The following is a 144,179-nucleotide window of genomic DNA, read 5'->3' on the forward strand; positions in this document are numbered from 1 at the left end:
GAAACAGTCTCATTTAGGACAAAATTACTTTCTTTTACCTTCAACAAAAATGTATTCCCATTCCTTATAACTTTCTTACATCTCCTACTTTTCTACATACAGAGTTACTTTCCTTATTTTTATTAGTCTTAATTACATTTAGCAGAATTTTAACTCTTACAAATTTTAGTCTCCAGTGAAAACTATTTGGTAACCAAGTTTGAACTGTTACATCAGAGTTTTTTTTTTTTTAGATGGCAAACTTATGAATTAATTAAGTATAAAGCATGCTTTTTTAACAGGTTTAAATATCCTTAGGTTTGACTTATTTATTTATTTATTTAAGCCACCTGGGTTAGATTTTGAAACATTTTTTTTTAATTTTTTTAATGTTTATTTATTTTTGAGAAAGAGAGAGAGAGAGGGAGAGAGAGACAGAGTTCAAGAGGGGAAGGGCCAGAGAGAGAGGGAGAAACAGAATCCAAAGCAGGATCCAGGGTCCGAGATGTCAGCATAGAGCCCGATACAGGGCTCGAACTCGTAAACCACGAGATCATGACCTGAGCTGATGTCGGCCGCCCAACCGACTGAGCCACCCAGGTGCCCCTGGAACATTTCTATATATTAATCAGGGTTTTCTGAAAATTTGCCCAGGTCCTTTTTATTTGCTTAGAATCTTGCTAGGAAAATGGAACCTTTATGGGGCCAAATCCACCATGAGGCATTTCAGTCAATAGATACATTGAACATGCCTTGATTTTAGGGAGAGAATGTTTTACCCTGGCAATCTTGGATAAGGAGAGCATGAGGGTCTAACAGGTGGCTTTTCCCGAGGAGAGGCCTCAGGAAGTGAGTTTGCAAGTACTTGCCTTTCTTGGCTCCTTTAAGGAAAGTGAAAGGGCGGGCCTACCCCGGCCTACTCCATCTTGTTCTGTGTCCTTCACCTAGACCATTCCTCCTCCCCTTGAGTAACCTCCCGCTCACCCGTTCAAACTTCCTGATCAAAACACGCCCAGCGTAACAGGACTCCGACCCTTCCCCAGCCAATCGACTGAGGCCACAGCCATTACCTCACCAACTGCCCCTAGGCCCCAATAAAACCTTTGTGCTTTTGAAACTCACTCTCTCTCCCTGGTATCTCACCGCTGCGTCGGTGCAGGTAGGGGATTGAGCTCGAGCTAGCTCGAATAAAGGCTCTTTTGCTTTTGCATCGGACTCGGCTCCCTAGTGGTCTTTGGGGATCACGAATTCTGGGCATAACAAAAGAAGACCTGCACATAAGGAACTTCTGACCATTTACTCTCTCTTCTACAATATAGATCTAATGTTAAGATAGTACTGTACTGAATACTTCCCTCAGGAGGCCAGGACCCCCCATTCTTCAGGAGATATTTCAGGTGCCTCTTAGCATTGGCAGGTTCAGTATTAAGCTCTCATCCAGATCAGACTCCCAAGGAAGTCTGATGCCACCTTAAGCCATATGAGGTCACCACGGAACCATAGATAGGACTTAACACTCACTTTGGCCTATTGGTCAGGTTGGAACCTTTCCACTGTTCATCTCATTACACATAGTTACACACCGACTCCAACCCACCGCCCGGCACCCAGTGACTTAGAGTTGTGGTTTCATTCCTTATTCCTTATGGAAGTACTCGGGCAACTCTGGGAGGTGATCAGGCTCCCCATCTGCCTCTTAGGGGAAGGTCTACCAAAACAAAATCGGGTTCTTACCAGTCTGATGGGCAGCATTCCCTTAGCTGGTTCCTGGGTCTCACCAGGTTCCATTCTACATCTGGGGTCCTTGCCCCAGAGGGGCTATTCTCCTGTAGATTGAGTGGTCTGCTCGCACCAGGCTAGGTCACTTCTCCCAGTGCTCTGAGTTTCACACCACGGCAACAAAGGAGGTGGAAATGCACCATCTCCAAATCCCAGATGAGCTCCCAAGAAATCTAGCAGGATTCTCTCACATAGAGACGGGACACTGAGGCTCTTCTTTCCAGGAAGCAACTTTATTCATGCTGTCCTGGGCTCAGAGAACTAAGACCCCAAAAAGGCTGAGCCCCGAGCTCAATGAGGTGTAGCTTTTTATGCAATTTCTATTTCTTGTCTCCAATATATGGTGACACATGTAGTCTGTATTGGACACAATCCAAGTTACAGAGTCATGTCAGAGTTAGGCATACATGTATAGGAGTTGATTGGGCCACATTGTATACATTGCATACTTTGTGCACCTACCAAAGTCATAGAGATTGAAGCCAAATAAGCTTGATTTCAAATCCAGGCTATGCCATGAATTAGTTCTGATATCTTTTTTTAAAGTTTTTTAAAGTTTATTTCTTTACTTGAGAAAGAGAGAAAGAGCCCAGGGAGGCACAGAGAGATAGGGAAAGAGAGGGAGAATACCAAGCAGGCTCTAGGCCGTCAGCGCAGAGCCTGATGACATGGGCTTCAATCTCACAAACCCTGAGTTCATGACCTGAGCCAAAATCAAGAGTCAGACATTTAACGAATGGAGCCACCCAACTGTCTCAGTTCTGATACCTTTATCAATTTGCCCTGTTTTAGCTTCATTTTCTTCATCTACAAATTGAGACAATATCCACTTTCAGATATACTAAATGGATTGAATTAAACAATACTGAAATTGTTAACATAGTGCCAATACATAGTAAATATTCACTAAAGGTAGATATTAGTATTGAAACTATGTTTGTTTCATAATGAAAACCACAAATTAAATTACAATTTTTGCTGAAATCACGATTATCTCAAATCAGTTTCATTGTCTCAGTTCTTTTAAAAATAAACAAAAACAACATAAAGGGTTTTGTTGTTTGTTTGTTTGTTTTGTAACCAGAAATCTAATACCATCCATCAAATATTCTGTGGTCATTTAGTACAAACAAGAACTGTGGAAGGCACAAGAAAATTTAAAATAAGCAAGAGATAGTCCCTGATTTCAGAGATCTCAAAGGCTCGCAGGTGAAAAATGCAGTAAAAATTACTATAACATGAGTTAAATACAGCAGTGTAGTTATATGCACTCTATTGTGGCGGCATATGTATGGGTAGGAGAGCACGTATTTCTGCGTAAATTGAGCAATGTTAGAGAAAGCAATAGGGAATGGTTTTCTGGGTCATCCTGTAGAAAAGGGAGTGAAAGGGGGAAGAGGGACATTTTAGGTTGAGGAAACATCATCAGTGAAGAGAATATGGAGGAAAAACACTTGGGTGTGTTTCCTGGGCAGGGAGCAGTCCACTGCACCATGCAGAAGGTAGAACAGAGAGAGCAGAGGGGTGAGAGATGGGACACTCACCCAGAGGGGTGAGAGTCGGGTGAGAGGGACACTGCTCTGTCCATGTCTAAGAAAGGTTGAGGCAAGATTTATGTAGGGTTGTGAAGGTGATGCTGAGGAGTTAGGAGTTGTGCTCACTGGCAGTGCACTGCCAGAATTACCAGAGAGTTTTAAGCATGATCAAATTTATGTTTTAAAAATATTACCCTTTTGGCTTTTGAAGTATAAATCAGAATTAAGAGCTGTTAGATAAGTAAAATTAATTCAGAGACCGTAGGGGTCCCCCTCCCCACTCTTTTTTCTGATGGAAGTGAAATGGTACACACTTGGTAATTATTAAGCATATAGAGTTTTTGTTATGCATTTCCCCCCTCCTAGCCAGGCACGGGGTAAGTCAAGGTCAAAAAGCAAGTTAAAGACATAACCGAACACACGCAGTTCCTGATTCTCAGTACTTTATGCGGCTAAATAATGTGAAAATGTGCCTGGATGCTGCCTGATAGTGGGAAGGTTCCATTTATATATGTAAAAACTACCTTTATATGCACAAAATAAATTATAAGAGCTGTGCCACTTAATCAATCTGTATTGCTAGAACTAGGCTCTATAGCTATTAAAAGACTTCTACTTCCTGAGACTTCCTCATGCCATGCAGCTTAGTCATGCCTCCTTGAGCACATGGAGGCATGAATAAACTTTAAAAGAGAAAGAGGAATATGCCTTCACTGCTTTTGTAAACACAGCAGCTGATGTGTTTGCCCTGAAGGGAGAAATCTGCCACTTTGTAAGTTAAGCCTGAGTGAATTGCAGGGCTTCTAGACAGATACTCAGGAAATAGGAAGGAAAACTTTTAAAACAAAATCCTTACCTTCTTTCAAGAGCACAGGATATAGGGTAACTGGCTATTCGGGAAGAAGGCTTAAAAGGTTCAAGCAGAACGGCAATGTGCCTTTTCATGACCACCTGAATCTACGGAAGTAGTTTCATACAGAGACCTATTTTTAAAATGAGGAATCATAAGTAAAGTAATTGAGGTGCCTTGTCCAAGGTCAACAGTTACTAAGTTGAAGACCTGTAATGGCAGCTCCAGCCTCATGATGGCACACGCAGGAGACTTTTCTACCAGGCCACTCCACGTGCAGTGAAAGCAGGGGTGGTTGATTGGGCATGCTTTCATCCTGTTTCCTTATTGCGCATCCCAAGAAGCCTGTCTTTCCTGTGAATTTCTCTCCTACCTTCCTTCCATGGAGAAATGTATTCTGTGTAATCATAACAAAATTTCCTATTAATTCATCCATCCATCCATTCATCCAGCAAATATCTATTATGCATCTATTAAGCATAGTTATGGGCTATGACAAAATCCCCAAGAAGTTCATAATTGAGAGGCGAAATTGAAAAGAAAGATATCACACGTGTAATCACCAGAGGGTATGGAAAATATTCGAATTTTTTTTAAAGAACAGGAGAATCATAGATGAAAGGGATTAGTTAAAATGTATTCTTCCCTCTTTCCCCCCAAAATAAAACTCATTCTTTCCCTTTAAATCACTGAAAATATACTGTTTCCGTTTTTCTTAATCTCTTAAGAAATATCCAGTGTTGAATCTGACATATTCAGAACCACTTCCTAATTTTGACAGTGAAATGAGATGTAAACCACATGATGAGAAATGGAAGTTTTCCCAAAACACCAGCTAGCCTGCCAAAGTTTGAAATTCTCATAATCTGAATAATTTAGTTATTAGACAAGAGCAGCAACATTATTTTTTTTAAGTAGGGTCCACGCTCAACATGAGGCTTGAACTCAGGACCCTGAGATTACCAACTGAGCTAGCCAGGTGCTCCCAAAGCAGTAACATTATTTTTATAAAGTGAATCTCAGTTAAAATCATATTAATTCACTAACAGGATTCATTCATTTAGATTAGCTTGTTGATAGACCAGACCCTTAGCCATTGATAACGGAAAAGGTGACCTCAGTGAGTCTTTAGATTGCCAGTAGATTCATCTTTAATACTCTTTCCCCTGTGTCTTTAAAAGGAGTTCTTAAGAAGCATGACAAAGGATCTTAAAATGAATAGTTTCTAGAGATAATGCCTGCTCTGGAGATAGGAAAAAACCAATCATTTTCCTCAAACTATACAAAGACAAAAGGCCAATAAGAGAAACTACTTAAATTTAAAAATGCACTTGCCTCCTAAAAACAGAGTAATTAAATGTCATTTCAAATTTTATATAAAGAGTTGGCTCTGGCCTGCTATCACAAAACCTGGAAGTAATGAATAAGTCACTATTCACCTATGAAAGAGACTTTAGCACAGTCTTTCAACATGTTTTCAATACTTTCTATTTCTGAATGTTTCCTTTTAGAATAAAATCAACAAAGGAGATTTTATAAGCAAAAAACAAAAAAAAAAACAAAAAACAAAACAAAACAAAAAAAACAACCAGGTATTTTTGTTTAATGTAATATACCAAATAATATATTTAGGTTTAGGAGCTATATCTCAAATGAATTAAACAGGATCATTCTAAGGCTTTTTCTGAAAATCCTGAGCGTTTCTGTTAGCTTTGCATATGGCACCTTCTTCAAAGCCTGCAATTCTTTAAAATCTCTACCTTTAGAGTTGAATAATAAAGCAGGATGATTTATACTTCATTTAAAATTAATCTCTGGCCACTGATATTAAAAATAGTGTGGTCATGACCTCTTCTCCAGTTTGGGGGAGAGGTTTTCTCAAGGCTTCTGATGGGTGTGTCTCTGCTGAGGAGAGGCTGTGGCTCTCCTGAGTGATGAAACCCACTGGAGTCTCCAGGGTCTGCACCTGATGACTGGATATCAGACATAAACTAAGCGACACAAATCAACTGGCACTGTCTGAAATTAAAAAAAAAAAAAAAAAAAAAAAAAAAGGCCAAGGTCAAGGTTGTTACCTTTTCAATGTTTCTAACTCATTCTTATGAGCTCTCTTTGATGCTGCACTTCCATGGCCCTGTGCATGCCAGTCTTGTCTGATGGACCCATTAGTTTAATTATCGACTGTCTGGCTTAGAATGTGCAGACCTTACTATTATCAAATACATTTCACAAAGTTTGGCTCGCAATCCATCTGCGTCGGCATCACCCGAGATCCTTGTTAAAAATACAGATGACTACAGAACTACAGGCTGAAGATGGAGCTCAGAAATCTTTAATTTCATCCAATACTTCTAGTGATATTTTCCAAGCTGAAGTTGGAGAACCAGGGACTTATAACATGAGAAATACTTATTATTCTTGAACTTGGTATCATGTATTTATCACAAAACAGGGGCCAATACTTTAATTTTTTAATGCTCATTTATTTAGGGGCCAATACTTTAATGAACTCTTGGCTTATGGATGAGTTTCTCTATTTTCCTTTTTAAGATGCAGGAATGACATAACTATGAAAAGCTTGGTCTTTAAAACGAGGAAAACCTAAATTCAATCTGCCTCAGTCTCCTCACCTATAGTTCAGAAAACCTAGTGGTACCTAATGTGATTGGTTATTGTCTGTCTACTCTAGAATATAAACTCCATGAAAGAAGGGTCCTACGGCAAAGTCCTACGGCACTTTGTATTTTCAGCACTTTGGACTGCACATAGTATTGCACATATAATTGTTCAAAATATATCAATTCAGAATTTGTTACAGAAGCTAATTTGATGAAAATATATGAAAAATTGTAATGGGACCTGCAAAGTAAACTATGCCATTGTTGTTGTTGTTATTTTTATTACTATTATGACTTTAAAATATGAGAATATTCAAAATAAGAGAAAAGAGTAATAACAGACATGTGGACTATGGTTTTCTGAGGAAGAAAAATAAAGTAAGATTAAATTTTCATCAATAAAGTATACATCAATTCAGCAAGGTAGAAAGGTGATTCTGATTCAGAGAAAAAAGCCCGTCATGTTGAAGAAATCACGCAAACTTCACCTTTTCTTTTTTTTTTTTTTTTTCAACGTTTATTTATTTTTGGGACAGAGAGAGACAGAGCATGAACGGGGGAGGGGCAGAGAGAGAGGGAGACACAGAATCGGAAACAGGCTCCAGGCTCTGAGCCATCAGCCCAGAGCCTGACGCGGGGCTCGAACTCACGGACCGTGAGATCGTGACCTGGCTGAAGTCGGACGCTTAACCGACTGCGCCACGCAGGCGCCCCAAACTTCACCTTTTCTTAAAGTTATGAGTGCTTAGAGAAAATACTTGAAATTGAGAAATCCTTCTTTTTAAGAATTGCTGAAGTTTAGATTTAGAATTCCACTGAATGAACATCAGAATGGTACCAATTAGCATTTTGTTAATAATTTAGTATATCCTTAAAGAGGATAAGTGTATTTATAAATTTCCAGATAAGTGAACTTGAACTATAAAAATAGCCATGTACTTGTACTGCTAGGGATTCTCAAAAAGAGCCTAATGGTAGTCCTAAAAAAATGAATGGCTCACCCAAAGTTACCATGAGGCACACCTAAACTACTGCTACCTGTTACTGGTAATTCACTTATGAACCTCTGATACGTGTCTGTCCAAATAGCACCTAAATTACACAAGCTATTTCTGGCTTCCTTACCTGAAATAGTAACTTGTCTCTTACTCTTTTTTACAGCTTTCCTTTCTTTATTTTTTTCTTCATGGCACTGATCACCATTCAGCATACCATTTTTTCCTATTCATGTATTGTCTGTCTCTTCACCCAACATAATATAACCAGAAGACCCCATCAGTGGGCCACTTAAACTACAGACTGTTGGTCCAAGGTTAGGCAAGGTTGGAAAAAAGGCAAAATCTGGGCCAAGACAGTATTGGACATTGAACAGTCAGTACTGGTCTTGGGCAGTGATAGATTTGGTGATGCTGTATCTAACAGGATGCTAATAGATATAGAGAGCCACATGAAAAAAAATCTATTTGAATATCAGAGGCTAAGTTAGCATTTCCTAAAGCATATTCTATGATATAATTTGGAAAAAAAAAAAAAAAAAACCACAGATAAATTAGCAAAATAAAATCAGGAAGTATTTCTCCAAATCATACCCTTTCTTTGAGGTTTGCATTGGGTATTAAGATACCAAAAACTATGAGAAATATTGGAACAAAAACACTTCCTTACTTGAATATCCTGTTTCCCACACTTATTTCACCAAGGACTATTTCTTCTTCCCCACATCACATGCATTAAATATCTGAAATGAGTGATTAAGGAGAATTAAGAATACAATGTTAGCCATTTAAGAAAGGAATTAAACCTCCAGAAGAACTCCAGTGAAAACTCCTCTGATCCCCACAAACTCAAGTTAGGGAGATATGAACTCATCCTGAGATACTCATTTCTCTCATAGAATTCAATAGATACTTTATCTTGCTGGGTCTGACTCTGGGTTCTGGATAGGGATATATAATATCCAATAACACCCTTATATGTATGATTTCTTTATTCCCATGTGATTCAATGAAAGACTAAGGTCACAACATTCAAACTGAACCTAAACGTACAGTGGGGTCCCTGAAGTAATGATGTTTATTTCATTGATATGTAAAACAGATCATTTTGATTCATGTTTAATCTAAAACCTGAGTGAAACCTGGGAAATCAAATAACATTTTTTTTCCACTATCTGTCCAAAGGGCATTTTGGAAAATATCAAATTTAAATGACCTTTCTTTTGCTAGGTCCTGCAACTGAGAAAAGGGAATTTTAGTATGCTAGGAAAGACCTGAGCCTGGGCCAGTAAATCTCTGCTGTGTCCCTTCCCAGATCCTTACCATCAACCTTGATGGGTCTTTGAAGTCAGAGTAGAGATGGAAATGGTGCCGTGTTGGAAGCAGCAGCAACATGAGCTCCAGATGTGCTGACAGGTGGCCTCCAGGAAGGCTTCACTATAAGGGCAATTAAAATGGATGTGACCTTCATCCTGAAATGAGCCAAAGAGACTTTTTGATATTTTCCACGTGTTAGGTCTGAGACTATTTCACAGCAGTCAGGATCAGATAGAACAAACCTATTAAGGCTCCCCGGATTCAAATTTGCAGTGTGTTTAGAGGAAAGAACATTTATCACGGAGGGTCCAAACTATTTTAAGTTTTTTGCCCTCCATAAATGATAAAAATGTATATTAAGAGCCTCTATTCCCACCTTAATTCACACCACACACATACATGCACACACACACACCTCTACAAATCTACGAATACGCATGCATGTACACACAGATGTACATTTTATACTATCATAACAAATATAATACATAAATGGAATATAAATTCCATTTGGAATTATAGAGCACAATCTGCATCATTCTTTACCTTTTAGAGTTCACATAGAATATATTTATCCACTTCTAATGTGAAATATCCTACTCCTATTGCAAATTTTAACTTACTCCTCTAAAATTCTTCCCTTACTTCAGAATGAGTTAAGTGGTATTCTGTCTGGGTTTCCATAGCATCCTAAAACATCTATGTCTCTTGGAACCCTTGTTGTATTACATAGAAATATGAATAAGTATCTTATGAACTGAAGATTTCTCAAAGGGCAAAACCTGGTATTGTATTTCCAGAACCAAACAGTGTCTGACACACACTATATCACCAATACTGCTTGTAGAATTTATCCATATCTAAGCCTCTGTACACAGTTAAATAGTGACTTATCCAGAGAATTTGGTCTAATGACTAAGACAGGCATATGAAAATATAATGGGTCAATGCACTAACTATAATTCTGTGTGTATGAGAGACCTTTCTGAAACCCATATTTGACTGATATTTTTGGCAATCACCTGATTAAGTATGCTTAAAAACAATAAACATAGTTTATAATTGTGGTGCTAAATTCTTTTCAGAGTTTTATTTCATGGTAGACAGTCCATAATTTTTTTAATCTAATAATTTAATTTTAGTTTGAATTAGGTATTCTTTGGTCGAACATTGAGGACAATAGGAAAAAAAATGATTCCTCCCATTGTTTTGAACATAATATCTCAATCAAGGATGCTTGCTATCACTAAATAAATATGATATTTACAAATGGTTTATATTTGGCTTGCAACCATCTTTAGCATTATATGTTCCTCTTGAAACACCTACTCTCTCTGGCTCTTTCAATGGGAATAATCACAAGCAAAGAAGGGCATTCCTTTTGAGAAGTGAGATCATGAGATCATGGCAGCTGTCACATAGATTATGAATTTCTAACAAAGTACTTTTATTTCCCATTATTGTCACACTTTAAACACCTATTTGTCTCTAGCCCCCACAGGGATTGGTTGAACTGTCACAAGGTTAAAAATGTGTACATACAGAGCTGAGGCTTTTTTTAACGACATATGCTATTTTAGGCTTGTCTGATATTTTCTGAAAGCATACTGTCTAATACTCCCTCTGGAGTTTCTCACCATCATCGGAACTACTTATTCTCAGAGAAACTTATAATGGGTAAACTTTACCAACTTCATATCTACTTCATCTTCCAAATCATTAATAAATACAGCACAGAAACCATCTAATCGACTGTTGTTAAAGAGTCTGAGGCTGATTCTATTTTCCAAAGTTATTTCAATTGCCCTTCCTGCCAGTGTTCACTATTTCTCTAAGTGCAGTCTCATTTTAAGTCCCATTGTTCATCACTAGTTATAAGAAAATGACGCCTCCACTTGCCCAAGGATAGAGCACTCCATTGAGGGAACAATCTCACCCTTTCATGATCACCGTGAAAACCGCTTTCATCAACTACACAATGTCACTCATCACAAAACTAACTAAATGCTTCCATTCTCCTTTCTAGGCACCAAACAAGCTATTCAAAGCAGCAATTTATTTATGACAGCAGGAAATTGGTTCCCCCTACTATCTTTCCAATGTGTTGCTGAAGTGGGTATTCTTCAAAAATTAAGTTCATCCCTTATTATTCTCAATGTGAAATGATTTACACTCTATTGTTCTTTATAACTTTGCCTTTCAACCACAGTGAGAATTAACCACATTTTATGAGTTTCTCCTCTCCTTTTTGAGAGAAACACAGACACACACACACACACACACACACACACACTCACACACACACTAGCAAAGGGCAAGCTTCAACATAGGTATATCTTAGATAACCCGGAACAATGCCACTTTTCCTAAGATGGTAACTACAAGGTTAAAAATTAAACCACTGGATGATTTCTTTAAAGACACTTTGATCATTTCCTTTGTTTATTAGAACAATGTGTTTACAAAGAATAAGGCATAAAGTCAAAAGATCTATGGGGCCCCTGGGTGGCGCAGTCTTTTAAGCGTCCGACTTCAGCCAGGTCACGATCTCGCGGTGCGTGAGTTCGAGCCCCGCGTCCGGCTCTGGGCTGATGGCTCAGAGCCTGGAGCCTGTTTCCGATTCTGTGTCTCCCTCTCTCTCTGCCCCTCCCCCGTTCATGCTCTGTCTCTCTCTGTCCCAAAAATAAATAAACATTGGGAAAAAAATTAAAAAAAAAAAGGTCTAAGTTTGACTGCTCTTTTTCAAGAAGTATGTGACTTTTGGAAAGTCCAGCTAACGCTTAAATTTCATTTCTCCTTCTGTAATATGGATGATGGTGACTGACCTGTTTACCTTATCAGGCCATTATAAGACTCAAATCAGCTAATATATGAAGGAACTTTATAAATGCAGAGCAGAATACAAAAGTGATGCAATATTATCAGTCTTCCCCCAAAATTAGTAACATTGAAGAAAATTAAAAATTAAGGCAATATCATGATTTTTAAACAAGCATGTGAGAACATATTTTTAAAAAATTTCCCAAATGTTAAAAGATAATTTTAAAAACCAAGCCTAGCACACTTAAGCTGAAGTAGTGTTCAAGAGGTGTGATTATAGCAAAGCTGTACTTCTCTTTAATGGAAATAAACATCAAGTAATAAAAAATTAGCCAGGCACAGGCAAGTAATTTTCCCACAAAATAGAATCAAACTATTCTTCCTAACAAGACAATGTATAAGGGTGGTCCTCCACTAGAAGGGGTAAGAGAACCAAAGAATAAACTAGAAATTTGAATGGGAGTCCTTAAAAATGTAATCGAGAATTGATGTATCTTTATGTCTTTGGCTTCAAAGCAGCTAGAGAAATAGAGGACTCAGGTACAAGTAATATCAATAAACTTTGCTTAAAGAGAAACAGTCCAATGCCTTACCTGAGCGGTTTAGTAAATTGTTTCAAGGAGAATTGCTGGGAACTGGGTTACTAGGAGCTGACCATGGCTGAGAGGAAGAATTGACACATTTAAGAAAAACAAAGCAGGGGCACCTGGGTGGCTCAGTCAGTTAAGCATCTAATGTCAGCTCAGGTCATGATCTCACGGTTTGTGGGTTCTAGCCCCATGTCAGGCTCTGTGCTGACAGCCTACAGCCTGGAGCCTGCTTTGGATTCTGTGTCTCCGTCTCTTTCTGCCCTTCCCCCACTTGTTCTCTGTCTCCCCAAAATAAATAAATGTTTAAAAAATATTTTAAAAAAGGAAAAACAAAGCCTAGTGAAGGACATTTTGGATAGTCAGGCCATGGTGATTATTCTGTTAATCTCTTGTGCATTTCTTTCCCTTTCTCTAATTTGATAAGACTATACGTAATAAAAAGAACGTAGAACTAGTTAATTCTCCACTAGTAAACCAGGTTGGCAGCTTTACACAGAACCTTGAAGTGGGACTCTGTTACTTGATCTGTAAAATGGGAGAGTCAAAATGGGGATTGGGAGTCTTCCAAATTTTAACTATATTTTCTAAAAATCCTTTTTCCCTGAAGTGTTCTTCATGTATGTGCTGCTAAAGCTATTTTTTTATTGGTTTGCTTGTTTTCAGGATAGGAATTGAGACTTATATTGGTAACCAGTGACTAATATTGGTTACGCTCCACTCTGTGTCCTACATGGCTCCACATTGCTACTTCTCCCACCCCACTCCCATCTGCTTTCAAGCATCCATTTCTGTCTTTTTTAAAATTTTTTTTAACATTTATTTATTTTTGAAACAGAGAGAGACAGAGCATGAACGGGGGAGGGTCAGAGAGAGAGGGAGACACAGAATCCAAAACAGACTCCAGGCTCTGAGTGGTCAGCACAGAGCCCAATGCGGGGCTTGAACTCACAGACCGCGAGATCATGACCCTAGCTGAAGTCGGACGCTTAACCGACTGAGCCACCCAGGTGCCCCCCATTTCTGTCTTAAGAGGCTTCTTTGATGTTTTAAAGTTCTGAAAGTTTCACCAGTCTAGAAATCTTGGCAGACAGGAGTGACTTTAGATTTTGGAAAGCTAAGATAGCTCTGTCCAATAATTGTCTCCATGAAAATCAGTGTAGAGATAGTGGAATGCTCATGCACAACAGCCAGAACTGAGTGGAAGGAAGGAGGACATCTTCCAATGACCTCCTAAGCAGACAACATCTTGACTCCCAGACCAGGTATTTCAGAAATTCTTGGTTCAGAATGAAAACACATTGGCACCTATGTCCCAGAGAAATGAGTCTAACCATGATACTAGTCGTTAACTTTAGCTCTAAGAGAAGATATGATAGCTGTAAGGAACAGATTCTCAACCTTCCACCATGTTATCTGTCTATCAGTTAATTAAGTAGGTAAATTTATGAAAGTATTATGAAAGGTAAATTTATGAGAGTCCCTTTAGTGTATTCTAGGTCTACACTGTATGCAAATAAACTAACCAGTTCATATATTTATATTTATTATTCTTATATACAGTATATTGTTCATCATTGATACAGTTCAGCAAAGCCTATACTGTTGTTTTTGGTCTGTTTGTTGTTGACAGTGATTGTAGTTTGAGGTACTCAGTTTAATGATGAATTAGCATTCTTCAGTTGGGTTCCATGGTTTATTCCCAACCATGTTCAACACTCTCGACTTTAATAAAAAAAGAAAAAGAGGAAAACAAACAAACAAAAACTTGGCACTCAGCAAAGTGGTAAAAGCTTGAATGACAAATATGTTACACCTCTCACACAAAAGTCACTTTTGAGTTTAGAATCTGAAATGCTCTCCTGAGATAACCTCATCCTAAGAAGACAGGGAGAAGGAACAGGCAAACATACTGGCATGAAATATGGCCAAAATGAAAAGTAAAGAAGACACAGGTGCTCACCATTGTGTGCCTAATATGCATTGAGTGCTTCAAATACAATAGGTGTTTCCTTCATTCTTCAAACCCTGAAGGCAAAGAAAAGGGGCAAACGTGGCTTAATAACCTTTCCAAAGTCATGCAACTAAAAAGAAATAAAGTCAAAGATTTGATACAAGATTGATCTGAGCACAGGTTTCATGTCCAGGATTTTTTCAGGTACATGAAGGATAAAAGAAGCAGTGATAGCCCACATTACAGAGCATGTACCACTTTCTAGGCACTGATCTAAGAACTTTGCATATGTTACCTCATTTATTCTTCTACAACAAATTTTTTTTAAATAGATATATTAAAATCCCTTATTTAAATAAAGAATGAACATAGAGTTTAATTAACTTGCTCAGTGTTGCCCACCTTGTCAGGGGCAAAAACCCAGGTGTGAACACTGTAATTTTGACCTTAAAGCCAATGTTTAGTCACTATTCTTAGTATACAACAGCTGAACTCTAAAACATTGTCCAATCTTTTATGGACCAGAACTCCATACTCCTAGTACTCAGTGCATTCATTCAAAGGCTATTTATTAAGTGCTGACTCTATGATACACTCTATTAGAAACTGGGGATCCAAAGAAAAGTAAACCAATGACTCCTGCCTCTGCTACCTTGCAACAGTAATAGCAGCAAAAACCAAACCCGGTCACAGAAGGCCATCTATACTTATATGATCACCAATGATAAAAACCATAAATCCTAGCCTGGGTAGAAATAGGAAAGAAATAGAATATTAAAACCAAGATGAAAATGATGGGAGGATCTGTTTCAGATATGTGTTGGGTCATGTTATATGTCTAATTAATTAAAGTAAACCCTCAACAAACATCCTGTACCAGGCCTCTTTTAGATGCTCAGAGAGCTGCTAGTAAAGGAAAAAGAAAAAATTCCCTATCTTAATGGAGCTCACATTTGCTACAGCCCGTTTTCTTTACTGTATTACCTTTATCACATCACCTTTATCAGTAGAAGCACTCTTAGTCTAATTAAAATATAAATGGAAGACATTTGCTATTGATTTTGTATATTTCAAGATATATATGGAAAGATAGGAGAATATCTGATTTTATAAATAACTATTACTCAGATCCATTGATTAAAAAATATTTAACATTAAATAACGCTGATCATTATATCTCCTGGTTAGTTTGAATATCATTTTCCTCTAGTAGATAGTGAAATAATGCCTACTTCTACTTTTAAGCCCCTTTGTTGAGCTGTTGATTTCAATCCTGGCAGTGTTTATGCATATGGAGCTACATGTCAATCAAGCTCTCTTTCTCACTACCTGGGACTCCACCTCCCCCACCCCATGCCACAACTCTTATTCATCAGCTAATATGAAGTATAAAATGGGATACTGCACCTCTACCTTAAGTCCACACTATCTTATACTTTATCCTAAAATATTCCTTTTGTCTTGGCATCTTTGTTATATATATACACACACGTATATACGTGTGTATATATATATATATATATATACATATATATATATATATATATATATACGTGTATATATATATATATGTATATATATATTAACAAATGTATTGTGCCTTTGACTTTATGGCAAATAGACAAATTAAACATGAAGAAATAAAGGCACTGCCCAATCTGGCTTAAGTGCAGAAGTCCATTTAATTCTACTGCTCTTCCCAAGTAGTTCCCAGGGTCCACACTGAATGGATATAATTTTGCAGCTACTAATTTTCTTAGGGATTCTAAAGAAGCCATGAGAAAATATGTATGTGGCCAAAAAAGAGCTTTTTAATGCATTTTGCAATTTATGCAAATCTATACCTACTATAGCTTGCCATTTAGGAAATTACCTTAAACCATTTTCCATTCACCCGCCATTAACCTAGCTTGACGGATGTCCACTAACTTCCCTACAGTTAAGGCACTATAAAATCTCCATTTATCCCACCAGCGAGATTTTAGTTTGCTCAAAAGACTCCTGCCATCCCCAATGGTTGTTAGCCACCATGCAGAGCCTTCCCACTTTTGTTTTAGTGAAAACCTTTCAAACCAGTACTCAGAAGCATTTACCTCAAAACCCCCTTCACCATGTCTTGCTGAAAACAAAGCTCAAAGATATTTTCTTTTTACTTTAAAAAAAATTAATACAATTTTACCTAAAGGGCTGTTCAGTTTGGGAAAAGATTGATACAAATCATTTCTGATGTGCAGGCATCCCTGAGTAATGCATATGCTGTTACCTGTTGGCATTTTTCTCTACCTGCTTGAGTGTACCTGTCAACTTTGAAAGAGGCAATAGCTGATTTTCAATGCAAGCTCATCTGCAAGCAGAGGCTTAGAAAGAAACTCTCAAACAGATCTTTTACATAATGCCTTGTTCCTACGGAAACCATTTTTGTTTTGTTTGAGCAAGAACCGACCCGTTTCTATCATATGAAAGAGTGTATGTGCATGTGTGTTGTATTTTGCATTTTGATCCTCAGACTGTAATTATAAAGCCTGATCCACTCATGTTGAAAGGACATGATCTTGTATGTTTTCTCTGTTTATTCTTTATACAGGGAGAGGGTTTCAATTTGAACTGAAGAAATCAGACACACCTTTGATATTAGAAGCATTTTAATTGTTTATTAATACAAATCACCATGAATTTATTGAGGTCAGACAAATAAATACAATAATGTCACTGTGTTAATTTATTGATAAAGTTATCTTAATGAGAAGGTAGTTATTCTAGGCTTCCTAGAAAGAAGAAGCGTACTTTTTATAAATTGTTCACAAGATGTATTTCTCTGTGTTTAGGAAAAGATGTTGACATTCATACGGAAAAGATGTTGACATTCATACGACTTCAAGTCCATTTAGTCAAAGTTATTATTTATCTTCTATATATTGTGTAATGCAAGGGTCACTGTGCAAATCAGACTGTTTTGATCCTAAAACTTCATTTTTCTTTCTACCCTCGGGGGAAAAAAAAAACCCTGTTCAATTTTCAATGATTTTCAATAGCAATGCTAGTTATTCCAGATTGTTCATATCCCTGAATAAGGGAACCGGCCTCAAATGGGAAAGTTCTTTTTCTATCTGTAATAGAATATGTTTTTAAAAATTGGTGGCTCCAATGTCAACGTATCATGGGAAATAATACATATAATCAGTAATTTCTTTGTTTCTGAGATGTATTCCAAAATGCAGAGTATATCTCAGGGGCAAACCTGGATTTATTTTTCTCCTTGATTACAAAACCCATGGAATTAGGAATCAGAAAATCATAAAGTAACTGTGTATTATAGTCACGACATTCCTTCTTTACTGTCCCACTTCCTACAGATATGCATGAAATAATTACCTCCTTTTTCCTTATAAATAACACCTTACAGCTTGAGAAGCACGGTTCATACTATTCATGCTCAGGACTGTATCTCCTGCAGTTGATGCTGTGGGTACATGAGGAGAGGGAGGTTTGTTCATCATTCAACTTTGATGCCTTTATAGTATGGCCATCACTCACCAGAGCATTGCATAAATAATGAAAGCATTGTGTTCTCTGAAGGGACAAGAGAACACAACACAACATGAGTAAAGTTCCCACTATGGATTTGGTTTTTCCAAGACTCTTCTGTCTCTGTTGTTATTTTTTAATCATCACTCCCACCAGGCATTGTTTGCCTATTGCAACAGTAACTAAATGAGTTGAGAATTCTGTCAGGTTTATATCCACAGCGGTTACTGCAGACATTACTAACTCATTAAAAAAAAGAAATTCAGAAGAAACAAAGAACTTTTATTCTCCTTTTCAGATATCACTATTTAACAATAACTATTCCTGGTTCCAAAGGTATAGATGCAAACTACGGCTCCACAGTAGGCCAACTTGTTGTTTTTGTTTATTTTTTTTTTATTTTTTTTTTTTTTAATTTTTTTTTTTCAACGTTTATTTATTTTTGGGACAGAGAGAGACAGAGCATGAACGGGGGAGGGGCAGAGAGAGAGGGAGACACAGAATCGGAAACAGGCTCCAGGCTCCGAGCCATCAGCCCAGAGCCCGACGCGGGGCTCGAACTCACGGACCGCGAGATCGTGACCTGGCTGAAGTCGGACGCTTAACCGACTGCGCCACCCAGGCGCCCCTGTTTTTGTTTAAAATAACATTGATAAATGCTTAAGAAAATGTTGCCTTATATGGGGCACCTGGGAGGTTCAGTCAGTTAAGTGTCCTACTTCGGCTCAGGTTATAATCTTGTGGTTCATGGGTTCAAGCCCCGAATTGGGCTCTGTGCTGACAGCTCAGAGCCCAGAGCCTGCTTCAGATTCTGTGTCTCCCTCTCTTTCTGTCCCTTCCCCGCTCCCACTCTGTCTCTCTTTCTCTCTCTTTCTCTCAAAAATAAATAAACATTAAAAAAATTATAAATAAAAAAAAAATGTTGCCTGATAAAGTTCATTCTTTGCTTCATTACAGCTATGTGCATTATATGCCCTAAAGAGTTTGTTGTTGTTGTTTGCTTGCTTTTTCCTAAATAGTTTAAATGCCCAGACATTAGCACATCTTTTGATAGATAGTAAGACCTCGGTAAATATAAACTATTACATGTGAAACAATGACACTTTTGAAAACAAATCCTACCCTGAAAGGACATTACTGATGTGCCATCATCAAAGAAAATTAAAACTATGAACTGGAGGCTTAGAATTCTAAATAAGGAGATACAAAATTGGTTTTTAAAAAAAGACTTCATCTTTGAAATTTAAATGTATTGGATTCTTAAGGTGAAAATGGTCATAAATGATTAAATGTCCAACTTTGGACATGTTTGTGAAAGCTTAGCCCTTTTGCTCTCAGAGTATTTTTAAATCTTTGTTTCCAGAGCCCTGGGTTTCCGTAGTGTTGCCAGGGTGCCTGCTTCCAGGAACCAGGGAACAGGGGTTGGAAAGGTGATGCTTTATCTGTAGGGAGCTAAAGTACAGAAAGGAGAAAAGAAAATGTGGAGAAGAATCTTGAAGTGGAATATGGGGCAGGATTTTTCCAAAGCATGTTGTATTATTAGAAGATAATATATCATGATAACACAAAATGAAAGGCGGTTGGTAGGATAAGGTTGAAACAACACTGACTTCAAGACAAAGAGACTGGGTTTGATTACTGTGATTATCATTTAAAAATGTTGCAGTCCTAGGAAAGTTATTAAACCTGTGAGATTGCTTATTCATGAGCAAAATAGTGAATTCCAGTAAGAATCAATGTAATGAGTATACGAACTAACATGTGTGAAACTTTCCATACAATGTGTGGACCTTGTAAATCCTGCACTTTCTAAGACAGGCTTGTGATAGTTCGACATAGGATTTTTCTACTTTATGGTGGTGAGAAAGTGATACCCATTCAGTAGAAACCATACTTTGAATTTTGAATTTTGATCTTTTCCCAGGCCAGTGATATGAGGTATAACACTCCTGTGATCTGAACTGTGTCAGTGAGCTGTGGCCCCTGGTCAGCCACGTGATCACAAGGGTAAAGAAGTGACCATCTTCTGTAAACTTACGTAAACTTACAATCACTCTGTACCCAGACAACCATTCTGTTTGCCACTCTCAGTACAGTATTCAACAAATTACATGAGATAGTCAACACTTTATTATCAAATAGGCTTTGTGTTAGATGATTGTGGGCTTAATGGGAGGGTTCTAAACATGTTTAAGGTCACCTAGTCTAAGCTCTGATGTTAAATAGGTTAAGTAAGTATATTGATTGCATTTCAACTTACAATATTTTCAGCTTATGATGGGTTTATCAGGACATAGCCCCATTGTAAGTCATCAGACTAAAATGTTTAAATGAAAGTAATTTCCCTCTTTAATGTGTGAATATCAATGAAAATATATAAAAAAAGATATTTTGGTATTGTCATTTGGAAGACAGGGGTTAGCAGCATGCTTACTTGCTGCTGTCCTGGGGCATGTGAACGTTTTAACATCTCATGATTTGGGTCAGTAGAAGGTATGTGTAATCCCTCAGATACTGTGATGTTTCTGTAGCATTGAACATTATTAACAATTTCCATAAATTATCTTCTCACGTTTAAAAAAATGTTTATTTATTTATTTTGAGATAAAGAGAGAGAGAGAGAGAGCACAAGCAGGGGAGGAGGGATAGAGAGAGAGGAGAGAGAGAATCCTAAGCAGGCTCCTTGCTCAGCGTGGAGCTTGGCAGGGGGCTCCATCCCACAATTCTGAGATCATGACCTGAGCTGAAATCAAAAGTCCGACACTTAGCCAACTGAGCCACCCAGGCATCCCTATTTCTCACCTTTTAATTCTTCTCCAATGTTCCCTGCAAAAATTGAAACCCTTTATCATCCCAAATGCTTATTTTCTCTCCTTTCACTTAGTGTCAGGAACATTAATTGAGAAAAAACTAAAAGCCAATGAGCAGATTAATATCACTACAGGACTGTAGTTCCCAACTTCCTTTGGGACCTTGGTTATGACCATGAATTCTGTAACATGCCTGTTTTGCTTCCTTCTGCAATTCCAGAATTTCCCCAGTCTGATTAAGACATCTACATCTGACATTCACTTTTAGTAGATGCCCTTAACATTTACTTGAGAGTAAAAAGGAGACTTTTCTGTCACCTGGGATGACAAGAATCACATGAACTTTTTCTTTCGCCACCCACAAGTATATATCCACATCAAAAAAATCTTATTTTATTTTTCTTATTTTAGTAGGAAAGTGTTTTCTTTTGTGTTCTGTGCTCTGAATATACCTCTTCAGAGACCTGTCTCCCTATTTCCTTATATTCTTCCTGTCTCTTAATTCTTGAGGATATGAACACTTTTAAAAATAACAGCAATAAGAAACAAGTAACCATTACCAAATTTATTGTGATTTGAGATGAGAAAGTAATTGTTACCCATTTTATCACCGTTCCCATTTACTCTTCATTTCACTGTTATCTGGATGCTTTTCCTCACCCACCACTGAAACTGCTGTGGCTGGGGTTAAAAGTTCCTTAGGGAAATGATACAGATAGCTGGAAAACCCAGGCCTATGTAAAAGAACCTTTGTTTCAGAAATAATAAACAGAAAAGCCTAATTTTTTCCTGTTTCTTCATTTGATTAAAAGAAAATTGACGCTAATGCTTCCAGGAAGATGGAGTAGATATACTTTTCCCTAGTTTTCCCTATTAAAAAACGCAAACAAACAAAAAACTAAACTAATAACCTTGAACATAATGTATTAAATAAACACAAAAGGTCTATAAAGATAGAGTGCAGATAGGCTATGGAGCTTAGTACCCAAGGAATGATATGATGGTGATGTTTGGAGTTTATTTTTGCCTTAGAGATCTTGGACCAGGAGCTGACTAAGCTAGCAACTTGGAAAGACAAACAGCAGCAGAAAAGAAAAGCCCCAACAAAAACTATTCTCTGTAGCCAAAGAACTCATTAAGAGGAGACTTAGCAAGTCAGAGGTGCTTTAGACATAATCACTCTAGTCTAGCCAATTACATAGAAAAACCTGTGCTTCCATCCAAGCATTATTAGCAAAGGACAAGAGAAGAGCCTGGACTTCCACTACTGCGAATTTCTAGTAAGGTGACCCAATACCCCTACTAGGCTGGGGTCAGAGAAGGCCAAGTAGAGAGCCAGAATTTTCTTACCAACCAGTAGCAAACTCCTCCCCACCGAGGGGTAATGGACACTTAAGGTATCACTATATTCCAGGTGCCTGGATGACTCGGTCGATTAAACGTCTATCTTCGGCTCAGGTCTGTGATCTCCTGGTTGGTGGGTTTGAATCCTGTGTCCAGCTCTGTGCTGACAACTCAGAGCCTAGAACCTGCTTCAGATTCTGTGTCTCCCTCTCTCTCTGCCCCTCCCCTACTCACTCTCTCTCTCTCTTAAAAAATGAATAAACATTTAAAATTTTTCTAAAAGATATCACTGTATTCCAAGGAGAATGACTAAAGTAAAAAAAAAAAAAAAAAAACAACACATATATGTATCCACACACACACACACACACGCACACACACACATATGGCAACACCCAATGCTGGATGCTGGAGGATGCAGAGAAAATGAATCACTCATAAAATGCTAGTGAGAACATAAAACAGTGCTGCTATTCTGGAAAACAATTTGGCATAAAGAGCTAAACAAGTAACTACTGTATGACCCAAAAATTGCACTCCTAGGATTTATTCCAAAGAAATTATGACCTATGCTCAGACACAAAGCCATACACAAATATTTATGGCAGCTTTATTTGTAATAGCCCCAAAGGTTTCCCTCAAAGTGTGAAATTTTGGAGCAACCATTCCATGGAATACTACATAGCAATAAAAAGCAAAAAAAAAAAAAAAAAAAAAAAAAAAAAAAAAAAAATTAAAAAAAAAAAAATACTGATCCAGGCAACCACCTGGGCGGATCTCCAAAGAAGTGCACTCTGTGAGAACTGGTTGAGGTAAAGAAAGCCAATCCCAAAAGATAAATTACTGTATAATTGCACTTAAGTAACTTTCTCAAAGTGACAAAATTATAGAAATGAGAAGCATATAATGACTCCCAGGTGTTAATGCAGGGGTGGGGTGGGAAGGAAGTCGCTGTAACTGAAAAAAAGGCAGAATGAGAGCTCCATGTACTGAGGAGACATTCTGTGTATGAATTATGTGCATGTCAAAATCCTGGTTGTGATATATACTATAATTTTGGAAAATCTTTTCCTTGGGGGACAACTGGATAAAGGGTACGTGGAATCTCTCTGTACTATTCCAACTGCAAACAAATTTCTATCTTGAAAGAAAAAGTTTAATTGAATAAAGTAAAAAGAGATAGATAGGAAAATATAATTGAACATTGAATGCAAATACAAGAATAACAAGTTGAATGGTTTGTTGTTTATGACAAATTTAAAGCTTAAATGAAATGGATACATTATTTGAAAGCTAAAATCTACTCAAACGGAAACAAGGAGAAATAGAAATTCTATCAGCCCTAACTCTGCTGAAGAAAACGAATTTATAATTTAAATATTGCTCTAAAGTAAACTCCTGTTCCAGATGACTTTATTGGTGAATTTTCTTTCAGATATAAAGAAGATATGAAATCAGTTTTGCATAAGAAATAGAAAGACAGACTTCCCAACTCACTTTATGTCAATAAATTCTGATACCAAGCCACACATGAACATTATAAGAAAGAAAACAACATGTCAGAACAACATATTATGTACAAAGACACAAAAATTTTAACAAAATGTTAGCAAAAAAAACCCAAAACAAGCAGTATATAAAAAGGATAGATTAACATGATTAAAGTGGGATTTACCTCATGAATGCAAGTTTAGTTTTGTTTTGCAAAATCAATTAAAGTGGGTAGATTATTAAATAAAGATAATATGACAATTGCAATAAATGCAGAAATCATTTAACAAAAATCTTTTTGTTCCCAAATTTTCAGGAAAGAAAGTTTTAGCAAACTAAGAACAAATAAAAACATCATTCAATGTGGTAGAGTATAATTAAATTTATATATGTGTATATAAGTATATACATGTGTATGTGTGCACACATACACACAGCCACGGCTGCTAACATAATTAATGGAGAACTCCAGAGCAGATTTTTTTCCCATTCTATAATAGGTGAGAGGTCCTATCCAGTATAAAGAGGCAGGAAGAAAAAAAGCATAAACTTTAAAGAGAGAAAGGCATGATTATACATGCAGAAAATCTAAACAAACAAAAAAAAAATCTGCACACACATACACAAACTGCACTGATTACAATAACATTTTTAGCAAGATCAGTGGATAGAAGGTCAACATAAAAATTAATTGTGTTTTTTATACCAGCAAAAATTTGGAGAAAATAAAACAACTTTAAAATATATATCATTTAGGATATATAAAAATATAAAATACCATTGCATAAATTTAACAAATGATGAGAGACACACCTACCCTGAAAACTGACATGAAATGCTAATTTTAGTTACAGCAGTCTTGCATAAATGGAGAGATACACTATACTGATGAGTTGGAAGGCCCCTAATTGTTAAAAATTAAATTCACCCCAACCTGATCCATAGAATTAATGTAGAATTAATGCCTTCCCAACTGAAGTCCTAGCAAGGTGGGTTTTGTTTTTTGTTTTTGTTTTTTGGAATTGACAACTGATTCTAAAATGCATATGGAAATTTTATGGATCTAGAATAGCCAAACAAATATCAAAAGAACAAAGTTGGAGAATATCTATCGCCAGATAGTCTAGCCATATAGCTACAGTATTTAAGACAGTGGGATAGTCACGAGGATATATAACTTGATCATAGATAACTAGAAAAATGGGATAGAATAAGGAGTCTAGAAATAACCCATACTTTTACTTTTAATTGATTTTCAAAAGAGGTACTGAAGCAGTTCAGTGGAGGAAGGGAAGTATTTTTAACACGTGCTGCTGGAACAGCCACAAGAAACCTTCGGACCCTATTTCATATTGAGACAAAAAATACTTTGACAAGACTCACAGCCCTGGATGTAAAACGGGAGAATATCTTTTTACACAGATGTCATGATTTCTTAACACCCAAAATACTAACAATAAAAGGGAAAAAAATAGTAAATTTGACTTTCGCAAAATTTTAAAATAAGCTCTTATTTTTCGAAAGAACCACTAAGAAAATAAAAAGATATGTGACAGATGGGGAGAAAAATATTCACTAATATCCTATCCTTGTTTTCAGAATATATAAATATATACATAACTCAATAATAAATGTAATATTTAGACTTATACAGACACTTCACAATGCATGTAATGGGCTGAACTATACCCCCTCAAAATTTACATACTGAAGCCCTAACTCCAAAATGTGACTGTATTTGAGTATAGCATCTTTAAAAAGGTGATTTATGAAATCATTGAAATGGGCCCGAGTCCAATAAGACAACAGGAAAAAATTGGACACACAGATAACAGGAATGCCCTTACATGGAGGAAAGACCATGAGAGGAAGCAGCAATGTGTAAGCCAAGGAGAGAAGACTCAGAAAAACCAAACATACTAACACCTTCATCCTGGACTTCTAGCTCCCAGAACTGTAAGAAGATAAATTTCTATTGTTTTAGCCACCCAGTCTGTGGTGTTTTGTTATGGCAACTCTAGCAAACTACTGCAATGTAGCTAAAAGAGTAACCAGTAGCACTGCAATAAATGTTTGATATTACCAGTCATCAGATAAATGCAATATTAAACCACAATGGGATACTACTTTACACCAACTAGAGTTACTGAAATTAAAAGCCTGACGACAGGGGCACCTGGGTGGCTCAGTTGGTTAAGTGTCCTTCCCCCAATTGTGTTGCCTCTGTCTGTCTCAAAATAAGTAAATAAACTTAAAAAAAAAAAAAAAAAAAAAAAGAAAAGCCTGACAACACCAAGTATTGGTGAGGTTATAGAGAAATTAGTCCTTCCATGTATTGGTAGTAAGAGAATAAAATAAAATAGTGCAACTAAGGGAAAATTTTGTCAATTTCATACATCAAACATACATGTATCCTATGATCAAGAAGTTCCACTGATGTGGCTCCATCTAAAAGAAATTAAAATATATGTCCACAAAAACATTTATAGGAATATATGATCCAACTTTAATATAATAGACTAAAGCTGATAACAACAGAATTATATATTGATCTATAGAATGAACACACAGAAATTTATGAAGTGTTGTATATTTGGAGAGTATAATACTACTTAACAATAAAATAGAACTACTGATACATGAAACAACATGGATGAATCTCAACATTACGTTCAGTAAGAAAAAGAATAACAAATATACATTGTACTTGTTAATGTATATGAAGTTCAAGAACAGACAAATCAAAACTGTAACTGTCTCTTAGAGGGAGGACAGAGATTATTTTTGGATGAAACCAAGGGAAATTTGGAAAGCGTGATTCTTTATCCTGATAGGAGCATAATTTCCATGACAGAACTATATACTTGACATTTGTGTATTTCACTCTATATATTTTAAAGTCTCAGTCATTTGGAAGATTATCCTAAAAATTGATAAGAAGACTTCACCTAGGGATGAAGTTTGGATGCCAGAGGGACAATGTGAAATTTTTCATTTTATAGCTTTTGAATCTTGTACCATGTGCATGAATATTACTCATTTAAAAATATAACAAAATGGTTTCAAAATTTTGTCAAAACAAACCACAAACTCCATTTTGATTAAGCTAGGAATTAAGTATGATCTCTATACATTGTAAAGGCTGCCAATGGGGCAGGAGCTAAGTGAGAGGAACAGGTCAGGCACATCTTTGGAAGAAGTTTCACAAGTGGCGAAGACAGGCGATTTCAGAGAGTACCAATCATGATACACTTCATGAAGGCAAGGGATGCAATTGATATATTGATTGCCAAATCAATAAATACAAATGTATTTAACTCAAGTTTAAAAAAGGACATCGCACTATGCCACAAAAGAAAGCATAGCTTTGTAAAATGTAAATGGCATATCAAAATCAAAATGATTAAGAAGTTTTGAAAATAAACAGAAGGATACACAGAGAGTAAACAAAGTTAATTATTAATATTGGATATTGTGGAATTCAGTACAAAAGAGCATGAATTGGAAAAAGTAGAGAACCTAAAATACTAAAAGATACAACGCAAAATGAGGACATAGAAGTTAATAATGTATATGAATTTAAATAAGATAGCAACATTTGCAAATCTAAAAGCAGAAAATTAGGAGAAATAGGTAAAACACAGCTGTAATGGAAGATTTTAATTCATAGCTAACTTCCCTAACTCTAGTACAGCGTACGTAGTCAAAATAATTAATTAGGATATAGTACATCCGGATGTAACCCTAAGTAATAATAACTAACAACAAAGAGCAAATTATAGGATTCAGAGTCCCCAAAGATGAGGATCACATTTGAAGAGCAGAAGTGTACCTTTAAATCTTTTCATGGCAACTTTAGGAATTGGCTGAACCAGCTGGCTTCACAAGACTTCCTGGATTCACTTTGGTTCAATGAATCAGGGGAGGTAAATTCAGAACCACACAAACAAACCATATTTGCAAGAGGCAGTCTGCTTGTCTGGCAGCAGAGCAGAAGGGACCTTGGAGTTAGAAGAGCCAACTAGGCTGGAATACTACTCTGGCTCCTTCCCATCCTGTCATCCCTTTCCAAACCCCACCATAAATTTCCTTCCAGTTAATTTCCTGCCATGAAAACCCAATTCATTCAATGATGATTAATAAAGAAGGATCAAACACAAATATAATACCTAAAATAAGAAACAGAAAGGCAAAAAGACTAGGGGTAAACACTGATCGTATTTGACTCAACTCAAGAGTAAAACCAATGTATCAGAGTGATAGAATATAAAATATTATGTGCCCTAATAAGTAAAAATAATGTAGAAATTATATAACAAGTGAAAATGGAGAAGAGAAGAGAAAGTGGGAGATAGAATGAGATAACTGGTTACATTATCTGATAAAACTGAGCATCAAAATATCATTTTCAGCTGAAAAATCAAGTAAAGGAGTTCTACTATGTCCTGAAATAAAGAATGGCCCTTATTTTCAATTGTCTATGTAGTAGTTACTAAAATATTTCACTTAGTAGATACCAAAGAAAACCTTCCAAAAAAGAAATAGTGTGTGTACACACACACACACACACACACACACACACACACACAACATATTATCTGAACAAAATGGGATAAAACTAGAAATGAACTATTAAACCATAAAATAAAAAATTTCTACCAACTAGAAATTTAAAACTGTTTCGTAAGCATCTCTTCTTTAAAATAGTGAAATCTTGGGGTGCCCGGGTGGCTCAGTTGGTTAAGCATCCAACTTCGGCTCAGGTCATCATCTCACAGTCATGAGTTTGAGACCCTGGTAGGGCTCTGTGCTGACAGCTCAGAGCCTAGAACCTGCTTCAGATTTTGTGTCTCCCTCTATCTCTGCTTCTCCCCCACTTGTGTTCTTTCTCTCTCTGTCTCTCTCTCTCTCAAATAATTAAAAACATTAAAACCAAATAGTGAAACCAAACACAAGAGACAAAATTCTTAGAAAATAATGTAAATAGCTATAGTACATACGAACTCTATGGTATGAAAAACAAATCTGGATAGCCCTGCAGCCTGATTTCTCATGTCTGTTTGGGGGATAGCTTAACAGAGAGCTAACACAGCCAAAATGAGTCCTCTGCAGAGAAGGACCATCATCTCCACTGATGTCATCATTCCTGACTGACAAGGCAGCTCTCAGGGTCCCTTGTATGCATCATCTTGCTCTTGGTTTGCCTTCGTTCCAATGATGTCCTTAAATGCAGAGATCTTTCGATGCATTTCTTTTTACTTAGAAGAGGGTGATGAGGATGGTGTTCCCTAGCCTCTCTTATACTTACCAATAAATATGAATCACAGTGTAGATATATGACTTGTTCTTGTTCATGTGGTGCTTCTGATTCCAGTCTTGTCTGCTAGCAGAGACAGATGCTTCTCTGCAGTTAAATTGGCCATGGAGCAGGCAGAACATTTATGGTGTGGAATAACAAGATTTCAGGGACGTTGTGTGCTCTGTTACTTCCCTACTGATGTTATCTTCCTGATAAGACCTCTGATATATCTGTAGGAGAGCTTGCACACCATGTAGATTTCATATTTATGGAATTAGAGAGTTTAACTGGACCACCTCAGGCCTTGGAAGCTTTTCCACCTAGGGACAACACGAGGCCACAAGTCAGCCTAATACATAGGTGCCTAGTAACTCAAGAAGGACAGCGTCACCAAACTGCCCATTATCCCAGTATCCTCTAGAGTGGCTACTGAGTCATCACTGGTTGAGATCAAAGGGGAACTAAGCAGCCATGGGAGTCCAATCGTACAGGATGCAGCAAGGTGTTGGAGATAACTATTTTGGGCTCCTGGAGACAATAAGAGAATAAGGCCCCCCAACAAGCAGATGAGCTAAGACATAAGGATAGGCCACAAAAGGAAAATTCCAGATGGAAGCTCTTGTAGTAGCCAGAAATAGGAAGCCATATTCTTTGAGGCGATACTAAAACACATGCATTATTTCTGAAGGCTGGGAAAGTGATGAAATTACAAAGACAAGGGACAAGCTGAGATGAAATGGCTACTCTCATAGCAATAACATAGACAGGCCAATTCCAAAACTCATACTAGACTTCAGAACATTAAGATGGAAAGAACAGGTACAGGGATTAGGTCTGGGACCTGCTCCTGCACTCTTCTCTCAGGTGAACAATCCAAACATTCTTGAACTTGTTGGATGCTGAAGTACACATGCCTAGTATTTGAGTTCCTTTTTTTTTTTCCTTTCTGAAATATACTTGCTAGTTTTTTGCCACCCTGTTCTCTTGCCTGGATAAAGATGCTTTGGGCACTTGAGTGATATGTTAGTTTTCTATTGCTGCATAAGAATAATACATAAGAGCTTAAAACAACGTACATTTTTTTAGCTCTAAGTTCTGTAAGCCAGAAGTCCAGGCACAGCCTAGCTAGGGTCTCCACTCAGTATCTTCCAAGACCAAAATCATGCTGTCTGTAAGTTATGTTCTTATCTGGAGCCCAGGGCCCTCTTTCAAGCTCATTCAGGCTGTTGACAGAATTTGGTTCTTTGCAGGTGTAGAGTTGGAGTCCCTGTTCTCTTATTTACTGTCCAGCATAGACTGCTTTCAGGTCTTATAGGGCCTTATAAATCCCTTTCCACATGGCCCAGCCTCTCTCCACCTTCCAAGTGAACAAAAAGAACCTCCCTCATTTAGGATTCTACTGATGCTTCAAATGTTTCATGATTCTGACTTTCTCGTTCACCATCAGATAGAAAAAAACTCTCTGCTCTTAAAAGCTCAAATGGTTAAGTCAGGCTCACCCAGATAATCTCCCTATTTTTTAAGGTCAACTAACTTAGCATCTTAATTATATTTTCAAAATCCCTCCAGAAAGTTACATAGATTAATATTTGACTGAATGACTGACAGAGGAACTGGAACCCCAGTGTTTGGAGGTCATCTTAGAATTCTGTCTACCACATACATAAACAAGTTGATTAGACACAGTTATATTTTGCAATCAAGCAGTGAAAGGAATGCATGGCCAAGAAGGGTGTGTACCTTGCCCAGATTTTACAATTGAAATAATAACTCAGACTAGGAAAAAAAAAGAATTGGTCTTCTCAGAGAACAAGTTCAGCTAGTTCAGGCAGTTGTGTTCCCCAATGTCATTTCATTTTTTAAAAACATTTATTTTTGAGAGAGAGCTAGGAAGAGAGAGACAGACAGGGTGGGGGGGGGGCGGTGAGGAGAGAGAACAAGTGGGGGAGGGGCAAAGAGAGAGAGGGAGACACAGAATCTGAAGCAGACTCCAGGCTCTGAGCTGTCAGCACAGAGTCCCATGCGGGGCTTGAACTCACAAACTGTGAGATCATGACCTAAGCCGAAGTGGGATGCTTAACCTTCTGAGACACCCAGGTGCCCCCCTCAATGTCATTTCTAAATTGAATGTCCCTGAGTGGCTAATGGAAGCCAGCGATGCTTGGAGCCTTACCAGTGACCACAGAGGCTTAGATAAGAAAGCAGCCCTGTTCTTCTCTTTTATCTGACATTCTAACAGTGAATAAATGTGCTGCCACTACTTGCATTTAGTCCTGTAGCTTAGATCTTTTTTTATATATCTCTTGAAAGTAAAACAAAATCAACTTACCTTCATTACAAGGTATCAATACATTAGACAGACACTAGTACAAATGAGAACCTGCTGCTGGATGTACAATCCCCATGAAGATGACTTTGTAATAATGGCCACTGCTGGGAAAACTGCCTACATTGCACTGAATGCCATCTAAACACAACTGACTAAGGGTGAATGGACTTTGATGGAGGGTATAATCTAAGATTCCACCACCCAAGTGGTTACCATGGGAGCTGTCTGAACTATAACCCAAGAACATTAAAGGCGAACTGTAAACAACTACTCAGGAGGTCCAACACCTGATTAGTCACTTTGGGTATTGGAGACAGCACATTTTACTCCCAGGAATTTTGTAACAACCTCTATATCAAGTTAACAGACATATAGTCAAATTTAAGTGGAAGTCCTTATAGCAAGAAGCTTTAAGGGGAGCATAGACGATAACAAATGAAGTTCTCTGCTGGAATGCTTTACCTTACTTCACACTACTACATTCAGAGATAATTACAACTCTGTCCCAAATCATTTCTCACCCAGATTATTGCAATAACTTCCTAAATTGTCTCCTTACTTTGCCTTTGCTTGATCACTCTCTGTTCTCCATTCAGCAACCATTGTGATCTTTTTAAAATGTAAGTAAAAGATCATCTCACTTTCCTGCTCACTGTTCAAAATGCTCCCCGACTTCCCATCTCTCTCAGAGTAAAATGCAAGATTCCCACACATAGCTCTTACCACCTGGTACCTAATTAAGGGTCTGACCTTATTTCCTGCTATTCCTCCCTTGCTCATTCTGCTTCAGTCATGTAGGACTTCTTGTTTTAAAGAGAATATGCCTCCTAAGTTCCAAGTTCAGAGCTTCGTGCTGTTTCCCCCTCCTTGAGTTCTCTTATGCCTTATACCTCAAACCTTATTTCTTACTCCTTCACATTACTCGCTCAAATACATCCTTTACTGTGATGCATATTGACCTATTTGGAATACCAGCAATATTTCCCATTCAGAAATCTACCCTCAAAAAACAAAATAAATCAATTAAATTAAATTAGAAGAATCTCTCCTCATACCTTGCCTTATTTTCTTCTTAGCTTTTAAGAGTACTCATATATATGTTACTTTCCAGTGTTGGATCTATCTCCTCTTTTGGGATGCAAGTCTTCCAAAGGCATAGAGTTTTGCCATGCTAAATTACCACTCCCCAGAGCATTGGCTGACACAGTCAGTATTGATAACTACTTGCTGAATAAATTGAGTAAATAAACAAAAGGTAACATGTCAAATCACAGAGGAATCTAATGGTATTCTAATCCAAGAAATGATATTGTTATAGCATCATAGCCATGTCAGAAAGGTAAAATTGGATCCATGCTTTATAACTTATAACATATACTTTCTGTAGATAGACTCAAAGATATAAATATGGGGGGAAAGAAAGAGGCGCTTTGAGTGGCTCAGTTGGTTGAGCATCCGGCTCTTGATTTCGGTTTAGGTCATGATCTCAGTTTGTGAGTTCCAGCCCCACGTTGGGCTCTGCGCTGACAGTGCGGAGCCTGCTTGGGATTCTCTCTCCTTCTCTCTCTTCTCCTCACCCACTCGTATTCTCTTTCTCTCTCTCAAAAAAAAAAAAAAAAAAGTAAACTTAATGAAAAATTTTAAAAAATAAATATGGAACAAAAACCATACAAACTAGAAAATTTAGGAATATTATTTCATAATCTCAAAGGAAGAAGCTTTTTAAACTATGATACAAATTCCAAGAGCCACAAAGGAAAAGATTGATAAATTACACCACAAAATCTAAGCTCTAACCATAGGGCAAATGCTGTGATAAATAAAATTAAAAGGCAAATAATGTAATGCAAAAAATATTTGCAATCAACAGAGTAGAAAAAAATGAGTAATGTCCCTCAGATATGTATCTATAGCTGGATATGAAAATGACCAAACCAGTAGAAATTATAGGCAAAGTATGTGAATAAACAATTCATTGTAGAGGAGACACAAATAGCTTTTATATGTGAAAACATGCTCAGTAAGTGAACCACAAAATCTAAATATATAGGGGTTTTAGTAAAGATCTGACAGTTTCATAACAACTTTATTGCCCAGAGTGTGAAGAAATAGTAAATATTGGTAAGAATATATATTACTACAATCCCTATGGAGGAAAGTTTACCAAGATCTATCAAAATTATAAATCCATGTGCCCTTTGTATAAGCAATTTCATTCTAAGAATATATACTTCAGACATTCTAGTATCATTAAATCATTGTCTTGATAGAAAAATATTGATAGCTTTTAAATGGACATTAACAGGGAATGGAGTTAAATAAGTTGCACAAAAGCAAATGAAGAGTAAGAAAAGCCTGTATATAATATGCAAAAATTTCCAAGTAGAGAACCTAGTTGTACAACAGAGGTTATAGTATACAATTATTCGTGTTTAAGAAAGCAGAGGGGGAAAAAAAAGACACGTGTATTTTCTTGTATATGATTTACAAACTTTGGAAGAATATTCAGGATATCAAAAATAAGAGCTGCCTGTATGAACAGGTGGTAAAACAGTTTGATGAGGTTTAACTACAAAACTCAATTATCTTTTACTGTATAACTCAATATTTGAAGTGTCTAAATCCTAAATATTCAACTGTGTGAATGTTGCTATGTAAAAGCATTAATCGATATTGTAAAAAACAAAACAAAACAAAACAAAACAAAAAAACCTCTCTACAAAGTATAGGCCAGTTGTTCTAATCATATTAAACCATGTGCCATTCCCCAACATTGGCTTTCAGGTCTTCATGCTCTTGCACATGTGTCCAGGTAAGTCCCAGAAGGATATCCCAACAATAATGATACAACCTATTAACCAGCATCCCTATCAAAGCATTACCAATTTCCTACTCACATAGAAAAAAAAAATCATAAATAGATAAAAACTAATCACAGAAACTAAGACAGAATGAAAGCAAAATGCCAGAACTGTGTCAGAATGTTTACCACCCCTAAGAAAAATGTAACTAGACAGAAAGGTAGACACAGATTTTAGATTATGGCCCAATAGAACCCATTTGTAAGCATTGAAAGTTATTTTAAACATGGTAAAAACTAAAAAATAGTACAACAGAACAAAGAGAGTATAAACCTTCATTCAATAAATGAAACAATGGACTATGATATGCTAAAGGATGTGAAGAATGTTAACATATAGTATGTATTCAATTTCCCTGCTATCTGAAAACATATCTTCCTTATCACAGATTCTATGGATAAAATCAATAATTGCCTTCTCAATTATACTACATGAGGGAGATTATTAAAAATAAGATCTTTGATATTTTACCGAGCTCAATACCATTCTCTAGATTGCTTAATTTTTATTATTTCAAAAAAGTAAGGGTCCTATAACACCCTTCATTTGACTTTATAATGTATGTTAAAATGTTTGCGTCATGTGTCATTGGTATCATCAAATAAACATTTATAAGAAAAAGGGAAAACAAATGGCTGGATACATGATGACCAATGTAGCCTTGGATAGCAAATTTTCAAAATAGAACAGCTAAATTCACCAAGTTTATTTAATTGAATGAGAAACCTTTTAAAGCTGTCTTCTTGAAAATGTCCCAAAAAACAAAGTTTTAATCAGATGACTCTAAAATAATCTGAAAGCATATGAATAAGTTTTATGTCTACATTACTCAGATATTTTAAAATTAAGGATAAAAGAGACTGACATTTTGTTGCATTGAATTTTAGGAAAATCTTTCATTTGAAAATATTTCCAGACATTTAACAAGTCCAAAATGTGACAGAATTTATCCTTTCTCAATTTAGATGTCTGATTTGACTAATGAGGCAGGGCTTTTCATTTGAAAATGTTTCCATTTTGGATTTATTTTGGCTTAATCCTCCTTAAGACTGAGACAATGACACAGAGCACCCATCCTGATGTAACTTTTTCTTTTCTCCTGTCCTGTACTTGGCATTTTATTTTATCTTTCTCATTATTGGGCAGCCCTGGTCACTGAGAGTGTTCATCTGTTGTTGAATTGTTATGTAATTTACTGAAACCTCCTAATTCCTGATCCTTTTTTAAAAGTTTTTATTTAAATTCCCATTAGTTAACATATAGTGTAATATTAGTTTCAGCTGTAGAATTTAGTGATTCAACACTTACATATAACATACAGTGCTCAATCACAAGTGCCCTCCTTAATGCCCATCACCCATTTAGCCCACCACCCTGCCTGCCCACCTCCCTTCTAGTAACTCTATTTGTTCTCTATAGTTAAGAGTCTGTGTATGGTTTGCCTCTCTCTCTCCTTCTCACTTTTTTCTTAATCCCTGATTCTTAATATTGAGCTGACTCAACAGAATAACAGAATAACAGAAGGTAAATCTTTCCCTTTCCTTCTCCCACACCTGAAGACAACTATTAGAAGAATTTTTATGGGGATAGCCTTGAACAGGAACCAGGAAAAATAAAAACATAGACATCAAATTGTAAGCACCTCGCAATCTCGTATGATATAAATTGGATATCCTCTGGGAAAGCCATCTTTCAGCTTTCCAGTGTATGTTTTTCAACCTTTATGTAAGCAACCAATAAATCATAATGCTAATACAATCTAAAGATAAAGTCACCATTCTGATAATTTTCTTGAATTGACTGCCACCTGGAGTTACATTATTTCAACCAATGTAAATTTCGCATAATATTATCCCAGATATCATTTGGTGATTAGAAATGACAACTACTTTTAAAAGAAGAGCATAATAGGGTCAAAAGAAGGGAGCAATAGAGAAAAAGTCACAGCAGAACTAAGAGAGTCAACAATGAAGCCTGTATCAGTGATTTCATCATTCATAGAGTGACTTCTACAAAACAAAAGAAGAAGGAAAGGTGCTTAAATGTAAATTTTCAGAAAAAAAGAAATAAATTTGAAGGTGAAATACTCTAATCGAGCATATTCACAAAGGAAATTATAGGGTTTGTGGTAAACTGCTTGTAGCACACAAAGCTAAGTGACCCTAGCCAAAATTCTGCTGCCAGCGCTTTTGCATCTCCCCTAGCATTTTCTCTTTGACAGTGAGCTGATAGGCAGAAACACTTGATTCCCAGTTCATTGACAGACCTTCATTAAAATGGACATGGGAAACAACAGTCTACAAGACAGATGCCCCCATAATGGAGGGTAATAATAATGGAATGGAATCATTTATGCCAACATTCAGAAGAGAAGGTTTACATAGAGAACATACAAAAGATTCATTATCCAGTTACAAAGAGTATTACAAAATCAAGAAATTGCAATCTCAATCATATGTTTGGTGCTAGAATTTTCAATGACTCCATATTTGTAAAAGTGAGTGAAAAAAAGTATATGCATTTTTTCCTTTAAAATGCATGTCTAGGAGCACCTGGGTGGCTCAATTGGTTAAACACCCTGACTTCGGCTCAGGTTATGATCTTGTGGATCATGTGTTCGAGTTCCGCATCAGGCTCTGTGCTGACAGCTCAGAGCCTGGAGCCTGCTTCAGATCTTGTGTCTCCCTTTCTCTCTGCCCCTCTCCTGCTCACACTCTGTCTCTCTCTATTAAAATAAATAAACAAGCAAACAAACAAACAAAACAAATGTCTAATTTACTGTTTAAAGCATGTCTGTGGGGGCGCCTGGGTGGCGCAGTCGGTTAAGCGTCCGACTTCAGCCAGGTCACGATCTCGCGGTCCGTGAGTTTGAGCCCCGCATCAGGCTCTGGGCTGATGGCTCAGAGCCTGGAGCCTGTTTCCGATTCTGTGTCTCCCTCTCTCTCTGCTCCTCCCCCGTTCATGCTCTGTCTCTCTCTGTCCCAAAAAAATAAATAAACGTTGAAAAAAAAAAATTAAAAAAAAAATAAAAAAAAAAGCATGTCTGTGATTATTAGTTTTTTTTTGTTTTTTTTTTTGTTTTTTTTTTGTTTTTTTTTTTTTTTTATGAAATGCATACAACTTAAAAAATAAAACTGTGGGGCACCTGGGTGGCTCAGTCAGTCAGTTAAGCGTCCGACTTCGGCTCAGGTCATGATCTCACAGTCTGTGAGTTCAAGCCCCGCGTCGGGCTCTGTGCTGACAGCTCAGAACCTGGAGCCTGCTTCTGATTCTGTGTCTCCCTCTCTCTCTGACCCTCCCCCCATTCATGCTCTGTCTCTCTCTGTCTCAAAAATAAATAAAAAATAAATAAATAAAATAAAAAATAAACTGTACTCCTTATATTACCAGAAATATCTAACAGTGGGAACGAAGAAAGGTAGATTTTAGCTTTAAGTCTTCTGGCCTATATTTGCTGCATGTTACTTTACTCATTGGATTTCTCTATGTAGAGTATGCAAAGAGACTGCATGTGGTACTCTGAGATCCTTTCTGGTTTTCCACTTTATAATTGTCCAGTTATCACATAGCCAACTGGGGCAGTACAATCAACAGTTCATTATGGGGTGCCTGGGTGGCTCAGTCAGTTGAGCGTCTGACTTTAGCTCAGGTCAAGATCTTGAGGTTTGTGAGTTTAAGCCCTGCATCGGGCTCTGTGCTGACAGCTCAGAGCATGGAGCCTGCTTCAGATTCTGTGTTTCCCCCTCTCTCTGCCCATCCCCTGCTCATGCTCTGTGTCTCTCTGTCTCACAATAATAAATAAACGTTGAAAAAATATATTTAAAAAAAACAGTTCACAAAAAAACACATTATCTTATGGCAAACTGAGGAATCAATCATATTTTATCACATTAATAAATTCATATTTTATTTCAAACATTGAGTTTTCTCCTCTAAAATACTACTTGGATGGTGTAGTGAAAGATCACTGGACTCAGACTAGGGCTCAAATTGCCATAGAACAGCAACAGCTTTGCATCGTTGTGCAAATTTCATTCTCAATTGACTGATCTACAAAGTTGAAGTACCCTTAAGTTCCCTTTCAATTCTGGCATCCTGTAATGTTCCATGGCAAAACTGCATATAAATCATGTGAGCTATTTTATGAAGAGAATGGTGGTATAAAAAAGAATAAAGGCACATAGGAAAAGGAATGTGTGATGAAGAAAGCAAGTGACTTGTTTGCTAATTGTGATTCACTATTGTCATAACTGTAAAACTCTTAGTGTTTTAAATTCTGCAACCATTGGTTTCCTCAATGGTAAAATATGAAAGTGCTCGAGATCAGAAGTTTTCAACAGCCCAGTTTACATATTATTTGTACACCTCAGGTTGATAATGAGGAATAAATAACTCCCACATCAATGTTTTACAGCATATCAAAAGGATGGCATGACACATATCACAATAACCCTAGGCCATTGAGTGATTCAAGAATATGTATGGTCTTAAAATTCCTATAACCGTAGGAAATCATTAGAGTCACAGAGTTTTAAAACTAGAAGGCAGTAGATACAATCTAACTTAATTATACATGTTATGTACATATCCTCTGCATATTTCTAATGTATCATCACTTCAGTTTATAATTTGAAAAAAAAAATCTGGTATATATATTCAGGATATAATCTTTTGGTTTCTGCAGTTGGCCATGACTATATGTTAATCTCATGGATCCCAAAGATGGAGTTTTCTGAAATTCCCTCCTTGGGGTCCCAACTACTACTCTATTACAATGTATATGAATTACTTTCACTTAATGCAGTGACCATGATCACATAAGCAAGGATTAGTAAGGATTCTTGAGCACTTCTTTGTAAGTCCCTTTACGTGATGAAGGGAAAGAGACCTTGAAGTTCTTAGATGAGTCCATAAAAGTGACTCATCCAGGGTAGCAGTTGTGAATTGCTGCCAAGTTTTCTAGACATATTTTGTTCAGTTCTGAAAATATGTATTGGTCATCTTTAATATACCAGAAACTATAGGGTTGGGAAATTAGGAAGTCAAAGCTTTAGATGAAGTAGGGGTGGTAAACAATGAATGGAGACCTACCATGGAGCAAGAACACTGAATTAAAGAGCTCAGACAGATTGGAAGGGTCTTGGAGTTAGTGAAAACTGAGTAATTAAATGCATGTACTAACCCAGGATAGAGCATAGGAGGCAGATGGACAGCAAGGAGGAGATGGTACAGAAACATTAAAAGACTGGCTATATCGTGTCATCTTTCCCATGATCCTGAGCAGTAGGTTAATCCTGACATCATCAATGTACCTGAGTCTCTATAATGTACCCAAGTCTCTATAACCTGCTTATAGTTACCTTGAGAGACAGAGATGAGCTCGATGCTTAAAAATGGAAAGAAGAGTCATACATATAGGGACTTGCCTAGTAAATATGTGGACGTTAAGGGACACCACACATGGGAACTGCAGGATTCCTGTTATAGGGAATTTGGGAACATGACATAAGTTCTTTAAATTTACATGTTCATTTTTAGGAGACAAAAAAATCTCAATACTTAACCACAAAGAAGTACGATTTTGATTAAACCCTGTCCCCATCTATAAATTTTGGGTCCAGTTCCTTAACTTTTCTGAACTTTCATATCCCGCATGAAATGGAACAAATCGAGTACCGTCATTGAGTTGTTGCCAGGATTAAATGAGATGATCCATATAATGCAGTTAGAACTGTGCCTGCAAATCAGTAAAAGCTGAATAAATGCTGGCTATCATTTCATGTAGAGGCTGTGAACCCTTCTCAACGTTCTCCATGCAGCTTTTGTTTGATGAAGGCTCTCTGGGCTTAAGTCACCTTACTCTAGGTCCTTGTGAGCAGCAGTCTTCTGAAAAGAATAGTTGACATATTATTTTAGTATTATAGTAGTTGCTTTATAAGGCACTGTTCTTTCAGAAACCGAGGATGTATTATAAATTCATTCTAAACGCATAGCAACCGCAGCTGTGTGGCAACTGCTGAATTAGACTTGCATTGTTCTCAAACACTAAAATCAAATTAAGTGGTTATCCTATTAATAGCACTACTTATTCAGCTCCTTTCCTCTTTAAAGTACTTTATAAACATTAACTAATTAATCCTCACACTCTTATGAGGTGGGTAAATACTTGTTAACTCCCAGTTTGAGGAAACCAAGGTTGAGGTTAAGTGGTTTGCTTGCTCAGGGCACTAGAGTGAGGCAATATTTAAGTCCTAAATTAGGGCATTTTAATTTCTATTAATTTATTTGGGACACTGTATTGGATTTCTAATGATAATTTATTATGTCGGATTATTGTACACTATGTCATATAGCAGATGGGAAAATGTAATTCTTTGCTGAGTGAATAAAAATGGGTAAAAAAGTACTCCACAACTACTGTTCCCCAGAGCTCACTATGACACCAAGAACTTGGAAGCCATGCAGTTAACTAGCCAGAAATTGCCAGTCATTTCATTTAACATCGATTTCTTTACCATGTGCTTATGCACGCCTGCACATGTGTACATAAACACTTATTTTCCACAATAGCATATAAGTTCTTTAATGTTAGGAACCATATCTCATTAACCCAGATATCTCTAAAACGATATGTTAGCAAGGTATGAAAAGTGTGTAAGAAATCAATCTTTTCAGTAACCTTCTGATTGTTTTTTTCCTCTTCCAACTTTAAACCTCACCTTGTCTATCCTCCATAGTTCTGTCCAATTTATAAATAAGAGAACATAAACATGGCCATATTGCTCTGTTACTCAAAGTCACAAATGCCTCCGTATTTCTGTCCCTAACTTCAAGCCCTTTACTTTTAAAAGCAATTTTGTAATGTGAAATTCATTGAAACGTGTTTATCATAGCACTTAAGATCTTACAACTCCTTAAACTTTGTATGATTGTCCCATGAGGGCAAAGAACGTATATTTCAACCTCAATGTTGTGTCTCAGTGCAGACACAAAGCAAGTGCACAGTAAATATTTGGTACATGAAAAAATAGTGGTAGAAATAGAGATGCTGTGCAACATCTTTTTCCAAGGCAAGTTTTGCAATGGATTAGTTATGAATTATATTACTTATGAAACTCCTCATGTTTAACATTGATGCCCACCAGAGGAAAACCATTGTTGTTTGTCTGTACTTGGCCTTTCTAATCTCCCTGTCATCTTTTTTCTGTAATCTACATGTCATCAGAATCCCTGTGCCCTCCTGTATTCTCACTTTCAGGAAACTTCGGTGAGAGTGGATATATATTATTAGGTCTTAGAGTTTAGAATGACCAGTTTGTGAATGTAAAGGAATTCTGACAGCAGACATTTCTGACACAGTATCCATAAGATTAACACTTTGTACTACCTCTATGAACCCTATGCATTCTTGCTTATTTTATTGGCTTTCTTTAATTATAGAAATAATAAAAGTTATTTGTTTGAAACCCTTGATCCCAGTGATGTGGCAGTTTTTCTGCTGCTCTAGAAATGGCTATTTACATGCAAAGCTTGGGAGAAAACTCTTTTAAGCCTTGTAAGGCTATGTTACCCAACCATCATCTCAGTCCCTAACTAATGCCTAGGCTATTGAAGTACATGAAGAACTGAGATCATGGGAAATTTTCAGAGCCATCAGTTTTCAGTCCAGTGGGGAGTACCAAGGCAAGTAAACAGAACTCCAAGAGTTTCTTACAGAGATTTGTTGACTTCAAGATGGCAAGATTGGTATCTCAAACCCTGAATAGAAGTGTGATTATGTGGAATCCTCTCTGATCTACTTTTTGTGTTTATATATGGAATGGTAGAAGAGGACTGCAGGTGATATGGAGGTAGATAAAGGGAGCCCTCAGGGGAGCAAACTGAGCTCCCCACAGTTTGACATGGCCCGGATACATGAGTTTCACACAGGCCATGCAGACACCATGCAAAGTAGTCAGACTTTACCATTTTGTCAATAACACTACTCCTGAAAATGAAGACCCTGGAGGACATCAGGTGGATCTCCCAGGGTGAGATCTCAGAGATTGAGTTGACATATTTGAGAGACCGATCCAAAAAGAGACCTTTGAAATTCATTCTAAAGAGCTTTTAGTTGCACCCCACAGGATTTGGATGCCTGCCATTGAGAGGACTGATGGATGATAGCCAGAGAAGTGGAATCAAATGAGAACAAAAACAGTTTCAATGAAGCAAATCCCAAAGCAGGTAAAATAATGCAGAGGGAGAGGAGAAAGAATAAAGTCACGGCTCACTTCCCATTTTAACTGAAGTGAAGTAAAGAAGCTCTTTCTAATTACTAACTTTCGATGGTCTACCAGGGTACATAGTCTTGGGGCACCTGGGTGGCTCAGTCAGTTAAGCATCCAACTCTTGATTTTAGCTCAGGTCATGATCTCACAGTTCATGAGTTTGAGCCCCACATGAGGCTCTGCACTGACAGCACAGAGCCTGTTTGGGATTCTCTCTCTCTCTCTCTCTCTCTCCCTCTTCCCCTCCACCGCTTGTTCTCTGTCTGTCTCTCTCTCCCTCCCTCCCTCCGTCTCTCAAAATAAAGGGAACATTGTCTCAAGTATTTTGCATAGCAAGTTCATCCTTGCTGGAAGCCCTGAAAGTTTTCACTGAGGCCCTTCTTACTAGGTTACTAAATCAAGTCCTTCAAGCTGAAGCCTGGGCAGGGCTGGAAAATGGAATGAGGTAACCACTAATTTGGATAGAAGCCTGACATTTCCAACCAGAGAAAGATAGACAGAACTGAAAATGACTGGAAGGCAATGAGATCTGCCTGAGGTATCATTAATGCCCTGGAAAGGCAGGCTTGACACAGCATGGCTAAAAGAAATAACTGGTGAAAAACAAAACCATTTCACATTTATATCTTCATTGAATTCAGACTGTTTAGTAAACTGGTTAATAATTACTCAACAAAACAGCTAACCATTTTAATATGTAAGTTTTTTAACATTATAATGTAAGAGTAAGCCACCTGTAATGTTGCTTAAGAAAAATAACAATCTAGTTCAGATTCCTGATTACAGTGGTATGGCGCTTTTTTTAATAATGATTGTTTCTTTTAGTAATATCTGCTATCTTTCTTAGATGTAGATAGTAGTAAACATTTGATATGAATGAATGAATGAATGAATAAATGAATTGATTGTTATGGAATATAAGATTACAATGAAATATTCATAATTATCTAGTAAATTATAAGCCACCATTGTTCAGGAATCTATAGAAGAATGCTTGCTTTCATGCTACCCATACTCAATAAGATTGCTTTCAACCCCTTTTATAGTATTCCTATTTGTGCACTTTTCTTTCTTTTTGTTTTCTTAGAAAGAGAGAGAAAGAGCACCCAGGAGCAGGGGGAGGGGTACAGGGAGAGAGAGAGAGAACCTTAAGCAGACTCCAAGCCCAGTATGGAGCCTGATGCAGCACTTGATCTCAAGACCCTGAAATCACACCTTAGCCTAAATCAAGAGTCAGATACTCAACTGACTGAGCCACCCAGGTATCCCAACTTATTTGCATATTTCCAATTTTCTGTCCTAAGGATTTCAGGGACACAAGAAATAAAAGTTAATATTTTGTAACAGAGTTCTTGAAGCCAGTGATCTGAAAAACTAGTCTGTTACTGGTTCCTTTATTATACAATGCAGATAAAATTATGCTTTATCTAATACCTCTGCCCTCATGATAACTCTATAATCAGTTCTATACCCCTTCTTTCTGTTAAGTCAAACATCTGTCTACATTATCTATATGATACTTTTGTTTGGGTATTATACATTTTGCAATTACCTTTGCATTCATTAGATACTTTAATCCATAACATTTTCCATAGTAAAAACAGAGAAATCCAGACAATAAAGCTAGCCCCCCAGGGAGCATTGTAAATTCTTTTAAGACCACTCTGCTGACCTTATAGTGTCCAGAATACCAAAGGGAGGCAGAAATTGATGGAAATAGCAGCGATGACTCTTGAATAAATTTAAAAATTATGAGATATGGACAAGAACAAGCTTTTCCAGTAATCAAGCACATGCCTTATTATTTCTTAACCCCAGAGCAATACAAGTTCAATGCATGCAATTTTAGAAATCTAATTGCAGCAAATTCAAGAAGATACATATTTTTCTAAGCAATAAATAGAGTCATTTCTTTTTCCTTCTCTGAAGGATAAAGAGACGGGTGCTAGAAAACAGCTGCAACTCGAAAAAGATAGGCTCAGTATCTCAGAATACATGGTTTGGGTTTTTTCTAAGTGGACTAAATGAATAGCCAGTCCCATTCCTCTGCCCCAAGGAGAGGGATGCGCATGAAGCGCTCTTTCAGACAGCTGCAAATATGAATGATTAAAGGGGCTCAGACAATGGAAGAATTGAAACCTGCATTTGCAGATGTCACCTTCAAAATAGTGCAGAGTTGACAGCTTTGTTTTTTACCTGCTCCCTCCACCTAAGAACAAGCAAACTGATTTAAAAACTAGGAACCAATATGTTCATTTTATATATATAAAAAAACAAAACACCAGAAAGCCTGGTCTCTGTATTTTTGTTGTTTGTCCAGAGGACAAGGCACTACAGTGATATTATTTTCTATAACCACAGAGTTGATTTTATCTTTACCAGTCAGGTGAATGCAAAGATATTTAAACAGAGGTGTCAGTAATTTTGAACCTCATGTAATTTCATGGGGCTTTAGTCTGTCTCCAAAATTATTACTTTAAGTGCATTTTCTCTGATCTTCAATTTAATTTTGAACATTTTCCTTTTTGTGTTGTCCCATGAGAACTGATACAGCAATCATCATACATGGATGAGGAGGGAAGGTCTGTTTTTACAAATTTTTTAATTCACATTTATTTTATCAGAAATAATTATTTTGTGGGGATGAAGAAGAAGATGGTGCAGGAGCAAAGGTTATTTTCACTCCGCTCTTAAGGTACCTGTAAAATTGTCTGGAACTAAGATTTCTGTGAATTCTCAATATTTCTTCTCTTCATGTCATGTCCATCTCTGGCTTCTGTGAAATTCTGTCTCCATTTTGTATCCCAGAGCTGTTTTCCTTATCTCCATTCCCACACTGAACACAGGCAGTTGTATGTAATAGAACTTTAATGGAAGCTAAGATATAATGGTTCCATGGAAACAAATAAACAGAAAGTTGAAAATTAAACACTAAATATCTCAGTTTTTCAAGAAGACCCTGGATTTATTTCCATCAACTTGGGCTCCAGCAGTCTAAAGTGACTCTTGGTTCTCACCTCCTACTTTCTGGTCTTCTTCACTTGTCTTCCAAATTCTTGTTTATTTCTTAGGTAGCACTTTCTTTTTTGCCTTCCTCCAAAATACGCTCTCAACTTCTCACCTTAACTTTCCAAGAAGATTGATGGATATTTTACTAGATTGAGAGCATTTTCTTTCCTTTTGGGAACAATTCGGATCATAGTTGCTAATACAATGATTATCTTCATGCTACACAACAAATAAACTTTCTCTCATGCCATTCTGCCTCACATCTTGCTATGCAGTTTCCTTCTCCAGTTCACATTAACCTCACTTCCATATTATACTCTTTGTATTCGTCATATCCTCTATTTGATCCATTTAGCCCCGAATTATTCTCATGGCTTGCATCATTTTGTCATTCAGCTCTCTTCTCAAAGGACCTCTTCTCAGAGAATCATTCTTTGACCGCTCTACTTAAATCACATTCCCAACACACACTCATATTGGCTTTTTATCGCTTATGCTATGGTTACAGCATTTATTATTCTGTACATTTTATTGTGCTTGTTTACTTTATTCTAATTTATTTTCTGGAGGTGAGACAGCAAGTGCAATACAGCCAAGGTTCCGTTGTCACCAACCACTGCCACTGCACACCACCATTCTAACACATGCAGCACCAGCATGCCACCATGACGCACTCCCACACATGAAACCCAGTCACTCTCTCACTCCCATGTCAGTCGTTCAGATCCAGACTCCTGTATAGGAGTTTCAGATTATCCTAACCATAGGTCATGGGACTTCATCTTGGCTGTCAATGCAGTGAATGGACAGAGAGTAACAAGAAGGGATACTGTAATTCAATGGGCAAATAGAACATTGTGTCTAAAATGCAAATGGTAAACATGGTGGGTTGGTTCTCCAGGATTTTCCTCTTGAATTAGAGAAGTTAACAGAACAAAATTACTTCACTTTTTTTTGACTAAATTTAGTATAAATATCTATATCAATACCTAACTATATATCTATAGATATAGTTATATATTTCTCTGAAACAAGAGACTTGGTATGGCCTTCAGCATGGACTTCAGACCAATTCTTTGTATTGCATTTGGTTGCCCCTTGGCTGAGTGTAAATTCTGAGAGTAAATCCTTGAACTCTTTAATGAAGTATTGTAGGAAATAAATCAAAATATATATAAAAAATATCCATAACATATTTGGAGTTGACATAGATCAAGTATTTAGAACACATGGTCTATACTTCACTAAAAATATATTTATGACCTCTACCTGATAGCAGTACCATCTTTGGACACAAAGTTTTCTACATATGAAATTTAAAAGCACAAAATTTCCCATTAAAATATATACATATATGTGTATATATATATATATATATATATATATACATACACACATATGTATGTATATACTTACCCCCCCTACAGTATCCATCAGGAGAAAGTGGAACAACCTCACTTTTAGGCTTTCAGGACAGTTTTAAAATAAAATTAGATAAAATCTGTTCTAAAACCTAAAATATATATATATATATATATATATATATATATATATATTGCACTGATGAAATTTATATTATGATGAATTATATATTCATTATTTATGATGATATTGTATATGAATAATATATATGAATATATATGAATAATATATATAACCTGTTATATTATGATGAATTATATAAATATATATATTTATATTATGATGAATTATATATTATATATTATGATGAAATATATATTATATATAAATCTAATATATATATATATTGCATTGATGAAATTTGTGAATTGTAGCTTTGAAAAAAAAAGTTCGTAACTGCTGCAGTTACCTATTATGGAAATGCCATCTGAACACTTGATTTGTATTCAGAGAAGTCAGGGAAGGCAAGGACTATCCAATTACTAGCTCATTTAATCCATCCCCTGAGCAAGAGAGACCATTCCTTACAATGTGTTTCCTAGAAGTTTGTGATCAGTGTGTGATCTGACCTAATTCTTGCCATTTTTTCCCAAAAATCTCTAAAGTTGCCTCTCATTCTTACGCTTTGCGAAGGTAAAAGAAATGTTTATGCATCCACAAAGGAAATGATCCTCATTTAAGTCTCCTTGGTTTGTGATTTAATGTCTGTGCCATTTAACGTTTTAGGTTATGTGTATGTGAACAAAGACATCTGGTGCTTCATTATCACATCTAATAAAACCTACCATTCTCTGCAGTTCAGAATGATGAGGAACTAGTGTAGTTATTAGAAGTCCATTTTTACTTATGCTGTAATAATAGCTAACGTATATTGAGAACTTACTATATGAAATGTACTTTGTGATTCACATTAGTATTCATAACATATTTAATCCTCATAACATAACTAAAAGTTAGTATTTGTCTTCCCATCTTAGAAGCAAGAAAAAAATGCAAACAGAAATAACTTATTCAAGATCATACTACTGGAAAGTGGCAAAGCTAAAATTCAGGTATAGGCCTTACTGATTCCAGAGCTCATGTTAGTAACAGTCTGTTAAATTGATTTATTTTCAATAAAATAATAAACATCTGGCCCCAGTTTGGAGTTGCTTTTCAACTGTGGCCGAATCTACAGGTCTTTCTTTGACATTTTATGATTCATTATGGGATTGCTAAATTTATCATTGGGTATTAAGAAAATCATAAAGGTAATTAAAATATCCCCTCATTTTTGTTTTTCCATCTTTACAAATCATCAATATTTTTCTTGGTGATCCTACTAAGGGTCCCTGCAGCAGAACTTTCTATAGCTTCTAACAAGCAGACCGAAGAGGGTAAAAAGTGACCTTCCATGTATTATTTTAAATCCAACCATTTCATAAATTACCAGTACCTGATCAATCAACCTAGAGGTACTTCTTGAACAATTTTTTAACACATTTTTTTTCAACGTTTATTTTTGAGACAGAGAGAGACAGAGCATGAACGGGGGAGGGTCAGAGAGAGGGAGACACAGAATCTGAAACAGGCTCCAGGCTCTGAGCTGTCAGCACAGAGCCCGACGCGGGGCTCGAACTCACGGACCGCGAGATCATGACCTGAGCCGAAGTCGGCCACTTAACCGACTGAGCCACCCAGGCACCCCGAACAATTTTTTATACTAGGCAACATGAGCATTTTTGTGCCCCTTTTTCCTTAAGAATTAAGGAAAAGAGCCAAGAAAAGACAGGAAATAAGAGGCACCGTTTCACAAATACCATGTGCCAAAACTCCACGCCTAGCCTTTCTAATGATGACTTTAGGTATTTAAATGCTCCAATAGTAGTGTCTGAATAGATAGATACACTTAGATGCTAAATAGATATATCAAAATCAATATATGTGAAAATTCTTGTGGCTCATCTCCCCTCAAACGTGCTCCATCGATAGCTCTCCTCCACTTTAGCTGATGGCCATTTCATTTTCATAGTTGTTCTGGCCAAAAACTCAGTGATCACTCAAGACTAACTAACTTACATCCAATTCATCTCTAGTTTGTATCTTTAAAATACATAAAGTTGCTTCAAAATAACCCAAGGGATGTGGAGGAGGTATGAGGTTGGTGGGATATACATAAACAAGTTTTGTCTGAGTTAGTAATTGAGGTGAATAGCAAGGATCCATTCACTCTACATTTTACCGTGTTTGAAATATGTTCATAATGCAAGTGTATATAGAAGTGTACACATAATTCTCTCTTTTAGAGAGACAGACTAGTTACAGGGACATGGAAAGAGAGAGACAAAATTCAATCTAATTTGAGTCATAAATAGTATTTTGGAAGATAATTCCAACAGCCCTCCATGTACACTCCTTAACCTTTAGAATTTGTTGTCAATGAAGCAGTTTTAGTAATATTTATAAAACATAACTTTCTGCTGAAAACCCTGAAGTTGCTTCTCATTTAACTCAAAGTGAAAGTCAAGGTCTTTATCACATTTTTCCTCTTGTCCCTCTCACACATTCCTCTTCTCTTTCCTCACCCTCCTTCAGCCATCTGGTTCTGCTTCTCCTTAATCACACCAGGTTCCTAAGAGCCTGTGACTGATGGCTACTTGCACCAGTAAAGCTTTGCCTGTATGTCATGTCTTTCCTTCAGTGAAGACAACCCTGATCACTGTATTATACCCCCACTTCTGGTACCCCCTATACTTTGTTATGCATTTTCTTTGTGCCAAAGCAATGATCACATTGTAAAATACTATATGGAATGATGCACTTATGCATCCCATGTTTATTTTTCTCCTCTCTTCTACAGTATTACCTCCATGAGGACAGATATATATATATATATATATATATATATATATATATATTATCTCTTCTACAGTATTACCTCCATGAGGACAGGGATATATATATATTTTATCATCACTCTACCATAAGTATATTGAAGATGGCTGGCTCATAGATGCACTAGATTATATGTATCAAATGAAGAACTAAATGAATGATCCATGGAAAAAAGTTTTGATGATTTAAAGTGCTATGTAAAATAAAAAATAAAAAGCCATGAAAAAGATGGAAAGATATCATCATCTCTAAACTTCTAAACAAATCAAATAATCTACCCAATGCTCTTCTAAATTTTATAAGAAGTGATGTTAGAATCACTAGAATCTTTAAACTTTATGATAACCAGCCAAATAGTTTGGAATCAAATGTTTGATAGTAGTATTTTATATTCTGTACACTCATCATAAAATATAATGAAGCCCTCAATCTGAAATATGCTAACTAAACATACATATCTATTTTAGGATAGTTGAAATATTATTTTTTAGTAGTTAAAGATTATGAATATTACATATTTATTTTTATCATATATTATTGGCCATGCCTCTGCTTTATTTTATAATTACTTATCAGGAAGTAATTCCTTCCTTCATTTTATCACATTGGTTCCATAGGAGTTTGGATTTGCCTGGTAAGACATATGATTATATAAACCAGGCACCTTTGTTACCTGGGTTTTCTGCTGTTATTTAATGTCAATTGCTGTAAATTTGGAGATACTCATCATATATCTTTTCAGTGTGATTCTTTGAATGCTTAGGCACACAAAAGCAATTTTTACTTTTATATCATAAATATACCCTGTATTTTTCTTTAACATTAGAATTATCTTGCTTTAGTATTAGCAGTATTGAACTATCGATATGAATAACAATTGAGTAATTATCTCTAAACCATGGTCTGAACATCCAAAAATGTGTTTAGGATGGGAAAACTTAGGTTGAACGATGAAATACTAGAAATTGTGTTTCTTCTTATTTTTAATTCATTTTTTATTTCTTTCTTATTAGATATATATTTAATCTAAATAATATAATAGGAAATGTGAGTAACATAAGTAAATGAATTCATGAAACATATAAAATGTAAATACTATTTATGACAAAATGATATAAATAATAGAGACATGCAAAACCTTTAATGGTGTTTTACAACATTATAGTTACTTTGAAGTCCTCTGGTTTAGAACACTTGAGAGTATATAATTGTGTGCCCCATTTATCTATTGTGGAGTCACACACCAATTCAAAACTTAGTGACTTAAAATAATTTATCTCACTCAGTCTGTGAATTGACTGACTGAATGGGGTAGTTCTTATTTGGGGTATCCTGAGATTCCAGTTGGATAAGAGCTGGGAGAGACTAAAATCACTGGAAGCCTACACTGAGCAAGACTCCAAGCTTATCTCTTTCTGCATGTGTCTGGTTCCACCTACTTTTCTTACAACCTCTGTCTCTAGGAGAGTAGCCTGGACTTCTAACATGGTATTTGGATCCCCTAGGAATAGATAGCAAAAATTGCCAGGGCTAGACTTGGAAATGGCACAGCACTCAAAGCCACACCAGATTCAAAGAGTTGGGGCAAAAGATGCCATCTGTCATTCAGTGAGTTACATGTGAGCACAGGGGGAATTGATGGCAGCCCCCACCTTTCTAGGCAAGTTTTGTAAATAAGCCAAACAGTTTGTACTTGAAAAATTTATTTTACTTTCATAAATTTCTTTTTGTCATTTATAACATGGAAATAATAATCATGTATAAGTTCTCAAATTGTTGTTAGAACTAAATGGAATTATGCATATAAAATCCCCAGCATTTTGCCATGCACATAGTCTCTAAATAAATCCCAGCTAACATCACCTTTGTTTCCCATGACCCTGGGACGTACTAAAGAGCAGATATTCTATTTTCATGAATATCTCAGCATAATATAGTATCTGAAAAAATTCAGGCTACTAATAATTATTATTTAACAAATGAACAAATGACTGTTCTACTATATATTTCTGTATTTATAAAGCTATCGGGTCTGCCCATTGTCATCAGGTAGAAATAAAACAAACTGGGTCTAAAATTAAATGGCAGGTATTTTCTTTCCTAAATTAACCAACCTTTAATGGAATTGATTTACTGTTATTGCCTCATTTCATATAGACACAGCCACGGGATGAAAGACTGAAGTAGTATCTTCTCTTTACAGCAAAAAATATTTGAAGCTGGAAAACAAATTTAGCACATGCTGGACTCACTAACATTAACTGAGTTAAAGCCTCTTGTCCTTCTTAGTAGGCTAATTAAAAGAGCAATATATGGACATAAAATTCTTGCAAGCAACTCAAATATGATTTATGTTAATGATTAAATGGAAAAGAAAAACAAAACAACATGAGCAGAAAACAAGAATGCTTTCAAGTTATTTCTTATTAATTTGTGAGGTTATTGGTAATACAACACAACCAGTAAGCAACAGCATACTATATAGTCAGACTATTCCTTTTTAAAAAAAATCAGCTTACCAGGACTTCTGAGGAAGATGGTGGAGTAGGAGGACTTTAAGCATAACTTGTCCCATAGAAACAACTATATACCACCCAATTCAGTGTAAATAACCCAGAAAATGACTCAAAGACTGGCAGAACATAGTCTCCACAGCTAAATGTAAAGGCAAATCCACATTGAAACAGGTAGGAAGGGCAGAGACATGGTCAGGAACTAAATGGACCTAAAGGAGGGAGGGGTGCCACAATGCAGAGAGAGGAAAGGAAGCTTTCCTCTTGGAAAGGAAAGGAAGCTTGCCAAGCACCCCAAGCATGGGGAACTTGCACAGGGAGACAAATCCCCATAATATTTGGCTTTGAAAACCAGAGGGGCATAATTTTGTGAGTTCTTACAGTGAGGCTTAACTCTTGGAACTTTAAAAATTAGCAGAATCAGCTCTAGGAGAGCCTAGAGGCAACATGAAACTGAGTCCCTGCCCTTAAAGAGACTGGGCAACAAACACCTCAACAGAGATCAAGATAGAAGCAGCGGTTTGAAAAATGTTTAGGGTATATGAAAGGAAGATTTGTTTATTAATCTCAGAGCTTATGCTGGGGTGGGGGGGCAAGAATTGTTGAGAGACTTATCCAAGAACAAAGAGTTAGTGAGTGCTATTTTCCTCCTGTCCCCCAGCCTAGACACACAGATACCTGCAGGAACCAGCACAACAACAATACTTGCTACCTAACATGTTAAAAATGTGCCCCGCTGCAGTATTCTCCTGCGAATACACCCACTCCAGCCAGGTCTCCACTCCAGGTCCCCTCCCACAGCAGACTGTGCAAACAATGCCCTGCCCTCAGATTCTCCTGCAGACCTGCCCATTCCAATATGCCCTCAGCCTCAGCCCATCCAAAGGAGTTCTATAAGCCTGGCAATGTGCAAGCATCCCCAACAGGGAATAGCACCACACCAAAGTGACTTCTGCACCCTGGGAGAGAAGATAACCATACAGACCAGTCAGACTGTGGCCCAAGCAGCGGGCTGGGAGCAGACATCCGGTCTGACTGCAGGTCCCATGGACCAACAAAAGCTTCTCAGGGTACAACACAGGAAAAAGAACCCTGCAATTCTGTGATATAGCTTCTATAGCAAACCCAAGGTGATTCCATACTGGCCTACTAACCACACAGAGACCAAACACTGTCCACAACAGGCAAAGTAGCCATTTCCAATGACTGAAGGCAAAAGTGGCTCTGTCACAACAGTAGGGTACATGAAGCACCCCTGAAGTACAAGGATCTGGGAAACAGGAAACATTGGACTGTATGGCATTTCAGGAACTCTTCTCCACAAGGCCACTAATTTCAAGATCAGGAGATATAGCTGATTTACCCAACAAAAACAAATAGACACAGAGAGTTAGACAAAATGAGAAGACAGAGGAATATGTCCCAAATGAAAGAACAGGACAAAATCACCATAAAAGAGCTAAATGAAACAGAGATAAGTAATATGCCTAATAGAAAATTTAAAGTATTGGTCATAAAGACTCATTGGAATTGAGAAAAGAGTGGAAGGCCTCAACAAAGATATATAAAACATAAAAAAAGAACCAAAAAGAACCAAAAGAACCAAAAAGAGATGAACAACTCAACAACTAAAATTTAAAATATACTAGATGTAATAAGTAGTAGACTATAGGAAGCAGAAGAAGAGATCAGTGACACAGAGGACAGAATAATAGAAATCAATTAAACTGAACAGGAGAGAGGGAAAAAATAATAAAACTAAAAATAGAGAACCCTGTTATACCATCAAGCACAGTAACATCTGCATTATAGGGACCCCAGAAGGAGAAGAGAGAGAAAAAGGGGCAAAAAATTGATCTGATGAAATAACAGCTGAAAACTTCCCAAATCTGAGGAAAGAAACAGAAGGCACAAAGAGCCCCCAGCAAAATTAACCCAAGGAGGTCTAAACCAAGATATATAGTAATTAAAATGGCAAGGAGTAGCAATAAAGAGAGAATGTTAAAAGCAGAAAGACAAGGGGCGCCTGGGTGGCTCAGGTGGTTGAGTGACTGACATTGGCTCAGGTCATGATCTCATGGTTTGTGAGTTCGAGCCCCACATTGGGCTCTGTGCTGACAGCTCAGAGCCTGGAGCCAGCTTCTGATTCTGGGTCTCCCTCTCTCTCTCTCTCTCTGCCCCTCCCCCACTCATGCTCTGTCTCTGTCTCAGAAATAAATAAACATTAAAAAAATTTTTTAAAAAGCAGAAAGACAAGATAAAATAGTTACATAAAAGGGAAATTCTGTAAGTTTATTAAGTGATTTTTTTCAGCAGAAATCTTGCAGACTAGAAGGGATTGGCAGAGTACATTCAAATTACTAAAATTAAAAAAAAAAAAAAAGAACTTCCACCAAGAATACTCTGTCCAGCAAGGGTATCATTCATTAAAAAAAAGGGAGATAGAGTTTCCCACACAAACAAAATTAAAGGAATTCATGACAACTAAATCAGCCCAACAAGAAATGCTAAAGGGGACTCTTTGAGTGAAAAAAAAAAGAATATAAGTAGGAGTAAGCAAAGTAGGAAACATAAAAAACATTAAAATTAAGTATAGCTATAAAAATCAGTCAAGGTATTCACAAAATAAAATGATGTAATTATGATACCAAATATTAAAAATGTGGGAGTGGGGAGTAAAGAATGGGTTCAAACTTAAGGGACCATTAGCTTAATATAGACTGTTCTATGGATAAGATGTTATATACAAACCTAATGGTAACCACAAAAACTAGTAATATATATATATATATATATATATATATATATATATATGAAAAATGAATCTAAGTGTATCACTATAAAAAGCCTGCAAACCAGGAGAGAACCATGAGCAAGAGAAGAAAGAAACAGAGAACAACTACAGAAACAACCATAAAATAAATATCAAAATGGCAAGAAGTACATACTTATTAATAATTACTTTGAATGTAAATGGATTAAACACTCCAATCAAAAGACATAGGGTGAAGTTTGGATTAAAAAGTAAGATCCATCTATGTGCTGCCTAAAAGATCTAAAGACACTTGTAGATTGAAGTGAAGGGATGAAAGAGCATTGATCACACAAATGAAAGTGAAAAGAGGGGCACCTAGGTGGCTCAGTAGGTAAGCATTGGACTTCTGTTCAGGTCATGATCTCATGGTTCATGGATTCGAGCCCCACATCAGGTTCTATCTGTGCTGACAGCTCAGAGCCTGGATCCTACTTCAGATTCTGTCTCCCTCTCTCTCTGCTCATCCCCCACTTGCACTCTGTCTGCCTCTGTCTCTCAAATATAAATAAGCATTAAAAAAAAAAAAAAGAAAAGAAAGTGAAAAGAAAGCTCAGGTAGTGATACTTATAATGGGCAAAATATACTTTAAAAGAAAGACTCTAAAAAGAGAAAAAGACGGACACTATATAATCAAAAAGGGAACAATCCAACAAAAATATATAACAATTGTAAATAATTATGCACCCAGTATGAAAGCACCAAAATACATAAACCAGCCAAAAACAAACATAAAGGAAATAATCAATAGTACTACAATAACAATAGGGTATTTTAACACCCTACTTACAGTAACTGATACATCATCCAAACAGAAAATCAACATGGAAAGTGTGGCTTTGAATGACATTTTGAACCAGATGGATGTAACAGATATATTTAGAACATTCCAGCTTAAAACAGCAGAAAATATATTCTTTTCAACACACATGGTATATTATCCTGAAGAGATCACTATTAGGCCACAAAACAAGTCTGAACACATACAAAAAAATTAAAGTCATGCCATTTATCTTTTCTGAACACAACACTATGAAATTAGAAATCATAAGAAAAAACCTGGAAAGAATACAATATACAGAGGTTAAAACATGCTATTAAACAATAAATGTGTCAACCAAGAAATCAAAGAGTAATTTAAAAAAATACATGAACACCAATGAAAATGAAAATGCAATGGTTCAAAATCTTTGGGATGTAGCAAAAGCAATTCTAAGAAGGAAGTTTATAGCAATATAGGCCTAACTCAAGAAGCAAGAAAAATCTCAGATACAAAACCTATTTTTTAAACCTAAAGAAGTTAGTAGAAGAAGAACACACAAAACCCCAAAACCAGTAGAAAGAAGGAAATAATAAAGATTAGAGCACAAATCAATGAAATAGAAACTTAAAAAGGAGCAGAAAAGATCAATGAAACCAGGAGGTGGTTCTTAGAAAACATCAATAAAATTGATAAACCACTAGCCAGACTCATCAAAAACAGAGAAAGAGAGGGAGAGAGAAATATAGAGAGATGACTCAAAATCACAAATGAAAGAGGAGAAATAACAACTGACACCACAGAAATACAAAGGATTATAAAAGAATATTATGGAAAATTATATGCCAAAAATTGGTCAACTCAGAAGAAATAGATTCCAAGAAATATATAACCTCCCAAAACTGAACCAGGAAGAAATATAAAATTTGAACAGACTGATTATCAGCACATGAATTGAATCAGTAATCAAAAAACAAAAACAAAACTCCCAACAAATGAAAGTCCAGAACCAGATGGATTCACAGGTGAACTCTACCAAACATTTAAAGAATAGTTGATACCTATTCTCCTCAAACTGTTCTTTAAAAAATAGAAGAGGACGGAAAACTTCCAATTCATTCTACGAAGCCAACACTACCCTGATTCCAAAACCAGATAAAGACACCACTAAAAAAGAGAACTACACGTCAATATCTCTAATGAATATGGATGCAAAAATTCACAAAAAAATGTTAGCAAACTGAATACAACAATACATTTAAAAAATCATTTACCACAACCAAGTGGGATTAATTCCTGGGATGTAAAAGTGGTTCACAAATCAAGCAACATGATACATCACATCAATAAAAGAAATGGTAAAAACAATATGATCACTTCAATAGATGTAGAAAAAGCACTTGACAGAGTACAATATACACTCATGATAAAAAAAAAAAAAAACACCTCAACAGTGTAAGTTTAGAGGGAATATACCTCAACATAATAAAGGCCATATATGTAAAACCCTCTGCTAACATCATACTCAGTGGAGAGGAACTGAATGTTTTCCCTTAAGATCAGGAAGAAGACAAGGATGTCCACTCTCACCACTTTTGTTCAACATAGTATTGGAAGTCCTAACCACAATAATCAAACAAGAAAAAGAATAAAAAGGCATCCATTTTGGTAAGGAAGAAGTAAACTTTTCACTATTCACTACATATATATATATATATATACATATATATATATATGTACATATATATATGTATAGGTATATGTATATGTATATATACATATACATGTACATATATACATATATATGTATATATATGTACATATAATGTACATACATATATATATATATATATATATAACCCTAAAGACCCCACTAAAAAACTATTGGAACTGATAAATGAATTTAGTAAGGTTGCAGGATACAAAATCAATTGGCAGAAATCCATTGTACTCCTATACACTAATAATGCAGTAACAGAAGGAGAAATTAAGAAAACAATTCCATTTACATTGCACCAAAAAGAATAAAATTACTAGAAATAAACCTAACCAGGAGGTGAAAACCTATATTCTGAAAACTATAAAAAAAAATGAGGAAAGGAACTGAAGACAATGCAAAGAAATGGAAAGATATTTCATGCTCATGGATCAAAAGAACAAATATTATTAAAATGTCTGTACTACCCAAACAACCTACAGATTTAATACAAATCATAAAATAATAAACAAACCTAAAATTTGTGTGAACCACAAAAAACCCTGAATAGTCAAAGCAACCTCGAAATGGAACAAAACTAAAGATATCAAAATCCTATATTTCAAGATATACTACAAAGCTGTAAAAATCAAATTATATTTTGTGGCAGAAAAATAGATCAATGGAATAGAGTAGAGAGCACTAAAATAAACCCATGCTCATGATCAGTTAATCTTGGATAAGGAAGCTAGAATATGCAATGGGAAAAAAAGTATCTTCAACAAATGGTGTTGAGAAAACTGGACAGCTACATGCACAAGAATGAAACTGGACCACTTTGTATACCATATGCAAAAATAAACCGAAAATGGAATAAAAAACCCAAATGTGAGACCTCAAACTATAAAAATCATAGACAAAAGCACAGGCAGTAATTTCTCTGACATTGACCATAGCAATATTTTTCTAGATATATCTCCTGAGGCAAGGAAAACAATGGCAAAAATAAACTATTGGGACTACAACAAAATATACTTCTACACAGAGAAAGACACTGTCAACAAAACCAAAAGACAACCTACTGAATGGAATAAGATATTTGCAAATAATATATCCAATAAAGATTTAGTATCCAAAGAACTTAGTATACAAAGAACTTAAACAACTCAACACCAAAACAACATCAATACCAAAAAAAAAAAAAACCCAAATAATCCAATATAAAAAAAAAGGCAGAAGACATGAACAGACATTTCTCTAGAGACGATATACAGATGGCCAACAGACACATGAAAAGATGCTCAACATCACTCATCATCAGGGAAATACAAATCAAAACCAAAATGAGATATCACTTTATACCTGTCAGAAAGGCTAAAATAAAAAAACAGAAGAAACAACAGGGGTCATGGAGGACGTCTAGCAAAAGGAACCTTCGTGCACTATTGATGGGAATGCAAACTGGTGCAACCACTGTAAAAAACATGGAGGTTCCTCAGAAAATTAAAAATAGAATTACTATATGATTCAGTAATTTCACTGCTGGGTATTTATCCAAAGAAAATGAAAACACTAGTTTCAAAAGATATATGCACCCTTATGTTTATTGCAGCACTATTTACAATAGCCAAATTGTGGGAGACGCCCAATGTCCATCAACAGGTAAATAGATAATGAAAATGTAAGATATACATGCAATGAAATATTGCTCAGCCATACCAAGATCAAAATATTGCCATTTGCAACAGGATGGGCAGAAGTAGAGAGTATAATGCTAAGGGAAAATTGTCAGAGAAAGACAAATATGATATGATTTTTTTTCATATGTGTAACTTAAGAAATAAAACAAATGAACAAAGAAAAAAATAAACAAACCAATGAACAGATTCTTAACTATAGAGAAGAAACTGATGGTTATCAGAGAGCAGATGGGTGGGGAGATGGATGAAATAGGTGAAGGGGATTAAGAGTGCACTCATCCTAATAAGCACTGAGTAATGTATAGATGGTTGAATCACTATATTGTACACTTGAATGTACATGTTATGTTAACCATACTGAAATTAATTTCTTTAAAAAAAATCAGCTTACAAAGAAGAACACATTGAGAGGAGTCTCTAACACTACTTCCCCTGTCCACTGAATATTCTGCCACAAGTAAGTCTCCCTTTCCCAGGGAAAACTGTCTCTTGCTGTACTCTAGTTATAAGGATCCAGGATCTACTGGATCTAGATACAGTAGACAAGTACTGTAATCTACTAGTTACAGTAGATCCCAGGCATCTACTCCATTTTTAATCTCAATCTCTTTCCCACAGTGCATTAAATATACTAAAACTTAACACATGGTACATCAAAATCTATGAGCACAGATTCAGACCTAGTAGACATCTAGAAAAAGTACCATTATAAAGGTGATTTGGGCTTCTTAAAGCTAAAATTAAAGTGGATATTGGAACTATGGCAGCCACCATGTACACTTTTGTGTGTGTGTGTGTGTGTGTTTATGTATCTATTTGTATATGTATATGTATATGTATATGTATATGTATATGTATATGTATATCAATCTTTATATGTCATCTTATCTACAGATAGATATATAGATGTTTTAAATTTCAACAATATCTTTTCTTGCAAACATGGATATTTTCCTTATAATAGATTTTATTTCCTTAAATGGCAAGAGAATATAAAGTACAGAATCAGACACTGTCATTGCTGCATGACTTTGAACAAGGTATGTAAACTTCATATGCTTCTGTTTTCTTAACTGTAAAATGGAGATAATAGTATCTTTATGGAATTGTTGGGGTTACTTATTGAGTTAATACTTTGAAAACTCTCAGAAATAGTTTTCATATATAGTAAATTTACAAAAATAGATCTATAAATAATTATCAGCTAATAAGCTGCAAGAAATCAACTAGCTTTGTCTGTGACTTCGTTTTTAGATACTACTATGACAACGTATTATTTCATGTTCTTTAATTTTTTAGCTGTATTGACATACAAAAATGACATTTTAATATTTTATATGGTATATACATAAAAAAACATATCAGGACAAATACCTTTTCTAACGGGTTGTCTTAATGATCAACAATATGAATCTAAGGAAAAAAATTACTCAAAAGCTAGTTTAGCAGACATTATATCAAGAAACTGGAAGTGTAATTCATATACCATGACATTTAATATACCATGACATTTAACCTTTGGTTGAATATGGGAGCATTGTGGGGGCATACAACTGAATCTTTACATTATTTGTCTATTATTGCCAGTGAATTACGGTAGGCTATTTTCTTCACAGGATGTTGTATATGAGCCTAGTGGTAACCACAAACCAAAAACTTAGATACACAAAAAATAAAGAGAAAGGAATCCAAGCAAAATACTAATGTCATCAAAAAACAAGGAAAGAGCAAAAAAAGAAGGGAACAGAGAAGAATTGCAAAAACAATCAGAAAACAATTAATGAGATGACAATAAGTACACACCCATCAATAATTATTTTAAATGTAAACGGTCTAAATGTTCCAATCAAAAGACATGGAGTGGCTGAATGGGCCAACAACAACAACAAAATCATCTATATACCACTTACAGGAGACTCACATCAAACCTAAAGACATATACAGACTGAAAATGAAAGGCTAGAAAAAGATACTCTATAAAAATTGGAAGCAACAAAAAGCTCAGGTAGCCATACTTATATCAGAAAAATAGACTTTAAAACAAAGACTACAACAAGAGAAAAAGAAGGATATTACATGATAAAGTGATTAATTCAACAAAAGGATATAACAATTGTAAATATCTATGCACCCAACAAGAGAACACCTAAATGTATAAAGCAAATAATAATAGATATGAAGGGAGAAATGGTGAGTAATACAATAATAGTAGGGAATTTTAACAACCCACTCACAGAAATAAATTATCTAGACAGGAAAGCAATACAGAAACAGTAGCATTGAATTATATATTGGACCAGATGGACTTAAGAGATATATGCAGAATATTCCTCCAAAACAGCAGAATATACATTCTTTTCAAGTGCACATGAAGCATTCTCCAGAATAGACAATATATTGGCCACAAAACAAGTCTCAGTAAGTTTTTAAAAAGTCAAATCATGCCACGCATCCTTTCTGACTGTAACGGTATGGAAATCAATTACAAGAAAAGAAAATGGAAAAACACAAATACATGGAGGCTAAACAACATGCTACTAAACAACCAATGGGTCAATGAAGAAATCAAAGAGGAATAAAAAAAATACCTGGGGACAAATGAAAATGAAACACAAGAATTCAAAATCTTTGGGACACAGAAAAAAACATAAAGAAAAAAAACAAATGGACAGCTTTATTTTTTTCCCTCAGAAGTTCAGAAACAAGGTAAAATTGCCATTAAAAAATGCATAATGGTTTTTACCCATTGAATAATGATAATCAGAATTTCCCTTTGTTTTCCATAAAGGAAGAATTTCCCTTTGTTTTCCATAAATTTCCCTTTGTTTTCCCTTTGCTAAAATTTCAGTGGCCTTGGATCTTATGGAATTTCTCAATCTTTGAATGTACATATTAAGTTTATCATAGTCTCACATCATACAGGTGTGGGAAAGGTTGAGTATTTAGAAGAAGTACTATTTAGGAACTCAAACCATTTGACACACTAACCTATGCAACAATAGTAATCTGAGCATATTGACAATCTGCATTAAGAAAATGAAGGTTTTTTTTTTTCAACCCCATTTAATATTTACAGCTCTGAAGGTTATGCTTTTCTACAAGAAAAAGGGTTGTCATGGAAGCCTTCTCATCTCCTATCTGAATAAGCAACACTTCTCATTTATACTTGTCATTAAGGGTCAGGGAATCTTCTCAACACAGACTAACCCACCAGGACACTTAATTAGAACCATAACATGGTTTATGTCAAAATTAATCATACTTTGTGTTTAAAACAATCTCTCCTGAAGTAGATTATGCCTGCTTATTTTCTGATAATTTTAATGGTGCACATGATGAATACTAGTAACTTTCTTTTCAGGGACAGGTCTAAAGGTAATGCTACTTGGCCAAAGAAGGATTGATCTATACCATTTATCTCATAGGTAAAACATGTCTAAACCTAAACAATGTTGAATAAAGAATTCATTGCTTTGGGCAAGTGTCCAATTTGGAACCATTTTATTCCCTATTAAGAGTAAATTTTACCTATTGAAAGAAGTAGTGTTTAGAAAGAATATGAATAGTTTCATATTATGCATGTGAGTTAAAAAACATCTCTTTCTCTAGGCAAACTTCATTCCTGATCCCTACATCATTCTTAGTAGTTATAATAGTTACTGTATGAAAATGAGCATGGTAAATAAAGAATAAACTAACTGAAAACAAACACACACACATTTTTCCTTTAAAATATTAGGAATCTGGGGCACCTGGGTGGCTCAGTCAGTTAAGCATCCAACTTCAGCTCAGGTTGCGATCTCACGGTTCGTGGGTTCAAGCCCCACATCCAGCTCTGTGATGACAGCTATGAGCCTGGAGCCTGCTTCAGATTCTGTGTCTCTTTCTCTCTCTGCCCTACCCCTGCTCATGCTGTGTCTGTCTGTCTGTCTGTCTCTCTCTCTCTCTCTCTCAAAAATAAATAATAAGCATTAAAAAAGTAAATAAAACATTAGGAATTTTTCTTTTGTTTATGATGGAGTGACTGGTTCTATATTTTTTTTGCAATGTGGCCAAACCCCTTGCCATTTCACTGAATACAGAATGTGATAGAGGCAGAGTCAGAGCAACCATTTTTTAAAAAATACCTTTATTTATTTTTGAGAAGGAGAGAGTGGGAGAGATAATTCACACATGAGCAGGGGAGGGGAAAAAAGAGAGGGCGAGAGGGAATCCCAAGCAGGCTCCACGCTGTAATCACAAAGCCCAATGCAAAACTCTTATCTCGTGAACAATGAGAACGTGACCTGAGCAGAAATCAAGAGTCCAATACTTAACGGACTGAGTCACCCAGGTGCCCCAAAGCAACTATTTTTAAGGAGATGACCCATTCCTTTGCTCACATTCAGATACATAACTTCATACAATTTCAAGAGAGACTAGAAGATAGTCTGTACCAAGGGGATTATGTGTATGGCTGATATTCACATCTTCTATTGCCAGAAAAAAGGAGGGATATTGGATACTGAGGCACAGTTCATATTTCATACCTCATACACATTTGAAGTTTTTCAGCTGCCAGGCATTGATCCTCTTTTCTTCAGCATTACGAATTTCCTGTGGGGGAATCATGCCTCTTCTAAGTTATTTCTTTAAAATTTAATATGGTTTCTATCCCTTGACTCCAGGAGTCATTTTGAGTCCAGGGACATTTTACCCAGGTCATATTAATTAGAGTAACTTTGTCTTGCTGTCCTGGGGATTGGTTCTGGGACTGAGGTTAAACCTACCTAGGCACAAATAAATAATCCTTGGTCCTGAACAGGAACTGCATTCTCTTTTCCATTTGATGTGAAAACAAAGCACAATTCTCTCAGAGCTACTGGCAGACATTTAAGTACCACATGGAGACTGAAAAGGAAGCCAATACCAAATGAAGCTAAATCAAAGAATGGAGATAGACAGGATCTTAATTACCTTCTAGGAACTCTGTGTCCAGCCTTATTTAAATTCATATTTATCTCTAGAATTTTCAACTATGTAAGACAATACATTTCCTTCATGACTTAACTGATGGAAAGCACTACAAGGAAGTACATAGGAGGGAATGTATTTAGTTGTTGGCAATGTCTTGTAGATGATGACTTTAAAATATAATAGACTACTATAAATTTTTACCCTCCGACCACTTATTCTAAATATGCAGTATTTAGGAATTTTTTATGGATTATAAAAAACATTCTCTGCAACATCATTTCTAGTGTACATTATATAAGGTTGAAATATTGAAATGATATTTTTGCCAATGTGCTAAACTGAAATAATCTTTCATTTTTCTCTCATATTAGTGATAATTCCATACTATTGTGCCATATCACACAATTCTTCTAAGCCTTTGCTCAAGCAGAAAGCAAAACCTCCTTCAAGAAGTTTTCTCTGGTTTTTACTTTTGCTTAGTTATCTTCTTTGTTTGGTGCTCTGTGTATACTACTATCTTATCACCTAATTATATTAAAATTAGCTTGTTAATTATCTATCTCCATCATTACAATGTGTTCAATACACCTTTATACTCCCAAGGTCAAAAACAATGCCTGGCAGATAGCCAGAGTTCAACATTTTTTTTTTTATTAAATAGATTTTTTTTTCAGAGAAGTTTTATCTCCATAGCAAAATTAAGTAGAAAGTACAAAAAATTCCCATAAAACCCATGCTCTCACACTCACACAGCTTTCTCCACTATCAACTTTCTGAACCACGGTGGTACATTTATTATAATCACTGAACCTGCATTGATACATTATCATCACCCAAAGTCCATGGTTCATATTAGAGTTCATTCTTGGTGTTGTACATTCTATGGGTTTTGACAAATGTATCATGGCATGCATCCACCATTATACTATCATACAGAATAGTTTACCCTAAAAATTTTCTATCAGGTCTAGTCATCCCTTCATCCCTCAAAGCCATGGAAAACACTAATCTTATTACTGTATTCATGGGTTTACCTTTTCCAAAATGTCATATATTTGGAATAAAGCAGTATATAGCCATTTCAGATTGGCTTCTTTCATTTTTCCCCCATGTCTTTTCATGACCTGATATCTCATTTCATTTTAGTGAAGAATAATATTCCACTGTCTAGATGAATCAGTTTCTTTTATCCATTCACCTACTGAAAAACGTCTTGGTTGCTTTCAAGCTTTGGTAATTATGATAAAGCTACTATAAATCATGTACAGGTTATTGTGTGGACATAAATTTTCAACTAATTTGGGGGAAATACTAAACATGATTGCTAGATTGTATGGCAAAAGATGTTTCATTTTGTTAGACATGGCCAAGCTGTTTTCCAAAGTGTCTGTGCTACATTGCAGTCTGACCAGCAATACATAAGAGTTGCTGTTTCTTCACATCTTGGCCAGCACTTGGTGTTGGCAGTGTTTTGGATTTTGTCCATTCTAATAGGTGTGTAGGGCTTTGGCTGGATTTTAACATGCATTTCCTGCCACACATCATGTGGAGGATCTTTTCATATGTTTATTTATCTTCTGTATATCTTTGGTGAGGTGTATGTTAAAGTCTTTGGCCCATTGTTGAAGCAGCCTGTTTTTTTATTGTTGAGTATTAAGAGTTCTTCATATAGTCCTTTATCAGATTTCTCTTTTGCAAAGCTTTCCTCCCAATCCATGGCTTATCCTCTCATTCTCTTATAGTATTCATCACAAAACACAAGTTCTGTTTTGTTTTGTTTTAATTTTTATGAAATCCAGCTTATCAGTTATTTCTTTCATGGATCATTTCTTTGGTGTTGTATCTAAAAGTCATTATGATATCTAAGGTCGACTGGATTTTCTCCTATGCAATCTTCTAAGAGTTTTATACTTTTGCATTCTGTATTTAAGTCTATCATCAATTTTGAGTTAATATTTGTGAAATATATATAAAGGCATGTTTAGATTCCTTTTTTTACATGTGGAAGTCGAGTTTGTCCATCACTGTTTATTGAAAAGACTATCTTTTCACCATTGTATTGTCTTTGCCTCTTTGTCGAAAGTTAGTTGACTATATTTGTATGAATCTTCATTCTGTTTCATTGATTTATACATTCTTTCACCAATACCACACTGTTGACTATGAAAGCTTTATAGGAGTCTTGAGGTTGAGTAGTTCTTTATCCTTCTCCTTCAGTATCGTGGTGGCTATTCTGGATCTTTTGCCTCTCCATATAAAAGGACTTCATTACATTTTAACTGAAATAAAGCATTTTCCAGGTCTTAGGTCACCCATTCTAAATAGTCTTCACAATGCCAATGGACTTTCCTTCAAAAAAAGGACAATACTCCAGACTCATAAACAATGGACTGTGGGAATTAAAACTTTGTGACAACTTTGTCAGTAACAGTAAAACAGGTGCCCTGTTTTCTCTTAGGTAATAGTCACGCACACTATTTTTGAGGTGTTTGGCTTAGCTAGGCTTAGAAACTAATTAATGTCTGGGCAAGGTAAAGGAATTGAGAATGTGGATTGCAGCTTTCATTGCCAATAGAGGTTATTATACTCACACTTTCTGTTTGTTTGAAGATGCCTGTGGTACAAAAACTGGAGTAAAGAGAGTCCTACCCATCCATTTGGAAGACTTAGGTCCAGTCCTGTTATTTCCCATGTAATCAGCTGTTTGATCTTGGACATTTACCTATTCACTTAAGTCACCCAAAAGCTAGCAATCTGGAGCAATGCTTTCTTTCATAAATTAAGCCACTTTTCCTTCTACTATTGAAGTATATACTCCATGTGAAATTGTATCCCTTGGACATAAGGAAGGTAGTTTTTATTTGATTTTCAGTAGTATTCTTGAATCTTCTATCATCTGAGAGGTTAATGTAGCTTCTTACTCAGTAATAAGCCCTGTTCCTAAACGTCTCAAACTCTACCAGTTATATGAAAGGTGGCAAGAACTGGCACATTAAAACAGAGCGGTGGCTTTTTGCTTCTACTGTTATTTTGAACATTTAGTTTTTGAAGAAAGTAACATGTATATAATAGATTTTGGCAACATTCTAAACATAGGCTACTCTGCTCTGGAGAATTTAACTCTGAAACTATTATGTATATTGAAAAGAGGTGTTTTTTGAAAGAGTGGTGTTTGTATGCTCCTTATGGGCTCCTCTGCAGTCTTTTTGGACATATGATTTAATAAGTGCATGCATAAAAATTATGGCTTTGGTACCCTTTTCTTTGTCTTCTTTTACTATTCATACCTTTGATAATTTTAAGCCATGGATTGTTTACACTAGGTATGTTATTTAGTGACTTGAACATTGTGAGAAAGGGATTAAAAAGAAAGAAAAAAGAGTAAGCAAAGTTAACGGCAGCTCATTTGACATCTGGAATTGCAAGTTATTTACAAGTTAATATAAAAGGATGTATTTTATAATTCATTACTTATGAAAAGACAAGTGTACTTAAATGTTTTTACTCAAAACATTAGATGGGAAACATTCCTCTATCATATTACTATGCTTTATTGTCAATGCTTTAAAACATTTCATTTTTTATTTAGAAAACTTTTCTCCATTCCTTTTCACCAAAGGGAAAGGGCAGGCTAGCTTGAAAAATAAATAATAGGAAATGATGATTTTAAAATCTTTCAATATTCAGATGATCACTTAGTAAAAGGAAAATAATATATGACAGTTATGAGCTCTTTTAAATATCAGGCATTGTGTTAAACACTCTACAGATGAAAATAATTTTTAAAAACCATATCTGGAAATATAAAAGAGTATTTATGACAGGGAAAATATGACCAAAAAAAAAACTTTTTGGAGAAAAGGTTTTGTGTCCTAGGGTCACATTGTAGCAAATATGAATGTACCAGAGAAAGCTATATAATAGACATGAGGCTGGAAACACACACACACACACACACACACACACACACACACACACACAGAGGGATCAGGGAGTTCAATTTAAATGTAAATGAAACAGAGGTACTCCTACAAGTTTTGGTGGACATCCATACACACATACATGCATACATACAAATTTGTATTTGGAGATGACCATTCTATTGCAATAATCCAAGTGTATAGTAATATAAGCCTGAAGTAAAGCATAGTCATGAGAATTGAAAGAAGAGAAACCTCTCTCTCTCTATATATATATCTATATATTGATATATATAGATATCTAGATATCTGTATATTTCTATAGATATAAATGTATAGTTCTCTCAATGTATATAGATATACCTATATATAGATATATATGGATAGATAGATTTTTTTTATTTCAAAGCAGAGGTGAAATTATTTGGTGATAGAATGGATATGGATGTTAGAGAGATTAAAAGATTAGAGATTCTATTTGCTTGACTGCTATTTGTTGTTAATAAAAAATCATTAAAAAGTAAGTATATTAATGATGCAATACACAATTTCTTTTGAGAAGTTTTAAACTCTCAAATGTTTGTATGTATGTAGACCAGATCAAAGCCAACAGTGGCTAGCAATGTTACAAGAGGATAAATGATTCCTCTGATTTGCTTTCTTGAATTGTGTTACAATCTCAGAATATAACTTTATTCCTATCTAAAAACTGAGAGATTATGAAGAAATTTTGACAGGGATTCGTCAAGAATTACATGTAAAGCTTATTTAAGATTACACACCAAATCTTTAAATCATACCCAGATTCTGTTATACTCTAAGGGTGAGGTGGTGGTAGGCAGTAAGTGGTGATCACTGTGCTAGAACCATAGTTAATGAAATGTAAAAGATGTGTACTAATCATGCCAAGTACAGGTCTGAATGGGTGTTTTGATGATCTAGTAAACTTCTAGTTAAAAACTTACAGTAGAGATAAAAAAAGAATACCTTTGAATTTGCTGATTAATTGGTATTTTTAATGTATTGTTCTACACATCTTAGGCACTTGACAAATGTTTATTTTAAAAATAAAATTGAACGCCTCTTTTTTTTCTGAAATTTTCCCTTATCATGTTCATATTCATTTTGGACATAGACTATAGATATTAACAATTGAAAATAAGGATTTCAATTGTAAGCACAAATGAAGGCATCAAAAGACCATTAGATATAAGTGATATAGCTCTGGATTCCAGTGTTGGCTCATTTACTAAAATTATATGACCTTGACAAAATATGTACTAAAATCATTTTCCTCATTTAAAATATTGAGATAACACCACATAAATTCATTTGGTTATTACAAGAATTAAATTGGATAACATGAATAAAAACATCTAGCAAAAAACTGGACCTAAAATAAGCAATATTAAATATCTACTTCCTTTATCCTTTAAGTTAAAACACAGCATCATAAAAATATGGATCAGGGGCAACTGGGTGGCTTAGTCAGCTAAGCGTCCGACTTCAGCTAAGGTCATGATCTCACCATTGGTGAGTTCCAGCCCCAGGTCAGGCTCTGTGTTGACAGCTCAGAACCTGGAGCCTGCTTTGGATTCTGTGTCTCCTTCTCTCTCTCTGCCCCTCCCCCTCTTGCACTATATGTGTGTATGTGTGTGTGTGTGTTTCTCTCTAAAAAATAAATAAACATTAAAAAATATTTTTAAAAACATGGGTCAGAATTGTCAATAATGTAGTCACTAATACTGAATATTTACAGTTAGCATAATCAGAATAAACCATCTGTATGATTATTTTTAACACAAACATCGACACTAAGAAAAACAAAATAGTAGCAACAACAATAAAACCACCTCAGTGATTTAATAGCCTCAAAAACAGTTTTCAAGATTCTCTAACAAATCACAAATATCACTGGGAATTTATTATGTAATATGTCCAAAAATGTTAATCATAATTATACTTCTTTAACTATTAATTTTGAAATAATATCGAACTTACTGAGAAGTTGTAAAAATAGTAAAAAGAAAGTCCATGTATCATATACTCAGATCCATCAATTTTTATTTTGCTATATTTCCATCCAAATGTGATACTCTAAAAAGTACACAATAAAGCTTCTGCAACATTTATACTGGGAAGCATAACTTGAAACTAAACATGAAAAGACATTAAACTACCCATCTTTTAAAAGGAATCTGTAGCAATCGCAATTCAACTCTTATCATCTTACTTTCCAATCTTATCAAAAAAGACATTTCCCAGAAAAGAATCCAGTTTTTGTCTTGTCCCTGAAAGGCAAGCATTTAGCATCATACTAGATGCAGCTTATGACTGGGTTCTGGAAGAATTAGTCAGGTATGCAGGCTGTTAATACTCATGAATTTATTATGGCCCATTTACACAAGTTGGAAAACCCAAACTAGGAAACAGAAATAGTGTTAGGGAAAAATCTGTTATAAGATGGCCAACAGATTGATAGAGAAATCCCAGTTCCTGACCAAAGACGCCCCTTCTGGGTTCTTCTTCCTACCCTGCTTGCCACACACGTACAACAAATTACTACTAATGTGGAATACAGAAGTAACAGACTATAAATTGTTCTTTCTGCTTATGCTCAGGACTCAGACCTCTGGAGGGTGATCTCCTCTGAGCCCTCCAGTGTGAAATATACCTCCTCTCCTGCCTTCCAAGATCTCTGAGTGCCACTTGGTTCTTCAGCCAGGTGATCCTGGCCAGGTTCCATTACAATAGTTGTCTATTAAAAAATAGACATATTTATGACTGTTTTCTCATTAGTAATTGTTTAGAGACAAAAATGTCAGTCATTATTTGTTCGAATGACAAGCTGGATATATGAACAATGTACTTGACTCAACTGAACTGCCAAATTCATTACTAAAACATTTCATCATGGGAGTTGAAACAAACAAACAAACAAAACACAAGGAGTAGTCAAATACACCCCGTCCTTCAAGTGTATCATAGTTTTATCCACTTGAAAGGAGAATATCATGAAAATTATTTCAAAAATATAACTAGATCTTTCCAGATCAACACTCTTGGGTATTTATTGGGCACTTATTTACCTATCAGGGAACTATAATGTACTGACATCAATATTTAATGATAGGAATTATGGATGATAGTAGAGAGTCACTTCCCACCAACACACTCTGAGATAATATTCAAGGCAGCTTAAACTTTCTGAAATTGCTGAAATAACATCTGCCTACAAACAGCTTATTCTTATCTCCCAGTAAGAACAATGTTCACCTGAATCTCCCTAGCTCCCTGTACCTGTCTATCTCTAATCTCCTAGTAGAAACAATTTTATGTCCTTGGTCTTTCTTCTTTTCTGTACCTGTCTCATTTATTTATCATGGTCTCATAGAGCTAAAGAGTAGAGTAGTATGCAGTTACTGACTAACATTTATAGTAACAATTACATTATGGTCCTGGTAAACAGAACAAAACAAAACAAAACAAAACAAAAACAAAAGCAAAAACAAGACAAAAACCTACTCAGTGGTATGACAGCTCCTTCTTACTTAATTTTGGGGGTCTAAATCCTGATAATGGTCTGCTGAATAGGACTTTGGGTTTTGTAATACACATTTTTTTCTTCTGTTTTGGTTTCCTTAGGCCCTGTTATTACATGCTTGTTCTGTGTCCTCTTCCTGTTACCTTAAGACTGAAACAGCACTGCTTATGCTAAACTGACAAAATCAATCTCTGCATCTTTTCTGAAGCTTACATATAGCTTTAATCTTATTTCAAAGAGATAAAAATTATTCATTTGCCCTAACGAATAAATGATCTTTGAACATAGGGAAGTTGTTACCCACTGTATTTGACAAAAACGAGCATCTTTATAAAGCCAAAATGGCGATTTATACATTTTGGATACAGAACTTTATTGCTTGCAGGTTAGTAAGTATGGGAAGACTGTATCCTTATCTGTTTAATTAATGATGTAGGCTTTTATATTTGGTTTTCATAAGAAATCAGTTGTTGCCTGGTAACCGATTTGCCTGTGGGCTCTCAGAAGAAGCTGGGCTTTCTATGCAAAGCACCCTGTTGTCTTATAAATAGGGCAGTAAAGCTTGCTCAGACATGCCTTAGGCATAGCAGCTCTTTTACTGTATTAGTATCTGATTCTGACTGGGAAGTTCTCTTTGTCAGAGTCACACTCAACTGGACAAAGAGGAAGAGGGAGAAAGGCCTCAATTTGCATTTTAGTTTAAAGGTATGAAGGAAAACAAGAGACAGAGAGATAACTGCTCTCATATTCCAAACTGAGGAAATAAATATATCAGAGGAGTATTGACTAACTTAAAATGAACATCAATTATGATTCCTGGACAATTTAGCTTTAAGACAAGTTAAATCACAGCAGGACAATGGCAAACAGTGACACCAAAACAGAGGTAATGAAAAAAATCCGACTTATAAGAATGGATTCTATAACTTATGTATCTCTGGTCATAAGAGAAGATTTGCTAGGTGAGGGTAACTATGTTCCCCATGCTCCTTTTAAATACCCTACTATTGTTTGTATAAAATTATCTTCTATTTATTACATAAAACTGTTTGCTTTTTTTTTCGTATGACAATACAAACCCCAAGAGGGCAGGGTGTTTTTTTTTTCTTTCTTATCTATGTTCACAACATCTAGAACAGAGCCTGACACAAGATTTGTACCCAATAAATGTTTGGTGAATAAAAGTCAAAAGTACTTTTAGTAGTATTTTTAGTAGAACAGAGACAATGTTAACATTCTTTTTTTAATTGAACATAGATGTTTTTCAATATAGTTTTATTAAGTGAAGGTAGTATAGGTAAATAAATGGATGGATGAAATGAATGAATGAAAGAATACATGAATGAGTGAATAGAAAAAAAAGAACAAAACTCTTAACTTCTTACATCAAATTGAAGATTCTGCATAGCAAAGGAAACCATCAACAACATGAAAGACAACCTATGCAAAGGTTTGAAATATTTGCAAGCCATACATCTGAAAAGGGGTTAATATCCAAAACATATAAAGAACTCACAATTCAAAAGCAAAAATAAATAAATAACCCAATTTAAGAAAAAATGGGCAGATTACCTGAATGAACATTTCTCTAAAGAAGATATTTGAAAGTCTAACAGGTAAATGAAAAGAAGCTCAACATCACTGTGGACGATTCCTGACTTAAGATGATCTGACTTAGGATTTTTCAACTTTACAATGGTGTAAAAGCAATAGTCAGTAGACACCATACTTCCAATTTCCAGTTTTGATCTTTTCCCAGGCTAGCAATAATATAAAATGATGCTTTCTTCTCATGCTGGGCAGTGTCAGCTGCAACTCTGAGTCAACCACAAGATCACGAGGGTTAACAGCCAATTCACTTACTACCATTCTGTACCCATTCAGCAATTCTGTTTTTCATTTTCAATACAGTATTCAACAAATAGTTTTTGTGTTAGTTTGCCCAACTGTAGGCAAGTGTAAGTGTTCTGAGCACATTTTAGGTAGGCTAGGCTCAGCTATGACTTTCAGTAGGTTAGGTGCATGAAATATATTTTCAGCTTGTGATATTTTCAATTTACAATGCATTTATCAGGTGATAACACCATGTAAGTGGAGGAAGATCTGTAGTCATAAGAGAAATGCAAATTAAAACCAAAATGAGACATGACCTCATGCCTGTCAGAATGACCATCATCAAAAAGATATATAACAAATGCTGTCATGGGTGTAGAGAAAAAGGAAACTTCTGCATTTGGTGGGATTGCAAATGTGTACAGCAGCTATGAAAACAGTATGAAGGATTCTCAAAAAAAAAAAAAAATTAAAATAGAACTACCATTTGATCCAGCAATTCCACTTCTGAGAATATATCCAAAGGAAACAAAAATACTAACTCAAAAGAATATTTGTACCCTAATGTTCATAGCAGCATTATTTACAATAGGCAAGACATGGCAACAACCTAAGTTGCCATCAACGACGAATGGATAAATAAGTTGTGATATATATGTACAATGTAATATTAGTTAGCCATTAAAATTGGGGAAATTGTCCATTTGCAACAACATGGATGGATATTGAAGGCATTAAGCTAAGTAAAATAAAACAAAGAAAGATAAATACTGTATGATCTCACTTAAATTAGAATCTAAAAAACAAAAAACGAAAGACTCTCACAGAGAAAGATCAAACTTTTGATTACCAGAGACAGGAAGTGGGGTGGGGGCGGTCAGAAGAAGGTGGTCAAAGGATACAAACTTCCAGTTTTAAGATAAGTAAGAATAATAGTGCTCTAGTATACAACGTGATGACTATAACTAACATCATATGATACATAAGGAAAGTTGTTCATTGAATAAATCTTAATTGTTCTCATCAAAGGGGAAATTTTTTTCTCTCTTTTTCTTTTATCATGTCTCTATGAGAAGATGAATATTAGCTGAACCTATTGTGGTAATCATTTCACAATACACATAAATCAAACCATCATGCTATATACTTTGAACTTTCACAGTGATGTATATCAATTATTTCTCAATAAAACTAAAAAAAAAAAAAAAAAGAACACCATCTAGTGGTGACTGAATATCCTATCTATGAATATTGTACTCCACGCTATTGAAGCTCAAATGGTACTGAATCATGTACTTGGGAAAGCTACTTTGACACAATGTCTAAAAGACCAAGGACATATAGTAGGATAAATATTGTCATATGCATTCCAAGAATCAACTGTGAAATATATACTCATTCACTAAAATCTGTCTCAAAGAATTTTTTAGCATCTTAAATTTAGCTACAATTTATTGAGCGTCTACTATATTCTAGGCACTGATCTCAAACTATTTTTAATCATTAACATATATAAAGTTAGGCATTAGACTTACCCTCTCAAGCTGAAAAAACTAAGACAAAAAGAGGTCAAGATTTGTAAAACCTGCATATAAATTAAATGAAATATGCTGTATAAGTAAATTGAAAAATATTCTATATTTATTAAAATTATAACAAAAATCCAAACAAAAATCTTGAGTCAATTTAATACTTAAAGCTTATCTACATGGAAATAAAATATTGACTGAAATGTCTAATCTTCCTTACATAGTACCCTGGAATGTTTAGTCAAGAAGGCAGAAAAAATCCTGTAAGATTTACACACTAGGTGAGCATGTTTGTTTTTTTGTTGTTAGTGTTCTTATTTTTGCCAAAATTAGTAAAGATTCCAGAAAATATGTTATATTGATGTTCAAGTAGATAGAAGCAAACAAAAATTGTTTGGTATAAACTATGACAAAAAATAGAGTGTTTATTAAAATATTAATTTCAGAGTAGTGACATTTTTTGTATACCTACCAATATTTCAATGTTATCATTGATTTTTTTTTTTTAATTACAGCTTAGAGTACCACAAGTAGCTATCAAAACCAAAAAGGGCAGGGGAGGAAGCTTTATAAAAATAAATGAAAATCAGATTTTAATGTTTTCCATGCTGGCAATAATGATTCATATTATCATCATTATCATTATTATTTTGGTTTCTAAGTAAGTAATACATTTCTTTTCATAAAGAAAGAATTATTTCTTGAAGTGTATTTGTTTTCTAAGATATACAATGGCTCTTTGTTAAAACAATGGAGTTGAAAGAAGTAAAAAGTGAAACCCATTAAATAGAGAATATTTCTCTGTCCTTGGAAATAGCCAGTTGTATCCTCTACACTAATGTAACCTGTATGAAGTAGCAAATAAAATACGAAATGAATTGCTCATCTTTCTATATATTTATAGTAGTTCTCTCCTAAAATAGCCATTTTGAGGCATCTGTCATATTGGAAACATATCAACTTGCTAAGAACTTTGGAGAGGATAGTTAGAAAATGATGGCAAAGCAATGGTTTTGAAAATATAATGTCACAGTTGGAGCCAAGTGGAACAGAGCAACCCAACACATCTAATGTAGTATAACTAAAACTATTTTATATCAGTTTATTTCTTGAAATTCATACTATTAACTTTGAAGCAAAGCCCATAAAGCCTAAACTCAGTACCCGTTAAAAATTCACTTTCTTATTTCTATTGAATGGTTCTTTGGAAATAGGAATCTTTCTTATTACTTGAATTTTAAAATTTGTCACTCAAGGGTGTATCCCCATCAATAAGGAATTAATATTCATCTTCCAGATAAAGACTAAAAGTCTTCAAGTAGCTTTCATTAAGTCTTCATTGACATATATTTGTACAGATAAAAGTCACTACAGTAGTAACAATGTATCATAGTGTTTTAACAGCAAGCAGACTCTAGAATCAGACTGTCCGGGTTCCAGCACTTGCTATCTTTGTGACCTTGATGTATCTCTCTGCTTTAGCAGATTCATAAAATCGAGTGTGCCTATCTTATAAAATTGTTATAAGAATTAAGGAAGATCAAAGATGTTAGATATCACTACTAGCAAATTCTGGTAGATAGTATAATTTCCACAAGGGCAAAAACCATACATATTTTTGCTTACTACTGACTCCTAATACCTATTAAGATTTCCAGAAAACATTAAATATTTAACAAATATTTGTTGATTAAATGGGTAGATGTACGAATAAAACGACAAACAATTGGATAGATAAAAGACGAAATGTGATGATCACCTCACAAGCTATTACATTTTGAAAATGCAAAATTGAATACTCAACCAATATTTTTCTTCCCAGTAAATTGTTCTGTTTTTGAGCTAAGACGACAAATATTCTATATGGTTCCTGAGCATGATTGTTTCACTGCTGCAAGGTAGAGGCAATTTTCTCCAAAAGGAATTTTCAATGTTTCCTTAAATTATTAAGCATTTAGAATAGTATGTGAAAGTGATGGAAATGGTTTTGGGTTCAATAACAAAACAATTTATGAAAGGCCCTTTCTTATATTTCATGTTGTGACACTTCAAATGTACACATTCATATCTTCCAGGTGACCTATTGTTCTTATTGGGTGGACACAGTTATACTTTTCTTGAGAGGTAGAGATTCTGTCTATAATCTAGCGACTGACACCAAAATCTAAAGTCTTTAAAGCTTTCTTATTTTGATTTGAAAGGAGGAAAGTTGAAATGAAAATAGTTAAATAAACATTTATTGAGGACCTACTATATTTCGGTTTTGTACAAATATTTTGCTCCTATATATTATCTAATTTAATCATAAAAACAATTTTATTTTATGGTTGAGGAGTGTGTATATATATATATTTAAGCTTATATATATTTATATATAATATATTATATTATATAAAATATATTATATATTTTTAAGTGTATATATATATATATATATATATATATATATGAGAGAGAGAGGGAAAGCAAGCAGGGGAGAAGCAGAGAAGGAGAGAGAGAATCCTAATTATGCTCCCCACTGCCAGTGCAGAGCCTGATGCAGGGCTCAATCCCCATGAACCATGAGATCATGACCTAAGCCAAAATCAAGAGTCTGATGCTCGAATGACTGAGCCACTCAGGCACCCCAAACATGTTTTTCAAAACAGGAATCTGTTTCAATTAACTTTAGGAAACAATGCACCTTGGAGTTTTATAGAAGTTGTATTAAGCTATGTTATTATTCATACCCAGTACTAAGATCACATACTAAGATGTGAAACAAATACCAAATAAATATTTGTCAGGACGAGAAATAAAACGGTTATTCTATACTCAACTTGTAATGTTAGGCAGGAGGAGTGTTAGTAAGAAAGATTAATATTAGCATATAAAAGTGTTTTTGGTATTACTATAGTAAATAACTTCATGTAATTTCTCCAACCAAGATTTTGCAAAGGTCTAAGGCCTTGTAATTTCCTAGCATATAGACACCAATTAACAAATAAACAAGTGGGGTGCCTGGTGGCTTAGCTGGTTAAGCAACCAACTCTTGGTTTTGTCTCAGGCTCAGGTCATGATCTCATGGTTCATGAGTTCAAGCCCATGTCAGGCTCCACACTGACAGCAGAGCCTGCTGGGAACTCTCTCTCTCTCTCTCTCTCTCTCTCCTCCCCTGCTCACATGCATTCTTTCTCTCTCTGTCACTCTCTCTCTCAAAATAAGTAACAATTAAAAAAAAACAATAACCAAGAAAATAACATGAGTTAGTTTCCTTAGACTCTAGCCAAAGTGTAGGTGCACATTTGGGTTCAATAACAAAACACTCAAACTTGTGTGTGATTATAACTGAGCCAGAATTGTGAGTCTATTTGTAACAGAAAAAATCAGATGTGAGCAGCAATTGCACATGAAATCATTGTTTTTTGTTTTTGTTTTTGTTTTGTTTTGTTTTGTTTTGTTTTACAGAGGCTTAAACCACTTAGGTCAATGGAAAAACAAAATTCTAGTACCTTGCCCCAATTTTTCTAACTTTAAAAAATCTTTCATTATTTTTACTGGATCATGAATGAAAACATATTTCCCATAAAGCAACTGTAATTCAGGGAAACAGACATAGTTGCATTTTCTAGATCTATCAAATTGCAACTTTAAAGTCTTATCTAAATTAAAGAGAACACTTTTAGATGGAATATTTTGTTCAATACATAGTTAATTAAGCCTCTTCTTGGGGCGCCTGGGTGGCGCAGTCGGTTAAGCGTCCGACTTCAGCCAGGTCACGATCTCGCGGTCCGGGAGTTCGAGCCCCGCGTCGGGCTCTGGGCTGATGGCTCAGAGCCTGGAGCCTGTTTCCGATTCTGTGTCTCCCTCTCTCTCTGCCCCTCCCCCGTTCATGCTCTGCCTCTCTCTGTCGCAAAAATAAATAAATGTTGAAAAAAAAATTTAAAAAAAAAAAAAAAAAATTAAGCCTCTTCTTGAGTCATCTACAGATGCATATTTTGGTGGGTGCAAATTCTCTTTACTTATCAGATCCTAGCATCTGGATAATGACTAATATTTAGTTATTTAAGCCAGTTTATTTATGCAAACAGAGGACTAATTGCCTACCAATATTCATGGTCTCTATCATATAAAGTTGTACCTGGGAATATCTTCCAGCCCTTTTGTATCTAGATAGTGCCAAGTGACAAATTCTAGCCAATGAAATATGAACAGAAATGATATGTGTCAATTCCTGGCTGAGAGATTAAATATACAAGCTCTTCTTCCGTTTTGAACAAATTTAGAAACCTTGTTTTACAGATGGCAAATTCATAAGCTGGATAGAGCTTGAATTTGTGAGAGACACCACATGGAATAGGGCCACCCTGAAGAACTAGTTAATAAGAACATCAACATTGGAATTTACATGAACAAAAAATAAAATTTTTTGTGTTAAGCCATTCAAATTTGAGGGTTGCTTCTGAAAGATCAAGTTAGCCTATCAGACTAACAAAGTTGTCTACAAAATTCCACGACCTTAGAGGCAATTTTCATTACACTTAACAATTGATCTATTATTAATAGGAAGTTGCACCTAAAGAACATCATAAGAATAAAAGATCTTTCTTTTGATGTGAATTTCTCTCCCATCTTCCCTCTTTTGTATGTCAATCTTTGTTTTATAAAGAAGTTTTGAACAATTATTATGTGCCAGGAACTAAGTATATATATTCAGTCTCTACCTTCCAGGAGGTTAGAGATATGTTAAAGAGATGGTACTTCAAATTGTTATAAAATGTGGGGTACCTGGGTGGCTCAGTTGGTTAAGCGACCAACTTTGGCTCAGGTCATGAGCTCGCAGTCCGTGAGTTCTGGCCTGCTATGGGCTCTGACCTGACAGCTCAGAGCCTAGAGCCTGCTTTGGATTCTGTGTCTCCCTCTCTCTCTGTCCCTCCTCCACTCACGCTCTGTCTATCAAAACTGAATAAAAGTTTTTTTAAAAAATTTAAATTGTTACAAAATATGATGACAAGTACAAAAGGCATGGAAAAACAAAAGAGTTGGTATTTCTTTTTTTTTCAACGTTTATTTATTTTTGGGACAGAGAGAGACAGAGCATGAATGGGGGAGGGGCAGAGAGAGAGGGAGACACAGAATCGGAAACAGGCTCCAGGCTCTGAGCCATCAGCCCAGAGCCTGACGTGGGGCTCGAACTCACGGACCGCGAGATCATGACCTGGCTGAAGTCGGACGCTTAACCAACTGCGCCACCCAGGCGCCCCAAGAGTTGGTATTTCAATCTCTCTCCAGTATCAGGAAGTTTTCATCTGCTAGTTAGTTTTTAAGCTAAAAAGTATGAACAGGAGTTTGACAGATGGCCAAAAGGAGCGGTAGATATTTCAGACAGATGGAACCATATGGAAAATGGCATAGAATTACAAAAGGCATGGCATGTTTAGAGAATGGAGAGAAATCCAATAAGGAGAAAGTCTGGAGTTCTGGTGGGTGGCAAGGAGAAATTGAGAGATGGAGAAGCAAAGGTATGGATATCAGATTAGCAAACTAGATTGGGGTCAAGGTTGTGAAATAGCATATGTCTTACTAAAGAATTTCTTTCCACAGGCCTTTAAACAGGTTCTTTTCATATTTCATGAAAGATTGTACTCCAACTACTTGGTTCACTTCTTTGTCTCACAATATGAGCTCCTTCATGTTGGAGGCTCTGAAATAATCAACTTTATGTTCCTAACAATATACATACTGCTCAGCAATAAATATTTCATATTGGTTTAAAAATGGCTTTGATGAATCATATAATTGGGTTCAAAAATAGTCCAACATGATTACAGGAATTGTAATCTGAACTTTTGAAATGTGTACACAGTCCTCATCACAGCAAAGTGAATACCTTAGACACCAATTTGTATGAGCTAAGATGATGGAAAGTGTGTGGGGAGGAGTAGTTGTATGAAATACATTTATAGTGGAATAGTTTTAATTGTTTTTAAATAAATACCAGCTTCAAAGTATCAGTTGGCATGCCAAAAAACAACCGACTGGTTGGTTGGATCAGGAAATATTTGTTGGAACAGTGCAGACTGAAAGGAAGAAGAGAATGGTCAACTACTTGGGACAGTGAAAAGTTAAGAGGGGTCATATGGCTTTAAGCTCACAGACTAGATGAGATGTTCTAGAAAAAGAATGAAATGTAAGGGAAACTCTTGTAAATGGGACAGAAATTTCAGGGGACAGAATGGAAAATGTTAGAAGCTAACAGAACATATAAGGTAACATTTGATCCAATGACAAGGAATCTATTTTAGCAACATTTCTTCTTCCTCTTCTTCTTCTTCTTCTTCTTCTTTTTTTTTTTTTTTTTTTTTTTTTTATTGAAGAATCTACCATTTTAAAACCAACTGCATAGCCTGTTAGTCAAATGTCACCCTTAATCAATATAAGATCTTTGAGGATTCAACTGAAGATTAACTGGGTCCATGATCTTCTATTATATGTTTTGCTTTCTGTGATTGTGCAAGGAAAATGTTTTACTTTAGCCCTATGGTTTGCTTAGGAGCTATTACACTGCACTGTAACCACTTTGCTGTCACCATTAGACTGGAAGCCCCCTGAAGGCAAATGTGCTCACTCACTGTTGCCTACTTAATTGGATGAATTATGAAAGTTGCCCCTTTAGAATTACTGGTTTTAATAAAAGTTATGAGGACAAAAAAGAAACTCATTTACACTCGTTTCAGGTCACCATGTTACTTATAAAGAATAGAAATATTTTGGGGCGCCTGGGTGGCGCAGTCGGTTAAGCGTCCAACTTCAGCCAGGTCACGATCTCACGGTCCGTGAGTTCGAGCCCCGCGTCGGGCTCTGGGCTGACGGCTCGGAGCCTGGAGCCTGTTTCCGATTCTGTGTCTCCCTCTCTCTCTGCCCCTCCCCCGTTCATGCTCTGTCTCTCTCTGTCCCAAAAATAAATAAAAACGTTGAAAAAGAAAAAGAATAGAAATATTTCGATAGCTTCTCCTGAAACATAGAAAGATTTCCTATTGTTTCTTTTAAAGACATCTTGTTCGGGGCGCCTGGGTGGCGCAGTCGGTTAAGCGTCCGACTTCAGCCAGGTCACGATCTCGCGGTCCGGGAGTTCGAGCCCCGCGTCAGGCTCTGGGCTGATGGCTCGGAGCCTGGAGCCTGTTTCCGATTCTGTGTCTCCCTCTCTCTCTCTGCCCCTCCCCCGTTCATGCTCTGTCTCTCTCTGTCCCAAAAATAAAAATAAATGTTGAAAAAAAAAATTTTAAAAAAAATAAAGACATCTTGTTCATTTATAAATGTACTGTTGTCATGTTCTTCACCATGAATGAAAATTTAGCCATGTTTCTGAAACATTTGCCGTGAAATGGAACATCTGCTGATTCTTCCTAAAGTACAGGAGTAGGATAAGCTAATCAGATAATTAAATTTTATCAAGTTTTTCTAACACCAGAAATGATGAATTCATTTTTTTCCAGATGTTAGAAAAATTCTGAGGAAGCATATTAAAAAAAAAAAAACAAGACCTGGGATTTTTATCATCAACTAATACTATGGACACTACATTTTCTTATATTATAAAAGCCTTAAATTCAAAAGCTTAATAATTGATTAATAAGAGAATTAAATATGAATCTACCATGTATTTTCAAAGTTGACAACCTTGCCTCATTCAGTTACCATTTCCTTCGTTTTACTGTCCTGCCTATCAAACAAAACAAACAAAAGATGAACGAAAAGGCAGCATCTGGCTTCCATGTTATAATTTTCAAGACATGGCTAAAATTTTCATGTAAGAATTTGAAACAAAAACTGACTAAGTAGATTAGAAATAATTTACGATGGTAGATTACAATGAAGTTTTACAGTAACAACTGACAATATTGGGGAATTGGTCTTGTTATAAGTGAAACACTCAACCATACATTCTGTTTCCCTTATAAGAGATATAAATGAGATCATTTTGAATTAAGGTATATAATGTGACAAACAGTCCTCAAGATTATAATTCTTACATATGTTATAATAGATAGTATTATGCAATTATTAAACCAATAAGCTAACTTCTCTTTCATATGTAAGGATTATGCTAATACGTATACTGTAGTACCAAGTGCATATGTGTTCTGATTTTAAGAATAATTCAAATAGGAAAGTCTAAACTACCTTATCATTCCACTATTTTTATACTAACTTCTATAGTTAAGCAATTATATAGGAAAAATGGTTTTTGTCCTTAAAAGAGGGCAATTATAATTTAACTTCCTAATTCAACACTAATTCATTAGATCTTAGATCTGAGAAATTTTGTTATTTGTAGAACATAAATAATAAATTTAATGATTAATTGTATCCAATTAGTTTTTATTGATAAATATTTATTGAGTACCTGATATAGGCTTTATGAAATCATATGAGAATAAGAAATTTTATCTGCCAATATATTAAAATATGATCAGGATGACTACATTTGATTATATTTTAGAAATCAAGTTTTTAAAGATAATTTTAAACTACAAAAATGAAGAGATTAAGTTGATGTTTTATGAGGTTTATCATGCATTCAAGTACTCATTATCTATAGTAAGACTTAGAACTTTCCAGTACCTCTAAAATGTTTCCAGGTATCCCCTAGCGTCCTACTCATGACTTACTTGCCTGCAAAGGAAGCTATTATACTGACTTTTTTTTAACAAGTTGATTCCTTTTGCTTATTCTTGAACCTCCTACAAATGGAATTATATGGTATGCACAATTTTATATCTGACTTCTTTTGTTCAGTATAATGTCTATGAGATTCACCTTGTTGTTGCACATCATGGGGATTTATTTATTTCATTGCTCTGTAGTGCTCCATTTTAATATACTGCATTTTGTCAATTTTGCTGGCATTGGACATTTGTTATTTGCAATTTGTTTTTAGCTATTAAGAAAAAGTAGTCATGAATATTCTTGTACATGTTTTTGGTGGACATATGCACTTATTTATCTTGGAAATACATCTGGCAGTACAATTTCTGGGTCATAGGATACACATATAATTGTTTCTGGTATTATAAAGCAATTTTCCAAAGTAGTTTTGCCAATTTATACTCCCACCACCAATATTGGCTTACAGAAACATGTCACTTCTTGACATCTTCAAACTTTTTAATTTTAGTCATTCTGCTAAGTATGTAGCAGTCCTCAGTGGCAGGTATTTTTATACCAAGTAAGCAAATAAGATAAACTTTGAAAAACTGACAATTTATGTTTTGAGAACACAATGACTATTTCAAAAATACTCCCCATGAGAACAAACAAATGAATAAGCTATACATACCATTTACATTTCAGATGCAAAACCAAAGTATTTCCTATTGGGACTTTAAGAGGACAATACATAGTAACTCTTTTTCCTTAAGCAAAATGGCATGAGCCATAAGATCCATGTAAACAGAGACAGAGAAGAAACAACCATCTTTTTTGATATTGCTAAAGCTGTCTGGAGACTATAGCTCTAGATCTGTAACCATTGCTCCACCTTAATCAGACAGTTGCAGCCACTGGCATAGACCATCACAGGTCACCTTATGACACAAAAGCTGTCCTCCTATGTTGCCTGCATGAAAGCAAGCAGATCAAATACACCCTCACTGCAGAGTCAGCAGGCTTTGAAAAAGAAAAACAAAAAACAAAACCAAAAATCCCAAAAAACAAAAAATAAAAAAAAAAAAAACCAGAAGAAATGAAGAGGGAACATGTTCTTTCCTTTTCTCAAAATTAGGGGGGAATGGGCAGAAAGTGTCCGGGGGTACTAAGAGTATTAGTATAATGAGGTCTTACCATGTGGCTACACAAAGCCAGAGATTTTTTTTCCCCCACTGGCCATTTCCTAAAAGGGCTGCTTCTTTGTTTCATAGCATTATTATTAACAGCACTATTTGCATTACCCAAATATGTCCTATGTGAACACCTCTTATAAGATGAGCCTGTTCAAGATAAAGTGTCATTTTTTTAAATTGGCAGACAGAGCATTATACCCACCCCTGTTTTTACAGAAGGTCAGAGGTTTCCTTGAAGAGATTTTTTGGCACCAAGGACACCAGACCCAGCTGCCTGGAAATGCAAGACTAAAAAGGGCAGGACTAAAGAACAGACTACTTAATGATGCGAGGGCTAGCACTTCAATCTCACTCAGTGTACAGTGAGTCTTCTCCCTCCTAAAATACGTGAAGACCCAAGAGTAAAGGCCTACAGCCATTTGGTGACTCTGGCAAATAAGGAAATCTAGCCCACATAAACTGACCTTCCCATTAGATTTTTATTCATTCTGATAATATCTGTCCTTTATTTACTTTTAATGTAATTAATTATATCATTGGATTTAGGTTTATCATTTGTTTTCTGTTTGTCCCTGCTGACTTTTTTCCCCTTATTTGCTATCTTCTTTTGAGTTAAATGACTATTTTTTTTTACAATTCCATTATAATTCACCTATTGGCTTTTTTGCTATACAACATTTGGATTATCTTTTCTTTAGTGTTGCTTTAGGGTTATACCATACAACTTTCACAGTCTACTTAGAGTTAATATTGCACTGCTTTAATATAAATTGTAAAATGCCATAAACATATCCATTTACCACCCCCCCCACATCATTTATGCTATAGTTTTTACATGTATCACATTTATATATGCTCTAAACCACATAATACAAGCAATATATTTTATTTAAAAAAGTAACTAGAAAAATTATTTTATGTTTATCCCACAAAATTATAATTTCTAGTGTGTTGTAATCTTTTCTGAAGGTATATGTTTCTATCTAGACTGATATCCCTTTATAGAGAACTCTCTTTTAATACAGATATATTGGCAATTAATTGTATTAAGTTTTGTTTATTTAAATATGCCTTATTACACTTTTACAGTTGAAGAATATTATCTCCAAATATAGGGTTTTTTTCTTTTAATACTTAAGATGCTCCACTCTCAAAATTAATTTGCTGTTCTCACGTCCATTGTTGCTAATGAGAAATACACGTTATCTGAAATTGTTGTCCCCTTTTTAATGTATACTTTTTCTCTAATTGCTTATGAGATTTTGTTTTGATCTTTATCTCAGTCTGACTATGATGTCATTTACTTTGTATTAATTCTGCTTTGAAGCCAATACATTGTGAATCTGTAAACTTATGACTTTTACTAAATTTTGGAAATTTTGGCAATTATTTTTTCAAATCATTTGTTCTGCTCCTTTTCTGACTCCTCCAAATGTGAGACTTCAATTGTTTGTAAATTAGAAATTTAATCGTACAGATAACGTATGCTCTGTTTGTGTATGGAGTCATGTTTTTTTCTCTGTATTCTTCAGATTAGATAATGTGATCTGTATTTCTTTTGTTAAGCCTATGCAGGTATTTTTATTTTACTTACTTTTCAGACGTAGGATTTAAATGGATCCTTCTTGGAATACCTGAGTGGCTTAGTTGGTTGTGTCCAACTTTAGCTCAGGTCATGATCTCATGGTTTGTGGGTTTGAGCCCTGCATCAGGCTCTGTGTTGATAGCTCAGAACCTGGAGCCTGCTTTGAGTTCTGTTTCCCTCTCTCTCTCTGCCCCTAGCCCACTCACACTCTGTCTCTCTGTCAAAAGTAAATAAACATTAAATTGATCCTTCTTTACAATTTCTATTTATCTGCTAAGATTTCATATATGTTCACTTATTTCAAGAATAGTTGGCTTGGGGCGCCTGGGTGGCACAGTCGGTTAAGCGTCCGACTTCAACCAGGTCACGATCTCGCGGTCCGTGAGTTCGAGCCCCGCGTCGGGCTCTGGGCGGATGGCTCAGAGCCTGGAGCCTGTTTCCGATTCTGTGTCTCCCTCTCTCTGCCCCTCCCCTGTTCATACTCTGTCTCTCTCTGTCCCCCCCAAAAAAAAATAAACGTTGAAAAAAAATTAAAAAAAAAAAAAAAGAATAGTTGGCTTGTATCATTGAATATAGTAATAAAAGCTGCTTTAAAATGTTTTTCTCTTAAATTTGCCATGTAGGGATTGATGATATTAATTATCTTTTGTTTGAATTATAGGTTACATTTCATTATTTCTTAATAAATCCAGTAATTTGTGCTTATACCCTTGACATAGTGAAATTTATGTTGAAGAGGCTCTGGATTTTTTTTTTCTATTCCTCTATATAATGATGATTTGGTTTGTTTTGTTCAGCAGGCAATTAACTTAGCAGGACTGATATTAAAAACTTTATTTAGAGTCTCTATTTAGTTATTTTAACCTTTGGGCTGCTTAGAGGCTTATGCATGCATATATCAGAGCTCAGTCAGAATAAAAACAACAAACATCTGAGAATTGTTTACTCAGTCTTTTTTGTCCCCAAAATGTGAAACTCCCTCCAATTTCTCTCTGATTTTTCTGTAGGAGGAATGGTCTATATAGAGCATTTGGTCATCTCTGGATGTTTCAAGGCAATAATATTTTAATAGTTGATCTCATATATATGCAATTGTGAGCCATGTATCATGAAACTTTTAAAGAAAGCATTTCACACCAAAGGGATGAAACAAATGGATAAATAAAAAATGAATGAATGAACAAATAAATAAACAGTAAAATAAAATATAAAAAACTCAGAAAAAAACTGAAACAAGGCAATAAGAAGAAAACTTCCAAAATTTGTAATTAATATCTACAGAGTTATAAGAGAAGGTACTATGTTCAATCGTTTTAACAAATGTTAACTGAAAGATAGTGACAAAACTGTTCTAAGTCAGTAAACAAAACAGACCAACAGTCTTCCCTCATTTGGGTTTGTATTCTAGTAGAGAAGGCAACCAAACACAAGATAATTAATAAATTATATCATATATTAAGGGAATCGAATTACTATAGAGTACATAAAGCAAGAAGCTGAGACAATCTCAACATTTTAAATAGGGTAACCAGAGAAGACTTTACTGAAAGTGACATTTGAGCAAAGACTTGAAGGACATGAGGGAACAAGACATAGAGACATCTGGGGATGACTGCTCTAAACAGAATGAACATGGGGCGCCTGGGTGGCTCAGTTGGTTAAGTGTCAGAGTTCAGGTCAGGTCATGATCTCGTGGTTTGTGAGTTCGAGCCCGGTGTCAGGCTCTGTGCTGACAGCCCAGAGCCTGGAGCCTGCTTCAGATTCTGTGTCTCGCTCTCTCTCTGCCCCTCCCCTGCTCATGCTCTCTCTCTCTCTGTCTCAAAAATAAATAAAACATTTAAAAAAATAGAATAAACAAAAAAAATGCAAACACCATTAGATAAGAGCTTGCATGGTGTTTTTAAATAAGATCAAGGAGTCTTGTCTGCATAGGGTGAGATGAGCAAAAAGGAAATGCAGTAGGAGAAGAGGACAGAGAAGTAACGAGAAGCCAAATTATGTATGGTCTTGTAAGCCATTGTAAGGATTTGGCTTTTTATTCTGAAGAAGGTGAGGAATCATTAAAGGACCATTAACACAGAAGTGACATGACATGACTAAGTTTTCAAAAGATTATTTTCAATGATATATTAAAAATAGACCTTAGAAGAATTGGTTGGAAGCAAAGGGACTATTGCAATAACCTAGGGAAGGAAAAAATAATGGCTGGGCTCAGAGTGATAACATTTGGTTTGTAAGAAGTTAGTTATACCTGTATACTCTGAAGATAACGTGAAAAGTATTTTGTCATAGTGTGAGTTGTGAAAGAAAGAGTAAAAACTGACTTCAAGGTATTTGGTCTGATCATCTGAAAGAACAGTGTTGCCACCAACTAGAATGGAAAACACTATAAGTAGAACATAGAACTTGTTTGGAGTTTGGAAAAAGAGCAGGCATTTAAATATTGTTCTAATTCAGTTTGAGATATCTAATAGACATTCTAATGGAGATGTAAAGAAGGAAGCCATATGTAAAATGTTTGGCGTTCAAATGAGAGGTCCAGCTTAGAGATATATGGCCAGAAAACCATAAGTGTAGAGGATATTTAAAGCCACGAAACGGAATGAGATCACCCATGAAATGAGTACAAATAGAAAAGAGAACAAAAAATTGAGCCTTTGGACACCACATTTAGATAATTTGAGAGGTGAGGCAAAACCATTAGAGGAGATTGAGAAGAATCTGCCAGTGACTTGAGAGAATATACTAGAGAATGTGAGATTCTTAAAGCCAACTAAAGCAAGCTAATCAAGGAGGAGGGAATAAACATTCTGTCAAATCCTGGTGACAGGTCAATTAAGATGAAGGCTAGGAATTGACCATTGGGATCAGCAAAAAGCAGGCCATTGACAACTTGACAAGAGCAATTGTAACAAGAGCACAAAGTGGCTTATTAGCAAGAAAGGCCTGATTTGCAAAGGTTTAAGAGAAAATGGAGTCATGAATATGGACAAATTTTCTAAGATGTTTCCTATAATGACAGTGAAAGTGAATAGTCTCCTGGAGGAGAAAGGAAGAGAATTTAAGATGTGATATATTATCATGTGATAATATGTTAAGAATGATGCTGTGGAGAATGAAAAGATGATAAAGGGAAAAGATGTGAGAATTGCTGGAATGATGTCTTTGAGTAAGTGAGAGGATCTGGAGTCTTTGAAAGAAGCATGGGTGATTCATCTATAGTAACAGGTAGGAGGCAAAATAGATGGGTCCAGATTGTGGTATCTGAGTAAATGTGCTAAGTAAGAGCTTGTAAAAATTCTTTTCTTATTTTTCTATTTTCCTCAGTGAAATGGGAAACTGTCTTCAGTTGATCATAAGTATGGGAAAGACACTGTTGGACTTCATAGCTGAATTCATCATCCAGAAGAAAAAGTAAATGGATTAGGATATATCTAGTGCATTTGCAGGGCAGTAGTAAGTACCTGGTAGTAAATAAGAGGCATTAAAAAAGGAATATTCAGAAAATGAAAGGAAATTCTAAGACATTAACATGATATAATAGCAAAAGAAAATATTCAATTGGAGGGCTGAAAAGAAAATTGAGGATATTTCCCCAAATTTGAAACAAATAACTAGTTACAAAATGGAATAAAAATATGTGAAATGTAGGAAATCAATAAATTATTAACATCTAAATAATAGAAGGTCCATACAGAAAGAAGTGAGAAAACATAGAGAAGGGAATTATTAAAGAATAAATAATATAAGAACATTTCTCAGAGATGAAAGAAATTATTTCCATACTTGAAAAGCACAACAAGGAAGAAGAGGGAGAAAAAAAAAAAAAAGAGCCATACCAAGGTTCTATTGCTACAACACAAAAATTCAACATTGGAAGCCAAAGGGCAAAGGAACGATTTCTTCAAAATTCTAAAGGGACTTAATTCTCAATTTAGAATTATTTACTCAGTCAAGGTGTCCATTGAATGTGAGTTAGCAATAAAAACATTTTCAGACTTCAGAAAAATTACTTCCCATGACCCCTTTCTCAAGAATGTACTAAAATATTTGTTCAACAAAAATGAAGGAGTTATCAAAACAGAAAAAGACTTTGGATAGTTCACAGGACATCCACTGCAGGCAAAGGGTATCATCCAGATAATAAATAGTGAAAAGAGATCCCAGTTTGAATGCATATATTAAGCAATTCAGACTGGACGAGGCAGGGAGCCCTAGCAATAATGATTCAAGAAAAACACAAAACCTGTAGAGTTCCTGATGTGCGTGAACAACAGGGTCTCAACAGGAAAACAACACCAAATATCTCACCTGATTTCCTGAATTGTCTCTTAACTCTTCTTTCTGTTCTACACTGTTCTCCTCTGCCCCAACATCAAAGGAAAAAAAAATTGTCCCCACTGTATTCAACACAGCAGTCAAGATACTTTTAAAGCAGAGATGAGGGTGACTGGGTGACTTGGTCAGTTGAGCAACCAATGCTTGATTTTAGTTCAGGTCATGGTCTCAGGGTTGTGGGATGGAGTCCTGTGTTCTTTCTCTTCTTCTACCTTTCTCCCCTATTCCCATGCACTCTCTTTCAAAATAAATAAATAAATAAATAAATAAATAAATAAATAAATAAAATAAAAACTTTTTCCCCCTCAGAAAAAATGTCAAAGTCTTAAGTCGACCCCATTTCCTCTCTAAATGCCTCCTACCATTTACCTAATTTCCTCAGTTCTTGCCACAGGTTTCTCCAATATGTCAGGCATGCTTTCATATTGGTACAGTAAAACCTTGGTGTGTGAGCATAATTCATTCTGAAAACATGCTTGTAATCCAAAGCACTTGTATATCAAAGCAAATTTCAAGAACTCTTTGTTCACTTGTGATCATGTGACATTCAGCATCATGTACTACTTGTATTGCAAGACATTGCTCATTTATCAAGTTAAAATTTATTAGAAATGTTTGCTTGCCTTGCACAACATTCACAGAACAAGTTACTTGCAATCCAAGGTTTTACTGTACCTTACAATGACTACACTCAGCCCTTACCTCTTTTAATGTATTCTCAAAGGTTACAAAGAGATCTGCCCTCATTTAATAATGAAATCTGCATTATACCCATCCTATTCCACCTTATCTTTTCTTTCATAGCTCTAGCCCTTCTAATATTATAGATAGCACATTTATACATTATAATATTGTATATTACCTGTCTCAAGAATCATAATGTGAGCTCAAAATGGTCAGGGATTGTTTTATGGGATATTGTTATATCTTAGATTCTTAGGTTGGTACGTAGCAATCTAGTAGGCAGGCAGAGAATATTTCTTAGAGATTTATGTTTCTGTGAGAGTTTAAGAATGAATTAACAAAAATTCTTATGAAATTAAACAAAGGAAAAAAGTCTCAGCTATTAATTCCAAGAAAACCAAAAGTTTGCCAAGAAATAAAATAAAATCTTAAGTCTATACCAGACCCAGCTGTAAAAATATTTACATAGTATTAATAATGTAAGCTTTATATATTGCTGTGAGCAAAATTGGTGATATAAACTTAATAGGAAAAAAGATGAAGGTATAGTGTGTGCGTGTGCTTGTATCAATGTGTGTGTATCTGTAATAAGAAAGAAGAAAACTAAATCTTCCTTTCTCACTGTAGGAAGAAACAGATAATAAATACCTAACTAAAAAATGAATATTTCAAAAATTCCAAAAAAAATGTTTTGATAAAAATTATTGTCAGAGATTTATTCTGGAGTGTGAAAATTGGGGAAGTTGAGGCAGGAAGTCATTGTTTTCTCATAATGATACTTACAGATAATTTCTAGAACTGTGTACCTGAATTATCTCACACCTATTAGGAGAGCTACCATTAAGAAGACTAAAAAGAACAAATGTTGGCCAGAGTATGAAGAAATTAGAACCCTTGTGTACTGTTTGTGGGAATGTAAATGGTACAGCAATTGTGGAAAACAGTATAGTGGTTTCACAAAAAGCTTAACAAAGATTTACTGTGTAATCTAGGAATTCTATTTCCAAGTATATATCCAAAAGAACTGAAAGTAAGTCTTGAAGAGATATTTGTACTACAACCATGTTCATAGCAGCAATATTCACAATACGCAAAATATGGAATCAATACAAATGTCCACCCATAGATGAATGGAAAAGTAAAAATGTAGCATATATATGCAGTGGAAGATCCTTCATATATATGAAGGATCTTCTGACAAATGCTACAACATGGATGAACCTTGAGGGATATTACACTATGGGAAATAAGCCAGACATGAAAAGATAAATACTATATGAAGTACCTAGAATAGTCAAAATTGTAGAGACAGAAAGCAGAATGGTGGTTGCCAGGGACTGAAGAGAGGGGAGAGGGGTGTTAATGCTTAGTGAATACAGAGCTTCAGTTTTCCAAGATGGAAAGGGTTGGAGATGATTGGTGGTGATGGTTGTACCATAATAAATGCATTGAATACAACTGAAGTGTATACTTAAAAATGGCTAAGACGGTAAATTTTGTTATGCATATTTTACTACAAAAGAAATTTGAGGGGAAAAAACTGTACCTTTGATTTTTTAAATAAATGAATAAATATTTTTAAATGCAATTTATTATTTTGCTACTTTTCCCAGTCACGACTATAAACTGTGTTTAGTCAACACATGTGGATCAAAATCACAAAGTTATTTTATTTTTAATGTTTATTTATTTATTTTTTTACAGAGAGACAGAGACAGAGACAGAATGTGAGCGGGAGGGGCAGAGAGAAAGGAAGACAAGAGAATCCAAAGCAGGCTCCAGGCTCTGAGCTGTCAGCACAGAGCCCAACGTGGGGTTCAAACCCACAAACTGCAAGATCATGACCTGAGCCAAAGTCGGACACTCAACTGACTGAGCAACCCAGGCGTCCCAAAATCACAAATAAAATCATTATTTTAAATGTCTTCTTTATTTTGAGATCCAAAGTATGACAAACTAGTATCATCATTTTGTAATACAAAATCTGATCCAATTATTTAATCATATCAAACTTCAAAAGCTATGTAAGAGGCTGCAAAAAAGGTAAAGAAAATCATATTTTATTCATTTGATTAATGGTTTAAATTATAGTTTATGAGAACATATAAATATAATCATACATGTCTAATTTACATGAAATTCGCCCTAGTTATTATGCACCTAATTCATGTCTCTTACATGGGACTGGTGGGTTTATAATTCTTTAGCTGCATAAGGGGATGTAGGATCCTTACGAGTGTAACTCTGTTTTAGAATGAGTTTCAAATTTTACCCTGTCACTCAAAGGAAAAAAAAAAAAAAATATGGCAATTCCAAGAAGATAGGATTCCAGGACGTTAAAAATCTGCAACAAAATTAGCTTGTGAAAGATAATGGAAAGGAGGAAAACTCAAAAATAAATAATCAGCGTAATGTTGGAATCTGCCTGTAAAGTATTTTGTAAATATACTGCTTAGCTTCAAATTTGAATCTACTAAGTGAGCTGAAGTGTGAAAAAGAAGTGCCCTTTGCAAGTTACTAGCGGCCTGATTACAACAAGTTTACCATCTCAATGCTCAAAATGCCTTACAGGTATTCACCTGGCTTGTGGATACAGGTGAATGTATTAGTTAAACTAAAGATTCTTTTATAATCTTAATTTTATTTTCTTTGAACTAGGTTCATGGAGACATTTTTTTCAGTTAACTTTTTTTTTTCTTTTTTAAATGTTTTATTTATTTTTGAGAGAGAGACAGAGTGCAAGCAGGGGAGAGGCAGAGAGACAGGGAGACACAGACTCTGAAGCAGGCTCCAGGCTCTGAGCTGTCAGCACAGAGCCTGACTCGGGGTTTGAACCCACAAACTGTGAGATCATGACCTGAGCCAAAGTTGGTCACTTAACCAACTGAGCCACCAGGTGTCCCTCAGTTAACTTTAATCATAGATCATAAATCTTACTACCAGTAAGAATAAGTTATATTTAACTTATATTTGAAAAGTCAGCTATCTATCATATATCCTTCTCTGCCTTAAAAGCAACACAAGATCACACGATTTTATTTTATTTGACTTGCTCCCGATTTATCACTTCTCTGGCTACCAGTGGAACACAGCTTATAGCATGTTGTTCACATAAACTATGATAAACATCTGCCAAAAAAAAAATCCCTACTTTCATAAAGACTTCTCTCCTTCTCAGTGAGATCTCTTCCATTCCTCATTTGCTTATTTCAGAGGGTATTGCTTTTTAACTCATGCACCTGTTATCCAAGTTTAGTTGCAGTCACATGTGAAATTTGACTCTGGTTCACAGTACAGCAAAAATACAATATGCATTCTTATTCATTCAGCATAATTGTACTTAGCAATCATTACATGCAAAGCTCTGTGGTAGATAAGAAGAGTATCATATGTTACATGAAGTTTCAGTATAAATAATGATATATTTTCCCCAAAATGAAATGGATCTACCTTAGAAGTAATTAGTTTCCTATCACCAAGTGTCACACATTGGCTAGATCACTAATTTTCACAGTCAGAGATGACTAATTTTTCTGGGCCATAATATATGGGAGAGAAGAATCACAGACAGAATGAGGTAGAATACTGTTTAGTAAAGAATTTAACCTTGGCTTTTTGGAGGCAGTCTCTAAGCCCTTGAATGCCATGTCTGATAGGAGTGTTTTCTATGCCTGGAAGCCCTGGATCATGCCAGATGGTGTAACAATGTGATTTAGGGTGGAGCATGGCCACTGTCTTTGTGTCTAGTGAATTTTCTGAGTGCACTATTCCATCAGCCACTTGGAATAATCTGACCAATGGAGGCTGGAATCAAACCCATTCAGTTTGTCTCATAGACCGTGTAAATAATGCTGCAGACAGTGCTCCAAGCTTCAGAATGAGGCCAACCTGTAGTACTAAACTCAAATATGCCTTCCAAGTTCCCAGACCCCTCCAGCTTAACAAATCCCATAAAATATCAGGGTCTAACTTAGAAAAACAGTGGGTTTTCCCTTAAGTTAGTGTATTAACCTTTCTAAGGTTTGTATATTAACCTCTTCACTTGGCCCAAAGCATCAATGCAGGTACAACATAATGTGTTAGCTGTTGCAGAATCTACTTAGCCTAGTAAGAAAGATATCTAAGGCATGTCTATCATTCATCATAACCTTAGCCAGTGATTTGATGCTGACTTGAATGTCCACTGAGGTGATGTAAAATGATCATGTCAGCTAAATGCAGGGACAAATTTCATCACACTTTTCCTAATTGGAGAACCCACACTGGGTAAAGAAATAACTGTCAGGTGTGTGTGTGTGTGTATGTATATATATATATATATATATATATATATATATACACACACATATATACACATACATACATACACACACATGGTATATATGAGCTACTTACTCCTCTAGAAACTCCCACAATCATCAAGAATATACTTCCCAGTAAGTTTAAGCGGAATGGTAATCAAAGTACTGGTCAAGTTAGGTCATCTGGTGGAGGATTGTCAACCCAGAGATTGGTTCAATTTAAGATGCTTGCAAGTTTGAGAGAGCTAACAGGTCATTTTACTTCATTACAAAGGTTGAGGGCAAAGGCACTTTTGGAAGTCAGATAAGCATTAATGATCCTCTCTCCATCATGTTTCTGAGGAGCTGAGAGACCTTCCCTCCTCAGATATTGAGTGTACTCTTGCACCACAAAATCAGTGTGTTCTTTTCCAGTAGCTATAATTTCATTATTCTCCAGTAGCTCCCTACTGACACTAAGAAATTTTGTTCAGAAGAATCAGGTGCAAGAGAGGCAAGACCATTTTTATAAAACTCAACCCAAATCAGGGAGCCTGGGTAGCTGTCGGTTGACCATCAGACTTCGGCTCTCAGGTCACGATCTTGTGGTCTGTGGGTTCATGCCCCGCATCGGGCTCTGTGCTGAAAGTTCAGAGCCTGGAGCCTGCTTTGAATTCTGTGTCTCCCTCTCTCTCTGCCCTCCCCTGCTCATACTCTTTCTCTCAAAATGAAACATTTAAAATAAATTAATTAATTAAATAAAACTCAACCAAAGTTAAGTTTGAATCCCATATTCCCCTTTTATTAGGCTGTCACCTGGAAAGTGTACGAGCAGGCTGGCCTAGTGTTTCCTTAAGGTACTATATATATATATATATATATATATATATATATATATACACACACACACACACACACCATATATATATATATATATATATATATATATATATATATACACACATATATATATATACACCACACACACACACACACACACACACACACACACACACACCATATGTATATATATATACCAAGAAATAATCAGAGTGAAATCCTGAATGTTCACCACCTTAATAAATGCTTTTAAGTATTATTAGTTTATTTTCTTCTAACTCAATTTCACTTGGCTAACTTTGTTTCAAATTATATCTCCACCTGGAGTTCTTTTAGTCCTTTGGACCAGATTAAGTGGTTTTCTCCTCTTTCCATGAAGTATTTGTCACAATGTATAAATTTGCTACCTAGACCTCAATGCACTCCAGTCTGTAGGCTTACCTTGTATCTTACTCAACAGTATATCTGCAGCATTAGGATTTGACACATTACTGAATCTCAATAAGTAAGTGTAAAATAAATGAACAGACTAAACAATAGAAAAAAATAAAATGTTTGTAAGATAATTTCAAAATTTTAATAAAATTTCAAGGGGGAGCAGCTATGTTTTAGCAGTCTCACTAATTCTATATATGTTCATAAAGTTTTATATGCATTGTTTGTAATAATGAACATTAGTAATTACATGTTTAACAGTGGGGGAACTGTTGAATAAATTGTGAGGCATCCATGTCATAGAACATTATGTAGCCACTACAAAGAATAAGTTGTATCTCTGTATATTGAAATAATGTATTGCCACTATATTAAATGAAAAGACCAAGTTACAGATTATTATGTATAGCACAATCCCCAGTTACTAAAAAAACAAAATGCACACTTGCAGATAGTTCGGTAAAGAGATGAAGACAAAATGAGGGAGAGCCAGATAGAGAAAGACAGGTAAATCTGAGGAAATGGCAGGAATGCTAGAACCATTTCTAGAGAGGGTAATTTCCTAGGACTGTGAAAGGTGAAATGAAATGGGGGTCACTATGTCAAGCGCTTTTAAAACGGAGCTGGTAGGCCAGCGAGGAGATAGTCTTTAGGCACAGCCCCTGCAGGTGAAACCATTAATCTTTTTTTATTTATTTCAGAAAGAGAGAGAGAGCGCACTAGCAGGGGAGATGGGGCAGAGGGAGAAAGAAAGAACCCTAAGCAGGCTCCATAGTCCGTGAGAAGCCCAATACAGGACTCCATCCCACTACCCTGAGATCATGACCTGAGCCGAAATCAACTGACTGAGCCACCCGGGCGCCCGGAAACCATTAACTTTTGAAGTGGGCCAACCAAAAATATTCCAAGGACTCTACACGAACATCTGCAGCTTCCTACAGCAACATACTTGTGCTTACTGAGAAGCTCAGCAAATGGTTATATTTAGTCAAGATTAGTTTTCTGCCACCAACACCAATTAAAATTCTTTGTAAACAAGGTATAAAAACATTTCCCTTTGTCTTTAAAAACCTCTGACTTTTGTTTCCTAGTGGGACACAATTTGGGCTGCTACCTAAATCTCTCCTTCCTAAATTGCAATTCTAAGACCCCATATAAATGCTTTTGTTTTACTTTAGCTCTGCCTGTTTTCTGGGTGGATAAGGTGAACTGGAGTTTGCGGGCAGGGGTGGGAAGGGGGGGAAGCCTGTACTTATTTATATCATGAAAAAAAAAGTGTTGGAAACAAAGGTAGTTTCTTATTCCTATTTTTCGAATAATTTAAATGCTAGATTTATCAGGAGGAAATTCAACAAAATATGAACAGTGTTATTTTTGTGAAGTTGGATTGAAGATAATTTATCTTATGATTTATATCCATCTGTATTTTTTTAACTTGCCCTAAAATGGGCTTACACATTAAGTGAATATCATATAAGAAGTTTTCTTGGCAAAACCTGGGAAAGTAGATTATTGCTAGATCTGAATGTGGTGTGATTATATCTTCCACCTCATTCATCTTTAAAGTAAATGGATTGTGATACTGGTCATAAGTTTGTGTTTAATTGTCACTTCTGCATGTTTCTGGCACTGAAATCAAAAGGGACATAATGAAGAAAAAATTTATATCATCTGTAGTAATAATTAGAAAAATGCCTCTCTGAGTTTATCTGCCACCGAGGGTAGACATAATGTTTCTATTTTAGAGATCTATAAAAACTGTGTGAAAACTCTATTGTTTATCCCCACAGTGCCTGGGCTAGTGTTAGTTAGGCGCACATAGGTTTAATAAAAGTTTATTGAACATCAGAATAATTGAATAACTATAAAACCCAAATCAATTAAAAAGAAAGAAGAAGTTTAATTCCCCTAGGGAGTTTTTTTCTGACAAAATTTTACAGCCCAAGGGAAATATCCATGTTGGAGTTGAACTCTCTGTGGCTGGAACTGCATGGGGTGTCGTGATAAATATGTTTCCGTAAGGTTGCCTTTGTCTAACTGTTAGCGACACACCAGGTGGCTGCGAGTGTAGAAAAATATTTAGTTCTTTAAACATTTCAGTCAATGCAGTAGTTATTTAAACAGTGACAAATAGCAAACATTTCTCCATAGTTTATAGCCTTTTTCTTAATAGGTTTTCCAGTGGGAATGAGAGCTCCTATTTAGTCAACATTTAGTTAATGCTATTTTTCTAATTATCCAATATGACTAATTTAAAATGTCTTAACTTTTAATCAAATTATCTTTTCACCACAGCGTGACTATTTTTTCAAATGCATAGCTTCCTATTGCTCAGTATACTCAACTGATCAAAAACAGTTTTCCTTTAGATTGTGAATTCAGCCTACTTATTGATGATTGTGTTCTGGCCAAAACCTATACTAAAATAACCTTGTTTTCTAAAGCTTTCCAATTAGATACTCTTAATACCTGCAAAACATTAACATCTTTGTGTTTGTCAACCCCTTTGACCTTTGCTTTTCTCACACATCCATTCTAAAAATAAATCTTAATCTCTATTTGTTAAAATCTACCCAGTCTGTAAAGTCTAGTCACAGGCCACTGGTCCAGGGAACTTAATTGTTTCTTCTTACTCAGAAGTAGGTTTTCTGTACTTTGAAAATTCATCTTGTATTTATATTTGAATATTGTTTTATATTTTGCAACCTGTTTTCATCTATTGATTTCTTCTAATTCCTCTACCATTTTTGATATTCACTTATTTATTCAATAAGCATTAACTGAGTGCATTCTATATGGCAAGTGCCATTTCTGAGCACTGAAAAAGTCACAGCAAACATGCAGGTGCCTCTGTTTTTAAGTTTTACATCTTAGTGTATTCAAATTTATGCTAAAATTACTCTGTCTTCCAATACTAGACTGAAAACATCTTGAGGAAAGACACTTAGTCATATTTATTCCTAGATACTTCTTTACTCATGAGAGTGTGATTTACAGAATATGCATTACAATAACTTTTTGATGAATGGATAAATTTTACTTATATAATTTTTATCCTTTACCAAATATATTGGAATATATTATCTCTTTTGACCTCATTGTAACTGTATATATATATATATATATATATATATATATATACACACACACAATTATATATAATACAATATATAATTGTGTATATATATATATATACATATATATACATAAAATTAACTCTATTTGAATGATCTTACTTAAATTCCAGTACTCATTCATTTATACCTCAAAGTATATAGAAAATTTCCTACGATTTCTATATAGTAAAAACTGTAAAACTCTGTAATTCAGTGGTCCAAGAAATCAGAAGTAGTATAGACCAAATATCATGACCATATTTTTCTCCCTAAATAGAAAACGTAAGAAGTCTGAGATAATAAAAACTATTTGGAAATAGGAATCAACACCAAATAACTAGGCATGTTCAAAGCATTTATCACAATAAAGGTCATGGACAAACATGGAAAGAGGAACTGCTGAGATAGATGTCTAGTATGATAAAGCACTCAATAAGTATATAATCACTATTATTACAAATATTTGACCTTGCAATTATAGAAAATATAGAGTAGCAACATTCTGTCTTTTATAACTATATTTAAAAATTCAATGATTGAAGAATACATCCAGTGCAAAAATATGAAATTCAGTCACTGAGTTAGTTCACATATATAGGAACCTAGTATAGCTTCCTGAGGTTACAGAATAAGTCTCAGTTTTCTATATAACCCTAGCTTTTATGACCTATACTCTCTCGATTACTGTTCTTGGTGCCTCGCATTTACTTCAATCTCCTAAGCCAGTCCTTCCAACCTTCACATGACCACCAAAAGTTGAAGTTCCTCAAAGGTTCTGTGCCAAACCCCTTATCTTATGATTTATTTTTCTGCAAAGGTGATTATGGCCACTCCCCTAACTATAAACATACGGTGATATGTCCAAAATTGCCAGCTTACCAACTCTAGTATTGGTTCATTTTCTGAGCCCTAACTTGCAGAATGACTTAGGAACCAACTAACAAAAAAAAATTCCAATGATCATTTTCCCAAAACCCCCCTAAGGCCCATTCTGAGAAATAGTCTGGATACACCAAGTCATATTTGTCATGTAGGCAATTTTAAGACTTTGGTCTTGTTTCTTCAAGTGCAATGATGAAGGCAGAAGAATGATATGATATACCTTACATTTTGAACCACTCATTTTGGCTGCTTTGGTGAGAAGAGAATATATATGTGTCAGGGGGTAGGAGGGTAGAGAGGGTTCAAGAAAGTAATTAGAGACAATTTAGTACTCTGGCCATTATCCAGGAAAGAGCTGATTGTTGATGATGACCATGGTGATAATAGTGGAGGTGAAAGAGGTACTCTAATTCTACATATATCAGAGGTTGAATGGACATGGTTTGCTGATGTGAACACTACAAAAGGAGAGTATGAATGAATCTAAATTCTTCACCTATGTATCTAGAAATTTGGAAATGTCATTTACTGAGATGGGGAAATCTGCAGAAAAAGTATCTGAGGGGGGTGGGAGGGCAAAAATTGGGTTCCACTTTGTACTTGTTAGGTTTTAGGTCCCTATTAGATATTCAAGAAACGGATGTGTAACAGACAGTTGGATGTGTGACTCTAGAGTTTAAGAGAGAAGTTCAAAGTGGAGATACAGATTTGGGAGTCATCAAATGGGTTTTAAAGCCATGAGATTTGATGAACTACCCTTTCAAGTGGGGGTAGAGAAGATAAGTGGATCTGAATTCTTTGTGACTCAGTCCCTGACATCTCTCACAACAAACATAGATCAGACTATGATCATAGTCTGAAAATCAGATCATAGTTCAATGTTTCAGTACATATTTCTCTCATTTATCAGACTATGAGCTCCTTAAAGCTTGAAATCATATATTTATTTATTACTCTCTACATCAACTACATCTATTTCTTGAACACATTACATGCCCAGTAATTATTGAGTTAAACTGAATTGGAAAATGTTCTTATAGCAATTCAGTTGATACTCACCCCAATCACCTGATTCATCCATGCCTCAGCTGTTGCAGTGTTGTTTGCTAATGGTTCACATCTTCACTTTTCTTTGGAGGCTTGTCCTTGGGTAAAAAGAACTATTCAGGGAGATGCCTGGGATATTATGCCCCACTCCCTAGCAAGGCCCTCCAGCAGCCAATGATTAACTGATGGAGCTCATAACAGCCCAGCACCTCAGTCTCTGGTACCAGAGCTCCCATTAGGATAAGGCCTGGGTCACGTTTCTCTTGAAACCACATCTTTGTATAGTTTCTTCCTCTGCCCTATCACTCAGATTTCTCTTGAAAGCCTTCCTTCTGTGAATCACTTTCACAGAGATTTCTGCAACAGACCTTACTTTTAAATTACTGAATCTAAAATAATATCCATAGATACAGACATCTTGACCCTCAAAACATTTCTCTAATCTAAGTGCATTGGTCTACAATCTTTAAATTATTCAACCTTTCTAGTTTTGGGGGTGGAATGGAGAAGGGTTTTATGCTGTATATTCTCCTCAGGCTTTCCTATGTAAATGGGACACCAAGTCATCACTTTTTCTCACCATCTACCCTCCCACCAAAATTCTATGCACTTTTCCTTTTTACAAGGTAGGCTTAGTTGAACATACGGACATGTATATTGTCTAAATTATAGTAAGGATTCTATATAAAAAGTTCAGAAAACCTTTGTAATGTTTCAAAACTCTGGTGTTTAAATTTTTTTAAAAAAATTTAATATTTATTTTTGAGAGAGAGAGAGAGAGAGACAAAGAGTGAGCTGGAGAGGAACAGAGAGAGAGGGAGACACAGAATCCAAAGCAGGATCCAGGCTCTGAGCTGTCAGCACAGAGTCCAACACAGGGCTTGAACCCACAAACTGTGAGATCATGACCTGAGTTGAAGTCGGACACTTAACCGATGGAGCCACCCAGGTGTCCTATTTTTAAAATATTTTTTTTTAATTTTTTTTTCAACATTTATTTATTTTTGGGACAGAGAGAGACAGAGCATGAACAGGGGAGGGGCAGAGAGAGAGGGAGACACAGAATCGGAAACAGGCTCCAGGCTCTGAGCCATCAGCCCAGAGCCTGACGCGGGGCTCGAACTCACGGACCGCGAGATCGTGACCTGGCTGAAGTCAGACGCTTAACCGACTGCTCCACCCAGGCGCCCCATAATATTTTTAATATTTATTTATTTTTGAAAGAGAGAGACAGAGCACAAGTGGGGGAGGGGCAGAGAGAGAGAGAGACATGCAGAATCTGAAGCAGGCTCCATGCTCTGAGCTGTCAGCACAAAGCTGGACACGGGGCTCCAACTCACGAACTGTGAGATCATGACCTGAACCGAAGTCAGATGCTTAACTGACTGAGCCACCCAGGCGCCCCTAAAATTTTAATGTGTTATTTTAATAAATATTTATTTTGGTAAACAAAGTCAATATCCTATGCTCCAACCCCATGGTTTTATGTTTTGTTTTTCTCTTAGTAAATCATGGATTAATATGCTCTGTCCACTTGCCCATCTGTTCACGTGCATGTAATCTACAACATTTGCCTCTCACTGCTTATAGGACCACAGAAAATATCAGGCCCAGGTCTCTCTTTTTGGGGAGTGTAGTAAAGAAGTATGGAAAGTAAGAGAGGGGGGGGGGAGAGAGGAGAGGAGAGGAAAGAAAAAGGTCTGAGGGAGAGAAGATGAGAATGAAAGATGCCTGGAAAGCTGACATCTGAGGAAACTGAGGCATGATATCTAATTGGTGGACTGTAGGAAACTTCTTTCCTTCACCCAGGGAACTCCTCTTTGTTCACGAGAATTGTAAGAACTGGAAAGTATCTCCTTTGGCAATGTTAATATACCATATCATAAGTTAAATGAAAGAAAACTAGAAGAGAAAGCTCACATTGTTAGAAGACTGTGGAGATGGTGACTTAGTGAGGATGGAATGTAAATGCTTTCATATTGTTAAAAGTTAGATCTAAAGAAAGACCTCACTGGTAAATCTAACAGTGTTAATGATTTTGCAGAGGCAGCTTGTCTGGCCCTGGACCTTATATGGCATCGTGCTGTGGCTAGTTGGAGCAGGAAGCTCTTTTTCATTAGTGTCTTTACTCTCTACTCTGCTAATGTAAAGGTAAATCTATTTTTATCTTCTCAGCTATATCTATTGATATTCAATGACACACAGCTCACCTATCAGTACAACTAAAGATATTGCTGTTTTCAAGATTATTGGTTTTCTTTTTTTTTTTTTTTTTATCTACACTGAATAACGACATCATCACAATAATCATATGCTATTTTAATGATGGTGTGAATTTATTGGCAGTTTCCCCTTCAGGTGGGAGAACTCGAAGTGAAGCTCTCTGCCCAGAAGATAAAATAACAAGCTTTTCTCTCTATTGCTGTGTATGTAGGTGTTCTGAAGGTGACATGCTGAGAGAACCTGCTCTTTCCTAAAGCAAATGTTAGAAGTTTCAGGAAAAGCTCCCATGTCCTTAGAAATCTCAGCTTCTCTAATAAGGGAGGTGAGGGATGTAAAGAGAAGGGCATCAGCAGCCCCTTGGGAGCAATGTGTTTCCTCATAGAGAACTAGTCATTTGCACCAGGATTCTTTTCCTTCTTTTAACACTTATGACACACTCAGGTTTCCAAGAAATACAACATATGGCATACTTCATAAAAATACCCATTACTATTTCTGTACAGAGTTCTGTCTTAGGAACTCCTCTAGGAACTAGGAGGACAATTTAGGAGGAAACCTAAAGGTCCTTTTTCTCCATTAATTCTAGAGCTGACCTAAGTTGCAAGGTCCTTTTAGCCTCACCAGCTTTCAAATTATTCAAAACTAGAGGTACTGCTGAATTCACTTAATCCTGTAAGAGAAAAATAATGACCTTGGAATATAGATATACCTAAGGCTAAGTTCTTCACATCTCCACAAGTTCTTCTGATGTTCAGCTTCACTAAGTGAGTATCCATGAAGGCAGAAGACAAAGGACATGTGACCCAGGAGTCAAGGGGGGTGGTTCTGCTCAAGTCTTCAGTAATATTTATTGAGTGCCTACAATGTCTCAGGCACCGTGTCAAGTATTTTATATGTACTAACTTATTTAATCCTCACCTATTCTGATATAGGTAGTATCATTATCATCACTTATGTAAGGTGAACAGAAAGACTCAGAGGGGATACACATAACAGGCCCAGAAACACACAGATAGTAAATGATAGAGCTGGGTTCAAATCCAGAGAGCCTGGCACCAGAGACTTTGTGCTCAACTGTGCATTTGAGATAAAAGTTATTAGTCCTCTAACGTGGAAAATATTTCTATCAAGTCTTATCTTTTATCTTAAAAACTAATGCAGGTTTTGCATGTAATCTTTTTGTTGTTGTTTTGATAAAAAAAAATACTTTATTTCTTACCTGACTTTTTGGTTAACAGATAAGATGCTATTGCATTTTTAAAAATCAATTTCCAAAATTTGCTAAATTGAAGATTGTGGACACTGCATATCAAACTTTCTGATTGTTGCACATAAGTACATGAAAATTAAAGGTGGAAAATGAAGATCACTGATAGAAGAACAAATGAATAAATGTTCATATTCTGTGGTCTTTAACTCTGCATTCCTAGGAACTGGATCTGGTGTCATATAAGAAGCACAGCAAGGTCATTCTCCCCTGATTGAAATCTTTCTGTGTTTTCCTATTGCCTCAAATTTAAAGTCCCTACTATGAAAAATACAACCCTTCATAATCAACTCCTGGATAATTCTTCAGATTTATCTAACTCTAGTCATACCTCACTTCACCCCCAAACCCATACACTAGTTCCAATTGTTTGCTAAACTCCTGCTCATATCCAGAGAACTTTTTGTAGCTCTATGATTTAATTACTCTTCATCCTTGAACTTCAATTTAGACACTATCTCTTTGGGGGCACCTGGATGACTCAGTTGATTAGGCATCCGACTCTTGATATTGGCTCAGGTTGTGATCTTACAGTGGTGAGATCTGCCCCAAGTCAGGCTCCATGTGGAGCCTGTTTGTGATTCTCTCTGTCTCTCTGTCTCTCTCTCTCTCTCTCTCTCTCTCTCTCTGCCCCTCCCCTGCTTGCACTCTGTCACTCTCAAAATAAATAAATAAACATTAAAAAAAACACAACTTTATCTCTTTGGGACATCTTCCTTAATCCTCCAAGTCAAAAGTGAATATCTTTCCTGTGTATTTCCATAGTATCCTATCCTTCCTTTATTAAATACAGACATTTGGTGTTGAAACTTATTGATTGTTGATCTGTATCCTCCATTATATTATAAGCTGTTTGAGAGTAAATACAATGTCTTATTCACCTTTATTTGATTGGCATTTAGCACGGTATCAGGCCCACATAGGATATTTCTTTTTTTAAAGTATTGAATATTGAATTAATCCCTTCACCTTTCCTGTTGATGAGGACAGGTGAGTACATATTAGCTCCTTTCACTAACCTAAAATTGACCACACTTGTATATTACATATTTCCAATGGTTCTCAATGAATTTATATGTTTCATCATACTTTTCTTGTTTATCCATTTTGTAAGGTCTCAACACTTTTTGTCATATTTTCTTCTGCTGAGGGTGGTCCTTGGTATAGACAAGTGCCCCTCTATAGAACCTAAGTGAGTAAGATAGTAGTGGAGAAAACCTCGGTAAGTTCAAGCAAGCCCATATTATTACTCCAAATTAATGCACTTGCACTTTATAAAGTTGAAACTATATATTTGCTCCCAGCTTTAATTTAACCTAATTTCTCTAATTTCTCCTCTCATACACTTAGAATACTTAAATTTTATAAATATAGATCACTGATCTACCTCTTTTGAGATTTATAAATTGTTGTTAGCTTTTTGTTTTGGGTTGGTTTTTTTGTTTGTTTTGTTTTATTTTCTGTTTTTTTGTTTTGGCATTTCAGAATCATCTGGACTGTAACTTCCAACTTTCTTGATGGGAGGAGTAACATCTGTCTGCTGGTTCACTGTGATTAGTAATCCATTTTATATCTAGCATGAAACCAGTAGGGTTGGCTAAATATTTTACTGGGAAAGGCAACTCTTCTCCTTTGGTATAATCTTTGCAAAAGCAATAGTGGGAGAAAATGCAGATTATAAAGAAGAGGTCAGTATCTTATCCCTTATAATTCTTGGTGTCAGAGTCACAGAAGGAGATAAATGGCATAGTCAAATTGAGCAATTTGGGAAGAACTTAATAAAGGTACTGTTTACAAAACCATGTTCATAATCACAGAGTAGGGCCAGTGCAGCACTCTGGTGATATAACAGCAGGGCACAAAGAGGGAGAAAGGTGATCAGAACCTGCAGACAGAGATGTGAGGAGAGATTCACATTACCACCAACAGATTCAACCTACTCATAGTGTAACCACAGAAAGTGAGTTTATTCACTCCTCTCTCTTCTTCTAGTACCCAGCCAGTGTTCCTGCAAGGCCATGTATGACTAGAATCCAGAGAATGAACAAGGAAGGCCATTGAGCTAATTCTTATAGACCTGCTTCCTGTGCAGAGAGTGGCAGAGAAGGCTGGAGAATAGATCTGGAAGGCCCAGCAGAAGTTCACCTACACAGTCTAGTTTCCAGCTGAGTGCCCAACCTACTACTGCAAGTAACCTTTAAATTCATAGGAAGCCATCACAATGAGCTCTGGCTAAGCTGTCACTCACCCAGCTCTAGGACCTTTTACTGAATTCAATTTTTGTTTAGAGTTGAGGTAGATGTATGGTTTCATTGGCTCCTACCATCATCTATAATTTTTATGTGGTTGCAGTTATAACTCCTCACCCTATTATGTAGTCCCATAAATATGTGATTTCCCCCAAGGAAATGGGTTATTCTCTCAGTAGACCCTAACTTTAACATCTGGTCACTAGAGTGAAAGTTCCATGAGGGAAGGATTAGTATTAGATATATTTTTACAGTTTAACCTCCACTCTCAGTAAGGAGTCAATAAATCTTTTTAAATGAAAATCAATATGAAATTGCTATACTCCATTTTTTCCATCTTTGACAATGAGAAGAATTCACCCTAATAAAATATCCTTGCATTTGTTCAAGTGTGGCCAAACCTCTTTCTACCTCTCTATTAAGGCCTCTGTATTAACACATATTTCTTATAAAATAGAATTGGAGATAAAGATTACATGCTGAGGACCTGTATTGGGAGGTTCAATCCCAGGGTGACAAGGGTGAGGGAAGGGAGAAGATAAATCAAATAAAGGGTATGTATTTCCAAATTACCTAAAGTTCTTCTAGAAAGCATAGCATGATGCAATCTTTTGGAACATGCATGAAATGTTGGTCAGAGCCTTGGGGCCTTTCCAACGGTTGCCTAGGGAAAGAAAGGAGAAGAAATTATCTTCAGACTTCTTGCTTTTGTCCCCTTTCTTCTCAATGACTCATGATTAACTGCAGGCATATTGACTTTTCCATAAACTTCCAGGTTGTGTCAATTAGACACTTTAGAAAGCTGCTAGGGAACCAGGTCCCATGTCCTATAATATGATCCTTTATCTGAGTCCAGGGTGATGAGGAAGCCAGAGACTCCTTAGATCTGTATATGTTTGGCTTGGGCTCGTTCACTGCTAAAGGTTTCACTGTATTGGAGCCAAAGGAAGCCAACACAGAAACTGACCTTCATCCTGGGAGTAGCAAAGATGGGTGGCAGTGTTGGCAGATGAGGTAACATGGTTTTCTATTAAGCAAACGGTTCAAGGATCAGAGATGAGTTATTTATCAATTAACTGTAGAACAAACTTAATCTGGGGAACATCGTACATTATGCCATTCAGATCTACACACATACTCTCAGGATATTTGGCTGTACAGTAAAATAAAGGCACTGGTTAAATGCTTTACTTCTTCCTTGAAGGAGGAGGTACAAGTCCAATCCTTTAAAATGCTGAAGGAAGATACCAAATCTGAAAGGCATTTGTAATCACAACCTTATATCCCCTTCCTTGAAATTCTCTTCCCCTGGACAGGCTACCCTCCTAGAATCACTCGTTCTAATATCTATGTATAAATTTGGCCTATTTTGAACTGGAATAAGGATTAGTCAACAAAATCAGTACCATTTTCAAGAATAAGCTCTAGAGATGAGGTATATTTTATCTTATTCTTGCAAGAGAAAAATAACAAACGATAGCACATCTCTGTGATAGGTGTTCCAATGGCCAATACTCTAAATGGAATGGTACTACTAAAGTACTCTTTGTTCATTTCCCTACAGAATTCTTCCAAAGTTACAGGAAAACTCGACACTGAGCCCCATAACAATTATACTAACAGCTGTGTCCATGAAACAATTATCTTCATGAACAATCACATCATGAAGGAAATAGAAAGCAATCTTGAGATTCACCTATTTCCTAAGATTCCTGACTTCATTATTTTTAAAAATTCTTTTTTTTATAAGCTCATCGAAATGTTTCATTCTTTATATTTTTGTATTTTATACATTGGTTTAATTGTTCTAGTTTTTCAGCATATGCAGTGTGCCATAAAAATTTTTCTAGGAAAATAAGTACTCTTTTCTTTCTCTTTCTTTTCATTGTACTCTGTCTTGAAACGAATTCGATTTAATCCAAATGGAGGTAATTCCAAAACTCCATTAAAACTATTACAATCATGACCTGTGTCTTCACTGATGGTCTCACCTCATCTTATCTGGAAATATCAGATGTAGGTAATGGGATTGATGGTTTCTTTCTTTTCAAAATATTTTTTTTCACTTGACTCCTAGGACACGACACATTCCTGGTTTTATTTTTACTTCAAGAGCACTTATGTTCAGTATCATGGACAGTTCCTGCTCTTTGACAACTTTCTCATAGAGTGTTTCTTTTTTGTCAGCTCTTCTCTTTTGTCTTTCTCTTCACCCATATACTGAGGTTAACTCATTCAATCTCATTTTTAAAAAATAGGGAAGTGGGAGGAGTGCCTGAGTGGCTCAGTCAGCTATGCATCGGACTCTTGATCTCAGCTCAGGTCTTGATCTCAGGGGCATGAGTTCAGGCCCCACATTGGGCTTTGTGCTGGGTGTGAGGCCTACTTTAAAATTAAAAAAAAAAAAAAAAAAGTACTGTTCATAGTCTTACAACTTCTAAATTTATATCCCTAGTCTGGACTTTTTATCTTGAACTGCATACCCATATATACAATCGCCTTCCCACATTTCTACTTCATAAATAAAAGATGTCTCACACATTATCTGCCCTGGAAACAATTATTTTTTTTCTCCATCTAAAAGCCTTCCTTCCTCAGTTTTCCTCAATAAACTCCACTGTTCCTTCAGGTAGTCAGGCTAAAGAAATAACAATCCTCTTTAATTCTTCTTTTTCTTCGAAACATAGTATTCAATCCATAAACAAATATGCATGTATTAAGCTTCAAACAATATCGTGGATCACCATTTCTTAACACTACCATGGCCACTATACTGATCCAGGGCACCACCCTGTATTTCTTGGACTACAGCACTGAGTTTATAATCTTGCTGCACTAAAGTATATCCTCCATTCAGCAGTCAGTGATCCTTTTAAACCCAAATCAGATTTTTTGTCCCCCTGCTCTCAGCACTTCAATAGCTCCCATAATACTTAGAACGAATCCAAAGCCCCTAGCTACTCCTCAAGTCATTTCTTTCCACATCCCTCTCATGATGCTGGAGTCACACTGGCCTCTTTACTCTTTTGGTGCCTGTCTAGGAAACTCCTATACTTCAGGGCTTCACTCCTGTCAACGCTGTAAAGATCTTCCCTCACATGGCTATTTCCTCTCATAAATGAAATATCAATTTCTCAGATAGGCATTCCCTCAACACCCTATCATTATCCTCAGTCACTTTCTATTTCCTTTTCCTGCTCATTAGTCCTAATGGTTCAATATGTTCAAGAAAAATTACGATTACTTAACATTTAGTATTTTTTAGTGGTTTATTTTCTCTCCCTTTCACTGTAAGTTGTGAAAAGATAAACTGTTCCTGACACATAGAAGTGTTTGGTAAATATTTGTTAGATGGATAAATAATTTTCATTTGCTGAGTTCACTGATAGCATGGCATCCTGGGATACTGTTTGAAGAACTTGTTCATTGTCACTTTTGCTTGAGTTATGTCTTATCAAAGCAAAGTCTCACCAAAGAAATTCTAATAGTCATTGCTAGCTAGCATGGTGATCTTCCTTAACCCATTAAACCTCTTATAAAACAATAGTATGCCAAATTTCCTTTTACAAAAAAGGTAGAAACCTCTCTTTTTGTCATTGATACCATTCTTTATCAGAACAGAGAAACACGACTCATGCCACCTCCTTCTTTCCTAAGATGTTGGCAAATAAGTAAAAGTTGATTTTTTTTTCTTACTTTTCTTGTCTTACTAAATTTTCTATGTTACCTCTCTCTTCTATGGCCTTTAATTGATACAGAAGAAATTTAACTGACTACATTGTGCATTTTAAAAGTATTACATGACAGTAAGATCAACCATGAATCAGCTTCTAACTAGAGAATTTTCTTATAGGTGTCCAAGTATTTTCTTACTGAACATTTGAAGCACATTACTAAGCACATTTTAAACCTAGTTGTTTTTGTCACACTTTATTAACACTACATGGAAGTTTCAGAAAATTTTCATTTTTGTCAAATATGTGTAAATCAATTCAAATCAATGCAGTAGAGAGATTTATTTAAAGAAATTGTACAGTGAATCTCCTTTAAAGACTTATTTTATTAAGTGAATCACCACTTCCTTAAACATCTCATTTTAAATTCCGGATTTTTATTTATTAGGTTTACTTATCATAGGTTTCCCTGCTTCTCCTATTTTAGCCAAAATAGAACATATATCCTATATATATATATACACACACATATATAGGACATATATATATATATAGGATATATATATATATATATATATATATATATATAGGACATATATGTATAGGACATATATATATATATAGGACATATATATATATGTGTGTGTATATATATATATAGAGAGAGAGAGAGAGAAGACTCAAGGCATGCATATATATGCATATACATATATATGCATGCCTTGAGTCTTCTCTAAGAAATAAAGACATTTTTTTACAGTTTGATTAATGTATCATCTCAAATTGATTCCATAACTAGCACATCTCTGTGACTGAGTTCTCCTGAGAGGGTAATCCTTTGGTCATAAGTTCTCAATCATCATTATCTCACCTAATTAACCCCCTCCCACAAAATTGGGTTTTCTTAATTTTACTTTCACAGTTTGTTATGTTAAAGTTTAAGCATATACAAAAGCAAACTAACATTTTTATCTATAGCCTGTGGTTTCTCAGCCTTAGTGGTATTGACAATTTTTATTTAATAATACTTCATGTGTGGTTGGAAGGAGAGAAGATTATCCTTGCATTTTAGCATGTTTAATAGGAACCATGGCCTCTATCTCTTAATGCCAGTAGTCTCTGTCCCCTATTCATGACAATTAGAAATATTTCCAGACTTTGCCAGATGTCCACTGGGGAACAGAGTGGGACAGGCAGGGGACAGGCATAGAGAACTGGAGAGAGAGTATCCCAAACAGTGGCAGTGCAGAACCTGAATTGGGGCTCGAACTCATGAACCGTGAGACCACGAAAACAAGAATCAGGCACTTAACTGACTGAACCACCCAGGCACCCCAATAATTTCTCTTTATCATTATATAGTCAGTCTCTTTTTCAAATCCAATTATGTCATAAATGCCATGATTTTCTTTGTGTATTCTTCATGTTCTGTCTCCTTCCTCATATATGTGTGTGTGTGGGGGGGGAATGTGTGTACAAATAAGGTAAACATAATTAATTTTAAGAGTTTTTAATGAATTATAATTGACATACAATATCTTATTAGTTTCAGGTGTATATCATAGTGATTCAATATTTTTATACATTGCAAATGATCCTTACAACAGGTCTCGTTACCATCTGTCACTGTACAGTTATTATAATACCCTTGACCATATTCTCTGTGCTGTAAATTATACTTTTAAGATGCTTTAAATCTTTAGATTTAACTTTCAACATTCTCTTGGTTTTCCTTGTCAGTTTTATATTGAAGAAATTGCTTAATTTGTTTCCTGTAGAATTTCCCAAAGACTGGATTTGTTAAATGCATCACCAAAGTGTAGGTGATTCTGTTGTCCTCGGTATTTCCTGGTAGTTGGATCTAGAGGTGTGACCAAATTCAGGTTCAAAGTCGTATGATAAGATGATTTTCAGAGTTTTGTATCCCTCCAGCACAAGGTACGGGATGCTTGAGTGTATCTCTTTATGGAATGTTAGGGGTTATTGATGCTCAATGATCCTTTAGTTCATGAAAGGTGCAAAATGATGATGTTCTTTCTATTATTCCTCTATCAATATATTAGCTGGAAGAGTTCTATAAATAGAAACTTCCCTCATTTCCTATTGAACATTCAACTGCTCAGGGGTGGAGATTATACATAAAAGACAAGATGAATAATTAATTTTTCTAGTTTATTGACTAGGTTTAAAAATAATAACTAAGTTGACTAGAATATTTCAATTGTGATATATTAGGTTTTTTATATTGTTATTTTTATGTAATCATAGATTTAACCATGTTTGATGTATTTCAATCTATTGTATTCATTACTGTCTTTTAATACTTAAAGCTTTCCTTACTTTTTCCAGTAGGTTCCCTGCAAACTGACTCCAGAATTCTTTTGACATGACCCAAGAGTCTTTGAAAACTTCTTTTTTTTTTTTTTTTAGAATATACATATAAATGAGATCACATGGTAGTTGTCTTGTCTGTTTCTAATGCCTCAGTCATCTTTCCAAGAATACAAGAGCATAAATTCTTATTACAACAAAAAGAATGGCTTGGTATGTATTCAATTTTCCTCTTATCTGAAAGGCATATGATGTATAACATTTACAAGTCATTGTTTACTTTAAAAAAAAATCTCAAAATATGCTGATGAAAATTACTAGCTCTGTGAATTTACCAAACTACTTAATCTCTTCAAGCTTCTTTTCTTGTCTCCAAAATGAGCATATAATGTTGATTTTTTTTTTTTTAAGATATCAAGATGCTTTAACTTACCAGTGGATTTTATCATTCCATGTATCAGGGTATTTTCCAGTGCATAGACGCAATAAATAATTTTAGCTAGTAGTATTATTCTCTTTTTCTAATTGATCTCCATCTGTAAGAAAAACCTATCTCTTTCCTCTCAAAACTATAAAAGGTATAATTATTTTGGTGGTAGACATTGTATTACCTGTCTGCCCCATAGTAATTTTTTTTCTGCAACACAGAAACCACAGATGTATGAGATTACTATGGAAAGGATGAAAAGCTGCAGTATACAGGAATGATATCTGATCATTCTTTTCTCTCTTGTTCCTAACATCACCTATTATCTTGTTTACTTTCCTTTTCTACTGCTGTGCACTGATAGTTTCAATGATTCTTTCATAATAACTTTCCAAACCCTCTTCCTGGTCAGTGTGCTGAATAATTCCTCCATTTAGCACCTACTCCCTTGGCTTTATTTTCATCTCCTAGAGAAATGAAAATTTGTCTTGGACTCTAGCAGCCATCTGCCTGTCTGGATTATAAACCAGATGACTTGTCACAAGAATCTTTGGGGAGGAATAGAGTGGTTGTGATTTTTGAGTCTAAGACTATTCTGCCAATTTAAATGGGTGAGACCACTTGCCCTGTATTCTTACTTATTCTATCAGTACAAGTACTCTGAATTTTTGCAGACTGCGAAAGACTCTCTGGTTGAGTGGCACCTTTAGGAAAACCAATATCTCAGTTCAGAGATTCCACTGCTGAGAAAGAACAAAAAAATAAATAAATAAATAAATAATAATAAATAATAAAAAAAAGATTTTAAAAACCAAAACCAAAGAAAACAAACCTAATACCTGTCTTTATGGGAATTCAGCACATGCCTTGTTCTCAGCTATGCACCAGCTAAACAGATTTAATTGCCTTTTCCTATGTCAAAAATCAGCCTGTCCAGAGGGACGCAATACAAGCAGCTTGTACAGGAACATTTTATGCTGTATCTGTTCCTGGAGCATTGGTGCTTGTGTTTCCAGGGCCGTCAGTTAAGCATATTTTTTTCCCCAGCACATATTCATTAAGACACAGTTGCCAACTTCATTGCCACTGCATTTTTTATTATATACATTAGTTCTGGTTGAAGGACAATTTAGGAATGTTTTTATGGGGAATAAAGAAGACCTTTGGCTTGAAAATTTTTCTATCATATTACATTATGCTAGCAAGACAAAATGACTTTGTGCTCCTAATGAACACTCTTATCTGCATGTAACTTAGTCTGATCCTTTGAATACCCTTTTTGAGTAATGTTCTATTACCACATTGTTCATACACACCTCAAATTATATTTATTGGCCTTGCATTGAAGATACATTACTAAATATTAGACAATGGGGGTGGGAATATGCAGCAAGTGACCAAAGGGATTTTATGACAAAAGGAGATGTAGATCCACTAAAAAAGTCAGTCAAACTCTGTCCAGATGGTCATAGGGGTGGAAACAGGGAATGCTCAAGAAAGAGAAAAAGTGAAGGGGGGGGAGGGAGGAGAGATCATGTCTATGAATAGAACAGGTATTGTATGAGGATCCCTTTAAATATAGCTGATAGTCTTCCAGTCCTGCCTCCATGAACTCTGTCCTAATCCCAAGACAGCAGAGAAAAAGAAATACTGCTAAGTGATAGATTGTGACCTAAATTTGGTTACAGGACAGCATCCAACCTTAAAACAATGAATAATGATGCACATGAGTGATCATGTGTCAAAAATTACAGAGCACATGCACACATTTAAATTCCTTGAGTGGTGAATCACATGATATACTCAGAATTTGTTGGTTACTATATGATAGTGACCAGGAACTTCCACAGAACTGTCACAGAAAGGTCAGAGGAAGAGGACAGAACTAGGATGTTTGGTTTTTGAGGATATATGAAAAATTGTGTAGCTCCTAGGACATTTTCTCTCATCTGAGTCATGCTATTGCAGAGCAGACTCCAAGACCGCTATAAGCATGAACGTGGCTTATTAGGAAGTGTTCTTGGCATCAATACATGTGAAAGAGAAGGAAAGGAAGCAGGAGAGGCAGAAAGAGGAATTCAGCTGTGATATAATACCAACAGACACCACAGCTGACCCTACGGTAGGTTCCAAACATAAGCTGATGCTTTATAGTTATATGGAGTTGGGTTGAGAGGTATGGCTGTTGATAATCCCCAACCAATGTGAGCAGTGAAGGGCTTGTGACCTTGGATAAGACAACTCTCTTCAGCTCAGGCATTGCCCTAAGGAGTCTGGCAGCTGTGGGGTTTGGTTCTGGACAGCACATCAAGCAGATGGGGAGATTCTGGGCACTGCATCACATCTTATGCAACAGTGGAAATGATGATAGTTTTCTCAAAGTGTTGTTATGATAATTAAATTTAATCAACCGACTTCAGGGCATATGGCATGGGCTCAGTAAATAATATTTAAATTCTTCTTTCTTAAAATATCAAGTAACAGTTTTGAAATCTTTTGATATGTATAAAATGGGATTTTTGCTATCTTACATTTCTAGCCTCTTGGAGTAAGAACCAAATTTTCATTAATATTTTTTTCACCTAACCATTACAACAACTATAATATAGGTATTATGTGATTCCATTTTACAGGAACTTGAGACTCAGATTAGAAATATTTGCAAAAATTATTTGTACAAAATATTTGTAAAGAAATGTAGCACTAATCAGCTATAAAGAACCAAAGGTTTTATATAACAACTTTTTTTTTTTTCTATACCAGAATGACAAGACTTGTGATCAGAAGATCTGGGTTAATCATGAACCTTCCCTTTATGAGCTTTATGATCTGGGAAAACTACACTTTTTGATTCTCATCCCTTATTTATAGGCATAACTTGCATTTTCAGGCTCTGTGAGTCATGTTAATGAGGGCTGCCTCCAACTACAGGTGAGGTATGAAGAGATACTTTAAAAACAAAGTAAAGAAACACGGGAAGTACATTCAGTGGTAAGGGAGTCTTCAAATAGTATCTGAAAATAGCTTACTATGATTAGAGCAAACAATGTCAGGACATGAGCTTCCAGAGAGAAGTAAGAATGAGTAGTAAAGAAATAGAGCCTTTTATGCCCTGATATGAAACTTAGACTTGAAGTTATAGACAATGATGACTCATTCAAGGTTGAGTAGAAGGGTAGCTATATGAATATTGAGTTTTGGGACTATCACTCTAGAAGCAGGTGGGTACTAAAAAAGACGAGAAACACCTGGAGGTAGAAACTCTATTCAGAATACCAGGTTAGAAGTATTGAGAGATTAAGAGGGGAAAAATATTATAGTGTATATAAAGAGAAGCATTTAATTAAAGAAATATTAAAGAGATAAAATAAGTATGACTTAGTAAAACTCACCATTTATTGATTTACTTAACAAAATATTTTCTAGTACTCTCTCTGTAACAATAAGTTTGTGAATACATGAAGGTTTCTCCATGGTTGGGTAGAGGAAAATATATAAAACAATTTCTAATTGTTACTAATATTTTGAAGAAAACAAGAAGCACGAATACATTAAATTCTTATTTGCTACTTTGCAATCTTTATTGACTGCCTTAAAAAGAATTTCTGTGTATTCCCCCTTTTTTCCTCTTCTTTGACTTTCTCATTTACTTTGATATATTTTATCCAGAATTATTATGTGTATTAATTCTACTTTCAAAGTAATGCCATGGGCTAAAAGAAATTAATCCCATAATTTCTATGGTTTAACTTAATAAGATTTTAATTCTTATCCACATAATAATCCAATGTGGGTATTCCTGATTGATGAAGACATTCTACTTGGATTTTCCTCAAGATACTTCCACCCCTCTAGCTATATTCAGCTCTGGACTCTCAGAGTTCTATGCACTCAGCCATAAACTGAGAAAATAATGGGAAGATTAGAATAGGGAGATTGTTATAGGGCATGATGGAAATACCACACATCATTTCTACTCATACACCATTAGCTATAAATCAATCAGATAGCCATACCAAAATGCAGGTGGAGCTGAGAAAAGTAATTTAGACTTGTGGCAAAAGGCTAAGGAGATAGGTTTGATAAAAAATTAATTTCTGGCATTTTTGCTTCTGGTCATGACAGATTAACCAGTACCGTAATTAACTAGTACCTCAAATTCACTAACTAGTACCTTAACTGTCTTTGAGGGAGCCTAGGGAGCATGGTAAAAAGCAGGAGTTAGAATATCAAAGAAGTATCAGGATGATTTAGCTGCTGATAACTTAGGGGTGAGTCAGAGTTTGGAGTTTGAGTACAGCCAACGTGGATAAAAGAAAAATCACTCTTTAGCAGATCATAGCACAATCCAGAAACTCTGTAGTTTATCTTGATGATTGCCAAATCCAATCACATTCAATAGAAAATAAATGACAAAATATAATCAAAAATCAAGAAAAAACATCATAAGCAAAATGAAAATCAAAACTAGAATGAGGTGTGCCTTCGTGGCTCAGTTGGTTAAGCTTCTGACTTTGGCTCAGGTCATGATCTCGCGGTCCGTGAGTTCAAGCCCCGCGTCAGGCTCTGTGCTGACAGCTCAGAGCCTGGAGCCTGCTTCAGATTCTGTATCTCCCTCTCTCTCTGCTCCTCCTCTGCTAACTCTCTCTCCCTCTCTCTCTCAAAAACAAATAAACATTATGGCTATTATCAAAAAGACAAGAAATATATGTTGGCAAGGATCTGGAGAAAAGGAAATTTTGTACACTCTTGGTGGGTGTGCAAACTGGTACAGCCATTGTGAAAAATACTATGGAGTTTGTCAAAAAATATAATTAAGAATTTTAAAATATTTTGAAGATGTGTCTTCATTAGAATGTTCATTGCAATGTTATTCACAATTGCTAAGATATGAAAACAATGTGTCTAGTGACAGAAAAATGGATAAAGAAAAATGTGATATATATAAGATGGAATATTATTCAGCCATAAGAAAGAAAGAAATCCTATCACTTGCAAAAACATGGATACGCCTGGAGGATATTGTGCTGAATGAAATAAGCCAGACAAAGAAAGACAAACCCTATATGGTCTCACTTACATGTGAAATCTAAAAAAGTTAAACTCAAAGAGGTAAAGAGTAGAATTGTGGTTGCCAAGGGCTAGAGGAAGAGGAAATAAGAACCTGATGGTCAAAGAGTACAAACTTTCAGTTTTAAGATAAATAAGTTCTGAGGAAAAATATTCAAAATTCTAGTGTCTAAAAACTTCCCCAAATTGATGACAAACAGCAAAGAAATATCCAAGAAGCTTACTACATCAGAAAGAAAACTTAATAAGTAAATTTCAAAGTGACTTTGAAGTTCTTTTGATTTTATTGATTTTGTTGACTTTTATTTGAGAGAGAGAGAGAATGAGAGCATGAAAGCAGGAGAGAGAGGCAGAAGGAAAGAGAGAGAGGGAGAGGTTCTCAAGCAGGCTCCATTCTCACCATGGAGCCCAATGCAGGGCTTGATCCTGAGACTCTGAGATCACGACCTGAGCTGAAACCAAGAGCCAGATGCTCAACTGACTGAGCCACCCAGGTGCCCCTCTTTTTGATTTTAGATTTTATATCACTAATTATATCATATTATATCAATAAGCAAAACAGTGTGTTAAAAATTTTCTTGAAAAGTTTTGTTTGATTATGTTTATTAATTTCATGTAGAGTTATGGTCTTGTGCTTGTGCTTGTACTTAATTTTAAAGTTTACTTTTATAATGTTCTTTACTTAATTTTATTTTTGAATATAAAAAATACTGGAATGCTTCAAAAATTAGTCAATACCTGTACCAACTCATTCTTCTAGATTCTGTGTACCTTACAACACATGAATTTTAAAAAGTCAAGTTCTTCATACATTCAGGGAAAGAAGAGGCTAGAAATTCCATTTAAACTAAGATTTGCATTATTTTGTATTAAATAGACATTAGTAGGATAATAAATGGACATTAAAAAGACAATAAAGGAATATTATAAGCAACTGTATGCCCACAAATTTGATAACCTAGATTAATGGACCAATTCTTTGAAAGACACAATCTACTAAAATTCACACCTACAGAAAACCTACAGCTAACATCATACTTAATAGTGAGAAATTGGATGTTTTCTAACTAAGGTCAGAAACAAAGCAAAGATGTCCCTTCTTACTACTCACTCATTCAAAACTGTACAGTCAAAAATAACAAATCAATAACCGATAAACAATTAGAGTTGCAGAATACAAGATTAATATGCAAAAACCACCTGCTTTCTTATATACAAGCAATAACTGGAATTAAATTTTTTTTAATTTTTTTTTTATAACGTTTATTTATTTTTGAGACAGAGAGAGACAGAGCATGAACGGGGGAGGGTCAGAGAGAGAGAGGGAGACACAGAATTGGAAACAGGCTCCAGGCTCTGAGCTGTCAGCACAGAGCCTGACGCGGGGCTCGAACTCACGGACCGCGAGATCATGACCTGAGCCGAAGTCGGACGCTCAACCGACTGAGCCACCCAGGTGCCCCTGGAATTAAAATTTTTAAATACAATATCATTTACATTAATAACTCTAAGTTAAATATTTAGGTATAAATCTAACAAAATATGTACAAGATCTACATATCTCTGTAAAATTACAAAACTCTAACGTAAGAAATCAAATAACTAAATAAATGGAGAGATAACCCACATACATGGATAGAAAGACTCAATATTTCCAAGATATCAGTTCTACCCAACTTGATCTATAGAAAAGACCCAGAGTAATCAGCACAATATTGAAAGAGAAGAACAAAGTCAAATACTTACAATAAGGCTACAGTAATCAAGAAAGTGTAGTTTTGGTTAAAGAATAGATAAATAGACCAATAGAACAGAATAAAGAGCCCAGAAATAGGCCCACACAAAGACAGTCAGTCAACTGATCTTTGGCAAAGGAGCAAAGGCAATTCACTGGAGAAAAGACAATCTTTTCAGTAAATGGTGCTGGAACAATTCGTGAGCTTCAGGCAACATCATCATCATTGTCATTGTCATCATCTAGACATAGATCTTACACCTTTCACAAAAATTAACTCAAATGGATCATACACCTAAATATAAAACAGGAAAGTATAAAACCAAAAGATAACAGAGGTGACAATCTAGGGGGCCTTGAGTTTGGCATTTACTCTTTAGATACAAGACCACAAGAAAATCCATGAAAGAAAAACTTAAGAGGTTAGATAACATTAAATTTAAAAACTTATTCTTCATGAAAGATATTAAGAGGATGAAAAGACAAGCCACAGACTAGGAGAAAATATTTGCAAAATGCATATCTGATTTAAAAAAGTAAAACTATGATCCAAAATATACAAAGTATTCAAAGCTCAACAATAAGAAAGCAAAAAGCTCGATTTCAAAGAGTGTGAAAGGTCTGAACAGACACTTCATTAAAGGGAATATGCAAATGGGAATTAAACATATGAAAAAAATGATTAATATCATCTTATTAGGAATAACAAAACAACAATGAATTTTCATTACATACCTATTAGAAAGGACAAAATCCAAAATACAGACAGTATCAAATGCTAATGAGGATGTAGAACAATAGGAAGTTTCATTCATTGTTGGTGGGAATGTAAAATGGTACAGCCACTTTGGAAGACAGTTTGGCAGTTTCTTGCAAAACAAAAAATACCCACACTATTTGATCCAGAAGTTGTGCTCCTTGGTACTTACTCAAATGATTGAAAGTTGATTCCTACATAAGTATCTATACGTGAATGTTTATAGAAACTTCATTTGTAATTACCAAAACTGGAAGCAATTAACATGTCCTTCAATAGCTGAATGGATAAAAAAAACCTGTGGTACTTGCACATGATGAAATATTACTCAGAAATAAAAAGAAATGAAAAACAATGAAAATACATAGCAGAACCTTCAATGAATAGTGCTTTTCAGAAGCCAGTCTGATCATTATACATTTTCCAAAAATGTATAGAATGTACATAAAATGTATGACACAAATAGGGAACCCTATGTAAACTACAGACTCGTGTTAATAACATATCAGTATTGCCTCATTAATTGTAACAAATGTATTATACTAACCCAAAAGTTAAGAATAGGGGATATTGCACATGGGGAGAAGTGAGGGACTATATGGGAACTCAGTAATTTCTGCTTAGTTCTGTAAACATAAAACTGCTTGAAAATAAAGTCTATTAAATTAAAAAAAAAAGAAGTTTGCATTTTTAGGAATTTTAGGTTTTTGTGTTCTGTGATGACTTTTTTAAGTTGTAAAGTGACCGTCTTCTTTAGTAAAATTAAAAACGCTGTTAGCACTATTTTACACATGTTGAAGATTATGCTTTTTTGTTTCTTGGGTTTTTTGTTTTGTTTTGTTTTAATTCTGAGTGTGTGCATGTTTAATTCAGTACTTAGGGACTAGGTCTTTAGAGACTTCTTTTCTGTAAAAGCAGGGATTCAGTACTTGTGAATATGATAATGTGACTTTCTTGAAATCAATCCACTTCTTTATTCTATGAAAAAGAAGACTATTTTACTTCTACAGTTTGGTGTATGGCTTGATGATGGTCTATCCATGTTTTTTCCCTAATGCTCTGAAAAGACACTCTTATGAGATGGCTGCTGCAGGTGTATGAATGGAAACAGCCCAGAGTACAAACACAATTGGCAATTCCTTACTCATTTGCCATTGTATAGCTGATTTTTACACATGTGCCAAGATTTCTCAGAGCAGGCAGAAAGGGAGTACTTTGTCAATCACTCAGAAAATATTACAGGATGCTTTGGGGCATTGATCTCTTTATCCTGCTGAGCTGTTGCTAACATGCCTTTTATGCTATTTTGCTAAATGCTTTGTTCCTGTCGATTCACTCATACTAGAAATATGAACATGATTTTTTGCTTCCTAAAGATACTTGAAAAGGAAAGGAAAATAAATTACAATGTATAGAAAAAATACACACATTTTCAGAATCATAACCTACTTGAAACTGGTATGTTCCTTTGAAGAGATAAAATATGAATTTTCTTTAGCTTCTGACCTGGAAGAAAACTTGGAGGATAGATAAATAACTTCTCCTCTAGAGTAGGATACCTAATACAAAAGAAATATAATTATATGAATTATTGAGATGAATTATTAAGATTATAATGATGATATTATTGTTATAACTTGTAAAATACTTATTTTGTAACAAATAAGTGCTTTAGAGGACTCAGGTCACTTAAAAAATGATTCACTTACCCTTGAAATAATGCCCCATGATCATACACATCAGATAATTGAACCTTTACATATTTATGGAACCTGTCTGTGATCATAGGCTAATAAGGAATGAAGTCTGGATTGGAAATCAAGTTTACTTATTTTGAAGTCAAAGATAGCAAAATGGATGGCACATTAGCTAAAACAGATATGTAAACAGACTGTATAACTTACTGTAAAGAAATGTTTTTAATGGTCCTTCAGTACTTGTAGGCGTACCTCAGATGCTAGCATTTGACAAGGGTTAGAAATCTCTCTATTCCTAAGAATTTCCTGTCAAAATAGTCTGATCCTTTGCCTAAAAACTTCTATGTAGGCCATGGCCCACTTGGAAGATTTGTGTCATGAGACATAGTCTCCCCTCTCAGATTTCATGAGCTGATTTACACTCCTTTTGTGTATTTGCTCAAAACAAAAATAAGTTTCTTGCCACTAAACCAAAAAAGATTTCATCTGGTTTATCAAAACAGGATATGTCAAAATGAGGATATTAAATTACAATTGTAGAAAGGATTTCTCATCAGATTTTCTTATATAACCAAGAATTCCTTATCATCCATAGCTATACATTTATCCCAAGTCCAGATAGCTGATTCTCTGCAGTTGAACCAGTTAAGAAATCAGAGATTTGTTTGCTATCAAAAGAATTGAGTTGATACTCAAACTCTACATGTTTGAGAAGATGAGGAGTTTAGTACTTTGATTAGATGGTTCTAAAATAAATATGTATAATTCTTGCAAAACATTGAGCGCTCAAAATAACAGCTTCCCTCATATACTCTTTAGTTGGAGCATATGACAAAAATCATTCTTCTGAAAACAAGAAAGGAAAGGGAAGTGATGTCAGGTATTGGCTAGATTGCCTAGATGTGAAGGATTAGCCTGGGACTGGTTTCTGAATGATTAAAAGATATAACAAAGACTTCTCGTGTAAGATGATGGATTGAACACACCTAGTGAAACTCTAGTGAAGTCATGATAAAGGAAAAAAATAATAACAAAAAATAAAAAGAGGATGGTACTATTTCAAATAAATTTTAGAAAATAAACCTCAAAGAAGAATATCTAAAGAAAGTTGGGGGGCACGTGGGTGGCTCAGTCAGTTAAACATCCAACTCTTTATTTTGACTCAGATCATATCTCATGGTTGTGAGACCAAGCCCCACATAGGGCTCCATGCTGAACCTAGAGCCTGCTTAAGATTCTCTCTCTCCCACTCCCTCTTCCCTTCCTCCACTTGCATGCATGCACTCTGTCTCTCTCTAAAGAAAAAAAAATAACAAAAGACAAGAAAAATAAAAGGAAAAGAAAATTGAGGAAACACTATAAGAATATATAAAAAGAAAGCTTAGTCAAGGAATAAAGTATGTGCTCTACAGCAGCACCCTAAAGAGGCACACAAACTAGACACTTCAAGTATTTCAGAGAAAGATAAAAGAGGTAGCGAAGCTTGGAGTAAGTAAATGGAAAAGTTATTCTCTACAATCCTTGTCAACTACTGATCACCTACAATAGAGTCATAAGCCATGTATCCACCAGCAAAAGAAATCGTTTTCTTCTCCAAAGAAAACAACACATAGAAAACTCTGAGAAGACAAGCATTAGCCAGCAGATGCTGACTGACCCCTAGGGCTGCAAGGTACCATGGCCAGCACCCTCCACAACAAGTCCAAGCCTTTGGGTCCACAACTGTGTTTACAGCCATGAGGAACACTAGTGGTGTTTGACTGCCTCATTTTATGATATGGAGGTTTACCAAGGCATTTAAAAAAAGCCTGCAACTTAAATTCATTTATTCAGAAGTAACAATCAAATCCTAATAATGTATGTCAGGCACTATCCTAGGCACTGACGAAACAGTAATAAACAGAAAAGCAAAAAATTCCTCTGTCATGAAGCCTAAAGGGAGACATAGAAAATAAAGAAAAATTATGAAATGTCAGAATTTGATAAGAGTTTTGGAGGAAAACAAAACAGAAAAGGAGAATAAAGGAAGGGAGAGGTTGCAATTTTCCATGGTGTTGTCATGAAAGTCCTCACTGAGAAGGCAGTATTTGTGCAAAGACCAGCAGGAGACATGAAAGCCATCCAAGTGGAGATATTAAAAAAAGGGGGGAGAGGGCAGTGAATAGTAAAGAAAAAAAGATCTGTGGTTGGAGCACACTTAAACGTTCAATGGAAAGCATGAAGGTAGGTATGAGATGTAATGAATGTGCAGGTAAGTATTAGGACATGAAGCACACAAGGATAACAAGGATAAGGTGAGGCTAGATTGTGTAGGGTACACAAGTCATTGAAGAGACTGGCTTTATTAAAGTAAAGTGCACAAACCTGAAGGATACATATCAGTGAATATTGACAAATAAATGTCCTGTGCAACCATCAGTCAGCTCCAGATAAAAAACTTGCCTCTCACCTCAGAGAGTTTCCTCTGCTCCTTTCAAATCAGTTTCCCGAACAATGCAACCAATATTCTGATTCCAATTTGTATCATTATAGATTAATTTTGTATGCTCTTGTACATTATGTAGATGCAATCCCCAAGCATGTATTTTCTATTGTCTCGCTTCTTTAGCTCAACATAAAATGAGAGGGATAATATGACGATATCAGTAGCTCCTTTCCTATTACTGCTGAGTAGTATTCCATTGTGGAAACATATTGTGGTTTGTTTACTGATGAATGTTTGGGTTGTATCTCTTTTGGGGCTAACAACATTCTGGTTCACAAATCTCTAATGCATGTCTTTCTCTTGAGTAAACACTGAGAAGTGGAATTATTGGGTCATAGTGTAGGTGTGTATTTAATTATACTGGAAATTATTCAAAACTTTGTATCAGTTTACATTCCCACAAACAATGCAGGGGTTCCAGTTGTTCCACATTCTCATCAGTGTTTAATATTGTCATTCTGCTCAATTTTAGCCATTTACCTGATAATGATGCCAAACACCTTGTCATATAGTTAGCATTCAGAAATCTTTGTGAAGTGTGTTTTCTGTGCTAGTTTCCTCCTATTTTAATTGAGATGTTTGAGTTTCCTTATTGATTTGCAGGGATTCTTTATGTATTTTGAAATAAGTCCCTCTTCAGATACATATGTCGCAAATATTTTCTCCCAACCTGGGGCTTGTGTTTTCAATATCTTAGTAGACTCTTCAGACTTATTTTCATTTTGCTGAAGTTTTTGTGATAAATGGGTTTGAATCTGGTCAAGTCATTTTTTCTATTAAAATAATCAAATATTTGTTGATTTTCTAGTACTTAAAAATATTTAATTATTATTTGATCACATTGTGGTGACAAAATATATTCTAGATTATTGCAATATTTTGACATATATTGAGATTTGTGTTTTGACCCAGATATTTTTAAGTGCAAGTAAAAATAAGAATTCTTCAGTTATTAGATGTATTATTCTATAAATGTCAATGATCTCAAATAGGTTCATAGAAGGGTTCAAATCTCCTAAGGTCAGAACAAGTCAGGAACTTTTACTCTCACCACTTCTACTCAATATTGTACTAGAATCTCTAGCCAGTATAATAAAAATTTTTTAAAAGGGTATTAAAAGTATATACAGACATACCCCAGAGATATTACAGGTTTGGTTCCATACCACTGCAATAAAATAAATACTGCAATAAAGTGAATCAAATGAACCTTTTGGTTTTCCACTGCACAAAAAAGTTATGATTACACTATACTATAGTCTATTAAGTGTGAAATAGCAATATATCTATAAAAAAGTATATAATCCTTAATTAAAAATACTTTATTGCTAAAAAAATTTTAACCATGACTTGAACTTTCAGTGAGTCATAACCACTGATCACAAATCGCCGTAACAAATATAGTAACAGTGAAAAAATTGGAATGATGCAATAATTACCAAAATGCGACACAGAGACATGAAGTCAGCAAATTTATGTTGGGAAAGTGGTACCAATATACTTGCTCAATGCAGAGTAAAAAACTGCCAGAGGACAACATAGGAAGAAATCTTTGCAACTTTGGGCTAGGCAAAACTTTTTGGTGAGTCACCAAAGTCACAAATCACAAAAGAAAAAGTGATAAACTGGACTTCATCAAAATTAAAAACTTTCTATCTTCCAAAGGCATTTAAAAAATAAAAATCTAGTCACAGACTGAGGGAAAATATTTGCAATATGACAAAGAATTTGTACATAAGATAGGTAAAGAACTTTCAATAATAAGATAAGAAATTCAATTTTAAAATAGGATAGTAATATGAATAAATACTTAACGAGAGAAGATATATAACTGACCAATGAGGCATGAATAAATGCTTAACATCACTAGGATTCAATGAAATGCAGATTAGATCCCCAATGAGATAGCACTATGCACGAACTAGAATGACAAAAATTAAACAACTAGCAACATAAATGATTGGTGAGCATATGGAACACTCGGAGTGCTCAGTATTTGCTGGGCTGGTAAATGTAAAACTGTACAAGCACTTTGGAAAATAAACTGTACAAGCACTTTGGAAAATCTTATAAATTTAAGAAAGCTGCTAAGTATTTACCTGAGAGAAAGAAAAATGTGTCCACACAAAAATATCTATGTAAATATTCATAAAAACCCAAATTGGAAACCATGAAACTCTCTCAACAGATAAATGGATACAGTAAACAAATCATGGTTTATACATACAACTGAATACAGTCAACAGCAAAAAGGAGGAACAGACTACTGGCCACCTTCAACAATATAGGATGAATCTCAAAGACATACCAGATGAAAGAAATCAGACACAAAAGAGTCCTACTGTATGGTTCCAATGGTAGGAAATTAGAGATGAGCTGAGCTAATCTATAGAAATAGAAGCAGATCAGTGGTGACCTTGAGTCAGAGGTGAGGGTGATTAATTGTAGAACTTTAGGGGTGATAAAAATATACTACATCTTGATTGTGGTAGTACTTTTAAGGGTGTGTGCACTTGATTAAATTCATCAACAGTACCCTTAAATTAAAACATTTCATTACAAGTAAAATAAACTTTTAAAAAGTTGATTAAAAATAAAAGCAAACAGTTTCCAACATTAATCACAGTCACAGACTATATAGAACATTGGAATAATCATCTGTTTTTCCACTTACGTAAATATATCAATAAGTCTGTTCCCCAGGTAGCTACTAAACTATTGAATCTGAACCACAGGTATCAGATTGATTTACCAAGGATGAGGTTGAGATCAAAATCAAATATTTACTTAGTGTTTTTCGCTAAAATCTCTGCCCTTCCAAGAAAACACATGCACCATACTTTTTCCCATATCTGAGTTTATAAAATTAGAAGAATTTTTAAAAAATTTTTGTGCAGCTGTGTTTATTTTATAATGAACTACTAAGAGAATAGCATCAAGGGCCTGGTTTGTTTCAGATACAAACGTCACTTTGAGGAAATGCCCAGTGGTAGACATAGCTGAAAATTCATGAAATTCAATATCACTCATACTGAGTATTCTTAGAAACCCTAATTGTCTTCTTGAGACAGGATAATGTCTACATACTCTATTCTGTTTCCATCACTAGATCTTTACTTGTGCAGAAGTGTGGGTAGTATTGAGTCTCAAGGCAGATTACAAATTGCAACTCTATTGTTACAGAGGAAGTTAGGAACAGGGATCTTGATTTTGAAAGTCTTGTACATATTTTACCATGAATTTGATACATTTGTTTATTATTCATAATTAGCACTACTGACACTTATGACTGGTTTAAGAGAAAGAAGGGAATGGACAGTTTTGTGATTTATTGGTAATCGTGTTTGAAGAACAACTTTGGGTCTGAGTAAGTCATGGAAATTATATAAATGCAAGGAATGTAGCCTGTATTTCTGTGGTCTGCACCAAGGAAGAAAAGGTTCTTTGGAATCTTGTTTGGACCTGAGAATACATCCTGGGGCTGATCAGTAAAAATGCCAATGGGTAGTGTCCAATAATAGTAAACACACATAAAGCCAGAAGATTTAAATGTAGTTTATGTTTTGATTAATTAGTATCTAACCAGTGTTCTTTAAACATTTTAAGCTGCAACCCATAGAACAGAATGCATTTCACATGGCTGCCTTTTATGCACACCACATACAGACACATCTGAAGCAAACATTTCACAAAACTGGTCATTCTTAAAATGTGCAATATTTTCGATTCTATTCTAGCATATGCCCTGTTTTTATACCGATTTCCTTCTGTCCCAGTAAATAGATTTCACAGTCTGTTAAACTACAGTTTAAAAAACTGTGGGAAGAAAGAGAGAACTCTGAATCCTCTTCCTCTTCTTAGAAGGACATTAATCCAAATATAGGAGCCCCAACCTCACGACCTCATCAAAATCTATTTACCTCTCAAAGGTGCCATCTCTAAATATATCACACTGGGGGCTAGGGCTTTGATATATAAATTGGGGGGTGGGGCACAGACCCATTACAGTCCATAATAGCAAGTGATCTTATTTATCTTCATTCTAACAGGATAACTGAACCTCTGGGTAAATAGACTAATTATATCTACTAAAAGGAGGGTATTTACATAGGGAATGTTCTTTCTTAATCAAGCAATGTGTGGCTGTCCACTGCTTATAGTAAATAAACCTAGAATTTATGTATTCATAAGGTGTAGCTCCCTGGAAAATATCATCTAGGTTATGTCATTAAAAGACTAAACACTTTCTGCTTTCTGAGGTAATAGCAGGAGTACCTCACCTGGAGAACTTACAAATTCTGAGCCAAAGAGCATGTACTGATGTAAAAGTTCTCCATCTCTGAGATGACTCATGTTTCAAGCCTCTTGACTGCTTGTGTCTGTGAAATTATTATCAGAGTTTGATGTTCAGTAAGATCTCTGATTTTTACATTTTTGATTTGAGAATCTAATTCCTTGTAGTTCAAGACACTGTAACATATAATCTGGTATATGTATATTACATCCCAGGTTAATTCAGTGCAATGTAACATATTCCTCACGTATTTTACTTAATAGTAAATCATCATAGTAATCATCTACTATTTATGCCTGACCAGCATTTCTTCTCCCTTTTCAGTAGTAACATTCTTGTAGTCACTAATGTTTGAAAGATACCAGGAGAATAGACTCTATTTACTTTTCCAAGAAATCCTTTTGATGTTGCACTAGGTGTGGCCTCAACCATCAGTTTACAGAAGGTGAACTGTCTAAGCTTGCCCTGGGTTCACATTTCTCAAAAGTATCATCCTTGCAGGTCTGTTAGAAACAACAGATCTTTCTTTGGCTTTGAAAATAAACTTTAGTAACTTTTCTAGCTCTCCCTGAACTTTTGGTTACTTTTTACATGGCTTTTCCACTTCATGCCTGTCATTCTGCATTTTTATCCTCTACTTAAAGTCTTCTTGTTTCTTCTATTTGTCAGATTCAGCTGCCTCCTGGTTTCTTCTGCTGATTCAGTCCCCATGGTCCATTCTTCTGAACTTTCAGTCTCATGATCGTTCAGCTTATGTTCACTAACAGTTCCATTCTCTCTTTATTCTCTATTAAAATTCCTGAGAATGAAACTCTGGCCTAGATAGTCCCTATACGCATTTGCCAGTTCATCATATATGCCTCTGGCTATCCTGGGGACAGGAAATGTGTTTGTCAAAACATGAACATCAACTCTGATGAAATAGATTTATGTACTAACTACTGCTCTACTCTAATACTGGGCACTTTAGAAAGGTTACTGAAACTGTCCAGTCCAAATTACTTTATATGTAAAGTGGATATAATAATGGACATTTTATTATAAGAATGTTGTGAGGATCAAATGAGATCGTGGACATATATTGTGTTTGTTGACTACTGTTATTGTTGCTTTCGTTGTTATAATAGAGTAGCTAAGGTGGGGCAGAGGCAAAACCCAAATATAACCAGAGTGTCCCAAGTTTGACTGGGTGCCATGACCCTCCTAGGGTTGTCTAAGAGTTGACACTTGGAATGAGTAATGACTTATCAAATGAGGCTATGGTCTTTTCTGTCTCTATATTCAGTATACTTATAGAGTTAATAATAAACAGTATAGTGAGAAAATCTGTTTCATTATCTTCTGCAAGCATTTTACTAATTTATCATTCTAGCTATGCTGACTAGTGTACCACTACCAAAGGTATACATGTGTATATGCGTGTGTATGCATGTATATGTATTTTAAATTTCAACTCTGCTTCTCCTCCATTTTAAATTTTTTTTCCTGATTGAATGGCACAAAGTACAATAAAATATAATCTAAAAAGTAAAGTTTGCCAAAATTATACACAATTTTCTTCTTCAAAATTATAAGAAAGATAACTTGGAACTTTACCATGAGGGAAGAATTTATTTTTTTGCATATGGGAAGAATCTTACTCTAAGAATGTGATATTTCTACAGAATATAGTGAATACATATTTTAAGTAAATATGTTTTAGAAAACATTTATTAAATACTGCAACACTACTTAATAATCTTATCTTCTCTGGATTTTAAAAATCATGTGTATAAAAAAAGAAAAAATCTGGCTATTGTATGAAATCACTAAATGGCAAAAAGACAACTTTTCTGCATAAAGAAGGATTTATTGCATCATTTATCTACTAATCTCATTTTTAGCACTTTTTATAGGAATAAATTATGGTCCTATACCAGTATCAATGTGTGATTTATTAAGTCAGTAGTGTGATCCAGGATCAAATTACTTACATGGCCCTATTTAAATATTAGTGATGGGTTAATTTCAAAAATTGATTAATGACCATAAAATGGTAGTGTTTTCTAATCATTTATCCGAGATTCACAATTATTTTTCTAAATTTGTCAGTATTTTAAGGTGATAAATCATTTGTAGTAATCAGCTCTGGTAAATATACTGTTTTAAAGAAAACTTTAAAAAATACCTTTTTTTGTAATAATGGTTTCAGGAGTAGAATTTAGTGATTCATCACTTACATCTAACACCTACTGCTCATCCCAACAAGTGCCTTCCTTAATGCCCATCACCCATTTAGACCATCCCTCCATCAAACACCCTTCCAGCAACCCTCAGTTTGTTCTCTGTATTTAAGACTCTCATGGTTTGCCTTCCTCCCTGTTTTTATCTTATTTTTCCTTCCCTTCCCCTATGCTCATCTGTTTTGTTTCTTAAATTCCACATATGCGTGAAACCATATGATATTTGTCTTTCTTTGACTGATTTATTTCACTTAGCATAATGCATTCTAGTTCCATCTACATTGTTGCAAATGGCAAGATTTCATTCTTTCTGATCGCTGAGTAATATTCCATTGGTTATATATACCACATCTTTATCCATTCATCAGTCAATGGAAATTTGGGCCCTTTCCATAACTTAGCTATTGTTGATAGTGCTGCTATAAACATTGGGGTGCATGTGCCCCTTTGAATCAGCATTTTTGTATCCTTTGGATAAGTTCCTAGAAGTGCAATTGTTGGGTCATAGGGTAGTTCCATTTTTAATTTTTTGAGGAACCTCCATACTGTTCTCTAGAGCAGCTGCACCAGTTTGCATTCCCACCAATAGTGCAAGACAGTCCCCGTTTCTCCACATCCTTGCCAACATCTATTGTTTCCTGAGTTGTTCATTTTAGCCATTCTGACAGGTGTGAGATTTTCTTTGTGGTTTTGATTTGTATTTCTCTGATGATAGGTGATGTTGAGCATATTTTCACGTATCTGTTAGTCAGCTGAATATCTTCTTTGGAAAAGTGTCTGTTCATGTCTTTTTCCCATTTCTTCACTAGATTATTTTTGTTTTGGGTATTTAGTTTAATAAGTTCTTTATAGATTTTGGACACTGACCCCTTCTCAGATATGTCATTTGCAAATATCTTCTCCCATTACATCAGTTTCCTTTCACTTTTTTTGATTGTTTCCTTCATGGTGTAGAAGATTTTTATCTTGATGAGGTCCCAGTTCATTTTTGTTTTTGGTATCCTTTGCTTCGGGAAACATGTCTAGTAAGTTGCTAAGGCTGAGGTCAAAGAGGTTGCTGCCTGTTTTCTCCTGTAGGATTTTGATATTTTCCTGTCTTATATTTAGGTCTTTCATCCATTTTGAGTTTATTTTTGTTTATGGTGTAATAAAGTGATCCAAGTTCATTCTTCTGCATGCTGCTGTCCAGTTTTCCCAACAATATTTGCTGAAGAGACTATTTTTTTCCATTGGATATTCTTTCCTACTTTGTTGAATATTAGTTGGTCATATGTTTACGGGTCCATTTCTCAGTTTTCTATTCTGTTGCTTGATCTATGTGTCTGTTTTTGTGCCAGTACCATGCTGTCTTGATTACTAAAGTTTTTAATATAGCTTGACATCTGGGATTGTGATACCTCCAGCTTTGGTTTTGTTTTTCAACATTACTTTGGTTATCCAGGGTCTTCTCTGGTTCCACACAAATTTTAGAATTGTTTGTTCTAGTTTGTGAACAATGCTAGTGTTATTCTGATAGGGATCATATTGAATGTGAAGATGCTTTGGATAGTATACATTTTAACAATATTTGAAATATTTTAACAATATTTGTTCTTCCAATCCATGAGCATGGAATGTTTTCCATTTCTTTGTGTGTTCTTTAATTTCTCTCATAAGTGTTCTATAGTTTTCAGCGTACAGATCTTTTACCTATTTGGTTAGGTTTACTCCTAGGTGTTTTTTGGCTTTTGGTGCAATCGTAAGTGGGATCAATGCTTGATTTCTCTTTCTGCTGCTTCAATATTGGTGTATAGACATGGAACTGATTTCTGTACATTGATTTTCTATCCTGAGACTTCGCTGAATTCATGTATGAGTTCTAACAGTTTTTTCATGGAGTCCTTTGGGTTTTCCATGTAGGGTGTCATGTCATCTGTGAAGAGTGAATGTTTGACTTCTTCCTTGATGATTTGGATGCTTCTTATTTCTTTTTGTTGTCCAGTTGTTGTGGCTGGGCCTTCTAGTACTAGTAGTGAACAACGGTGGTAAGAGTGGACTTTCCTGTCGTGTTCCTGACCTTAGGGGAAAGCTCTTAGTTTTTTCTCATTGAGAATATTAGCTGTGGGTCTTTCATATATGGCATTTATAATGTTGAGGTATATTCCCTCTCTTCCTACTCTCTTGAGGGTTTTTGTCAAGAAAAGATGATGTATTTTGTCAAATGCTTCTTCTGCCTCTATTGAGAGGATTGTGTGGTTCTTATCCTTTCTTTTATTAATATGATGTATCACATTGATTGATTTTCAGATATTGAACTAGACCTGTGGTCTAGGAATAAATACCACTTGTTCATGACAAATAATTGTTTTGATATATTGTTGGATTCAATTTGCTAGTATCTTGTTGAAAAATTTTGATTCCATGTTCATCAGGGAAATTGGTCTAATTCTCCTTTTTAGTGAGGTTTTTGGTTTTGGAATCAAGGTAATACTGGCTTCATAGAATAAGTTTGAAATTCTCCTTCCATTTGGAACAGTTTCAAAAGAACAAGTATTAACTCTTCTGAAATGTTGGTAGAATTCTCCTGGAAAGCTATCCAGGCCTGGATTCTTGTTTGTTGGGAGATTTTTGATTACTGAATTGATTTCTTTACTGGTTATGGGTCTGCTCAAATTTTCTATTTTTTTCTGTTTCAGTTTTGGTAGTTTATATGTTTCTAGGAATTTATCCATTTCTTCCAAATTGCCCAATTTGTTTGCATAATTGCTAACATTCTGTTATTTTTGTTTCTATCTCTGCAGTGTTGGTTGTGATCTCTCCTCTTTCATTCATGATTTTATTTATTTGTGTTTTATCCTTTTTTTTCTTTTTTGATAAATCTGGATAGGAGTTTATTAATCTTGTTGATTCTTTCAAAGAACCAGCTCCTAGTTTTGTCAATATGCTGTACTATTTTTTTTTAATTTTTTTTAATTTCTATATCTTTGATTTCTGCTCTAATCTTTATTTCCATTCTCCTTCTGTTTTGGGGATTTATTTGTTGTTCTTTATCCAGCTCCTTTAGGTGTAAGGTTATGTTCTGTATTTGAGAGCTTTGTTCCTTCTTTAGGAAGGCCTGGATTGCTATATACTTTCCTCTTATGACCATCTTTGCTGTATCCCCAAATTTTTCAACTATCGTGTTTTTTATTTTCATTGGCTTCCATGTACTTTTTTATTTCCTCTTTAATTTCTTGGTTAACTCATTAATTATTTAGTAGGATGTTCATTAATCTTCAAGTATTTGTGGTCTTTCCAAATTTTTTCTTGTCACTAACTTCAAGTTTCATAACGTTGTAGTTTTAATATATGCATGACATGGTATCAATATTTTTGTACTTGTTGAGGGCTGATTTGTGACTTAGTATGTGATCTATTCTGGAGAAAGTTCCCTGTGCACTCAAGAAGAATGTTATTCTGATGCTTTAGGATGAAATGTTCTGAATATACCTGTTAAGTCCATCCAGTCCAGTGTATCATTCAAAACCATATTAGTACTACAAAGACTAGATTATTTGTTTTTTGGCAACATTTTTCCTTATGTCTGATGATAAAAGAGAACATAAGTCCAAGACAGATAGTCACAAAATAAGTCCATTATGTAAAACTCCATTTGTTTAAAACAAGTTCAGAATATGTTGAAAATTATAAAGATTTACTCTATAAGAATTATTAAATTTTGTTCTATAAAGTCATTTCCAAATAAAAAGGAAATCTATGTAAAAAATGTAGAATTTTCTAAGGGTAAACTTAATATGTTTTTAATTTGTGAGCTGAAAAAATTGATAGCTATATTTCACTTTTTTCTTGTCTGCATAATCACTTTTTAAAATGTAGACCTATCTCAGTTGTCATTTTTTATTAGCATCTTACTTTTTATTAGTAACAGCTAAACACCTTGCCTAATATATATGTTCTGCAATAAAAGTGAATAGCTATAAAAATATTCCACAATTTTCACTAGGTCAAAATATTTTCACATGTATCTACAGAAATTGATCAGAGATGAAATCATATAATGTGAGTTATTATTAAGGTCATATATAGTGATAAAGAATATCTTAAATTTCCATCTGTAGTTATAGCTTAAAAAACGTTTCCTCTTACAATGTGTCTCAAACTTTCCCACAAGTACCTTCATCTCATATATCTTTATTGGTTTGGCAATATAGGCTAACCAATTCTAGCAAGGGTTTTCCCAAAGTTTGTATTTTATTTAAATGTTTATGCAACTTTTGCATTCTACTATCAATTATTCCCATGTCCATGTTATTTTATTTTATATATTTATTTATTTTGAGAGAATGAGAGAGAAAGGGACAGACAGAATCCCAAGCAGGCTCCATGCTGTCAGCATAGAGTCCAATGTGGAGCTCCATCCCACGAACTGTGAGACCATGACCTGAGCCAAAACCAGAAGTCTGAGGCTTCACCAGCTAAGGCACCCAGGTGCTCCTCTCATGTCGATTTTAGTATGAATTTGACATACTCATCATTATAACCACTTGCTTGTATATAGCTTCAAGTCTCTTACTTCCCTTTTATTCTTTGTTCTTCCCTAGGAAATCCAAGTTCTGATAAAATCTAACTCTTGTTTCACTCCTGGCCTGCTCCTGTGCAGCTAAAAAACAGCTGGAGAAGGAAGGCAGGCAGGCAGGCAGGCAGGAAGGAAGGAAGGATAAAAGGAGAGAGAGAAGGAAGAGGGAAAGAAGGAGGGAAGGAGAGAGAGAGATAAAGAGAGGGAAAGAAAGAAAGAAAGAAAGAAAGAAAGAAAGACTCATGATCATGCTGACTGATGGTATTTTAAATTTGTAATCCTAAATCTCAATTGGGCTACTACTGCAAACTATCCATTCATTCTTCCACTATGCTAGAAAATGATTTCACACATTCTTTTCCCTCATACTTCCAGTAAATCTCAGTATTTGGTGTGGCCAAGAGTCCCGCAGTAAACATACCACCTGAGGCTGATTACATTGATTACTTGACCCCATTTTGCCCAGCACTGACCGTAATCCATATGGCAATGTTGTACAAATTGGTGCTCCTTTTTCAAGACACTTTACCAGCATATGCCAGAATATTGTTGAAATAGCTCTGCATATCTAGGATGAATGTGAGGTAAATGTACTTTTCAGAGTTGTGCAATGAATAATTTGCATAACCACAAGCAGCAGCTTAAACTATGCTAATATGATAGGATCATTTCTTATGTAAGTCAAAATGTAAAAAGAAAATGGAAGGATCTCTGTAAGAAAAAATTTAACAAATCCCAAACCATAGAAGGAGAAAAACAATGCAAAGTCTCATAGGACAGGAGGAAAGAAAGGGAAGATGGGAAGATGTAAATGGTTCTAAATTTCTTTTTTCCTGATTAAGGGCAGAGTGAAGGATTATAACGTTGTAATGGGAAAACTGTGCAACTATGATACCACATTTACAAACTGTAATAGGATATCATATTTGCAACTAAAAGAGTAAGAAAAGCAAGAGCAGTCATTAACAAAAAGAACAACTATATTCATGGTTTTTTAAAAAATAAGTTTATTTATTTATTTTGAGAGAGAGAGAGAGAATGAGCAGGGGAAGGGCAGAGAGAGAGGGAGACAGAATAGCAAACAGGCTCTGCCCTATCAGCATGGAGCCAGACCGGGTGGGGGTGGGGGTGCGGGTTCTTGAACTCACCATTGGTGAGACCATAACCTGAGCCAAAATCAAAGTGGGTTGCTTAACCAACTGAGCCACCCAGGCACCCCAGTATTAACACTTTTAAATAAGCAAGAGAAAAAAATGAAACTAATAGCAATTTGATTAAACCACAAAACATGGGAAATAGCAAAAACAGGAATCAACAATGTAAAATTAGTTTCAAAATACAGAGCTATCAATTTGGATTAAACACTAAAAGATAAACACTGTTTTGTAATAAAGACATGTGAAAAACAAGGTGATGAGTTAATATTTAATGACAGATGACTACAAAAATAACCCTGCTTCTCTAAGCATGCTATGTCCATGCCCTTTGCTGTATAACTTTGCAGCTCTTCCCGCCAAGTAGTGGAGTCTACTGTCGCACCCCTTGAATCTGAACTATTTTTTTTATGTTTATTTATTCTTGAGAGAGAGAGACAGGGCGTGAGTGGTGGAGGGGCAGTGAGAGAGGAAGACACAGGATCTGAGGCAGGCTCCAGGCTCTGCACTGTCAGCACAGATGCAGGGGTGGAACTCACAGACTGTGACACCTGAATGGAAGTCGGACGCTTAATGACTGAGCCACCCAGGCTCCTCAAATCTGAACTACTCTTGAGACTTGCTTTGGTCAATTGAAATTGAAGTGATAGTGTGCCAATCTTGCATGTTTCTGACCTATCTCTTGGAGCCCTGCCGCCATCCTGAAAAATTCCAGGCTAGCTTGCCTGAGGTTGAGAGACCACATGGGAAGAAGTCCAGTTGTGGCATCTGAGGCCATTTTAGATGAAGCTATAACCAGCTACCTCCCAAACATTTAAGAAAGCCCATAATGCATGAGCACTTTTGTGTAGAGAAAACAATACACAAAAGAGATAGACTGCCTATTCTGTCTGTAGCTGACAGCAAACACCTGAGTAGCTCAGTCAATGTAGAACTACCCAGTAGTCTCACTAAAAAGAATACATATGTTATTATTTTAAGCCAGTTAGTTTTGGGTGTTTTGCCACTGTCTCTGGGTGGTTTGGATCAATAGCTAATTTATGCTTACTGAAAATAAAGAAAAGTAAGGGTATAGTGTACAAATACTTTATAAAAGAGACAGGATTGATAATATTAATATTGAATAAGGTAAAAAGTAAGTTTGAAAATAGTAAATAGGGTAAAGAATAATTTGCTGATAAAAGGCACAATTTAAGAAGATCTGTTAGTAAAAATACAGAAATGTCAAACATGACTTACTCTAATATTAAGCCAATACAAGTAGAAGTATTTTTAGTTACAAAAATACCTATCAACTAATTGAAAATTAATAAACAGCTCCTAGCTAATACTTAGGTCAAACAGCAAATTAAATAAAAATCCTAAACCATCTATTAAGAAATTAAAAAAACAGAATATTTGCAACAAATCTAAGCACTAAGCAAAAGCAATATTTAGAAGATAAAAGGATAAGAAAGATAATCTTAATTACCATGATTACCAAAGAAGAACAAAAATTAATGTATTCAGTATCCTTCCTTTTAGAGAAGTAGAGGGAAAGAACTAAATAAGCCATAGGAAATCAGAAAGAATGAATTAACAAGATACTAAAATTAATGAAATGGAGAAAACAAAGTAAAATATCTGTATATGAGAATTTATATTGACAAAGTTAATTCAATACACTGTGAAAGCATGGCACAGTTAATAAATGGTGTCACATAGATTTCTATCCAGAAGAAAAACCTAAATAGATCATTCTATTATCCAATATAGAAACAATTCCAATTGAAATAAAGACAAAAAAAAGAAGAAAAAAAGGAGGGGGGAACCTTAGAAAGCTATGTATACAAAGGTATGGTATGCTGCTTAGTAAGACTGAAAATATAAAATCCACAAAATGTGGACATATGATAATATAAGGATTTTAAAACTTTACATAATGAAATATATCAAAACTTCTATAGAAATGAAATGGGTTTAGAAGAATATTTGTAATTCAGATGATAAACAAAAGAGTTAACATCTTTATGCCACTAAATGATCAGAAATAAAGAAAAATAAACCAAGAGAAAAAAATGGGCAAAAGATGTGAATAGATAATTCATATCTAAGTCCAAATGGTTAACAGAAATATGACAAGATGTTCAAATTCACTAGTAGTCATGGAAATGAAAATTAAATAAACAATGAGAAACAATTTTACTCTCATTAGGCTGGCATCAAATTTGGAAAGAGCTTTAAATTTATTGCTGGCAGAGATGGGGGAAAGTTATTGTCTCATACATTGAGGGTGAAAAAATAAATTGTTTAGCCTTTTGGGGGATCAGTATTTCAACTTCCATAAAGTTAAAACTAGACTTACCATTTAATCTAGCAATTTGACTTCTGGGAATATATCCCAAGGGAACACAAACCATGTAAAGATACAGATAGAAATATGCTTATTGAAACATTGATGGGGGGGATCATGAAAACCAAACAGATAACCACCAATTGTTGAATAAAATATGGCACAGTCACATCATGGACTATTATGGAGCTATTTAAAATAAGAATGAATTAAGCATATAAGAAAAATTTAAAAATGTTTCTGTTAGGGAGTTTTGAAGACAAAGGCACAAATTTTGAAAGGAGTAAATAATATAATTTGAATGGATAAATAAAATCTAATTTCAAAACACATACTAATCCATTTGAACATATAGGCTTGAATACCATTATACAGTTCTGAACAGTTTGTGTTAAGGAGAGTACAGACTGCCTAAAAAAAGACAAAAGTGTAGGAGGAGGGATGGGGAATAGACCAAGGTCAGTACAATTCCAGAGACCTTCCTGCCTATCACAAGTTAATATGAATAGCACTCTTGGAATTGTAAATGGTAGTTTACACAGTTTATATGAAATCTCTGATATGCGTTGACAGAAGTTCTATGTGGAGAAAAATTAATGAACCTCATATTTATGTGTGTTCAACAAACGATGCTCCCTAGGTTTGCCAATAGTTTGCTATGGTGTTATGGACTGAATGTTTATGCCCTCCCCCCCACAAATTCATATGTTGAAATCATTACGCATAATGTGATGGTGTTTGGAGATGGGGACTTTTGAAGGTAATTATGGTTAAATGAGGTAATAATGGTAGAGTTATCAGTATGAGATTAATGTCTTTATGAGAAGAGATATCAAACAGCTTGATCATTCTCTCTCCACCCTGTGAGGACACAGCAAAGAGCTGACCATCTGCAAGCCAAGAAGAGAGCTCTCACCAGAATCTAACCATGTTAACATCCTGACCTCACATCTCCAGCCTCTAAAATTGTGAGAAAATAAATTTGTATAGTTTAATCCACTCAGTCTATGACATTTTTGTTATGGTGGCTTAAGCACACTGATACACACAGACTAGAGAAGGTAGAAGGTAGTAATGAACACATTACATTTTCTTTCAAATCTCTGCTTTAAAATTTAAATATAATTTAGATATCATTAGTCATAATTCTTTGTGCAAAAATAAGTTCATAATTTTAATTTAACACTTCCTTCAAAGAGTTTATAAAGAGTTCAGGAAGAGCAACATGCAGACAAAAACTAACTGTGATATAATGTAATGAGTAATGAAATTCTAATAATCTACTATAGAAGCAGAAAATAAATATGGTTTTAAATGAGGATTTAAAAAATTCTTCAAAGAATGTATACGTTATTAATAAGCCTTAAGAGATTAATATACTTCAAAAAAAAGAGAACTAAGGCATCAGAGAAAGAAGAGGATGCATAAATGTGTATAGATTGGCAGCATAAGTTCATTTTGGGAAAAGATGTATAGTTGATTGAACAAGGCTATGGATTCATGGATGGAAGTGGCCAAAAATGAAGTTGTAATGCTCACTGTGAAAGACCTCTTTCTTAGTATGTGCTCTCCAGAAGCAGAGCCAGAGACAAGGGTTTGAATGCAAGTAGTTTATTTGGAAGGGGCATCGGTAGGTAAATGAGGAAGTGATTCAGGGAAGGGAACACAGTCAATATATTTGCCTTATTAAGTTAGCTACCATACAGAGTAACAGGATACTGAGCTTAATCTCATGGGGAAACTGTGGAAAATTGCATAAAACAGCTCAGAATTATCACACCCAAAATGTGGGTAAGATTTGCAGTACTGTGTTAATTCACCAGCTCCCAAGTGGCATTATCTGAATGTTGTTCCTGGAAAGTATTGATTCTGCAGCTATACCAACCTGTTGTTATACCAGCAAAGCTGCCTTCTGTTATACCAGGGTAAGAAATTCTCAGACTCAGAGAAGCCAATATTAGGTAGTGTACTTTGAAATAGTTAAGGTCTGATGGATATGGCAAAGGATTTATAGCACCTGCTACAATTTGATGAATTCTATACTAAAGACTTGGGATGGATGGATGGATATCAGTGGCATCCCCTTTGGTTATACCTATAGGCTTGTAAAGTCATTAGATATGTGAGCCCAGGAACATGGGATACTCCCAAGGATTAGTAAGATGTGTTATTTGAGTGACTGTTTAAATGGTGATGGCATTATCTAACGAGAGAGTTTGAAAGAAAAGACTTAGGAGTAAAGGTTTTAAGTGTGGCTTGAGATGCATTTACTGAGTTGGAAGTTCCTGTGGAATATTCTAATAAAGATATCCATTAGACAATGAAAGTGTTGGGGGAACTGGATCTCAGAAAATATCTAGGAACTTCAGAAAGAAGAGATATTTATAGCCAGACGGTTGTATGAGTAAGCATATGCCTATTTGTCCACCTGGATGTACCTTGGATCAAAGATCTTCATTCTGGTTTCCAACAAGTTAAAACTGATGTAATAGAAAGAAAACAAGACATAAATTAAAAGATCTGGATTTGAATCTACACCCTCATCAATAAACTGTAACAAGGGGTGGGGGAACTTCAAAAGAAAAACACTAGGCTTTTTGATAATAAAGGCCTACAGAAGCAAGTTTTCTGGGTGGATGTCCACGACTGTGTCACATTTTGGTAAAACAGGTCATATGGTGACATAAACAAACAAATATGTAAAGTAATACTCTGGCAAATTTATATGGGCAGGAAAAAACAATTTTAAGTGTCAAGTTTGATGTCATGACTTGACCAAAATTGTTTAAATTTCCAGATTTACATTGCAAAAACTAATAAAAAAAAAAACAAGGAATTTTTATATTGCAGCTCCCAAACTTAGCAAATTTAGGTGATATAAAGCAACATTCTACTTTATGGTGCAGTATACATGTATTTTTGAGTGATATGGATTAGGTTTATATGTTTTACTTCTCAAAAGGAAATTATCCTTAAGAAATGTAGAGACAGTTTGCAGAGATTTGACATAGATGGAGCGCCCTGCACACCACAAATGAAAGAGTTCAGAGCTTTTAAATTGCACTATGTAAACGGAAAAGCCTGGTTAAATAACAGATCCATCCTTCTTCCTCTTTTCAAATAAATTGAATACAAATAAAATGCTGACTTAGTAAAAATGTCGAGAAAGCATGTTTCTTGGAGAAACATGGAATTTAATTATTATGTAAAACTTAAAGGGAAAATGTGACTATTAATGTTTTACATGAGTGAACAGGATAACTTTGAGATAGTAATATATATTCAGAAATAAAAAAAATAGGTAGCAATGCTATGATGGGTGACTTCCCATTGGGATGATTTGTCTATGTCTGTTTGATATGTAATAAGATAGGAACAGAAGCACAAACTCATTTACAAGAGGTTGTCTTACAACCATAGACAAAGAATTTACTGAGGAAATGTATGCATTAAAAATGTAAGTTCAAAGATCCCCTTTTATATTAACTGGCATTCATCTCCTCTTAAATCCAATCTGCTCAACAGACTTCAACCACATTCTTACATGGCAACAATAAAGGACTGCAATTAAAAACATTTTAAATTTGACTTTGCAAACTGTTTAAAGCTTTTCCAGAGGAAATAATGTGTAGCTTTTACAACAGTCCATTCTTCATTCTCTCCTAAATTAGCTGCATAATATATGAGCAAATTTCCATGCCTAGTTAGAGCTCATTATTCAGTGAAGTCTCAGGGAATTAGGATTTTT

General features: G+C 35.3%; 1 long non-coding RNA gene across 1 annotated transcript; it reads right to left on the reverse strand.

Moving 5' to 3' along the window:
• Positions 1–39,073: 39,073 nt before the first annotated feature.
• Positions 39,074–108,549, reverse strand: LOC147578099 (uncharacterized). The gene is made up of 3 exons (XR_015254195.1): positions 108,272–108,549; positions 101,972–102,057; positions 39,074–39,979 (listed from the first exon to the last, which is right to left on the reverse strand). It is a non-coding gene; the product is annotated as an uncharacterized LOC147578099 (long non-coding RNA).
• Positions 108,550–144,179: the final 35,630 nt, after the last annotated feature.

This window comes from Puma concolor, chromosome C1 (genome assembly GCF_028749965.1).
Source record: "Puma concolor isolate L17-30 chromosome C1, mPumCon1.1.hap2, whole genome shotgun sequence".
Classification (NCBI taxonomy): Eukaryota; Metazoa; Chordata; class Mammalia; order Carnivora; family Felidae; genus Puma; species Puma concolor.